The following is a 104,619-nucleotide window of genomic DNA, read 5'->3' on the forward strand; positions in this document are numbered from 1 at the left end:
TGCCAAAGGCTGGGGGAAGTGAACCCACAGACTGTGTGACCAGCAGGCTGGCCCATGGAGGTGTAGGAAGTGGTCACCCACCTGACATCACCTGAGGGGCCAGGAAAGACCCCAGACCCCCAAGGTTCCCTCCTGTGGGCCTGTCCTACATGAGTCACCCCTTGGCTGGAGCAGTGAAGGTCATGATAGCATGTTCCTCGGAAAGGGGAACCCCCAGCCATGAGCATTTTAACTGTGCTCTGGAATGGGAAATCTGGGGCCTGGGTAAGCAGTGGGAAGGGGGCAAAGGGAAGCAGAGCCCTTTCCATGTCTTCCTTGCATTTCCAAGAGCTTTCTATGTCCATGTTTTATTCAAGGCACATTGCAACCTTCAGAGGGCAGCCTGGTCATGCTTCAACGCACATCTGGCAGAAGGGGAAACTGAGGCTCCCAGTGTTCCCCAGCCCCAGTATTCATGCCCTTGTGCAGTCTGCTCCCACACTGGGGAGAGCCAGCCTGTGTTTCCAATAGAATACTGTGGAAATGACAAAATGTGACTTCTGAAGCTAGTTCATAAAAAACATTGTGACTTCTGTCTTGCTCACTTGGGGTCACTTGCTCTGGAGAAGCCAGTGCCATATTGTGGGCACACTCAAGTGGCCCCGTGGGACTGAAGCCTCCTGCCCACAGCCATGGGAGTGGCTAATCCTGGAAGCTCCAGCCCCACTTGAGCCTTCAGATGACTGCAGCCCTGGCCCACATCTTGATGGCAATCCCTGAGCCAACATCACCTTGTCAAGTCTCTCCCAAATTGCCGACCCACAGAAACAGTGCAATATAATGTTTATTGTTTTCAGTCACTAGGTTTTGAGGCACACAGCAATAGATAATAATACATTCAGAGAGGAGAAATGACTTCCCAAAGTCACATGACCAGACCAGGACTTATACTATCAGTGCACTTTCCCCTGGGGAAAGCAAGGGTGAGAGAAGCCTGGGGAGGGAAGAGAAGGCAGCTGAGGCTTCAGAGTCAGACAGGGTTTGAGTAAAATCCTAGCCCTGCCACCCTTGTGCTGTGTAACCTCAGGCAAGTGACTTAACTACTCTGAACCTCAGTTCATTTATAAAGTGGGGATAGCAATACTGACTTGAAATCTTGATGCCAGGATTAAATGTCTGACTAAGGGCCTGGTACACAGCAGGTGCTCAATGAATGACACTGTTAGTGTTACTGTGGAGAATCTCCAAGAGCATCCCCAAGGGTCTCACAGCCTTCCCTCCTGCCCATGAGAACGGGCACAGCAACCCTAGTTCTGGAGAGCCAGTGCCCCTCTGCTTAGTTTCCAACCAGGTTTGGTCTTGGGGTATTGTGCTTGTGGGTGTGCATTGCTGGGGTTCACCCAGGCAGCTGAGAACCCCTAATGTTGGTGCCTCAAGAGGGCAGGGAGATCTGGGGATGTGAGCTGGAGGGAGCCTGACATGGGTCCTGCCGATTTGGATTGGTGGAGGCCAAGGGTGACCCAGAGAAGCCAAATGGAGAGTCCTACTGCTACCGAGGCTCCCAAGAAAGTCGCTCAGAAATGGTACATCTGCGGCTGGGTGCGGTGGCTCTCGCCTGTAATCCCAGCACTTTGGGAGACCGAGGCAGGTGGATCACTTGAGGTCAGGAGTTCAAGACCAGCCTGGCCAACATGGTGAAACCCTGTCTCTACTAAAAATACAAAAATTAGCCAAGCGCAGTGATGCACACCTGTAATCCCAGCTACTCGGGCAGCTGAGCACGAGAATCGCTTGAACCTGGGGAGGCGGAGGTTGCAGTGAGCCGAGATCGCACCACTGCACTCCAGCCTGGGCAACAGAGTGATACTCCATCTCAAAAAGAAAAGAAAGAAAAGGTGCACCTGGACCTATTGAAGAAGAAAGGTCCTGGCCTCCCCTCTCTGATTTCCAGCCTCCTACCTGCCCGCTGCTGCCTGGGCCAGAAATAACCCTTTATCTGCTAAGGGTATTTTGGGGCCATTTGGCACTTAGGTTCCCAGCTGTTGGGGGAAGTCCCTGAATTTCCTGAACCAAGTTGGGACCTGTGTCTTGCTCAGCATCACTCTGGGGACACGGATTCCCGGTTCCCCTTGGATGGCTTCCTACTGCATTCACCTTCCTCACCTTTCCTCCAAGAAGCCTGCTGAACTGAGACTGTGTGAGCAAGCGCTGCTCGCTCCCCAGTCTCCTGTAGCCCCATGGGCTTGGCTTCCTTCCACAGCTTGCTCTGGAGGGCCCCTGTGACCCCACAACAAGGACTGCTGCTGTGCTTTGCACAGAGCCTAGGGACTTCCCCTTCCACTCTTCAAAGCACTTTCATACCACCTGAAACCTGCTGAGGGCACCCAGGGCCTCTGTCCACTGCCTGCTCTTAAGAGTCCCACGAATGGCTGTTTTCCTTGGCTGCTACCAGCCCAGCTCCCGCTAGGATCCAGCTGGTTCCCTGGCCACAAGATGTGCCCTTTCCTCCACTTACAGCCATGTGTCAGCTACTTTCCTGGGTGCCCTGGGGGAATTCTGGTTCTCAGGAGTACACAGTTTCCTGGGGCAGAGGGATACATGAACCAGTCATTACGGTTATGACATGATGAGATCAGTTCTAGAATTGTGGCACAGAAAACGACAGAAACCACTTTTTGACTGGGAAGAGGGCTGGGGGACGGGGGACACTGCCAGGAAAGCAACAAGGAGGAGGTGGCATTGGAACGGGTTAGGAAGATGATCCGGAGTCTGTGTGCATCCCAGGTGGAGGCCAGCATGGGCAAAGGCTACTGGGGTGAGAAGGCTGCACATGTGGCTGGAGTATAGGTCCAGGAGAAGTAAAAAGGCACAAGGGAGGAGTCAGCTCCAGCCAGGCTTGTGAGCAGACTTGGGCACCCTTGGATTTGGGTGACCCTGACCCAGGGGAGTCATGCTCTGTGCCTTGGTTCCTTTCCTGCAGAACGGGTATAAAAGTAAGAACTTGTTCATGGGGTTTTCGTGAGGATACAAGAAACAACACCTGAAAACTCTTAGCACAAAATAAGCACTCAAAGGTAGCTGTTATTATTATCATTAAATGAATAATACGATTTTCTACATGGTGCAGGTCCTTTGCCAAAACACACACCATACTTCTGCAAGGGTTCTGTACAGGGGAGTGTCTTGGTGAGATGTGTGTGCTAGACAGGTCTCTTTGGAAATCCATGGAGGGAAGGATTTGAGGGAGAGACAGGTTTCCACAGCGTCTGTAGATTTATCCTTTTTAATGGATGTGCAATATTCCATTAAATGGATATACCACAATTTCCTTAACCATTTCTTGGTGTGACTCTCAGAGTATTTTGAAAATTTATAAATAATGTATTAGGAAATATTACTGTGTGTATAATTTTCTTTTTTCTTTTTCTAGTTTTCCAGCTAAATTATTTCCTTAGTTTTTTGTTTTGTTTTGTTTTGTTTTTTTGTTTTTTTTGAGATGGAGTCTCGCTCTGTCGCCCAGGCTGGAGTGCAATGGCCGGATCTCAGCTCACTGCAAGCTCCGCCTGCCCGGTTCACGCCATTCTCCTGCCTGAGCCTCCGGAGTAGCTGGGACTACAGGCGCCTGCCACCTTGCCCGGCTAGTTTTTTGTATTTTTTAGTAGAGACGGGGTTTCACCGTGTTAGCCAGGATGGTCTCGATCTCCTGACCTCGTGATCCACCCATCTCGGCCTCCCAAAGTGCTGGGATTACAGGCTTGAGCCACCGCGCCCGGCCTATTTCCTTAGTTTTTCTTCACTGAGGTGAAATTACTGAGCCACTCACAAGTAGTACACATTTTTTTTTTTTTTTTTTTGGTTTTTGCTAAGAATTGCCATACTTCTTTCTGAAAAGGGTTGTAACATTTACCAGCAGAGTATGAATGAGTATTCTGGTCTCACCACAACTTTGGGGTTGGATTTACCAAAATTGTTTTTATAAAGCAAAAAAAAAAAAAAAAAAAAAAAGATCGAATATATCTAAAAGGTACCAAAGGTTGCTTGAATTTGCATTTCTTCAATTACTAAAAAGGTTAAACTTATGAAACTTATAATTTATTTTTATTTGTATTTCTCCTTGTGCAAGCTATTTTGATGCTGTTCATTTATTTATTCAAAACACCAGCCCTTCTCTCTCTCTCTTTTAATTAAATGAAAAATAGAGATGGGGTCTTGCTATGTTGCCTGGGCTGGTCTCAAACTGGGCTCAAGTGATCCTCCAACCTTGGCCTCCCAAAGTGTTGGGATTACAGGCATGAGCCATGTCACCCAGCTGCCAGCTCTTCTACAGTAGAAAGCTCTGGACTGGGATGGGAAGCAGATGTCCTGGGTTCCTCCTGTCCCTGTCTGGTTCTGTCATTATCACAAGCAGGTCACTTCCATAATTGCTTACCTCATTGTTTAACGTAGTCCCAGCCCAAACAGCCTAAGATACTGGGCCTGGTACATCCAGAGGAGAGTCTGGAAGTGGGTCTCTTGGGAAGCGGCATGATGGAGCAGTTTTCCCAAGTGGAGTCCAGCAGCCCCAGGAGGGTTGAGCGTGGGGTGGTCAGTTGTGAAGACCTTGCTGGGAAGTTCCTGGTGGGAGGTTAGCACTCCCACTCTATAGGGCCTTCACCTGATGGAGGCCTGGTACCTTGCAGGACAGATCAAGATAGACACAGAAGCCAGAGTGTCCTTAGGCTATTCTGGGCTCAAGGAAAATAACTGACCCATCCTTAATTAGAGCACCTAGGACTGCCTGCCTATTTCTGAACCTTGGCTTTCACATCTGAAAACCAAACAAAATCAGTCAAAAGAACCCTTGACCTGTGGCCCACCCGGTAGATGCTCAACACAGACACATGGAATGTGGAATGAAAGAGCAAAGAGAAACCCCAGGGGATGGGGAAGCACTGGAAGGGAAAATCATTCACCAGCAAATGAGAACATAATTATGAGGAGCTTGAATCATTTCTTTTAGGGAAGAGTGCCAGCCACCTCCTCCAAGAGGAAAACTCTAAAGGGTCAGGGCTCAGGGAAATCAAATGATCTATACCATCCCTCAGTCCCTCCAACATTCAGTCCATCCATCTACCCACCCACCCACCCAGTTACCCACTCACCTGCTGCTTATCCATCCATCCATCCATCCATCCACCTATGCATGCATGCATCCATCCATCCACTCACCCATTTACCCACTCACCTGCTGCTCACCCATCCATCCATCCACCTATGCATCCATCCATCCATCCATCCACCCACCCATCCACTCATCCATTCACCCATCCACCCACATATCTACCCAGCCATCCATTTATTCACCTCTCCATCCATCCATTTGCCCACCCACCTACCCATCCATTCATCCATCCATCCATCCACCCACCCATCTACCCACGCATCCACCCACCCATTCTATCTATCCAGCCACCCATTTATCCACTCATCTACCCATCCACTTATATCCATCCACCCTTCCATCCATCCATCCACCCATCCATCCACCTACCCATTTATCCATCCACATGCTCATCCATCCATCCATCCATCCATCCATCCTTCCAGCAATTTATCATCCACTCACTGATTCATTTTTACAGCAAATGCTTATGAATGGGGATGGGTGGGTGATGGTTGCTTTTTCTGCAGCCTCCCTAGGCCAGTTGTCCCTTCCAAAGAATCACAAGGGCATGGGAGAAGGTCCTGGCTGATCATGTCAGGGACAGGAAACTACTCACGTTTCACTGTTTCTTGGGGCGGGAGTGGGGGTGGGGGCATTGGGACCCCCTTGGGGCCTCCTAATATCCTGCGAGTCCCCACCTCCAGGGCCAGAAACTGCCTGCCCCTGCTCCCCCCACGCCCAGGTGCGGCGGGCAGCACACTCCCTAGAGCCAGGACCACTAGTTCGGTCAAATCCGGGGCGGGCCATTCAAACAGCTAAGGGAGGCGTCTCCTAGTGCGCCTTTTCCTGAGTCATCTCTGCACGTGTTTGCCCCTTTTTTCTTCGCTGCTTGCCGCTAAGTGTTCCTGGAACCAATTTGATACGGGAGAATTAAGGCTGAAACCTCGGAGGAGCAACCACTTTTGAAGTGACTTCGCAGCGTGCGTTAGGTGCGGACTAGGTGGCCGCGGCGGGAGTGTGCGGGAGCCTGAGTCCACGCGCGCGGCTGAGAACCGCCGGGACCGCACGTGGGCGCCGCGCACTTCCCCCGCTTCCCAGGTGGGCGCGGGCAGCCAGCCCACCTCCCGTCCGGCCCCGGGGATGCGCGCCCTCCTCTCCGCGCTGGGACTGCTGTTCCTGGGGGCGCTCCGAGCCTTTCCACAGGTAAGCGGGTGACGCGCGCCTGGGGAGGCGCCGGCCGTCCAGAGCCCGGACAGTGTGGGGTGCGTGGGACGCAAGGGAGGACACTCCTCATTCCGTTCCCTGCCCAGCTGGGGTGAGGGGGTGCGGGTGACAAGCAGGGACACCGGAATATGCAAGCACCCACAGGTGGGAGGCTGGCTGAAGGGCTAGAGGGGGGCGCCTCCTCCGCACCCCCCGAAGGCTGGGACTGATTCATTCATTCAGTATGAACTGGACCGAGCGCACTGCCATACGCGGGAGGCGCTTTTTGTCCCGACTACCTGCTGGCCTGTCGGGGTCCTGGGCAGATCAGGTGAGGCCGTGGGGGTCGTGGGCAGGCCAGGTGGACCCCCCTTTGCCATGGGAGGTTGGTCGTCCGCGCTCTACCCTGCTGTGTGCGCGGTCCCCTGTTTGCCCCCTCCCTAACCTGGTCACTGGCTGGAGGGTCAAGAGAGGGAGGGGGAGTTGGCTGTGCGTGAGAGTGGGGTGAGGGAGCAGGACCACCCGGATTAGCTTCCCCAACCCGCGTCCGGCAAAGCAACATTGTGGATTGAATTAGCTGGAGCACGTGGTGGGCATTTGCCCCTGGAAGAAGGTCAGTGGTGGGGCTGAAGTCTATTGTGGGTTGCCTCAGAATTGAGTTTGAGGACTGCTTCAGGAAAACTGAGCACGTACCAGTGGCCAGCGCCAAATTAATCACTGCGGGGAGAACTCAAAGTAACCAGGTGTGTCTCACTGAGCCCAGGGGCTGCCTGAGAGAGAGGCCCTCAGCTGACCCAGGACCCCGGTGGACCCCTGCATAGAACCATAGTAGGTGTGAGTGGATGTCTGCTGAATGACACAGAGGGAAAGGAAGGAGCAGGCTGTTGGTCCAGCAGTGGGTCGCCCTTGGGGAGAGGGAGGACCCAGTTCCCCTTTAAGCCTAGAGGAAGAGAGGAATCCATGCTATGGATCAGTTCTAGTCATCTGAACCTTAGGCAGTGGGAGGAGAGTGGCGGAGTGGGCTTTAGGCAGGAGGGAGGATCTATGCAGCAAAGGGGACAGCCAGGTGCCCCCTTCCATCTCCCATGGGCAATGTGAGGCGTTGCCCCTTCCCCCCGAGAGGGCAGGGGGGACAAAGCCCTAGCTAGAGACGTCCTGTCCCAGCTCTGCAAGCACCTGGGGGAAGGTAAGAGTTTGGGGTGCCAAGGTCTTGGGGAGATAAAGGAAAGGAAGGGATGTGAGAGGGGCTTGGGGGGCTTTGCTGGTTTGGCGGCTGAAGCTCATGTACTTCCTTTTTGTAGAGTGAAGCCCCCTCCACTTTTTTATGTTAGAGACAGGGTCTCACTGTTGTCCAGGCTGGAGGGCCATCATAACTCATTGCAGCCTGAACTCCTATACCCACCTTTTTTTTTTTTTTTGAGATGGAGTCTCACTCTTGTTGCCCATGCTGGAGTGCAATGGCTCCATCTCGGCTTGCTGCAACCTCTGCCTCCTGGAGTCAAGTGATTCTCCTGCCTCAGCCTCCCAAGTAGCTGGGATTACAGGCATGCGCCACCACACCTGGCTAATTTTTGTATTTTTAGTAAAGACGAGGTTTTACCATGTTGGTCAGGCTGGTCTTGAACTCCTGACCTCAAGTGATCCTCCCGTCTCAGCCTCCCAAAGTGCTGAGATTACAGGCATGAGCCACCACATCTGGCCTCCCGTACTCATTTTAAAATAAAAATACTATATATTTAATTGCACAAGGAATATGCAAATATATCCTCAAAGCAAAACAATAAACGCTACAGATAAAGCCAAGTCTTTTGAAACCTCCTCATCCTGATCCCTTCAAAGATGTAACCACCGTAATTGATTTGGTGTGTTTCCTTTGCAGACCTTTATAAATGCATGTCTATATTTATATTGTTTTTATAGACATATATAGAGTTTTCCATATACTATACCCTACAGTACATATGGTTCTTCATTTGGCTTTATAATGTCTATGAGGCATCTTGGTGAGCTTTCCATGCTGAAACTTACACATCCTCTGCCTATCTTTTAAAATGCTATGTGGTCTTTTACCAAATGGGATGTTTCATAGTTTATTTATGTCCTGGATGGATGGGTGCTAAGGTTGCCACCACTATTCTTTCTTTCTTTGTTCGCTATTACAGGGCACAGCCCCATATGGATGCTTTTGGAAATAAATGTCTGTGATTCTTTCCTAGACAAGAGACTGACAAGAGAATACTGAGGTTGCAGGGTGAAAATGCATTCAAATTAAAAGACACCACCGAACTGCCTTCCAGGGTGGCTGGACAATTTACCCTCCTGTTAGCAGGCCAAGAGAGTAGCAACTTTCCCACATCCTAACCGACATTTGATCTTATCAGCATTTTAATTTTTCTCAATGTGATTAGTGAAAAGGGTTATATCCTTGTTGCCTTAATTTGCATTTCTCACCTACCGGGGAAGCTGAGCGTCTCTCTGGGCTCAGGCACTAGGTCATTTCTTCGCAGGACTCAGGGGGTCTTTGTGGAAGGGGCTACCTGCCCAACACAGTACTCCTTTTTACCCCTCAAGCCTTCTCCCACTTCTGTTTTTTTCAGTAAAGGTTCAGGAAGCTCATTATGTTAAAAAAAAAAAATCCCAAATTAGGGTTTGAATTTCCTTGAGTTTAAAATTCTTTTTTTTTTTTTTTTTTTTTTTTTTTTTATGAAGTCTCCCTCAGCTGCCCAGGCTGGAGTGCAGTGGCACGATCTTGGCTCACTGCAGCCACCCTCTCCAGGGTTCAAGCGATTCTACCGTCTCAGCCTCCCGAGTAGCTAGGATTACAGGCACTTGCCATCACGCCTGGCTAATTTTCGTTTTTTAGTAGAGACAGGGTTTCATCATGTCGGTCAGGCTGGTCTTGAACTCCTCTGCCCCCCTCAGCATCCCAAAGTGCTGGGATTACAGGAGTGAGCCACTGCCCCCAGCCTAAATTTTTATTTATTTATTTTTATTTTTTGGGACAGTCTCACTTTGTCTCCCAGGCTGGAGTGCAGTGGCGCGATCTCAGCTCACTGCAACCTCTGCCTCCTGGGTTCAAGTGATTCTCCTGCCTCAGCCTCCCGAGTGGCTGGGATTATAGGCATCTGCCACCACACCCAGCTAATTTTTGTATTTTTAGTAGAGATGGGGTTTCATCATGTTGTTCAGGCTGGTCTCGACCTTCTGGCCTCAAGTGATCCTCCCGCCTCAGCATCCTAAAATGTTGGAATTACAGGCGTGAGCCACCGTGCCCATCCTGAAATTCTTTTTTCATCTCTATTTGATTTTTCCCAAGACTCTATCATTTTTCGCCTGGTATTCTGAGGCAGGAATGCTTTCTTGCTAGCTGTCACCATCTGAGAGCTAGCCTCTGATGCTTCATGTCACTGTCTTGTCCAATTGTGTTTTTTGCAGTCTGACCCAGGGTTAACTGGTGCATATCCGCAGAGAAAAATTTTTCCCCAATAGCTCCATCCTTTTCATCCAGGCACCATGGGGTGGGGTTGAGGGGTGGGGGAAGCCCCGGCCTTCTTGCGAACTCAGTAGACTTAGAATTCCCCCAACATCATGTTCCTTGCCAGAGCTAAGGCTAAACAAGCCTTCCTCCCACATCCACGTACCCCCAATTCCAGCCAGATGTAAGCAGCTTTGTTCTGAGTTAGTGTGCAGGCTGGGACCAGGAAGGTTCTCATGAATGATCTTAGCGGGGGCCGGGCGCGGTGGCTCACACCTGTAATCCCAGCACTTTGGGAGGCCACGGTGGGCTGGCAGATTACTTCGAGACCAGCCTAGTCAACATGGTGAGACCCCCTCTCTACTAAAAATACAAAAATTAGCTGGGTGTGGTGGCAGGCGCCTGTAATCCCAGCTACTCAGGAGGCTGAGGCAGGAGAATCACTTGAACCCAGAAGGCGGAGGTTGCAGTGAGCCTGCACTCCCGCCTGGGTGACAGTGCGACTGGGTTTCCAAAAAATAAAAATAAAAAATCAAATAAAGGAATTTTAGTTGGGGTGATAGAAAAGCTCTATGTGTGACTCCTCCACCTAGCAATTTAACTTAAAAAGCTTAGCTAGTTACCCCACAGAGTGGAGTGCTAATGGAATTTCAGGGAGTGACAAGAGGGCAGGAGAGATTTTCTGGTTTTGTTTTGCAAAGGGGACATTTCCAGAGCTGCTCAAATCCTGCAGGGAGGCAGGACGAGGGGACCTGGAGAGGAGGGGACCGTGAAGGGGTGGAAGGAAGGCCTGGTTTGTCTTAATCGAAGCCCTTCCCGAGGCAGCACAAGCGCTCTGGGGACAGGGAGTCGTGTTACTCAGCCTGAGAGCAGTGAGTGCCGGAAGGAGGGGCGTTTACTGTAAGTTTCTGCTTCTGCTCCCACTCATATCTGACTTCGACTTGTTTCTTGAGCAGATTGTGATTCATTCTAAGGTTTGCATACTCCCTCATCACCCTTCTTCACATCATGACAATCATCAGAAGGAAAATGGGGCTGAAGGATGATTGTGTCTGGGCCGGGGGAGTCCGGGAGGCTCGAGGGTCCTTGGCGATGACGGTAGATCAGCCCGGCCTTGGCTAGCTTGTCCCGCCAGTGTGCTGACGCTGGGGGTGGCCCATCTGGGATGATGGTCCTCATTTCACAGACAAGAATTCAATGCGGACGCCCAGAGGAGGGGAGAGTCTTGCCCACAGTTACAGGACCGGTTGGGGTAGCGCCCACCTAAGCCACAGACTAGACACGTAGAATGTCAAAAAAAAAAAAAAAAAAGGCAGCTCTGGGCCACACCAGTTCTCCACTTCTCTCTCTCCCCTCCCAGGTCCGCCCTGGGGATACTGGGGTGGGGGTGGGGGACCTCCTTCCGGTATCTACGGTTGAAAACCACTGGGCATTCTCGTGGCCTCGCTGGTGGGGAGGGACTTTTTATACATGGCTCAGTCTAGTTACTCCCTGCATGCTTAAGTCCTTGGGTGACATTGATGCAAGTATTCGTGCATGCATGCATTCAGCAGATCTGAAATGAGCAGCTGTTCTGGGTCAGGCACGGCTCCAGGGACTTTCATTCGGCCTCTGCTTGTATGCCCCCCATGACAGGATGCTTGCTCTGTGCCGAGGCAGCTCACGCCATCCTGGGTTAGCTTTGGCATTTAGACGATCTTCACGATACACTGAAATCTGTTTCTTTCTTTTTTTTTTTTTTTTTTTTGAGATGGAGTCTCTCTCTGTTGCCCAGGCTAGAGTGCAGTGGCGTGATCACGGCTCACTACAACCTCCACCTCCTGGGTTCAAGCAATTTTCCTGCCTCAGCCTCCCAAGTAACTGGGACTACAGGCATGCACCACCATGCCTGGCTAATTTTTTGTATTTTTAGTAGAGATGGGGTTTCACCATGCTGGCCAGGCTAGTCTCGAACTCCTGACCTCATGATCCACCCGCCTCCGCCTTTCAAAGTGTTGGGATTACAGGCATGAGCCACTGCGCCTGGCCTTTTTTTTTTTTTGAGAAGATGGAGTTTCGCTCTTGTTGCCCAGGCTGGAGTGCAATGGTGCCGTCTTGGTTCACTGCAACCTCTGCTTCCCAGGTTCAAGTGATTTTCTTGCCTCAGCCTCCATAAGTAGCTGGGATTACAGGTGCATGCCATCACGCCTGGCTAATTTTTGTATTTTTAGCAGAGACAGAATTTCACCATGTTAGCCAGGCTGGTCTCAAACTCCTGACCTCAGGTGACCCACCCGCCTCAGCCTCCCAAAGTGCTGGGAATACAGGCGTGAGCCACTATGCCTTGCCTGAAATCTAGTTTTGAAAATGAGTCACCTCCGTGTTCCTCAGAAGTGCCTCTGGTGATGTGAAGACTGTGACCTTGGGTCCCCGGAGTCTCTCAGCCACTCACACACCTGTCCTCCAACATTTATTCCTCATGTATCATGAGCTCAAGGCTCCTCATCTGCCTGTTCTCTTCAATTCATTCATTCCACAAACATTTATTGAGCACCTTCTGCATGCCAGGGAGTACTCTGGGTGCTGCACGTTCATCCATGCACCGTACAGCCAGGTCTCTGCTCCGGGGAACTGACTTTCCACAGGGGTGACAGTCAACAGACTGCTGCTAGCTGCAATGAGAGGATTAGAATGCTGCAGTGGGAGAGAGATGGGCGGCTCCCTAAGATGGGGAAAACAGGACTTGCAGAGGGTAACACACACACGGAATGAAAAGAGGGAGGAAGCCAGTGGGAGGTTAGTAGAAGAGCATCCAGGCCCAGGGGGTAAAAGCCCCAAGAGGCTGGAGGAACAGGAAGGAGGCCGGTGTGGCTGGAGGGAAGTGAGTGAAGACGGGTGGTTAGGAGCAGGTGGCAGGAAAGTTGGTAGATCGTGCAGACCTTTGTGGACTGTGGTCAGGCTTTTGGCAGGGGAGTGATACTGCATGATATATTTCAAGTTCCCTCTGTCTGCTGTGGGGGCTGGGAGGTGGGGGGAGCAGGCAGGATGGGAGCAGGAAGCCAGGTCATTGCAGTGATCCAGGGGAGGGGTGAGCAGAGGTGGGAATGTACATTTTCTTCTTCTTCTTTTTTTTTTTTTTTGAGACAGGGTCTTGCTCAGTCACCCAGGCTGGAGTGCAGTGGTGCGATCTCGGCTAGCTGCAAGCTCCGCCTCCCAGGTTCACGCCGTTCTCCCGCCTCAGCCTCCCAAGTAGCTGGGACTACAGGCACCTGCCACCACGCCTGGCTAATTTTGTTTTTGTATTTTTAGTAGAGACGGGGTTTCACCGTCCTAGCCAGGAGGGTCTCGATCTCCTGACCTTGTGATCCGCCTGCCTATGTAGAGACAGGGTCTCGCTATGTTGCCCAGTTTGGTCTCAAACTCCCAGGGCTCAGGTGATCCTCCTGCCTCTGCCTCCTATGTGCTGGGATTACAGGCATGAGCCACTGTGCCCAGCTGGAATGTGCTTTCAAGCTAGAATTAAGCAGACCTCATGGATGGGTCTGCAGGGAGCACAGAGGGCAGGAGGGAAATCAGGGATCCCATCCATATTTGGGAGCTCAGTGTCTGGCTGCAGGGAGGTGTCATTTTGGGATGTGGAAAAAAACAAGTGAAGGATGGAACAGGTGTTTTGGAGAAAAGTTCTAGTTTGCCCATGCTCAAGTACAAGTAGGGGTTGGGTGTTGAAGTATGGAGCCATCTATAGAGTCCAAGCCGCTGATGTGGATCTCTGGGTACCAGAGTCCACTGTAGAATTCCTGGTGCCACCTGGGTCAGAGACCACTCCCCAGTAGACTCACCTTACTTCTATTTTTTTTTTTTTTTTTTGAGACGGAGTCTCGCTCTGTCGCCCAGGCTAGAGTGCAGTGACCGGATCTCAGCTCACTGCAAGCTCCGCCTCCCGGGTTTACACCATTCTCCTGCCTCAGCCTCCCAAGTAGCTGGGACTACAGGTGCCCACCACCTCGCCCGGCTAGTTTTTTGTATTTTTTTTAGTAGAGATGGGGTTTCACTGTGTTAGCCAGCATAGTCTCGATCTCCTGACCTCATGATCTGCCCGTCTCGGCCTCCCAAAGTGCTGGGATTACAGGCTTGAGCCACTGTGCCTGGCCACCTTACTTCTATTAACCTAGCCCAAGATCCCCCTTTTTTGGCCTCCACATTATCCTGTTCATTCATTCCAACCCAAGCATAGGCTCTTTTATTCATCCTGGTTACAGTATATGTTTGTTTTCTGCTGCTGCTATAACAAATTAGCACACATTTGGTGGCTTAGAACAACATGAAGGTATTGTCTTATAGCCCTGGTGGTCAAAAGTCTATGACAAGTCTGTAATTCCAGCACTTTGGGAGGCTGAGGTGGGCAGATGCTTGGGGCCAGGAGTTTGAGAGCAGCCTGGCCCACATGGCAAAACCCTGTCCCTGCTAAAAATCCAAAAATGAGCTGGGCGTGGTGGTACGTGCCTGTAGTCCCAGCTGCTTGGGAGGTTGAGGCACAATAATTGCTTGAACCTGGGAGGCAGAGGTTGCAGTTTGCCGAGATCCCACCACTGCACTCCAGCCTGGGTGACAGAGCAAGATCCTGTCTCAAAAAAAGAAAAAAAGTCTATGATAAGGCAGTGGAGCTATGGTTTTCTTCTGGATATGCTGTGGCAAAATGTTTCCTTGCCTTTTTTCAGCTCTAGACGCTGCCTGTGTTCCTTGGCCCCTGGCCCTGCATCACTCCGAACTGTCCTTCCGTCCTCACATTTCCTCTCTCTCTCTCTTTTTTTTTTTTTTTTTTTTTTGAGATGGAGTCTCGCCCTGTTGCCCAGGCTGGAGTGCAGTGGTGTGATCTTGGCTCACTGCAACCTCCACCTCCTGGGTTCAAGTGATTCTCCTGCCTCAGCCTCCCTAGTAGCTGGAACTACAGGCACCCACCACCACACCCGGCTAATTTTTGTATTTTTAGTACAGACGGGTTTCACCATGTTAGCCAGGCTGGCCTCGAACTCCTGGCCTCAAGTGATCCATCCGCCTTGGCCTCCCAAAGTGCTGGGATTACAAGCACTCGCCACCATGCCAGCTAATTTTTGTATTTTTACTAGAGATGGGGTTTCACCATGTTGGCCAAGATGGTTTCGAACTCCTGACCTCAAGTAATCCACCCGTTTCGGCCTCCCAGAGTGCTGGGATTAGAAGCATGAGCCACCTTTGAGAGTAGGGTATTTGGTTAAAGGTATGAACTTTTTTGTCAGCCTGTCAGGGTAATCCCTTACTTCTGACACTAGCTGGTGACCTTGAGCAAGTTAAGTTACCTCTGTGTGCCTCGGTTTCCCCATCTATAAAATGGGCTAATAACAGTAGCTACCTTGTATTGTAGGGCTGGTGTAAGGATGACAGGAGTTAATATGTGCCAAGGGCTGAGAGCAGCTCCTGGACACAGTAAGTGCTGTGTAAATAAAGGTGAGCCTTATTAGGTGCCTGTTGTATGCTGGGCATTGTGGATACAGCCTTGGAGATGAACCAGTTCCAGTCCTTGCCCTCGATGGGTGGCAGTGTGGGAAGGGGAAGACAGAGGAGAGGGTGGCCAGTGCTGTGTCGGGGACTGTCTGGGGCCTGTGGGAGTCCAGAGGAGCCCATCTTCACTTTCACCTGGGTCAGTGGGGGATGGAGCCTCCAGAGTTTGCAGTGACGAGGCTCTGCACCACAGATGGTGCCATTGTCCTCGCCAGCTTTGCCCAGGGCTCTGGAGGCAGCAGAAGGGGTCAGAGGTCAAACAGCACATCAGCGCCCATGGTTGGGGCAAGCCTGGGGCCTGCTTTGGAAGCCCCACCCAGCAGGCTCCCCTTGGGTTCTTGGGTCCTCCAGGGAGCTGAGAACTCCTGGAGGCGTCACCCACCGCTTCATTTCAGCAATTAACTTTCCTGATGGCCTGCTGCCTGCCAGGTATGGTTCCTGGTCTCAGGGAGTGCACAGGTAGTGTGGCCTCCGCACAGTCTCCTGAAATTGTTCCAACCTGCCGAGACCAGGAAACTCCTAAACCCCACCTTCACCTTCCCAGCCAGGGCAGGCACCCTTCCCGCTCTTGAGTCAGGTGAGGGAGGCCAGGATGCAGCGGCCAGGCCAAGAGTTCTCTCTCTCCAAACGGTCTGGGGGGCATGTGCCCCGCCCCTTCCCCACACACAGTCTAGGAGAGGAAGGTGGGCAAGGACACACACCAGGCTGGACGCAAAGGCTCACGCCTGTATTCCCAGCACTTTGGGAGGCCGAGGCAGGAGGATCTTATGAGCCCAGGAGTTTGAGAACAGCCTGGGCAACAAACAATGAGCTGGGCATGGTGGTACGCACCTGTGGTCCCAGCACCTCAGGAGGCTGAGGTGAGAGGATCACTTGAGCCCCGGAGGTCAAGGCTGTAGTGAGCTGTGTTCATGATCGCAGACTGCACTCCAGCCTGGGTGACCGCGAGGCCCTGTCTTAAAAACAAACAAACAAACAAACAAAAAGTAAATACACAAGCCCCTTCTGAGCAAGTGGCCTGAGGCTGGCACAGGAACCCAAGGCGCCTCCAAGAGGATCAAAAAGTTGAATACTCCCGGGGAGCTGGGCCCCGTTTCCTTTTTCTTCAAGTCCACTACATTTTCCTCCCTCCCTCCCTTCCCTCTCTTCTTTGTCTCTTTCCTTTCTTCCTTTCTTCCTTTCCTTTCCTTTTCTTTCCTTTCCTTTTCCTTTTCCTTTCCTTTTTCTTTTTTTTTTTGACAGAGTCTCGCTCTGTCACCCAGGCTGGAGTGCAGTGGTGAGATCGTGGCTCAGTGCAACCCCCACCTCCCGGGTTCAAGCGATTCTCCTGCCTCAGGCTCCCGAGTAACTGGGACTACAGGCACTCACCACCACACCTGGTTAATTTTCATGTATTTTCACTAGAGGTGGGGTTTCACCATGGTGGCCAAGCTGGTCTCAAACGCCTCACCTCAAATAATCTGCCTGCCTCGGCCTCCCAAAGGGCTGCGACTTCAGGTGGGGGCCATCGCGCCTGGCCCACTACATTTTTCTTTGTAGCTGCCATCGTCCCGTGGTGGCTGTTGCTGCCTGGGAACGTACTTCAGGGCTGGGTGGGTTTTACCCCGTCTGAGGTGTAGCTAAGGATGCAGCTCTAACACTTGCTTCGGCCCTGGAACCTTCAGGATCCCTGCAGTCTGAACAATTGGCTCATGGAGCTGGCATGGGATTTCTGTGGGGCAGGAGGGATTTCTCGGTGGGAAGGGAGGATCAAGCAGTTTGCTAAATTCGGACTCAAGATGTGATCTTGGTAAAATGGACTCGCTCTCCTCCATCCTGTCCACCTCCCCACCACATGAATGGTCCTGAAACCCTTTAATGCTTCCCTAGTGCCAAAGGCAACATTTCCCAGTCACTTTCTGGCAATGGCAGTTCTGAGAAAAAAAGGTTCTATGGCCAACGAAGTTTGAGAAACATTGCAGATTTTTCTGACTAGCCCCCATAACCTTCCTTGGAGAATCAGAGAGTAAGAAAGCAATCAAAGGCTCTGAGAGGCCCCGTGATCTAAAATGGATATCTCTCAAATGGACTCCAGTGATTTTGTTTGTTTATTTATTTGTGAGACAGGGTCTCACTCTGTCACCCAGGCTGGAGTGCAGTGTTGCAATCGTAGTTCACTGTAACCTCAAATTCCTGGACTCAAACAATCCTGCCACCTTAGTTCCTTGAGTAGCTGGGACTACAGGCACGTGCCACCATGCCCAGCTAATTAAATTTTTTTAATTTTTTAAATTTTTGGGCCGGGCACAGTGGCTCATGCCTGTAATCCCAGCACTTTGGGAGGCCGAGGCAGGTGGATCACTTGAGGTTATGGGTTTGAGACATGCTGAAACCCCATCTTTACTAAAAATACAAAACTTAGCCAGGTGTGGCGGCACATGCCTGTAATCCCAGCTACTTAGGAGGCTGAGGCAGGAGAATTGCTTGAACCTGGGAGGCAGAGGTTACTGTGAGCCAAGATTGCACCACTACAGTTCAGCCTGGGTGACAGAGTGAGACTCCGTCTAAAAAAACAATTTTTTTTTTTTTAAAATAAAGACAGGGTCTTGCTATGTTGTTCAGGCTGGTCTTGAACTCCTGGGCTCAAGCAGTCCTCTCACCTTGGCCTCCCAAAGTGCTGGGATTAGAGGTGTGAACCACCGCGCCTGGCCTTGTTCTTTTGCCTGTCATCTGTTACTATCCTGTAGCCCCAGCATTTGATGAAACTTATTTGGGAAGTGACAGTGAAGAGCTTCTGTGCTCATCTCTTTTTCTGACTCCCTGACTCTCTCTTTTGCCTCCCTCTTGCATTTTTAAGTTCCCTTAAATTGCATTGGCTCACCTGGATAATCCAGGGGGAATCTCCCATCTCAAAGTCAGCGGGTTCACAACCTCAACGCCATCTACCACCCCGATTCCCCGTTGCCATGTAGGGTGACGTATATGAGCACATATATGAATATGTCACCCTAGGTCCTGGGGATTAGGAAGTGGTTATCTTTAGGGGGTGCTATTCTGCTGACCACAGACCCCCTCTCATGTCCTCCTTCCATCCCACACGACAATAGGCACCCAGTGAGGATGGTATGATTCTTGCTAACTGACAGAGCAGGAGTGTCACCATCTTGGAGAAGCATCGCCATTTTAAGTTCTCCTTGATTAGAAACCGCCTAAATCCAACCCCAAAACATCAGCCTAATGGCTAATGTCAGCATGACCATAAACCACAAATGACACCTCCAACGAAAAACATTCCAACACTAAGATAAACACCCCTGTCCGACCAGAGACATGCCAGCCCCGAGATAACCTTCCCTCTGACCACAGACATTCCCAGCATGCAGTAAAACTCTCCTCCACACACAAACATTCCTAGCCTGTGATAAGCACCCTCCCAGAACCCTTAAATACCCTTAGTCTGTAAGAGAAAATGCTGCTGACCGAAATTGGCCAGAAGCCCCTCTCAGTTTTATTTTCCAAAATAAACCTGTCTTTGACTGGTAAGCCACTTTTCATGTTTTTTCCTTGTTTCTTCAACTCTTACACAAACATTATTTCAAGATACTTGCCTGTCCCTGAGTTCCTTCCAGCCAGGAACTCCAGGCTCCACCCTCTATGCCGTTTCCATGTCCACTGTCTTTGGGTTTTACCTCCAACCCTGGGGCCAGGCAGCATGGGGCCCCACACACTCTTCCTCAGCTGTGCAGGAACTGGGGGAAGCTCAACTTGGCACCTGCTTGCAGGTGGGACAACTGTGAGAGGTGCTGCCTGTGGCCGGAGATGGACCCTGTGTACCTGTGGGTGTGTTTAAAGAGGGGGAGGAGGATGACTTTAGTTTCAGGTAGTCTGTTGGTCTGGAGCTCAAGTGAGCACTCAGTGTGGAGAGAGGGGTTCAGGGTCCCACAGTTAGGAGGTGACCGAGTTCAGCGTGTGGTAAGATAGTCTAGTGGTTGCTTAGGAGTGGGGGTGTGGCGGCAGACTCATAGTCCTCTAAAATGTCCATACGTTCTACTTTGTTAATTTAGGAGAGGGTCTCACCCTGTCACCCAGGCTGGAATGCAGTGGCCCAACCACAGCTCAAGAGATTCTCCCATCTCAGCCTCCCGGGACTACAGGTGCATTCCACGATGCCCGGCTAATTTTTGTATCTTTTGTAGAGATGGGTTTTCTCCTTCGCTGTGTTGCCCAGGCTGGTCTCAAACTCCTGAGCTCAAGTGATCCTCCTGCCTCAGCCTCTCAAAGAGCTGGGATTTTAAGTGAAAGCCACTGCGCCCAGCCAAATGTTCACACATTCTAATCCCGAGAGTATGGATCTTGAGATAGGAAGATTATCCTGGATTATCAGGGTGGGCCCAATCTAATCACATGAGTCCTTAAAAGCAGATAACCCTTCCTGGCTGTGTTAGAGAAAGATGATGGAGGCAAAGAGAGAAATGTGATGTGAGAAGGACTCAGCTCACTATTACTGGTTTTGCAGATGGAGTAAGGAGGCCATGAGCCAAAGGATGCCACAGTCCCTAGAAGCAGGGAACAGCCCTTAGTTGGCTGTCAGAAAAGAAACAAGACCTCAGTCCTACAACCACAAGGAACTGAATTCTGCCAACAACCTTAGTGAGCAAGGAAACCAACAGTCCCTTAGAGCTTCCGGTAGGGACACAGCACATGACCTGGATGGGGGTGATCAGAGAGGGCTTCCCAGAGGAAGTGGCACTCATGAGTGAGGTCCCAAGGATGAATGGGGGTACGCTGGATTTAGGGACTGGTGCAGGCAGAGGAACAGCATGCACAGGCTGCCGCAGGGAGTGGGGTGCCCGTGGGGTGCCAGTGGCAAAAAGAGGCTGGTAGGAGAGAGTACCAGGGACTTCACAGGCAGGCAAGGAGGGCAGGGCCTCTTGGGCCACTGTTAAGACTTTGGTTTTTGTTCTTTTTTTTTTTTATATGAACTGTTTCATGAATTTCCGTATCATCCTTATGCAGGGGCCATGCTAATTTCTGTATTGCTCCAATTTTAGTATATGAGCTATAGACGCAAACACAGGACTTTGGGCTTTATTCTTAGCTGGGTTGGAAGCCATCTGAGGGTCTTCGATAGGATGGAGGGGAAGACAGTAGATCGTGTTTTCAAAAGATCAGTCTGGTGTCTGCACTGGGAGCTGGGTGCGGTGGATGGGGTAGACGAGAGGAGACCCTCAGGTGGCCACTGTCAAGTCCAGACAGCGGGAAGGTGAGGAAGAGCTGGTAGATGTGGGGGTAAAACTGCAGGTTAAACAGAACTAGTGATAGGTTGGGGGCCAGGGAGAAGCAAGCATTTCAAAAAGCAGTCAGTCTCGGCCAGGCATGGTGACTCACTCCCGTAATCCCAGCACTTTGGGAGGCTGAGGTGGGTGGCTCAGTTGAGGTCAGGAGTTCGAGACCAGCCTGGCCAACATGGTGAAACCCCCCCCTCTACTAAAAATACAAAAATTAGCCAGGTGTGATGCCAAGCACCTGTAGTCCCAGCTACTTGGGAGGCTGAGGCAGGAGAATTGCTTGAACGCAGGAGGTGGAGGTTGCAGTGAGCCAAGATCACGCCACTGCAGTCCAGCCTGGGCAACAGAGACAGCGAGTACTCTGTCTTAAAACAAACAAACAAACAAACAAACAAACCACCTCAGTCTCATGGGGAGTGGGGAGCAGGGATCTCAGAGCCTCTGTGCCGGGCCTAGTTTCTCGGCCTTTGGACATGCCTGTCCCCATCTGGGATGCCCTCCCCACAGTCCCTACCTGCTGTAATTCTGGACTACAGCACACCCCCCACCCCAGGCAGCAGAAGCTGGCGGATCAGAGCACGTGCCAAATACTGGCTCTAACACTGACCAGCTGTGTGACTTTGGGCAGATTTCTCATCCTTATGTCTCAGTCTCCCCATCTGTAAAATGGGTTGGCAGTGATTGGCTATTAGAATTACGTTTGCTATGGAAAGCAAACCGTCCAGCATTTGCACTTCTTTCTGCTCAGCTTCTGCTAGGCCAGCGCATCTCAGACTCCCTGGGGCTCTTGTTAAAATGCAGATTCCAATTAGGGAGGTCTGGGGTTCTGCATTTTGACAAAGTTCCCAGGTGGTGCCCCCCGCTGCTGGCCAGGGGCCTCACCTTGAATAATGGAGCACACAGCGGTGGAGATCCCCGGGAGACAGGGAGGGGAGGGGTACTTACCTCACTGGCCCTGCTCAGCTCTGGCCCCTTGGGGATTTTGCATTTGATCTGACTCCCCGCCCACCCCACAACTCGTAGACTTGTCTCCCACAGGTATGGTCCGGCTGAGACCAGGCGGGGCTTTTGGAAAGTGAACTGTAACTGGTCTTGTAGGGAAAACCAAACCAACCTGAAAATAGACCGGCCTAGAAATGGTAAGGTTTTAGGCCACCCTCTCTTTATCTTGTTGCCACTAAGGTGGGGCCGAGGGCCTCCGGCTGCACAGCTCATTACCTTGTGGACACCTCACTTTGCCTTGAACCTGCGGGGAACTCCACCCAAAAGCCCCCCCTCCAGTCCTTGGGCTTCCCCCTCCCACTCTTCGCTTTCTGATCCCTCCTTCCCTCGCAGGCAGGGGCACATCCTAGCTCCCCTCTCCCTCTTCCCTCCCTCTTCCTCACGGCAGCTGAAGCTGATGAGCCAGGCAGGGTGGGCCTGGAAATTCACAGGGCCAGACTTCTCTGGGCAGCGGCAGACGCCCAGGCCCTTGCCTCCTTCTCCACCAGGAGCTGGGACAGGTGAAGGGCCTGTGTGAGGGGAAGGGGGTGCCCCTTCCTCGCTCAGCCCCACATGGAAAATGGGGCCCCAAGTCCTCTGCTCCTCCTTTCAAGGGGTTTTGAGAGGCACAGGCTGGACATCCCAGCTGAGATCCCATGACCCCTCCGCACAGCAAGAAGACTGCCCTCCGGTGGCAAACTATGGATTTACTGAGAATTATTGTTGAAAATAAGCCGCCACCTTCCAGTGTCCTTGAGACGCTATTTACATATATGTGTCCTTGAGACGCTATTTACATATATGGCTTTGTACATCTGTGTTCTCACTCTCTTTATGTATACACATATTATTATCACTTCTTAATTTTTTAATTTTCTTTTTTTTTTGAGGCAGGGTCTCACTCTGTTGCTTTTGCTGGAGTGCAATGGCACAATCTCGGCTCACTGCAACCTCCGCCTCCTGGGTTCAAGGGATTCTCCCACCTCAGCCTCCTGAGTAGTTGGGATTATAGGCGTGCACCACCATTCCTGGCTAATTTTTGTATTTTTAGTAGAGATAGGGTTTCGCTACATTGGCCAGGCTGGTCTCAAACTCCTGACTTCAGGTGATCCGCTGGCTTCAGCCTCCCAAAGTGCTGGGATTACAGGCATGAGCCACTGCACCCAGCCAAGATGATCCCACTTTTGTTGGCAACATCCAAAGCACTGTAATCAGGAGCCAGTGGAACATATGCCTTCTTCTCTCCATCCGGCCGAATCAGGGTGCTGACCTTGGCCACATCCACGTCACAGAGCTTCCTCACAGCCTATTTGATCTGGTACTTGTCGGCTTTAACATCCACAGTGTATACAAGTGTGTCGTTGTCTTCTGTCTTCTTCACGGCAGACTTGGTGGTTAGCGGGAACCTGATAGCAGGGTGGTCAAGCTTGTTTCTCCTCCTGGGAGCGCTCTTTCGAGGATATTTGGGCTTTTAATACCTATTTTTATTTATTTTTTTGAGACGGAGTTTCACCCTTGTTGCCCAGGCTGGAGTGCAATGGTGCGATCTCGGCTCACTGCAGCCTCCGCCTCCCAGATTCAAGCAATTCTCATGCCTCAACCTCCTGAGTAGCTGGGATTACAGGCACCCACCACCACCACGCCGGGCTAATTTTTTTTGTATTTTCAGTAGAGACGGGGTTTCGCCATGTTGGCCAGCCTGGTCTCGAACTCCTGGCCTCAGGTGACTCTCCCGTCTCATCTTTCTAAAGTGCTGGGATTACAGGCATGAGCCACAGCGCCCAGCCCTGGGATTTTTTTCATTTTAAAGATGGGTAGCCTGTGGCCTAGAGATGGGAGAGAATTGGGTACACAGTGAAGCTCAAACCTTTCTGCACTTAGTTGCTGTGTGACCTTGGGCAGGTGGCTACACCTCTCTGGGCTGCAGCTTCCTGATCTGTAACATGGGATAGTGATCTGGCCCCAAAGAGCTAGGGGTGTGAAAAGGAGGAGTTGTGTGAAAGCAGGCACCCAAGGCCAGACTCGGGGGGGTAATGTGCAATACCATGGGCTCCCCATTCTCTGCACCCCCTACCCCTCCATGGACCCAGGTGTGATGGCAGGAGGGAGACATAAGCGGCCAGAGCCCCCCGGGTGTGTTCTAGGCCCCAGCAGAGTGAGCAGGGCCCGGGGCCATGGTCCCTGTAGACTCCGTAGCTGTCAGTGAGACAGGCCGGGAGGGGAGACCCAGGACAAGGACCCAGAATGTTCCCACGCTCAGCAGGCCTTGCAGGTGAGCCCTCACACCTCCAGCCAGCCCCAGGCACAGGCTACTGAACTCACTCAGTGAGATGCTGTGGGTTAGGAGCACTTCGGGTGTCCTGGCAGTTTCCTGCCCCCGAGCCCTCGGGGTGACTTAAGAGTGGACAGTCTCCTCTAATGCTGGAGGGAGAAGGGTGTCCTCAAGGCCCCGGGCTCTGGATTAAATGAGAAGGGAGACCACCCAAGCGCCACGTGACTATTGGGCAAATATCAGGTTCATGTATTATTTCAAATTAATATGGCGACATGTTTCAGACATGCCAAAAAAAAAAAAAAAAAAAAAGAATGATGTAACCAGCACCCCATTTATCCACGTTCCAGCCATGCTGCTGCTCTCTGCTGCTTCCTGAACATGCCGGAAGCTTCACTGTTCCCTTGAGTGGAGAGAAGGGTCAGGCAGCCCCTTAGGCCAGCCAGGCCTCTCTCCTGGGGGAAAGTGGCTTCTGCTTCCCTTCCCCAAACCAAGAAAGCCCCACATGGCACCAGGGGCCACCTCCTTTCTGCCAGGCACCATCTTGGATGCTGAAGACGTGGAAATGCGACGAGGCTCCCTCCCTGCCTCCTGCCTCATTTCCTGCTTCCCTTCTTCTCCCTTTCTTTCCACCCCAGAAGTTTCACATCCTGGATTACCTGTCATTCCATCTGGAAAGACGAAACTCCTTCCCTGGGATCTCAACAGAGAATTTCCTCTCTTGAACCCTTTCTTATGATGGGGTTTCACTTTCAAAGAACCCTTGAAACACATGGGGGGCTTGTGAAAAACACATCTTCTTGAGGCTGGGCGAGGTGGCTCACGCCTGTAATCCCAGCACTGTGGGAGGCTGAGGCAGGAGCATTACTTGAGCTCAGGAGTTTGAGACCAACTTCGGCAACATTGCAAGACCTAGTCTCTACAAAAAAATAAAACATTAGTTGGGTGTGGGGGGTGCATGCCTGTGGCCCCAGGTACTCGGACGGCTGAGGCAAAAGAGAAGACTACTTCAGCCTGGGAGGCTGAGGCTGCAGTGAGCCATGATTGCACCATTGCACTCTAGCCTGGGCACCAGAGTAAGACCCTGTCTCAAAAAAAAAAAAAAAAAACCCCACAAAAACCCACAAAACAAAAACCACACCTTCCTGAAAAGAGTGAGCCTCTCTGACCCCTACTTCACACCATGCACAAGAATGAAACTTGAATATGAACGATTAAACAATCTCATCTAGAAGTTAATGTAGGAGAATATCTAAGTGACACTGAGTGGGCAAATATTTCTTAAACAGGACAAAAAAAAAAAGGCATTAACCATAAAAGAAAAGATTAGTGTATGTTATGTATTAAAGCTAAGAATGTCTGTTCATCAAAAGCCTCCATAAAGAAAGTGAAAAGGCAAGCCAGAGGATGCAATAAAATACTTGCAGTACATATAATCAACAAAAGCCATGTATCTAGAATATGTAAAGAACTCTCACACATCAATAAGAAACGCCAGACAACCGGATTAAAAAAAATGGCCACAAGACCTGAATAGGCATCTTACAAAAAAGAATGCCTAAATGGTTAATAAACATGGGAAAAGGTGCCCAACAACATTACTTGTCAGAGAAATGCAAATAAAAACCACAATGAGGTATCGCTACAGATCCAACAAGATGGCTAAAGTTTTAAAAACTGACACCACCACGTGCTGACAAGGAAGTGGAACAATTGGAATCCTCAGACACTGCAGGGAAGTACCTGCTAGTACGACTGCTTTAGAAGCCTGGGTGGAGAATCTATCAGAACTGAGCATGCCTTATGCTCCAGGAATTCCAGTCCTAGGTATATAGCCAACAGAAGCATGTACATTTGGTCACTAAAACATGTGTACAGGAATGTTCCCAGCAGCACTATCATAACAACCAAAAAATGGAATATCTATTGAGAGCAGGCCCAGAGTGGTGGCTCATACCCTGTAATCCCAGCACTTTGGGAGGCCAAGGCAGGTGGATCATTTGAGGTCAGGAGTTCAAGACCAGCCTGATCAACATGGTGAAACTCTTTCTCTGCTAAAAATACAAAAACTAATTGGGCGTGGTGGTACACACCTGTAGTCTCAGTTACTTGGGAGGCTGAGGCACAAGAATCACTTTAGCCCAGGAGGTGGAGGTTGCAGTGAGTTGAGATCATGCCACTGCACTCCAACCTGGGCAACAGGGCAAGACTCTGTCTCAACAAAGTAAAAAAAAAAAAAAAAAGACAGTAGACTAGACAAATAAATTGTGCATATTTGTGCAATGCTATACTGCAAAGCAATGGACAGAAATGAGCAACTGTTATTTGCAACAATGCGAATGATTCTCACAATATAATGCTGAATGAAAGAGGCTGGTTGCAGGGGAATGGACTGTGTAATTCTACTTTATGTAAAATCCAAAAGCAGTCAACACTAATAGAGGGATAGAAATCAGCCTTTTGGGAGAAGTGTGTGGGAGGGGGGATGAGGGAGGAGCTGGGGCTGGCAAGATCCTGTTTGATGAGTTGGGTGCTGATTGCCCGGTGCATTCATCTTGTAAAAATGCAGTTGGCTGTAACTTGAGATCTGTGCACTTTTTTTTTTTTTTTTTTTTTTTTTTTGGAGACGGAGTCTCGCTCTGTCACCCAGGCTGGAGTGCAGTGGCCGGATCTCTGCTCACTGCAAGCTCCGCCTCCCGGGTTTACGCCATTCTCCTGGCTCAGCCTCCCGAGTAGCTGGGACTACAGGCGCTCGCCACCTCACCCGGCTAGTTTTTTGTACTTTTTAGTAGAGACGGGGTTTCACCGTGTTAGCCAGGATGGTCTCGATCTCCTGACCTTGTGATCCGCCCGTCTCGGCCTCCCAAAGTGCTAGGATTACAGGCTTGAGCCACCGCGCCCGGCCCTGTGCACTTTTTTGTACGGGTGTGTTAGACTTCAACGAATAAGTTTACCAGAAATGTGTATTGTTGGGTCCATCCCAGAGACAAGGTAGGAAGCAACTATGTTAATCCCAGGGCGAGGGGATGGTGACTGGCCCCAGGTGAAGGTGGTGATGATGGTGGTATGAAAAAGGGCCAGGAGAATTTGTTGATGGGTTGTTTGAGAGGAGAGAGTCAAGGGAGATGCTAAAGTTTCTGGCCTGAGCTGGAGTAGCCCAAGAGCGGTGTGGGTTTGTGGAATCAGGAGTTCTTGTCCTGATTTCTCTCCGATAATACAAAACCCCGTCTCAGGCCTCCTGGGACTGGTGGGGACAGAGGGAGTATGGATATCTGGGATCCACCTGGCCTCACCAGCTTTTCTGACCTGCTAGGATCGACCCTTCGAGGACACCTGTCGTGGAAACCCCGGCCACTACTATGACAAGGCTGTCAGGAGGTGCTGTTACCGCTGCCCCACGGGTGAGTGGGGGCGCTGGGGGTGGGGAAAAGGGGGGAAATTTGTCCTCAATTGATGACCCTCTTGGGGGATTGATGAGTGGGGAAATTGGAGCCAACCATCATTGTCATAATTGGCTACAGTTTTCTGCAGGTCATTCCTGGCATTGCAGAGTCCAGAGACTCTATCAGAGGTTAGGGCTGTAGAATTGAGACTGTGTTTGTTGCTGCCACAAGAAAGTCCATCTCCGTGAGTTTTTATTTTTAACTTAGAGCTGCCCTTTATTGGACACTTACTATCCATGAGTCCAAGACCTTTATATGAACTGCATCATCTCATTAAGTGCTTGCAATGATCCTTTATTACACTCATTTTGCAAATGAGGCTACTGGGGCTTGGCAAGGTTAAGTTCCAGCCACTTTCCTTGATGACCAGGGTAACACAGTTGGGAAATGGTGGAATGATCAGGGCTGGGGCCCAGAGCTCAGAGACCTCAAAGCTTGGGCTGTCGACATCCTCTGACCACCCTTCATTTCTGGGGCCTGGAAGCCCTTTGCAGTTCTTTCTTTCCTTTTCCTTCTTCTCTCTCTCCTTCCTTCCTTCCTTCCTTCTTTCCTTCCTTCCTTCCTTCTTTTCTTACTTTTGCCTTTCTTTCCTTTCTTTCTTTCGGAGTTTTGCTTTTGTTGCTCAGGCTGGAGTGCAACGGCGCAATCTCGGTTCACTGCAACCTCCGCCTCCCAGGTTCAAGCGATTCTCCTGACTCAGGCTCCCAAGTAGCTGGGATTACAGGCATGCACCACCACACCTGGCTAATTTTGTATTTTTAACAGAGACAGGGTTTCACCATATTGGCCAGGCTGGTCTCAAACTCCTGACCTCAGGTGATCCACCCGCCTCAGCCTCCCAAAGTGTTGGGATTACAGGCATAAGCCACTGTGCCTGGCCTGATTTTTTTTTATATTAATTTAAAATAAAGACAAGGTCTCGCTAATTGCATAGGCTGTTCTTGAACTCCGGGGCTCAATCAGTCCTCATGCCTCAGCCCCCCAAAGCGTTGGGATTACAGGCGTGAGCCACCATGCCTGGCCTCTTTGCAGTTCTTGTCTGCTCCAGCTCAGAACACTCATTTATCCCGGGACAACCTGGACAGTAGATTTCTCTGAGACCAGGCTCCCGGACTAGAGCTCCCTTTCTGGATTGCTTGCCCACCCCCAGCACCGTGATTGACTTCTAGTCCATTACCAGGAAATCCTTCTGGAGCTGGGCGAGTGTTGTTCTTTCCATTTGGCAGCTAATGCTTAGGCCCGAGGAGATAAGCGGCTGGAATAGGGTTGTGAGGCATTTCTGCCCCTGTGGTTATGATCAAAAGCTCCGAGGCACAACCAGTGGTCTTAGATGGGCGGGGCAGGACATAACGATGCCCTCGTGGTCTCTGACCTCCAGGAACGGAGATTGTCACGAGGACATCAGCCTTTAGCTGTGCCAGCAAGGGTGGGAGGGAGTCTGTGTGTGTCTGGTTCATTGTCTTGCTTTGAGGACAACAGGCCATTGCAAGTGGGCGGGCATCGTCTGGAGGGCTTCCGACAGTGGGGGCGGAGGGGCCCATCCACCCATCACCTGATCCTCCCAGCTGTGCTGTCTACGGCCATCAGGGGTATTCCACTGGAGCTGTGCGGGAACCTGGGTCAGTCAGTTCCCAGACTTGTGGCCTCTTAACTCCCCCACGAGATTCAGATCAGCCTCATGCTCAGGCCACCAAAGGACAGAGGGAAACATTCTTAGAAAGAATTTGATGTTTTTGTATTTGATTTTGATTTGTATTTTCAACAGTGATTCAAAGTAGTCATTGTACGGGCGAGAGCAGTGGGTTGGATGCTATTGGACTTTCTTGCTTTTATTTTTGGTTTAGTGTTGATTTTGAATGATCTATGAGGTGGATCCCCTGGTTTCTTCAGTGCTTCACTGGTCGGCCATCCACCCACCAATCCAAGTACCTGTCCCCCTCACCTGCCCATCCATCCATGTACCTACCCACCCACCCATCTTTTTAACCACTCACTAACCCACCGCCTTCCATCCCCTTTCCATTTTTCTTCCCATCCAGCCCCTATCCATCCACCCATCTGTATTAGTTTGCTGGGGCTGCCATAACAAAATACTGTAGCCTGGGTGACCTAAAGAATAGACATTTATTTCTTACAGTTCTGGAGGCTTGAAGGTCCAAGATCAAGGTTTTTGCAGGGTTTGGTTTCTGGTGAGGGCTGTCTTCTTGGCTTGCAGATGACAGTCTTCTCATGGTGGGAAGATCTCTCTCTCCCTCTCTCTTTCTCCCCCTCTTCATATAAGGCCACCAATCCCATTGGATTAGGGCCCCATCCTTATGACCTCATTTAGCATTAATTGTCTCCTAAAAGTCCTATCTCCAAATACAGTCACACTGGGAGTTAGGGTTTCAACACATTTAACATATGAACTTTGTAGGGGACACAATTCAGTCCATAGCACCATCCCCTTCCCATATCCCTCCAATTATCTTCCCATTCACCCCCTCATCCATACACCCACCCCTCTCCTGGCCATTTTCTCATCTACTTTTCCATCCATCCATCCATCCATCCATCCATGCATGCATCATCCATCCAACAAACGTTTATTTGTCTCTCTCTCTCTCTTTTGAGAGAGAGTTTCTCTCTGTAGTCCAGGCTGGAGTGCAGTGGTGCAGTCTTGGCTCACTGCAACCTCTGCCTCAAGTGATTCTCCTGCCTCAGCCTCTTGAGAAGCTGGAATTACAGACATGTGCCACCAAGACTGACTAATTTTATATTTTTAGAAGAGACAAGGTTTCTCTATGTTGTCAGGCTGGTCTCAAACTCCTGACCTCAGGTGATCCGCCAGCCTTGGCCTCCCAAAGTGCTGGGATTACAGACTTGAGCCACCGCGCCTGGCTTCTCATTCTTATAATGGGGTCAGCTTTCACCTTTCCAGCTTCTTCTCCCTTGGCCATTCTATAGGAACTGCTGCATGCTTTCAAGTCTCTGGGCCTTTTTACTTATTTACGTATTTATTTGAGATAGAATCTCACTCTGTTGCCCAGGCTGGAGTGCAGTGGTGTGATCTCGGCTCACTGGAACCTCTGCCTCCTAGGTTCAAGCAATTCTCTTGCCTCAACCTCCCAAGTAGCTGGGATTACAGGCATGTGCCACCACACCCAGCTAGTTTTTTGTATTTTAAGTAGAGATGGGGTTTCACCGTGTTGGCCACGCTGGTCTCCAACTCTTGACCTCCAGTGGTCTGCCCATCTCGGCCTCACAAATTACTGGGATTACAGGTGTGAGCCACTGTGCCAGGCCTAGTTTCTGGGCCTTTGGACATGCCTGTCCCCATCTGGGATGCCGTCCCCACAGTCCCTACCTGCTGTAATTCTGGAACCCCTTCCTCCATGAGGCCTTCCCTTGCTAGCCTGATGCTTGGTGGTGGTTCCCACTCAGTTCTCCCAGGGCCCGCTTGCTGTGGTTTTTATCCTCTGGAATGGAGTGGCCCACAGTGCTCTATGACTTTTCATGGGACCTACAGTCCCAACCACAAGGAGAAAGACACTTCCTTCTCATCCTCTTCTGGCTGCTTTGACCCCAGCCTGACACGGCCTTGATGGGGAGTGGGTGCAGAGAAAAATGACATCTCAGGTCCCAGGCTCCCTCCACTTAAAAGCTGTGACTCAGGGAGAGGGGGCTCCCTTCTCCCCATTTCCCCTCTCCAAGGCCCAGTGCTGGTTGGGGCTGAGTACTCCATATTGGTGTGGTGGGTGGGGCATTTTACTGGAGTTTTATTGACCTTGTGCTTCCGGGTAGCCAGAGAGGAAAAATGAAAAACCCACAAAAACCCCTTCTTTGATCTCTCGGGGAAATTTCTTGACATTTTGCCCGCCCTCTGCAGCCAGCACTCAGCTGTGTGGCTGGGTTTGCATGTGGGTGGGTTGGTGGAGGAAGGAAGCTGAGAGACCTTTGAGATTGAAAAGTGGAGATGTCATCGAATCCATCCTTGCACCCAGGCCTGTGATGCCCTCTCCAGCATTCCCGAGAGCAGGTCCCCAGCCCTTTGCTTACATACTCTTGGTGACAGGGAGCTCATTCACTGACTCATAACAATGACCATGATTCATACTGATGGAGTGTGTTATGTGCTGGCCGCTGTGCTGGGCCCTTTACCCACCTTAGTTTCTTCAATCCTGATAAGAAACCCAGAGAGGAAACTTGGACATCGAGGGGTTCAGGGATTTGCCCAAGGTCACATGCGAATCAGTGGCTTAGCCGGGCCGTGAACATGACCACCCAGCGCAGTCTCCTGAGCTCTTCAGCTGTAGTTGATACTGACCCCCAAGGTCTCGAATTTGGGAGGCAGAAGAGTTTACGAGTGAAGAGCTAATGAGGGGGCTACAAAGCCCTTCCTGTTCTCCATCTTCCTGGACCACCCTCCCTTTGTGTGCAGACTCGCTCCCCACAGGAAGGGGTCTCCCCTGCAGATGTCTGAGGCCTGTCCAGGTTCAGGGGGAGGATGTGAGGCCAGGCCAAGTGTTAGGTAGGGAGCATGGCAGGTATATCCCATCTTGTCCCAGGAGCTGAGGGTTCCTCCAAAGGCTGTGAACAGGAAGGAGGAGGAGGAGGGGGTTTGTGGGTTCCCCCAGTTTCCGCTGCTCTTAGGTAAAGCCCAGCTCCGTGCATGGGCACGCCCACTTGGTGTGACAGCTGCTGCCCCTGCCGCCTCCCTCTCCCCTGCCCAGTCCCTCTTCATCTTGGGCTTCAGCTGAGTGTGCTGGGCTCCCCTGTGCCCTCTGACACTGTCCCAGCAGAGTCCCCTCACAGCAGCTCCTGGCCCCCCACTGTCCCTGTGTGCTTGACACACCTCTGCATTCCTCAGGCTCCACTTAAGTGTAGGCCCTCCCTGACCCCAGCCTGGGCCACAGAGTGAGATTCTATCTCAAAAGAAAAAAAAAAAGAGAAATAAACATTTGTTGGATGGATGATGGTTGGATGGAGGGATGGCCCCAAGGCAGCTCGGAGATCTTGGCTCTGGGCTCTTGGTGCCTCCCATGGTTCCACTTTCCTAACACTCCTTCCATGTGTCATGACTTGTCTATCGTCTTCCTGCAGGATCCCCAGCCCTGAGCCCAGGGCTTGGCACATAGTAGATTCTCCATTTTTGAAAGAATAGGTGAATGAATGAGTATGGCTGGCTTGCCCCACATAGTCTTCTGTGACAGCCAGCCGCTGCCTCACAGGGCCAAGCTTCTATTGTCCCCCTGGCACCTCCCCCTGCTGAAGTTAGACCAGCCTCTCTCTCCTGCCCACCCCACTGGCAGGTACATCCTAGTCTTGTCTTTATTTAAGCCTGAAAAATCCACCAGGGTTCTTTTGTGTAGGAAGAAGTACGTGGGGGTGGGAAGGAGGAAATGGAAGGCAGTAGAAGGAATTAGGACTGGCCCAATGCAGCAAGCATTTATTGAGCTCTGTTGGATATAGGGTTATTTGGGGGAGAGAAGTACAAGGTCCTGCCTCCTGGGAGCAACCCACTAGTAGAGGAGGTGACATGCTTATAGATATCTGATATTCCAGAGGGTATCTGTGCTAAGATAGTTTCAAAGGAGGAAGAATGGGAGCTTACAGTGAGGAAAAGCCCCTAAACCACTGGTCTGCATCCACCCATCCATCCATCCATTCATCTACCCATCCACCCATCTACCCACTCATCCACTCTTCCCTAACACATCCATCTATCCACCCATCTATCTGCCCATCCACCCTTCCCCATCCATCCATCCACCCATCCTTCTACCCATCTACCCACTCATCCACTCTTCCCTAACCCATCCATCTATCCACCCATCTACCCACCCATCCACCTTTCCTCACCCATCCATCCATCCATCCACCCACCCACCCACCCATCCATCTACCCATCCACTCATCCATCTACCCATCCACCCATCTACTCACTCATCCACTGTTCTTCCACCCACTCAGTCATCCACTGTTCTTCCACCCATCCATCCATCCACCCATCTACCCACCCATCCACCCTTCATCCATCCATCCATCCATCCACCCACCCACCCACCTACCCACTCATCCATCCACCCACCCACTCATCCATCCACTCACCCACTCATCCATCCACTCACCCCCTCATCCAACCACCCACCCACTCATCCACCTACTCATTTATCCATTCACCTACCCACTCACTCATCCATCCATCCACCCACCAACCTACTCATCCACCCATCTACCCATCTTCCCACCCATCCACCACTCATCTATCTATCCACCCATCCACCCACCCACCCACCCACCCACTCATCCATTTACCCACCTATCCACCCACTCATTCATTCATTGATTCACCCAATATGTTCCGTGTGTTTGCATTCTATCAGACCCTAGAGATTCAACCATGGGGGGTGGGGCAGGTATCATCTTGCCCTCACAAACTCAATCTCAATAAGACAAATATTATACCAGTTTGAGACTTTTCTATCTGCCTGTAAGAAAAGGGGGTACCATAGTTTGAATTCCCCCAGAAGTAGACTGTTATGGGCTGAATTGTGCCCCCCACCACCAATTCCTATGCTGAAGTCTTAACCCCAGAATCTCAGAATGTGACCTTATTTGGAGATGGGGTCTTTAAAAAGGCAATTGAATTAAAATAAGTTCACTAGGATAGGCCCAAATCCAATATGACTGGTGCCTTTATAAGAGGAAATTAGGACACAGATATACACAGAGGCAAGACTGTGGGAGGCCATGGGGAACACAGTCCATCTATAAGTCAAAGAAACTAGAAACTCAGAAGAAACTAGCCCTGTGCATACCTTGATTTTGGACTTCTGGCCTCAAAAACTGACTATGAATTTCTGTTGTTTAAGCCACGCTGTCTGTGGTAGTTTGTTATGGCAGCCTGAGCAGACTGATGCACAGACTTTGAGGCAAAGATCTGAGTACAGTTAGTGATGCCTGGAAACACCAGTTTGGAAGTAGGGAAGTGGCAGAGGGAAGGGAAGGCAGCTTATAAAGTTGTGTTAGAAAGATAGTTACTGCTGTGGGCAACTGGGGCTTAATCCCTCTGGGGGCCTCTGCGAGCCAGTGCGGAACAGCTGAGGGCTGAGGGAGCTGGGGTATTTATATGCCAACGCCCATTAACCATTGGTGGAGCTGCTCCTGGGGTGGTACATCTTGGTAGGTCTGGTCTGCTGCACCCTGGCAGAGCAGGCTGTGGGTGTTCTGAGAGGGTGACTTTAAAGGGACCCAGAGAGAGGAGCTGGGTGGGATCAGATGATCAGGAAAGTTCCATGAGAAGATGGTATTTCAGCCTGATCTGGCTGGGCATGAAGGGTTCCCAGTGGGTGGAAGTGGAGATGGAGAAGCCACTTAGCCTGCAGGAAGAACATTTGTGTTAGTTTGCTGGGGCTGCCGTAACAAAGTACCACAGGCTGAGTGGCTTAAACCAGTGGTCCCCAACCTTTTTGGCACCAGGGACTGGTTTCGTGGAAGACGATTTTTCCACGAAGTGGGGTCAGGGATGGTTTTGAGATGAAACGGTTCCATCTCAGATCATCAGGCATTAGTCTCATGAGGAGCGCGCAACCTAGATCCCTTGCGTGTGCAGTTCACAATAGGGTTTGCGCTCCTATGAGAATCTAATGCTGCCACTGATCTGTTAGGAGGTGGGGCCCAGGAGCTAATGCTTGCTCACTGTCACTCACCTCCTGCTGTGTGGCCCCATTCCTAACAGGCCATGGACTGGTACTGGTCCCCAGCTGGCTTAAACAACAGAGATGTATTGTGTCATACTTCTGGAGGCCAGAAGTTGTAGATCAGGATGTTGGCAAGGCCATTCTCCCTCTCAAGGCTCTAGGGAAAGACTTGGCTTCTCTCTCAACTTCCAGTAGTTTCTTAGTTTGTGGCAGCATCACTCCAGTCTTCACATGGCGTTCTCCCTGTGTGCATGTCTGTCTCTGTGTCCAAATTTCCCCTTTTCTTATTTATTTTATTTCATCTGTACTGTATTGTATTGTTTTAGAGACAGGGTTTTGCTCTGTCACCCAGGCTGGAGTGCAGTGGCACGATCATAGCCCACTGCAACCTCTAACTCCTGGGCTCAAGTGATCTTCCCACCTCAGCCTTTCTGAGTAGCTAGGAGTACAAGTGTGTACATCACACTCAGCTAATTTTCTATTGTTGTAGATGGGGTCTTGCCATGTTGCCCAGACTAGTCTCAAACTCCTGGCCTCAAGTGATCCTCCCACTTCGGCCTCCTAAAGTGTTGGGATTACAGGCATGAGGCACCGTGCCTGACAATGTCTAAATTTCCCCTTTTTCTTTTTTTTTTGAGATGGAGTTTCCCTCTGTTGCCCAGGCTGGAGTGCAGTGGTGTAATCTCAGCTCACTGCAACCTCCACCTCCCAGGTTCAAGGATTTTCCTGCCCCAGCCTCCTGAGTAGCTGGGATTACAGGGACATGCCACCATGCCCGGCTAATTTTTGTATTTTTAGTAGAGATGGGGTTTCACTATGTTGGCCAGGCTGGTCTCGAACTCCTGACCTCAGGTGATCCGTCCGCCTCAGCCTCCCAAAGTCCTGGGATTACAAGCGTGAGCCACTGCGCTGGCCACATTTCCCCTTTTCATGAGAACACCAGTCAGATTGGATTAGGCCCACCTTAGTGACTTCATTTTAACTGGATTGCCTCTTTAAAGCCCCTGTCTCCAAATAAAATCACATTCTGAGGTACTGGGGGTTAGGATTCTAGAATCTCTTTTTTTTTTTTTTTTTTTTTTTTTGAGACGGAGTCTCGCTCTGTAGCCCAGGCTGGAGTGCAGTGGCCGGATCTCCGCTCACTGCAAGCTCCGCCTCCCGGGTTCACGCCATTCTCCGGTCTCAGCCTCCCGAGTAGCTGGGACTACAGGCGCCCGCCACCTCGCCCGGCTATTTTTTGTATTTCTTAGTAGAGACGGGGTTTCACCGTGTTAGCCAGGATGGTCTCGATCTCCTGACCTCGTGATCCGCCCATCTCGGCCTCCCAAAGTGCTGGGATTACAGGCTTGAGCCACCGCGCCCGGCCTAGAATCTCTTTTTTTGGGGGAGACACAGTTTAATCCATATCGACATTCAGGATGTATGAGGGATGTCAGAGAAAAGACCAAGGTGCCCAGACTGGCTGCAGTAGAGAGGGCGTGAAGTGAGCAATGTACTAGAATGCCAGACTGGGAAGGTGGAGGCACCGTGTGAGGCCTGGGAGTGCAGGCTGGGGAATGCCGTATGAATTAGGTTGACAGAACATGTTTTAATGAAATATGTGTGAGGCCCTATGATAGGGGAGGCATTGGTGAGTGGACATGGAAAGACTCATCCTCAAGGAGCTGACTTTTTTTTTTGAGGCGGGGTCTTGCTTTGTTGCCCAGGCTGGAGTGCAGTGGTGTAATCTCTGCTCACTGCAACCTCTGCCTCCTGGGTTCAAGTGATTCTCCTGCCTCAGCCTCCCGAGTAGCTGGGATTACAGGTGTGCACCACCACGCCTGGCTAATTTTTGTATTTTCAGTAGAGACGAGGTTTCACCGTGTTAGCCAGGCTGGTCTCAAACTCCTGACCTCAAATGATCCACCTGGGCCAGGTGCAGTGGCTCACGCCTGTAATCCCAGCACTTTGGAAGGTCAAGGTGGGCGGATCATGAGATCAGGAGATCGAGACCATCTTGGCTAACACGGTGAAACCCCATCTCTACTAAAAATACAAACAATTAACCGGGTGTGGTGGTGATTGCCTGTAATCCCAGCTGAGGCAGGAGAATCTCTTGAACGTGGGAGGCGGAGGTTGCTGTGAGCTGAGATCCTGCCACTGCACTCCAGCCTGGGCAACAGAGCAAAACTCTGTATCAAAAAGAAAATAAAAATAAAAATAAAATAAAAGATTCACCTGCCTCAGCCTTCCAAAGTGCTAGGATTACAGGCGTGAGCCACTGCACCCGATGGAGCTGACGTTCTTATGGGGAATTAGACACTGTGAAGACTGAGCTCACAAATAAATGTGTGATTACGACAGTTAGGTGTTGAAGGGCAAGGAAATGAGTCTTTGTTTTTACTGGGAATCACGACCAAGGCTCTGAGACAGTGATGCTTTATTATGATGTGAAGGCTGAGTGGGAGTTACTAGGGGAGAGGAGTATTCCTGGCAGAGGACCAGCTTGTGCAAAGGCCCTGGGGTGGCAGAAGGGAGCATGGCCCCTTTAGGGAACAGGGGAGGCCAGTGTGGCTAGAGATGAACGGGCAAGGGGGACATAGGTGAGCCAAACCTCACTGGCCATGGTAAGGACCCATCCTGGGAGCCATGAGAAGCCTTTGAAAGTTTTCAGCAAGGAATGATGGGGTCATATTTACCTCTCGGAAAGACTACTGGGGAACTACTGAAGTGTCTGAGTTAGAAAGCGACAGCCATGAAGCTAGTTTTTTTGTTTTTGAGATGGAGTCTCACTCTATCGCCCAGGCTGGAGTGCAGTGACATGATCTCGGCTCACTGTAACCTCTGCCTCCCAGTTTCAAGCAATTCTCCTGCCTCAGCCTCCTGAGTAACTGGGATTACAAGCATGTACCACCACGCCCAGCTAATTTTTAGTAGAGACGGGGTTTCGCCATGTTGGCCAGGCTGGTCTTGAACTTATGACCTCAAATGATCCACGCGCCTCGGCCTCCCAAAGTGCTGGGATTACAGGTTTGACCCACTGTGCCCGGTCTGAAGTTAGTATTTTTGAGAGGTTCTTGTGTGTTGTACTAGGGCAGAGGTGCTTACCCTGGGGTCCGTGGACTCTCAAAGGTAGATTTCACGGGGATCATGAACCTGAATGGATTCAATTATTTTAATTAGCTTCTAGCTAAAATTCCCTTATGAATTCCTCCCATTATGAATTAAGGCAACAAAGCATAGTGGTAATTGGAGTACACAGCTCTGTCATCAGCAGAAATCATAGATATTCTCATATTCTATTACAGTGGCTGCAGATGTTGTGAAATGTTGTTTGGACTCATCACTGCTTTGAAACTATGGAGTTATTTTATTCTATTATCTAATGAGTTTACAAAGAATCACATGTTACTGTGTCTTTTTTTTTTTTTTTTTTTTGAGATGGAGTTTTGCGCCTGTTGCCCAGGCTGGAGTGCAATGGCGCGATCTCGGCTCATTGCAACTTCTGCCTCCCGGGTTCAAGTGATTCTCCTGCCTCAGCCTCCCAAGTAGCTGAGATTACAGGTGCCTGCCATGACACCCGGCTAATTTTTGTATTTTTAGTGGAGACGGTGTTTCACCATGTTGACCAGGCTGGTCTTGAACTCCTGACCTCATGTGATCCACCCGCCTCGGCCTCCCAAAGTGCTGGGGTTACAGGCATGAGCCACCGCGCCCGACCTGTTACTATATCTTATGTTATTAAGTTTGATGCTTTGATAACCATATTCTAATATGGTTGGATTCCTCTGTATTCCTACATATTCTATTTATGAATTCATGATTCTGTGCAGTGTCCACAGGCTTCCTTAGAATGATTAGGGGCACAAGAAATATTGGGAACCCCCTGGTCTAGATTATTTTCACTGTAACTGGCAAAAGGGCTCAAATAACACAAAAGACAAATAATTGGCTCCGTAACAGGGAAGTCCATGAACACCCTACATTCAGATGTTTGAATTATGTCCTCAGGAGCCCATTTCTCTCCAACTCTGGCTTCTGTTGGCTTCTGAGTCACCTCCTTCTTTGGCAAGTCCTGCCCACACCATGCCCACGCTTAGGCAGTGATGACCTGGGCAGCTCTGGGCTTACCCGGTCCTTTCAGCCAGGAATCCAGTAGATACTGGATTTTTATCCAGCTTATTGGCTGGCATGCCTGGGTCATGTGCCCACACTAAACCAATCACAGTGGTGAGGAACATGGAGTACTCTGATTGGCCTGCTTGGGTCATGTGGCACTCGAGACAATTATATTAATGGGGAGAAGTATTCTGATTGGCCTGCTTGGGTCATGTGCTCATCCTGGAAGCAAGGTAGGCAGCGATTGCTGGATGACTTGTGTATCTCCAAATCAGGCTGGATTAGGGTCCTCGTAACAGGGGTGTCCAATCTGTTGGCTTCCCTGGGCCACATTGGAAGAAGTGGATTTAGTCTAACACTAAGGATAGTGTTTTAGCTCTTAACTGACGAGCAAAAAAAAAAAAAAAAAAAAAAAAATCTCATAATGTTTTAAGAAAGTTGCTGAGTTTGCGTTGGGCCTCATTCAAAACTGTTCTGGATCGAATGCGGCCAGTCCTGCGTTGGACAAGCTTGGTCTAGACTTTCATGGTCTAAAGTTATGACTCCGCTAATTCCTGCAGTGAGATAAGATCCCTGCAGAGAATGACAGCCAGTGCTCATATAGGGCTTGTTGGGTGCCAGGGACTGCTGTAGTACTTTATACATATTTATCTTAGCAGTCCATTCAGTCCTTCCAAGAACACTAGGAGGTAGGTCCTATTACTAACTTAATAGTGCTAAATATATACACTTACTATGTACCCCCGCCCCCCCCTCCACCCCACAAAACAGCGCTGACAAGGTCATTATCATGCAATTGGCAAATGGCAGCCCTAGAATCCCAGGCCCAGCTCTCTATAACTATCTTGCTTTTCCTTGCCTGCTAGGGGCTCTTAGGCTAGAGTTGCCCCTCCTGGGTGTCAGGGCTTCCATCCATAGCACAAGAATTGGACTGACACATTTCGCGGGTTGGAGGTGGAACTGGGAGGCGCTTCAGGGATGAGAGGTGTGGGGCATTGGGTTGTAAGGCCTTTGCTAAGTCAGCCTGGTTTGGAGCTTCTCTGTTTCTTTTTCAAGGGCTGTTCCCGACACAGCAGTGCCCACAGAGGCCTGCTGACTGCAGGAAGCAGTGTGAACCTGACTACTACCTGGATGAGGCCGGCCGCTGTACGGCCTGCGTGAGTTGTTCTCGAGGTAAGGGCCCTTGTTCTCTCTCCAGGGCCTCCTTCTAGGGAGCATGAGGGGTCCTCAGAGGAGAGGTGAAGAATCTGGAAGGTGGAGAGCATCATGATTTGACGTCTGTTCTCTGAATTGTCCTCCTGGTATCTCAGTTTACCTCTCTGCGTTTGTGATTTGGTATCAGCCATGACCTTTTGCGTCCATACTCTCACAGAGACTTAACATGTTCCCTGAAGAAGAAGACTCACATTTTTTTGAGTTTAATCCTCACCACGGCCCTAGGGAGGATTTCTTGCTTATCCTTGCTTTACAATGAGGAATTTGAGGATAGTGAGGTTAAGGGCCTTTCCAAAGTTACAGAACTCTGGTAAGTGGCAGAACTGGAGTTTGAGTTGTGGCCTGACGCCAAGAGCTGTGTACTTTTCCTAGGACCACAGGACTTCCAGGGAAACTGTTTCAATATGACCTTTTATTGTTAATTTCTTTTCTTTCTTTTTTTTTTTAGAGTAAAGTGAAAGCAAGTTTATTAAGAAAGTAAAGGAATAAAAGAATGGCTACTCCATAGAGCAGCTGTTAATTTCTTATTACGGTTAGAGAATGCGGTCTGTGTGCTAGCTAGTGTTTATTTTTGTGTGGATTTTTTTGGGGGGCAAGGTGGGGGAAATTTGTTGAGATCTTTTTGTGGTCTAATAATAATAAATGATCACATATTTTCAGAGTGTTCCATGTGTGGGTGTTTAAAAATGTGTATTCTGTTTGTTGCATATAAAGTTGTCTATATATTTATTAAGTTAAGCTTGTTAGTTGTTATTTAAATAATATGTACCCTTATTTACTTTTATCACCTTTATTTCTGAGAGAGATGTGTTAAAATCTTATCTCCCAGTATACTTGTTCATCTGTTAGATTTTCATTGTGTTCTATTTTTGCTTCATATATGTCAAAGCTATGTTATTAGGTACATTAATGTTCATGAATATTATGTGTTTTTGGTGGGTTGGGCTTTTTATCCACATGAATATACCTCTCCATTCCTTGTAATGCCTTTTCCCTTAATTTCACATTTATTTGACAGTAATATTGCTATTCCTTCCTGGAAGAAGTAGCAAGGGTTAAAAAGAAAGAAGAGTAATAATAATACTACCATTTCTTCTTTCTTTACATTAACATTTATCTGGTATATCTTTGAATTTCTAAAATTAATGACTGCATTTTATGAAATGAAAATTATAAACATTTATTATTTAAAATTCAAGCAATACAAAGAGTGTAAGGAAGAAAACAAACATTGCCTTCTCCAGCCCTCTATCTATAGACAACTATTATTATCATTAGATGGTTGACATGCCTCTCTACCTCTCTGTATAAAGATAGGTAGGTTAGTAACCAGACAGGCTATACACACATACAAAGAAGGAATTTTAAGAGAATGGCAACATCTTATTTATGACATTAAAATGATAATATTTAATTTTAATCAAAAGTATCAGAAAAAGAAACCAAAGTGAAACAGAAGAATGCCAGACCTCAGTCAGATTAATGTATTTTCAGCAAAAGATATTGCAGTTCCTTTAAAAAAAAAACCCTCTAAAATTAAGAAAGGAGGTTATGAAAATCAGTAAGTGGTTAATAATCATTTCAGGAACTACTGTCTCTTGCGGTAAAGGTACAATCTGCTTATTTCGAGTTTTGGACAGTAGAGAATAGATTGACTCCCTGTAACAAAGAACAGAGCAATTATTTTTCCCCACCTCCTCATCCTCTTCCTGACTTTTATTGCTTACACAATTTTTACTTTGTCGTAATCTATAATGTTTATATCCTCATCTGCAACCATAAGCCCCTTGGCATGTTAGCCTGAAAATTTTTTATTATTCATGATGAGTTTATTTGGCACAATTTCTCTATTCCTGAGTTTTTCACTTCGATTCATCGTTTGAGTGATTGGATTACACTGTCAGGTGGATTTTTCAAGAAGGGCTCAATATTCTCTGAGTTATTTCATGTTTGAGGCTGCTTGTCTGTTGCTTATATTTTTGTTCTCTTTTTTACTTTTTGAGACGGAGTCTGACTCTGTCGCCCAGGCTGGAGTGCAGTGGTGCGATCTCGGCTCACTACAACCTCCACCTCCTGGGTTCAAGCGATTCTTCTGCCTCAGTCTCCTGAGTAGCTGAGATTACAGGGATGTGCCACCACGTCCGGCTAATTTTTGTATTTTTAGTAGAGATGGGGTTTCATCATGTTGCCCGGGCTGGTCTCATACTCCTGACCTCAAGTGATCCACCCGCCTCAGCCTCCCAAAGTGTTGGGATTACAGGCGTGAGCCACCACGCCCGGCCCAATTTCTTTCTTTACATTTTAAGACAGGGTCTCACTTTGTTGTCCAGGCTGGCCTTAAACTCCAGGGCTCAAGTGTTCCTCCTGCCTCGGCCTCCCGAGTAGCTGGGGCTGCAGGTGCATACCGCTGCACCCAACTTACAATTTTTTTGTGTGTCTCTGAGGATATAAATTATAGTCATGCATTGCTTAATGACAGGAATACATTCTGACAAATGTGTCAGGCAATTCTGTCATTGTGCAAACATCCTAGAGTAGTGTACTGACACACACCTATATGATGTAGCCTACTGCGCACCTAGGCTCTATGGCAGATCCTTTTGCTCCTAAGCTACAAATCTGCACAGCACACGACTGTCCTGAATACTGTAGGCAACTGTGACACAATAGTAAGTATCTGTGTATCTAAACATAGAAAAGGTGCAGTAAAAATACGATATAGGCCGGGCGCAGTGGCTCACACCTGTAATCCCAGCACTTTGGGAGGCCGAGGTGGGCAGATCACTTGAGGTCAGGAGTTCGAGACCAGCCTGGCCAACATGGCGAAACCCCGTCTCTACTAAAAATGCAAAAATTAGCCGGGTGTGGTGGCACGTGCCTGTAGTCCCAGCTACTCGGGGGGCTGAAGCAGGAGAATCGCTTGAACCTGGGAGGCAGAGGTTGCAGTGCACCAAGATTGCGCCACTGCACTCCAGCCTGGATGACAGAACGAGACTCTGTCTCAAAAAAAAAAAAGAAAGAAAAAGAAAGAAAAAGAAATGAATCTTGTCCCATTGGAAGGTCTTCAGGGGCAGTAACATGCATGGAGTGCCATCTCCTGTGGTGACAATGCCTTCTTCTGGAGATCTCCTGAAGGACTTATCTGAGGCTGTATTACAATTAACTTTTTTTCTTTTTTCTTTTTTTAAATAAGTGAGAGTACAAGAATTGGACTGACATATTTTGGGGGTTAGAGGTGGAGCTGGGAGGGGCTTCAGGGATTATCTAAAATAATGATAAGGCCAGGCTTGGTGGCTCATGCCTGCAGTCTCAGCACTTCGGGAGGCCAGCCTGGGAGGATCACTTGAGGTCAGGAGTTTGAGACCCGCCAGGCAACACAGCGAGACCCCCATCTCTACAAAAAATAAAATAAATTAGCTGGGTGTGGTGGCATGTGCCTGTAGTCCCAGCTACTCAGGAGGCTGAGGTGGGAGGATTGCTTGAGCATAGGAGGTTGAGCCTGCAGTGATCTGTGATCGTGCCACTGCACTCCAGCCTGGGCAACACAGCAAGACCCTGTTTAAAAAAAAAAAAAGTGATAAAAAGTATAGTACTGTAAGTACATAAACCAGCAATATAGCTTTTTATTATCATTATCAAGTATTACGTACTATCCATAATTGCATGTGCTATGTAGCACTTTTATAGAACTGGCAGTGCAGTAGGTTTGTTTACACCAACTTCTCCACAAACACAGGAGTAAAGCGTATGCTGTGACCTTGCTATGGCTATGATATCACTAGGCAATAAGAATTTTTCAGCTCCATTATAATATCTCTCTCTTTTTTTTTTTTTTTTGAGATGGAATCCCACTCTGTTGCCCAGGCTGGAGTGCAGTGGTACAATCTTGGCTCCCTGCAACCTGGGTTCAAGCGATTCTCCTGTCTCAGCCTCTCGAGTAGCTGGGATTACAGGCATGTACCACCACGCCTGGCTAACTTTTGTATTTTTTTAATAGAGGTGGGGTTTCACCATGTTGGCCAGGCTGATCTTGAACTCCTGACCTCAGGTTATCCGCCCTCCTCAACCTTCCACAGTGGTGGGATTACAGGTGTGAGCCACTGTGCCCGGCCTCCATTATGATCTTATGGGACCATCATCATGTACAGCATCCATCGTTGACCGAAGCGTTGCTCTGCCATGCGTGAATGTATCGTTTCTAATGTTTTGTTCTGTTTTTCCTCTTTTCTGCCTCCTTGAGTGTTAGTTCTCTTTGCATTCAGAGCTCCTCTTCCTTGGCGCTGGTTTTCCTCTGATGTTTGGTGACTTCTAGTTCTGTGCACATCATATCTCATGATGTGGGCGGTCTGCAAATGGAGCCTCTGAAACCCACCTCTAAGGGCCGTAGGGCTCAGGTGGGGCTGCAGTAGTCTCTTTGCGGGGAGGCGCGTGGCCTCTGCTGTGTGGCATGAGTCCATGAGGAGCTACCCAGAGCCTTCCCCTCTTCTTCAGTGAGTCCTCCTTGGCTGTATTCTGGGCTGTGGTCTCCTTTGCTCTGATCCCCTCTGTCCTCTGCCTTCCATATTTCGGGAAGTTGTCTTCATTTCGGATCTGCCAAAGTTGCCCCTTCTTGGTCTCCAGGCCTGTTACACATTAATTATTAGTTTTACCATTGCTATTTTGTTGTTGTTATTGTTTTTTTTTTTTTTTTTTTTTTTTGAGATGGAGTCTCGCTCTTTTGCCCAGGCTGGAGTGAAGCAGGGCGATCTCAACTCACTGCAACCTCCACCTCCTGGGTTCAAGGCATTCTCCCATCTCAGCCTCCCGAGTAGCTGGGATTACAGGTGCCTGCCACCACACCCGGCTAATTTTTGTATTTTCAGTAGAGGCGGGTTCACTATGTTGGCCGGACTGGTCTCAAACTCCTGACCTCAGGTGATCTGCCCACCTCGGCCTCCCAAAGTGCTGGGATTACAAGTGTGAGCCACCACTCCCGGCCTAGCTGTACTTTTTATGTCTGTTAACCAATCTGTGATTTCCTGCTTTTTCTGCCTGCACTTGTTATTATCTGTCTTTTTGATTCTAGTCATTCTAGTGGATATGAAATGGTATCTCACTGTGATTTTGACTTGCATTTCCTTAATGGCTAACGGTTGTACATTTTTCATGTGTTTATTGGCCAGCTGTGTATCTTCTTTAGAGAAATGTCTATTCCAATCCTTTGTCCTTTAAAAAAATTAATAAACTATTTCTGGCTGGGCACAGTGGCTCATGCCTGTAATCCCAGCACTTTGAGAGGCTGAGGCGGGTGGATCACCTGAGGTCAGGGGTTTGAGACCATCCTGGCCAATGTGGTGAAACCCCATCTCTACTAAAAATACCAAAAAATTAGCTGGGCATGGTGGTACGCCCCTGTAATCCCAGCCCAGGAGGTTTAGGCAGGAGAATTGCTTGAACCTGGGAGATGGAGGCTGCAGTGAGCCGAGATAGCACCACTGCACTCCAGCCTGGGTGACAGAGTGAGACTCTGTCTTAAAAAAAAAATTAATAAATGATTTCTTGAAGCAATTTTAGATTTACAAGAAAATTGAACAGAAAATACAGAGTTCCCATATACCTTCTATCCCCTTCCCAGTCTCCCACAGTTTCCCCTATTTTTTCTTTGAAACAGGGTATCACTCTGTTGCCCAGGCTGGAGTGCAGTGGTGCAATCACAGCTCTTTACAGCCTCAACCTCCTGGCTTCAAGCGATCCTCCCGCCTCAGCCTCCCAAGTAGCTGGGACTACAGGCATGTGCTACCATGCCTGGCTAATTTTTTTTTTTTTTTGTAGAGACAGGATTTTGCCATGTTGCCCAGGCTGGTCTGGAATTCCTGAGGGCAAATGGTCCTCCTGCCTCAGCCTCCCAAAGTGCTGGGATGAAAGGCGTGAGCCACTGCGCCCGGCCTCCCCTGTCATGAACACCTGGCATTAGTGTTGCACAGTTGTTAGCATGGGTGACCCGATGATGCATTATTCTTACTAACAATGCGTTATTATTACTAACAATGTCCGTAGCTTACATCAGGGTTCACTCTTGGTGTTGCCCATTCTAGGGCTTTAGAAAAATGGATGATGACACGTGCCCACCATCACAGTGGCATCCGGAATATTTTCACTGCCCCAGATGTGTCCTGAGCTCATCGCTTCATCTCTCCCACCCCCTGAACCTCTGGCAGCTACTGGTCTTTTTACTGTCTCGATAGTTTTGTCTTTTCCAGAAATGCCATGTAGTTGGGATCAGTGTGTAGCCTTTTCAGACTGGTGTCTTTCATTTAGCAATGTGCGTCTAAGTTTCCTTCATGCCTTTTTTTTTTTTGTATTTAAAAAAATTGGTACATTAATTTATTTTGATTTTTAATCCAATTTTAGTGGTCACCAGGGGGGTGAGCTGGGAGGTGGAGGCTGCACTGTGGCTGCCTGTGGAGAGAGGCTGCCTGCTCTCTCTCCCTCATCTCAAGAGCTCTCTGGAGAGACGCCTTTCTTCTGTTCCCCTCTGTGACCCCGTCTGTGTCCTTTCAGACGACCTCGTGGAGAAGATGCCGTGTGCGTGGAACTCATCCCGTGTCTGCGAATGTCAGCCTGGCATGTTCTGTGCCGTGTCTGTCGTCAACTCCTGTGCCCGCTGCTTCTTCCATTCTGTCTGCCCAGCAGGGATGATTGTCAAGTTCCCAGGTCAGTGTCCCCACCCTCGGCCCAGGACAGAGATCTGTGCCATTGCTGCTGCACCTTCCGCCTACCCCCGTGCACTACTGACTTCTGACCTCCTGCTTCCCAGAGCCTGTCGGACAGATTGTGTCTCCTTTGGCGATGGGCCAGGGATGTACCCAGCACCCAGCCCTTCTGCTGCCCTCCCCCATCTTGTGTTCCAGGTACAGAGAGACCCTGCTGTCCCCTGGCATAGACCTGGCTGGAGGAGGTCTTGGTTTGGTTTGAGGCTCAAGGCAGCGGTTATCTGATGCCCCCTAAACAAGAAGGAAACCTCAAGTCTCTATCCTGGGAGTTCCCTGGAAGATTGGGGTTGATTTCACCCTTTCAGGTTCAGGGCATTGGGAGTTAGAGGTGCTGAGAGATCCGGCTCCGGGCTCAAGCCTTGAGAAACTTGGGTTTCTTTTCCAACTTACCATGTGACCTCAGACAAGTTTCTTACTTCTCTGACTTCTACTTCTCTGATAGTACAAGGTGTTGAGGCTGCTCGTAACCAGAGAAGGGGCCACAGAAACTGTCTGGGTGGCATTGGGACCATCTTCCGGAAGGGAGGCATGAGGAGTGGGTGGGCTTTGGAGCACAGCACGAAGTGGGTGCCGCAGCTGCAGCGTGCATGGAGCCGGGGAGACGGGCTCAGAGGCAGCCCTGTGTCCATGGAGGAGAAAAGTACCACGAAGTTCCTGTGGTCTCTCCCCCAGCTGGGTCCTTCTCTGGAGTCCCATGCCCTGTTGTGCAAACCTGGGGATTGGCAGTCACCCCCATCGCTACCACTGCCTGCCCCTTTTGTCCTTCCCCTCTTCCCTCATCTTTCACAGCCAGCCCGTCCTCGAGTCTTGTAGACTTGGCCCCCAATTATCTTCCCCACCTTCTCACCCCCAATTCCTTCTTTTATACAGCCCCCAGGGCAGACAGTCAGGATGACTCTTGCAAGACCAAATCTGAATCTGATCCTCTCTGTCTCTCTCTCTCTCTCTCTCTCTCTCTGTCTTTCTCACACACACACACACACACACACACACACACACACACACGGGTATGTACCTGAAATGCTTCAGTATCTTCCTGTTACTCTAAAGATAAGGACACAAGGCCAGGTGTGGTGGCTCACGCCTGTAATCCCAGCACTTTGGGAGGCCAAGGCAGGCAGATCACTTGAGGTCAGGGGTTCAAGACCATCCTGGCCAACATGGTGAAAACTCGTGTCTACTAAAAATACAAAAATTAGCCAGGCGTGGAGACAGGCACCTGTAATCCCATCTACTCGGGAGGCTGAGGCAGGGAAATCACTTGAACCTGGGAGGTAGAGGTGGCAGTGAGCCAAGATCACGCTATTGCACTCCAGCCTGGGCAACAAGAGTGAGACTCCATCTCAAAAAAAAAAAAAAAGAAAGAAAAAGAAAACTCCAGGGACTCACCACTGTGTCCTTCTGGTCCCAAGGCCCCCAGTTGACCTACCTTCTTCTCTTCGTCTTTCAGAGTCTTCTTACATTTATTTTGTACGTAATGTCCAGGGCTTTTGGCAGTTCTTGGTGGGAGGACGAGGGAAAAACGTGCCTACGCCATCTTCCCAGAATCAGTCTCAGGATGTGATCCCAACGCAGCCCCCTCCTTTCTCCCAGCCCCAGCTCTCAGCACCAAGCTGTCACTCTCTGGGCCCCACCTGCGCTGCCCTTCTTCCAGGTCGGGGGATGTTGTGCTTCTCTGTCCCACCCGGCCTCTGCACGTGCTGTTCTCTCTGTCAGAGACACCCTTCCCTCCTCATTCACTTAGTCAAGTCCTTCTCCGCCCTGAGCTCTCCATCCCACTTCCTCAAGAGGCCTTCCCTGGCCTCTCACTAGGGAAGCCGGCAGCACTGTGTCCTTTGCAAATGTGGATACAATCTTCTCTCTGTCTCTTGGTTTGATCAATGTCTGCCTCCCTCCCTGGCTGGAAGCTTCCTGAGGGCAAAGACCATGCGCCTGGTGTTCATCAGCATCTCCCCACTGCCTGATCAAATGCTAGGCATGGCACCTGCTCCCCACAGAAATTCGTTGAATTAAGATATGGGGGCACCTGACAGGGAGATCCAGGCTTGGGGTGGGTGGAGTTCAAATCTGGTCAAATTCCCCTTGGATCAGGTGAGAGCGCTCTGCTGAGGAAATGCTGAGGCCCGCCACCCATAAGCAGGGGAGTGCCGCAGTAGACTGGGCAGCAGATACCTAGGATTTTGCAAACATTTGCACTTGCGGGGCATGTTCCCACCTGTCTCTGGACCTCAGTCTCCCCATCTGTCAAATGAGGGAGTGCAGCTGAAGGCCTTGGGGGCCTCTCCAAAAAGGCCAAACTTCCAAAAAGTTTTCAGCTCAGAAACTTTTGTATCTTTGTGAAAAACATCTTGAGTTCAGTTGTTCCAGCCGAGGCTTCCTGCTGGAGGGACTGTCTGGGCAGTGTTCCTGAGACTGCCACACGGCGGCGCCAGAGGCCTCCCTTTGCTACCCCTGGACCTGAGCTGCCCAATACCCGTGGCACGTGGCCATGCACTTAAAATGCAGCTAGGGACCGGGTGTGGTGGCTCACACCTGTAATCCCAGCATTTTGGGAGGCCGAGCCAGGCCGATCACTTGAAGTCAGGAGTTTGATACCAGCCTGGCCAATGTGGTGAAACCTCGTCTCTACTAAAAATGCAAAAATTGGCCAGGTGTGGTGGCGGATACTTGTAATCCCAGATACTCGGGAGGCTGAGGCATGAGAATTGCTTGAATCCGGGAGATGGAGGTTGCAGTGAGCTGAGATTGTGCCACTGCACTCCAACCTGGGCAACAGAGTTAGACTCTGTTTCAAAACAGCAACAACAACAACAAAAAACAATAAAAATAACAGAAAAATGCAGCTAAGTCTGTCTTGAGAAGTGCTGTGTATATAATATGCACTGGATTTCAAAAACTTAATATAAACAAGAATATAATTAATTATTTTTATATTGATTGCCTGCAAACATGATATTTTAGATATACTGGGTTAAATAAATATACTGTGAAAATTAATTAATTGCACTTATTTCTTTTTACCTTTTAAAATGTGGCTCCTAGAATATTTGAGCTAGCCTGTGTGACTCACATACTTCCGTTGGACAGCACTGTTTTAGAAGTGTTCTAATCTTAGCTGCCAAACCCTTGTTAATCTCTGAGGTCCCCTGTGGACTCACCCATGGGGTAGCTCTCAGGGCTTGTGTTTTTCCAGCTGTAAAATGGAAAGCAGTTTCTGCCTCCAGTCAGCCAAGCCCCACGCTAAGAGCCTTCACTGACTGCCTCTCCTGAAATTCTCAAGTCTCCGTAAGACAGACAGTATTAGCCCCATTTTCCAGGTGTGGAAATCGAGGTTTGGAGATGCCAGGTAAATTGCCTGCAAAGACAGAGCAGGAAATGCCTAAGCTTAGGTGTCGCCTCTCTGCAGAACACGAGAGGTCAGCATTGCTCGCGCCCACCTCCACGGAAACCTTCAGAGCGAAGTCCCACACATATGGGTCACTTTTCTTTTTTGTGTGTGACAGTACCCGCCACCACGCCCAGCTAATTTTTTGAGATTTTAGTAGAGATGGGGTTTCACTATGTTGGCCAGGCTGGTCTCAAACTCCTGACCTTGTGATCCACCCACCTTGGCCTCCCAAAGTGTTGGGATTACAGGCGTGAGCCACCGCACCCGGTGACATACAGGTCAACTTCTAAGTGATGGAACAGGAGTCTAGATGGGGGTAAGGACACAGCATTTACCAGACGTGTCACACAGTGTGATGGGCACCTCACATGCACTCTTCTGTTTATCCTGACGACAGCCTGGTGAAGTGTGTATGATTACAATCATTTGACTGGACTGGGCATGGTGGCTTACACCTGTAATCCCAGTATTTTGGGAGGCTGAGGAGGGTGGATCACCTGAGGTCAGGAGTTCGAGACCAGCCTGGCCAACATGGCGAAACCCCGTCTCTACTAAAAATACAAAAATTAGCCGGGCATGGTTGCAGGCACCTGTAATCCCAGCTACTTGGGAGGCTGAGGCAGGAGAATTGCTTGAACCTGGGAGGCAGAGGTTGCAGTGAGCCGAGATTGCATCTCTGCACTCCAGCCTGGGTGACAGAGCAAGACTCCGTCTCAAATAAATGAATAAGTAAATAAAACTGACTTTCCTGGCACAGTTAGGACATGACAGGCAAACTCAGGGCAGTGGATGGATGATGTGTGTATTTTCTTCTCCACTCTGCTTCCCTCCAGCATTCTCCAGGACTCCTTGGACTGCAAGTAGCAAAATCCCCAATTTTTTAGCACGTGTAGCTTAAAAGTCTGGGGGTAGCTCTGAGAAGCTTCAGGCATGGCTGGATCCGGGGCTCCGTCTTGCCCCATCTCTCACCTCTGTTTTCCTCTCTGTCGGTTTGTCTACAAGATACTTACTGGCAGCTCTGCCCAGCGCCAGTGGGAAGACAACTTCCCTTTCTTACATTTTTAATATCCAAAACCCAAAACCTTTAAATCCCAAACCAGAATCTTTAAATTCTGCCTCACAGGCTTGAGTCACATGTCCATCCCTAAACTGGCTCATCATGGTCAGAGGAGTGGAATGGATTGATTGGTCCAGCCTGGTCTCATGGCCATTCCTGGAAAGGGGATTCAGTCGGTCCCAATCCCTAACCACAGATGCTGAGATCAGAGGGGAGTAATTCTCCAGGGAAAGGTAGGCTGCTTTACTCCAACGGAAAACAGGTGCCAGGCAGGCGCCACCTCCAGATGACCACTGCGTTTTCCAAGGACCCCATCTCCAACTCTGGCCTGTGGTAGTGAAGCGTGTATTCCGGGAGAATTTGGGTCCCCAACACCGATTCTGAAGGCACTGCTGTCCCCGCTGCAGGCACGGCGCAGAAGAACACGGTCTGTGAACCGGCTCCCCCAGGGCTCAGCCCTGCCTGTGCCAGCCAGGAGAACTGCAAGGAACCCTCCAGGTGACTCCCTGGCTCTGCCTCCTCCTCTTCCCCCAAGCTGGCCTTCAGATGAGGCTGTCCCACCCCACAGGACGCCCAGGGTGCAACTGGGCATGGGGGTGTAGGTGGGGTTCAGCCCATGGTGTCAGGATTCCGGGTGCCTCTCTGCCAAGCCCTCAGGTCATTTGAGGCCCTAGAGTGTGCCCAGCCCTGCCCTGAGCCCCTAGGAGACCCAGAGGGCCTGGAAAACGCAGGCCTTGCTCCCAGGAGCTTACAGTGTGCCTGCCAGAGGTGGTGGGCCGAGGGCCCGGGACGCCATCTCTGTGGAAACTGTTATTCCTGATCACAGGCCTCCCTTGCTCCATTGGCAGAATTACCAGTCCCGTCTCTGGCTTCTTCCCCAGTGGCACCATCCCCCAGGCCAAGCCCACCCCGGTGTCCCCAGCAACCTCCAATGCCAGCACCATGCCTCTAAGAGGGGGCACCCGCCTCGCCCAGGAAGCTGCTTCTAAACTGACAAGGGCTCCCAGCTCTCCCTCCTCTGTGGGAAGGCCTAGTTCGGATCCAGGTAATTTCCCCGTGAAGCTGTGGGTCGTCTCCCTGGGGTGCCCGATTGGTGGATGGCCCATGAGTGGGGGTGTTTGGAGCAGGCGGGCACTCATCTGTGGTCTTCTCCTGGTGGGGAGAGAAGAGAGTGGCAAGGTATGATCTAGGGCTGAGAGCATCGAGGGGCAGAGGTAGACACGAGCGGACTCATTCATTTGCCAGCAGTGCAGAGGGCCTGCCTTGTGCCAGGCACCAGTGCCCCATCTCTCACCTCTGTTTCCCTCTTTGTTGGTTTGTGAGAGGGAAATGGGTCCCACTCTGCTGCTGTGACACTTGTGACTCAGCTGGCCAGCCTCTGCATGTGTCCACCTGATGCCCTCCAGGTCCCCATGGCGAAGGGTCAACCCTTAGTTCGTCATTTTTCTTTTTCTTTTTCTTTTTTTTTGAGATGGAGTTTTGCGCATGTCTCCCAGGCTGGAGTGCAATGGCGCGGTCTCGGCTCACTGCAACCTCCACCTCCTGGGTTCAAGTAATTCTCCTGCCTCAGCCTCCTGAGTAACTGGGACTACAGGCGTGCGCCACCACGCCTGGCTAATTTTGTATTTTTAGTAGAGATGGGATTTCACCATGTTGGTCAGGCTGGTCTCAAACTCCCAACCTCAGGTGATCTGCCTGCCTCGGCCTCCCAGAGTGCTGAGATTACAGGTGTGAGCCACTGCGCCCGGCCTAGTCCCTTTTTATTACTGAATAGCCCTCCACGGCGTAGATATGCCGTGCTCTGTTTATCCAGTTTTTGGATATTTGGGTTGTTTCTGCCTTTGGCTATAATGAAGAATGAAACATACATCCTTGCGTGCACGTACTTTCCTTTCTCTTGGGTTGGTTTTGTAAAAAAAAATGGATTTGTGGGACTTCTAAAAATTTTGGGTTGGAGCTCTTGTCCTATGGTTGTACCTTCTCCCGCTCCATGGCTTTGCTCATTCTCTCTATGATGTCTTTTGTTTGTTTGTGATTTGTTTTTTTGAGGTGAGTCTTGCTCTGTCGCCCAGGCTGGAGTGCAATGGCGTAATCTCAGCTCACTGCAACCTCCGCCTTCCGGGTTCAAGTGATTCTCCTGCCTCAGCCTCCCGAGTAGCTGGGACTACAGGCGCCCGCCACCACACTCCGCTACTTTTTTTTTTTTAAAAATAGAGATGGGGTTTCACCATGTTGGCCAGGCTGGTCACAAACTCCTGGCCTCAAGTGATCCACCCGCCTCAGCCTCCCAAGGTGCTGGGATTACAGACGTGAGCCACTGCGCCTGGCCCACACAGGTCTTTAAAAGAGGGAGGTAGGAGGCACCCAGCCCCTCCCCACCTAATACCATTCTGAACAGGAGTTATGCTAGTGTGCTGAGCTCTCAGCGAAGCTGTACCCAAAGTTTTGAGCAGGGGAGTGACAGAGCCATGAGACGGGGTTGGGGGAAGCTGTGGCATGGTGGCCTCAGGAAGAACAGTGGGCAGGAGCTGGTTGGGGGGCAGTGAGTACCTTCCTCTCGTGTGGAATGCACGCAGTGTCCCTGTCCTCTCTGAGCCTCAGGACTCCCTCTGAAAGGCTGGACTGAGCTGATGTGTGGAGTTTGGGAGCTGGCCATGGTGAGGGATGAGGGGGCTTCAGGGTTGGGTGGGGAGTGAGGCCCTTTGCCAAGGCGGCTTGGTCTGCAGCTTCTCTGCTTCTTTCCCCAGGTCTGTCCCCAACGCAGCCGTGCCCACAGGGGTCTGGCGACTGCAGGAAGCAGTGTGAGCCTGACTACTACCTGGACGAGGCTGGCCGCTGCACGGCCTGTGTGAGCTGTTCTCGAGGTAAGGGCCTCGTCCCTCCCTGGGCCTCAGTTTACCTCTCTGCATTTTTGAACCGTGAACTTCCAGGAACTCCCCCTCATGTTTGTGGGTTTTCGACAGGGGTCGCCTCTTTTCAGAGGGCTTCCATATTTGCATATTCTTTCCTTCCAGGAAGCATTTGTGAATCACCCGCCTGTTCCAAACTTGGCTCATTAATGTTTGTAACTACTCTGTGATTCAAGGATTGTCATCATTCCCCTTTTACAGAAGAGGAAACAGAGGCTTTGGGAAGTCAGGGAACTTCCAAGGCCTGCAGGCTGGAGTTTGAACCCAGACAAGTGCCACCAGGTTCCAGGTTCTTGTCCACCCCACTGGCTGCCTTTTTTTTTTTTTTTTTTTTTTTTTTTCCCAGACAGGGTCTTACTCTTTCACCCAGGCTGCACTGCAGTGGTGCGATCATAGCTCACTGCAGCTGCGACCTCCCAGGATCACATGATCCTTTTGCCCCAGCCTCTCAAGTGGCTGGGACTATAGGCACACACCACCATGCCTGGCTAATTTAAAAAATGTTTTTTGTAGAGACAGGGGTCTCACTATGTTGCCCAGGCTGTTTTCGAACTCAGGCTCAAATGGTCCTCCCACCTCGGCTTCCCAAAGTGCTGGGATTACAGGCGTGAGCCACTGAGCCTGGCCCGCGAGCTGCTTTGACAAGCACTTACTGAGTGTGCACGCACAGCAGGATGCGGGTGTGGGGTTTCCCTGTGTCCAGCCCATCACAACCTCCCAGCGCCAGCCGCACCCCGAGGGTCATGTGGGCTGGGGGGTTGCTCAGGCCATAGGCTGCTGTGACTTTAGAGGCCCCGGCTATTCACGGAGGCCACTGGGAATGTGTGAGTCCGTCTCCTTGTCCAGAGCTGCTTTTGGGTAGCAAAGCAGAGCGGAGAGTCAGGGGAGGGCAAAAAGAACCACAGACACTGTTTGTTGTCATTGGAGGGCTCTGTCCTAGTTACTGAGGCTGCATAGCAATTTTTCTTAAAACTTAGTTGTGAAAACAAACCATTCTTTGTACTCACAGATTCTGTGAGTCAGAATTCAGACAGGGCACTGCGGGGACAGCTTGTATCTGCTCCACAATGTCTGGGGTCTTAGCTGGAAAGCCCAAAAGCTGCGGATCTGGATGCTCTGAAGCCTCATTCATTCCCCTGCCTTGGGGTTGGTGTCGGCTCCTGGCTGCGGCCTCGGTTCCTTTCCATGTCGGCCTCTTCATGTCTTACCTGGGGCTTCCTCATGGTCTGGCGGCTGGGTTCTAAAAGTGAAGTCTTTTTCTTTTTTTGTATTTTTAGTAGAGACGGGGTTTCACCATCTTGGCCAGGCTGGTCCCAAACTCCTGGCCTCAAGTGATCTGCCCGCCTCAGCCTCCCAAAGTGTTGGAATTACAGGCGTGAGCCAGTGCACCCAGCCATAAAAGTCTTGAAAGAGAGAGAGACAGGAAGAGAGAGAGAGAGAGAGAGACAGAAAGAGAGAGAGAAAGAAAGAGAGAGAGGAGTGACAGAGAGAGAAAGAGACAGAGAGAGAGAGACAGAGAAAGAGAGACAGAAAGAGGGGGAGAGGGAGAGGGAGAGAGAGAAAGTGATGGAGAGAGAGGGAGAGAGAGAGAACAAGTGACAGAGAGACAGAGAGAGAGTGACAGAGATAGAGACAGAGAGAGTGAGAGAGACAGAGAGAGAGAGAGAAAGAGAGAGAGACAGAGAGAGGGAGAGAGAGAGAGACAGAAAGGGGGGGGAGAGAGAAAGAATGACAGAGAGACGGAGAGAGAGAGAGAGAACAAGTGACAGAGATAGAGAGAGAGAGTGACAGAAAGAGACAGAGACAGAAAGAGAGGGAGAGAAAGGCAGAGAGAGAGAGACAGAGAGGGAGAAGGAGAGAGGGAGAGAGAGAGGAAGAGAGAGAGAAGGAGGGGGAGAGAGAGAGAGAGACAGACAGACAGAGAGACAGAGAGAGGCAGCAGCCACATCTCCTTTTATGACCTAGCCTCAGAAGTCACACAGAACTTCCACCACTTCCTGTTTGTTGAGGCAACCACAAATCTCACTTGAGACTGAGGGAAGGAAAACAGTTGTACTTCTTGATGGGTAAGTGGCAAGGCTCTGGAAGGGCCAGAAATATCACTGTAGCCATGTTTTGGGAAAATACAGTCTGCCACAACCACCATGTGGACATATGGAGAAAGAGGCATTAGCTCTAGGCCCAGTAATTCCTTCAGCTCTCCTAACTGAAGCCCTACGAGAGAGTAGAGCGGTGTATTAGTAGCTAAAGGCATGAGCTTTAGAACCCGAGTGCCGGGTTCAGATTCCGCCTCTCCCGCCTAATAGCCTATAAACTCAAGCAGGTTTCCTAACCTGTCTGTGCCTCAGTTTCCTCTGCTGCAAAATGGGCGTAGTAGTATCTATCTCAGAGAACTGTGTAAGAATTAAATACATGATTGTAGGTTAATCTGGGTAGAGTGCTGAGACGACTGTCTCACACGTACTCAATTATCTTAAGAGCTATAATAATAATGATAATAGCTGCCGTTGTCCCAAATAGTTTCATTCATTGCTGAGCTCATGCACCCTCTGCACAAATTCCCCAAATCCTGCCCAGTTCCCTTGCTCTGGAGGTTGTAAGAAGAGACTGTCCAGCCCTTACCATTATCATGCTGGGCCTCTAGGTATCCTGCTGATTGAGAACTACTCTTGTGGAGAAGCCGCATTTGCCTAATTACTGATCCAGTCATTCTGTATTTACCTCTAAGTGGAGCGTTGCAAAATATTCCCGAACACATACAAAAGCATTATTACACTTATTAAAAATAATACCTCTAACATGGTATTTTTTTGATTTTGGAGAAAAAACTTTTTTTTTTTTTTTTAAATAGATGGAGTCTCGTTCTGTCGCCCAGGCTGGAGTGCAGTGGCACTATCTTGGCTCACTGCCACCTCTGCCTCCAGGGTTCAAGTGATTGTCCTGCCTCAGCCTGCTGAGTCGCTGGGATTACAGGTGCCTGCCACCATGCCTGGCTAATTTTTGTATTTTTAGTAGAGATGGGGTTTCACCATGTTGGTCAGGCTGGTCTTGAACTCCTGACCTTGTGATCCACCTGCCTCGGCCTCCCATAGTGCTGGGATTACAGGCGTGAGCCACCACGCCTGGCCAAAAAATCTTTTTATCATTAAAAATTTCAAACATATTCAGATGTAGAGTGAGTCAGAGATGGCTGTGTACTATCACCCAGCTTTGAATGGTTACGGAGTCATGGCCAGTCTCGGCTCCTCTGCACCCGTGCCCACTCACCCTGTTCCCTGGAGGACTTTCTTTTAACAGCTTTATGGAGAGGTAGTGGGCATATGGTAAAATGCACAGATTAGAGGATGCGATTTGACAAGTTTTAACAAATGCATGCAGCTGAGCAACCAGCCGTTTCCCCCTAAAAGTTACCTCGGGTTCCTTGTCACCATTTCCCACCCCCTGCCTATGGTCACCATGCAATAGCTTGCATTTTCTAGAATTTCCTGTAAATGCAACATACAGCGTGCCCTCCCTTTTTGCCTGCCTTCTTTCACCCTGCAGAATTATTTTGAGCATGCTGGGAGAGCTGCTCGATGGCATAGTCAGACGAGCATTTACTTTCTTGTTGGATGACCCTTGGACAACTGCTTCTCTGTCCTCCTGGGGGCTCTCTGGACTCCCTGCCCTTGCCATCCTGATCTTTCTCCATGACCCTTGTCTATGTCCCTTAGACGATCTCGTGGAGAAGACGCCGTGTGCATGGAACTCCTCCCGCGTCTGCGAATGTCGACCTGGCATGATCTGTGCCACATCAGCCACCAACTCCTGTGCCCGCTGTGTCCCCTACCCAATCTGTGCAGCAGAGATAGGCACCAAGCCCCAGGGTAAGCAGTTCCCACCCCAGGCCTCGACCACGGGATGGCATCTGTGCTCCCACTGTTGTGCCTCTCCCCACCCACAGCCAGGGGTGGGGGCAAATGACCAACACCCTCAGCTGTTAATTAGATCAGGTTTGGGTTCTGGTTATCCTTTGAGTAGTCAGACCCAGCGAATGGAATGATAAAGCCCAGTTTTAGCATTTTGGTAAGAGATTCTGTTGATTAAAAAAAAAATTCTTCCTGAAATTATTGGGCTGGTAAATCTTTTATTTTTTAGATGGAGTTTCCAGGCTGGAGTGCAATGGTGCAATCTCGGCTCATTGCAACCTCCACCTCCTGGGTCCAAGCAATTCTCCTACCTCAGCCTCCCAAGTGACTGGGGGTACAAGCACTCGCCACCACAGCCGGCTAATGTTGTATTTTTAGTAGAGACGCAACTTCTCCATGTTGGTCAGGCTGGTTTTGAACTCCCGACCTCAGGTGATCTGCCCGCCTTGCCCTCTCAAAGTGGTGGGATTACAGGCATGAGCCACCATGCCCGGCCCTGGGCTGGTAAAATCTTGACCTATTTGCAAGGCTGTTTTATTGACTTAGAGAGATGAATATCAAGTTTCTGAAGAGGTTTCTAACTCAGGATGGTTGGCTTTACCAGTGTGCAGGAAACTGCTAAAACCCTAACCGTTTTTTGTTTGTTTTGTTCTGTTTTGTTTTTTTAAAGGGCTTTGAGAGATTTTAACAAATGTCCAGGTGGTTTAAAACAGATGGAAGAGTGGTGACAAAACCAAGGGGAATGGCCAGGCGTGGTGGCTCATGCCTGTAATCCCAGCATTTTGGGAGGCTGAGGCAGGTGGATCACTTAAGGTCAGGAGTTTGAGACCAGCCTGGCCAACATGGCAAAACCTCGTCTCTACTAAAAATACACTAATTAGCTGGGTGTGGTGGCGGGCATCTGTAGTCCCAGCTACTCAGGAGGCTGAGGCAGGAGAATCACTTGAACCCGGGAGGCATAGATTGCAGTGAGCCGAGATTGCACCACTGCACTCCAGCCTGGGCGACAGGGTGAAACTCTGTCTAAAAAAGAAAAAAAAAAACAAGTGGAGGAAAGGTCACCCCATGTGACTTTGTGAGGGCTGCCAGAGAAGTGAGGGGTGACTTGCTTCTAGGACCCCCAGAGAGGCTCTGGACTTGGAAGAGGCCGGCAGATGAAGAGCAGGAGGGAAGTGGAGAGCTGTGAGGTGCAGTAGCCCGTGACTACGTCTTCAAACACAACTTCAAAATGTGTACAGTGGTATGGCACGGCCACTGACCAGTTTGCACAGATGATGCCTGAGTTTTTAATCCCCAGTATTGTCTCTTTATTTATTTATTTATTTATTTTTTGAGAAGGAGTCTCGCTGTCTTGCCCAGGCTGGTATGCAGTGGTGGGATCTCAGCTCACTGCAACCTCCGTCTTCTGGATTCAGGCGATTCTCCTGCCTCAGCCTCCCGAGTAGCTGGGATTACAGGTGCCCACCACCACACCCAGATAATTTCTGTATTTTTAGTAGAGACGGGGTTTTGCCCTGTTGGCCAGGCTGGTCTGGAACTCCTGACCTCAAGTGATCTGCCCGCCTCCATCTCCCAAAGTGCTGGGATTACAGGCTGAGCCACTGTACCTGGCCAACAATCGTCTTTTTGAGTCAGAACACTAAAGGAGTATCTGGGGAAAGCTCGGGCCACCAGTGGGGTGCTGTCACTCTGTTTGTAAAGCCCTCTTTACCTGGGTATTTGGAAGTGCACTGTCAACAGGCTAGCCCCACCCCACAACCCTGAAATGGAGGGAGGCTGCCAGCTCACACTCTCCGCCCACGGGCCCAGGGGTCTCCTGGCCGACTTCCTACTCAGGGAAGAGACCCATTGCGAACAGGACATACTAACACAGCAGAAGAAACCGTCCCCGCTCAGTGACTGGAATATTCAGTAGAGTCCTTAGGATTTTATTTTGTTTGTGTAAATGTATGGGGCGCAAGTGTAATTTTGTTACACGCTTAGATGGGGTGGTGAACTCAGGATGTTTAGGGTATCCATCACCCAAATAGCGTACATTGTACCCCTTAAATAATTTCTCATGGTCCACCCACCTGTACCTCCCACCCCCTCACCCCTCTAAGTCTCTATTGCCTTTTATTCTGCTCTCCACTTGCGTGTGGACACAGTATTTCACTCCCTCTTAGAAGTGAGAACATGCAGCATTTGTCTTTCTGTATCTGAATGTCTGTATTTAAGAATATGGCCTTCAGTTCCATCCATATTGCTGCAAAAGACATGATTTCTTTCCTTATGATGGCTGAGTAGTATTCCATTGTGTATCGATACCACATTTATCTATTGATGGATGCAGTGTAACCACCACCCACCCCCCCCGCTTTTTTTTTGAGACAAAGTCTCACTCTGTTGCCCAGGCTGGAGTGGAGTGGCATGGTCTTGGCTCACGGCAACCTCTGCCTCCTGGATTTGAGCTATTCTTGTGCCTCAGCCTCCCAAAGTGCTGGGATTACAGGCATGAGCCACCACGCCCAGCCAAGCATAACCCTTTTAAAATAAATATGAATGAGCAGAGACTTACAAGGAAAACCAGCCCTACGAAGGAGAATAAAAACATGCGAAACCAGAAATTCTTACCACACATGAAGCTTTGATAAATCCAGGAATAGAAGAGTACTTAGCAACATCAAATTCGTGTCTGCAGAAATATTCACGAACTCGTTACATCCATAAGGTGGGTGGGCACAGAATGCTACGAAAAAGGAACAATATGGGATCAGAGGGCAAGAAAAGGCTTTTTAGAAAGTGTGCTTGTGATCAGTCCACGTCTCTAGGTTCTCCGTTCACCTTTCCATCCCTGCGCTGCCATCAATGACTGGCCTCCGCGTTTCTCCTCTACAGGGAGCATGCAGTTAAACCTTGCCAGCAGAGGGCGCTGGAGGGCAATCGCAGGAGGAAGGAGGCTTCTGGCTGCATTAGATTTTCTTTTTTCTTTTCTTTTTTTTTTTGAGACAGAGTCTCACTCTGTCGCCCAGGCTGGAGTGCAGTGGCGTGATCTTGGCTCACCACAACCTCCGCCTCCAGGATTCAAGCAGTTCTCCTGCCTCAGCCTCCTGAGTAGCTGGGATAACAGGAGCGTGCCACCATGCCCAGCTAATTTTTGTATTTTTAGTAGAGACGGGGTTTCACCATGTTGGTCAGGTTGGTCTTGAACTCCTGACTTCGTGATCCACCTGCCTTGGCCTCCCAAAGTGCTGGGATTACAGGCGTGAGCCACTGTGCGCGGCCATTTGTTTCTTCTTGCGCCTGCTGCCTGGGTCTGTTGACCACCTTGATGTGGCCCTCCCAGTGCAGACATTGGCATGTGCCAGGCCTCATGTCTGCACAAGTGTCCTGCTCCTTGACTCCCTCTATGCATCCGCCACCAGCCACAGGTCTTCGGCACCCGAAAGTGCTCCAGGCATCTTCCCGACAGTGGTAGCCCCAATTTATCTGTGCACCTGACCAGAAGCATAGACTTCAGTTCAGAAGGACCTGCTTTTAAGCAAAGCAGGATCAATGGAAATTACCCATGCCACACATAATAGATGTGCCACCATGATTTTATCCACCTGCCAGTTGATGGCATTTGGGTTGCTTCCAGTTTAGGGTTATTATGAATGAAAACAGCTGTGAATATTCTTTTTTTTTTTTTTAACATGTATGAATTTATCTTACATCTTTTATTATTATTATTTTTAGAGACAGGGTCTAACTGTGTGTTCCAGGCTGGAGTGCAGTGGCATAATCTTGGCTCACTGCAGCCTTGAACTCCTGGGCTCAAGCAATCCTCCCACCTCGGCCTCCCACAGTGCTGAGATTACCAGCGTGAGCCACCATGACTGGCTGATTCTTGTACACGCCTTTGGGTGAATGTATATTTTCATTTCTCATGGGTAAATACCTAGGAGGAGTGGCTGGGTCATTGTGCTGGTCACATAGAATGCTTTTGAAGACTAGTCAAAGCTGGTTACCTCTGGTCTGAGCCAACCTCTTCTTTTTACACCCAGAGAAAAGCACAGGGCCAAAGCTAGAGCTGGAATGCAGGGATCCCAAGGGTCAGCCCAGAGTACTTTCCACTGGAAGACACCACCCGCCCACCTCCTTCTTAGTTCTGAACCTAGAATTTACCCAGCTAAATTACAATCACCTCAGCTAAATTACAATCAAGTTTGAAAGCAGCATAAAAACATTTTCAGACATAAAAGGTCCAGAAAGCTTTTCTTCCTACATCCTCTCCTAGGAAGTTATTTGAAGATGTAATTCAGCTAAGTGAGGGGGCAAAAAAGAAGGAAAACAGGAAGTCATGGAACCTAGAGACTGACACTCCATCCTAGCAGAGCAAGGAAGGGAAGTCCCGGAATGATGTGCTGTAGACCACTTGAGCCAGATCAGAGCAGGAAAATGGAAGGAAGGCTCCAGGGAAGTGTTCCCAGGAATAAAAGAGAGAATTGTAGTACATTTCATGATTAGTAGAGTTGAAAAACCTGAGGATATGGTGAGGGCACACTATCCTTTTGTCAACAAGAAAAAGAAAGGCAATTGGAAACTCCAGGGAAAAGAAAAAGCTGACAAGAAATATACAGTCCAAATATGAAGATGAAATTTCACCTGATTTTAAGCAATTCCTGAATGTACAAAAAGAGAATCCGTTCGGCCTTGATGCTAAGACCATTCTTTAAATGGCCCAAGGACTGGGTGTTTAGATTTAAAGAGAAGTATATCCATCTGGTAAATAATATCTTTTTTTTAGTTCTTGAATGAAGGCTAAGAGTAGGCAGATTATTTTTTTCTCTTCCACTAGGCCCTTACCAGAGAACACAGGCAGACTAACTAGGGGCTAGATAATACCTTCTCCTCACCTTCAAATCCAAAGAGGAGGAAAAGGGGAGGATCACTAACTCAGGGAGGAAAAAAGAAAGTTACAAGTGAGGTATAGTATATTCAGAGAGGGGATGAGAGGCACCCAAGGAGTACTAGGTCCCCCTCTTCTGCACGTACAGGAGGGACAGCAGATCTGTCGCTGGATTTCAGCACGTGTTTCAGCAGCAGCTGAGACTATGGGCCTGTCTAGTTACATCAGGCTGCCTTGGAGAGAGGGGAGGGGACTCTCTCCTCATGATGCTAACTGGGAATAGCCACAGTTAATGGGTTTGAGCACCAGAGCTCCAATCCACTCAAAGTAAGTGTTCATTGAAACCCAGTGACATTTCAAACACTGGTTCAAATACTAACATCACATCATAACACATTGCATCATCTTCTCCATAGCCTCCAGCCTCCAGGCTCCAACTAATTCAGGTAAGAGTCCAGTGACCTTCCCCAAAGAGGAGGGTTCCTCAGAACCCTACAATCTAAGAAATAAATTAATCCTGGCTTTACTTTTTTGTCTATCTCAGGAAAAATCTGAGAGGTGTCACGAACACTTTCTAGAGGGGAGATGTGTGTTATGTGTGTGGGGTTGCTTTGTACCACATCAAAAAGGGGTGCCTCCACCAGGGCTCTGGGGGCGGAGAGGTGTAGTGACTGAGCAGAATCCACTTCTAATGTAGGCCAAATTTTCCAGCCCCAGAAAAGCAGGAAGCTTCGACGGAGGTGCCTAGTCCCCAGGCAGGAGTCAGGGCCGTCCAGAGGAGAGTGCTCTGAGCTGGAACTTGCCATCTCTGTTTCTTGGGTCTAGCTCCAGCCCTGTGGCTCTCTCCATCTGTAAAACAATGTGACTGTGTCAGAGCAGTGGTGGCCAGCTTCGAACTGGCCTTCAGAGACATTTCGTCTGGCCAGCACAGTGATCCAGCCACCCTTCCTAGGCACTCAAGAGGAGTGACATTATATGTTCACACAGAGGCACCCACAAGAATACTCATAGCTGCCTTGTTCATCATAGTTCAAACTGGAAACAACCCAAATGTCCATCAACTGGGGAACGGGTATGTAAACGGGTTCATCTGTACGACAGAACGCCATTCGGCAACAGAAAGGAATGAACCTGAGTGAATATCAACAACATTATGCAGAATAAAAGAAGCCAGACCCCAACGAGTACATATTGCATGATTCTGTCCACATGAAATTCTGGAACAGATCCACTCTTCTACAGTGACATAAAGCAGATCAGTGGTTGCCTGGATCTGGAGGTGGGGGCAGAGTGAGTGAGGAGGGGCACTAGCGAACCTTCTGGAGGGATGAGAATGTTCTGTATTTTGATTGGAGTTAGTTACCTTTGTCAGAACTTATCAGGCTGTACACACTTAGGGACATTTTCTTTTTTTATTTTTACTTACTTAAAAATAAAGACAGGGTCTTGTTGTGTTGCTTAGGCTGGTTTTGAATTCCTGAGCTCAAGTGATCCACCCGCTTCAGCTTCGCAAAGTGCTGGGATTACAGGCGGGAGCCACCGTACCCTGCCGGGGATACTTTCTTGTATATAAATTGTGCCTTAGGCTGGGTGCGGTGGCTCACGCCTCTGATCCCAGCACTTTGGGAGGCCGAGTTGGGAGGATCACCTGAGGTCAGGAGTTCAAGACCAGCCTGGCCAACATCGTGAAACCCTGTTTCTACTAAAAATACAAAAATTAGCTGGGCGTGTTGGCAGGTGCCTTGTAATCCCAGCTACTTAGCAGGCTGAGGCAGGAGAATCACTTGAATCCGGGAGGCAGAAGTTGCAGTGAGCCGAGATCGTGCCACTACACTCCAGCCTGGGCAGCAGAGGAAGACTCAATCTCAAAAAATTAAAAATAAGTAAATAAATAAATAATTCCTTAACAAAGTTGATTTAAAGGGAAAAAACTTTAAACATTGATGCTGTTTTTAAACATTAGGAGATTTCAGGTTTCTCTTAAAAGCAAAAGGTCTAGCATCACTGTGCCACCTTCCTGGGTGATCACAGCTGTTAGAGATGAGTAGCAGCTTCTTCACTTTGTTTTATTTATTTTGAGTCTTGCTCTGTCGCCCAGGCTGGAGTGCAGTGGCATGATCTCAGCTCACTGCAGCCTCCACCTCCTGGGTTCAAATGATTCTCCTGCCTCAGCCTCCCTAGTAGCTAGGATTACAGGTGTGTGCTACCACACCTGGCTCATTTTTGTGTTTTTAGTAGAGATGGGGTTTCAACATGTTGGCCAGGCTGGTCTTGAACTCCTGACCTCAAGTGGTGCTCCTGTCTCAGCCTCCCAAAATGCTGTGATTACAGGTGTGAGCCACTGTGCCTGGCCAGCTTCTCCACTTTGATCTTTTGAAACACAAATCTGACTGTCTTAGCTCCCGTGGTGCTACCTCGCTGGAAGCCACCAGTCCCTGGTTAACTCTTTCCTGGAGATACCAGCCTCCTTGGCGCTGGTTCTCAGATGTTACCTCCCCTCTGTAGATATGGCTGAGAAGGACACCACCTTTGAGGCGCCACCCCTGGGGACCCAGCCTGACTGCAGCCCCACCCCAGAGAATGGCGAGGCTCCTGCCAGGTGACCCCCCACCCCTTCTCTCTGTTTGGCTGCGGCGGGAGGGAGCTGTCCCTGCCATGCCCAGGGGATGCCTGGGAGGCAGCTGGGCTGGGGGTGGAGGCGGGGCCTGGGCTGTTCTTGTTAAATGTGTGCCCATCTTTGTGCTAACATCATTGGAAAGCCAGAAGGCCTCGAAACCCAGTCCCTGCCCTCAAAATGCCTGGCAGAGACTCGGGACAGAGGATCTAGGGGCCCAGGCTCTGGCTGCGCAGTCTCTAGAGAAAGGGAATTATTCTTGAGTACACACTTCCCTCTTCCCATCTCCATCACTCCTGCCTTGGGCTTCTCCCTGCAGTACCAGCCCCACTCTGAGCTCCCTGGTGGACTCCCAGGCCAGTAAGACGCTGCCCATCCCAACCAGCGCTCCCATTGCTCTCTCCTCCACGGGGAAGCCCGTTCTGGATGCAGGTAATGGTCCCAGCCCACCCCCCCGCTACTCCCAGGAGGGGCTTCCTCCTGGGGAAGGGAGATGAGGAGGAGCCAGGAGGGAGCGTCTCCTTTGTGGGTATGGCCTGAGAAGGGGGATCAAGGTTGACTCCAGGTTCTGGCTTCTTGAGTTGGGGCTGTGGCTCTGGCACTTGCTAGTGACTATTCTTGTTTTTTTTTTGAAGCAAAGTCTCACTCTGTTGCTCAGGCTGGAGTGCAGTGGCACCCATCTTGGCTCACTGCAACCTCCACCTCCCAGGTTCAAGAGATTCTCCTGCCTCAGCCTCCCGAGTAGCTGGTTTTACAGGCACTTGCCACCACGCCCGGCTAATTTTTTGTATTTTTAGTAGAGACAGGGTTTTGCCATGTTGTCCAGGTTGGTCTCAAACTCCTGACCTCAGGTGATCGACCTGCCTCAACCTCTCGAAGTGCTGGGGTTACAGTGGTGTGAACCACTGCACCTGGCTGCTAGTAACTATTCTTTAATTCTTGTAGGCAAGAATTTTTTTTCACAGCTTCATCCTCATGGCTCATAATTGCTACTCAGAAAATAGGTCTCTGTTGATGGATTTCATGACTTCGACTAGTTGTCCTTTGAGCCTCAGTTGTCTCATCTGTAGAATGGTAATGGCAGAGACCATGCAGGGTTGTAAACAGTGTAGCATTGTAGACGGCCTCTGTAAGAGTTAGTTCTTAGGCTGGGCGTGTTGGCTCATGCCTGTAATCCCAGCACTTTGGGAGGCCGAGGTGGGTGGATCATGAGGTCAGGAGTTTGAGACCAACCTAGACAACATGGTGAAACCCCGTCTCTACTAAAAATACAAAAATTAGCCAGGCGTGGTGGTGTGTGCCTATAATCCCAGCTACTCAGGAGGCTGAGGCAGGAGAATCGCTTGAACCTGGGAGGCGGAGGTCTCAGTGAGCCGAGATGGCACCACTGCACTCCAGCCTGAGCGACAGACTGAGAATCTGGCTCAAAAAACCAAAAAAAAACACAAAAAAACAAAAAAACAAAACCAAGAGTTAGCGCTTATGGAATGATGCCAGGCTACTCATTTTAGGACTTGCAGTTCTAGTGGCTGACACGAGGTGGCAGTGGTGCCCAGGCCAGTGTTTCTGAAAGTACGGTCCTGTCTGGCAACATTGGCACCAGCAGGGAACTTGTTAGGAAAGCAAATTGTGGGTTCCATCCCAGACCTAGAGAATCAGAAACTGCACTTTAACAAGATCTCCAGGGCACTCATACGCACATTAACGTTTGAGAAGCACTTAACTGGCATATACTACTTTTTAAACATCTGAACATGGACTTCAATAAAGTGCAATCACTAGCTCTATGACCTCTGTAAGGGACAAAAAGGGAAAAGGAAGCGAGTTCAGTACCATGGTGTGAAGAAGTGGATCCAGACAGGGGTTAAGAGCGTGGGTCCTGGAGTCCACCCGGCCTGGCCTGGCCTGGGCTGGGGCTCTACCACTTACTCTCAGGGTGACCTTGGACAGGTTAACGAACTTTCGTGAGCCTCAGCTCCCCTCATTTTTAAACTGAAGGTAGTGATGGTGCCTAGGGCCTAGGGTTGGGGATCATTCATTCAGGGAATGCTTGTGGGGCGTGTTTATGTGCAGAGAGGACTCCATGCCTGCCCTCATCAAGCGGTCTAGAGGGTTGGCTGGGAGGGGACTGGTTTCAACCCCTTCCTTCCCCTCACTGCTTGGCCCTCCCCACCCTGACTCCGGCCACACCAGCAGTGCTGCCAGATGCTGGTCACACCAGGGCTTCCTCCACAGTCCCCAAGTTTTGGTCTGTTGGACCTCAATTCCTTTGTTCTGGCTCCTAGATGCCTCCATTTCTCACCCTCTAGACATGGTTTGCCCTTATCTCAGCCTTAAATGGTTGATCAGCTTCCTGGAGCCAGGTGAGGGAGGGCTGAATGAGATACAGCCTTGGCTTGGAAAGGACCCGGTGTTGTTAGCCATGATGGAAGCTGTGTCCCAGGAGAAGGAGGAAGTAGTCTGGGGCTGGGGCTGTCCTGTGTGGTTGCAGTGAGGCAAAGAGTGCGGGGTGTCTCTGTGTTCCAGGGCCAGTGCTCTTCTGGGTGATCCTGGTGCTGGCTGTGGTGGTCGGCTCCAGCACCTTCCTCCTGTGCCACCGGAGGGCCTGCAGGAAGCGAATTCGGCAGAGTAAGTGGCTGTGTCCTTGGGGCTTTGGGGAGGACAGGTTGCTCTCTGCCAGCCTGGCCTGGGTCCTTTCCCTGCCTGCTCCTGCCCTCTGTGGCCACCATCCCCAGCCTTCCTCTTGGTGTCGTTTCAGAGCTCCACCTGTGCTACCCGGTCCAGACCTCCCGGCCGAAGCTAGAGCTTGTGGGTGAGTGTCCAGCTGTCCAAAGGGGCTGCCCGAGCCAGAGGAACACAGCGCAGCTCTAGGCCTGGGGCGTGGGCTCCAGAGACTGAACTTCTAGCCCAGCCTCGAGGCTCCCTGTCTGTGGCTGCTGTGGCATTCTGTACATCTGTAGGGATGTAATGCGGGTGAAACTCATGCGTGTGGAGAATGCAATGAGGTGAAGACTGGACTGGGTGTGAGGACTGCGTGGCTTGCCCAGAGCAGCACCTGGATGGATGCTGGCATGAACGTTTAAAAGTCTATCTTGTCTTTCACTTTTTCCTCCAGTATCCCCAGGGGGTATTCCCGCCAGCCTTCCCTTCCTCTCTACATTCTATCCTCCCTTTCTCCCTCTCCCTCCTTCCCTCTTTCCCCTCTCTCCCCCTCTTCTACCAGCTGGTGATCAGCCCAGGGGCAGGAGGGGAAAGGAGCACATGGGGCAGGAGGGACCCTGGTTCTGCCACTTACAAGCTGTGTGACCCCGAGTGAGTTACTGAATTGTTCTGTGTCTCAGTTTCCTCATCTGGAAAATGTGATGGTAGAACCTACTTCAGAGGCTGGGCCTGTGCATTCATCAAGGCCGGGCTGTGAAGCGCATCATGGAGTACCTGCCTGCAGTCGGCGGCTGCTGCCTGTTGACAGGCTGGCCTGTGCCTGGGGCTTTTTCCTCCCTGGAAGCTTCAGGCCTTCTGGAGTCCTGGGTGCTTCTGACCCCCTCCCTGGTCCCTGCACTCTGATCCCTGGCCAGCCTCCGGGCCAGCTCTTCCAGGCAGCCCTTGGGAGCTGGGACCCTCCTCACCTGTCCAGGCAGGGGCATCTAGACAGCGCGTGTCTTCCAGCTCTCACCTGGGGCAGGGGGCTCCCAGCCATCTTGTGCCGAGCACCTTCTCTCTCCTGGGCAGCCCCTTCCAGGCAGGCCAGGGTCTTCCTCAGCACTGCATGGCATGGATTGAGTGCTGGGCTCTGATGGGGGAATTGTCTGAGCCTTCCTTTCTGATTTGCAAGGTGGGCTCCCATAGAGGCCTCCTGCACTCCCCCAGTGATGACCTTTGTTCTGCAAGGAGGAGACGGGGCTCAGCGAGGTGGACAGCTGGCCCAGGACCACACAGCCTGGCAGTGGCACAGCCAGCCTCAGGCACTGGTCCTAGGGGTTTTGGTTTGTAAAGGGCTCAGCCCTGTCCCCTCTTCCTTCCCGCCGCCAGCTCTGTCCCCCACCCGAATGCCCACCCAAGAGCCACGTGCTCAGCGTAAGACCAGGTCCTGGCCCGTCCCCCGATCTCCCCAGGACCCTTGGAGAGGCCCTTGCGTAGGCTGACTCTTGACTTGGGCACAAAAACACAGTCCACTGAGGCATGTTTTGAATTTGATGAGTTTCACAAGCGAGCGCTTGTGGTCCCTGTGCCGGGGGGGTTTTTGTGTTTTGATAGTTTCAAGCCTGTTTCCATGACCTGTCAGGCTGCGTGTCTCATTGAAACCGGCATTTGCTTTCTTGACATTTTTCTAGTATTAGAATTTCCATTGCCGTCAGTTTATTTTTTTTCTTCAAACCTCTGTGAGAGCAGTTTTGTTACAAGAAGAAAAAAAGAAAGAAAACACCTTCCCCTAAGAAGCCAGAGCTGCAAAGAACTGAGCCCCGAGACTCGATGGTGGACGTCCTATCTCAGGTCGTTTTTGACCCTCTGGCTTCTTCTGGTGGGCCCTTGGGGTCTGGGTTCCCAGGCCCAAGATGGACAGAAAGTGAAGCCGAGACAGGCAAGCTCACAGGGCACAGGGTGAGAACGGACCGAGCTGGCTGTATGCCCGTTTCCCTCCCGAGCCGTGGGTGGCGAAGGAGGGAAGGAGAACTGGTTCATTGGTTCATTCGTTCATCTATTCACATGGTCTTCACTGTGCACTTCCTCCGTGCAGGCTCTGTGCCGGGCCCAGAAGCTGTCCTAGCTCCCTCCAAGCTTTTAGACTAATTCCAACTGCCTGCAGAGGCCGAAGGCAGGCAGGATGGGAGCGTGTGCCCCTTGGCCTCCCACATTCCAGACCTGGGGCAGAGGGTGCTCCTGGTTCCTTTGAGCAGTGAGCGCATCAGGGATCTGTGGTGCGTGCAGGTGTGATGAGATACTTGCCAACCAGCCCTCGAGTTGATCCGACCTTCCCGCGTGTGTCCTCGGTGACAAGCATTTGCACAGCACACACGTGATCTCATCTACTCCTCCAGTGGCCTGTGAGGTACCTACTGTTATCCCCGTTGCACAGATTAGCAGCCTGAGGCACAGGATGATGAAGTAATTTAAGGCCACACGCTGGGTGAGCGGGAGGACGGGGATTTTATTGTGGTTGTTGAGATGTTTGTAAAACAATTTTTCACCCTTGGCACCATTGACATTTGGGAATGGATCATTCTTTGCTGCGGAGCGCTATCCTGTAGGACATTCTGCAGCCCCTCTAGATGCCAGCAACACCCCCTACTTGGGACAACCAAAAATGTCTCTAGACATTGCCACCTGGCCCCCGGGGAGAAACTACTCCTGGTTGAGAACCACCGGTCTAAAATTCTTTTCTTTTTTTTTTTGAGACAGAGTCTCGCTCCGTCGCCCAGGCTGGAATACAGTGGTGCAATCTGGGTTCACTGCAACCTCCGCCTCCCGGGTTCAAGTGATTCTGCTGCCTCAGCCTCCTGAGTAGCTGGGATTACAGGCATGTGTCACCACGCCTGGCTAATTTTTGTATTTTTAGTAGAGACGGGGTTTCACCGTGTTGGCCAGGCTGGTCTCGAACTCCTGACCTCATGATCCGCCCGCCTTGGCCTCCCAAAGTGCTGGGATTTACAGGCGTGAGCCACCATGCCTGGTCTTAAAATTCTTTTAATCCTTCATTTTTATGAGCACTTGAGTCATTTTCTGTTATTCCAGGGAGATTTAGGTTGAAAGAAATTCTTTTTTGTTTTGAAACAGTTTCAGACTTACAGAAATGGTATAAGTATGAAGAATTTATTTTGACCTGAACCATTTGAGAGTAACTGACTGACTGGATGTCTCTCACCCCGAAAACTTTAGTGTGTGTTTCAGACAGACAAGGGTGTATTTTACACTATATAGTAAGGATTGTCAGAATCAGGGAATTCACACTGATACATGACACACAACGAACTCTCAGGCCCTGTTCAAGTTTCTTTATTTGCCCCAATAATGTCCTTTATAGCAGAGGACTCCAGCTCAGGGCCACGTGTTACATTTGCTTGTCTGGTTTCTCGAGTCTCCTTCTGTCTGGATCCATTCCCCAGGCTTTTCTTTCACTTTCTTGGGAAGAGCGCAGGCTGGTGATTTCGTGGATGCTCCTTGCTTTGGGTTTGTCTAGTGTTTTCTCCCGAGTGGATTCAGGTCACACATTTTCGGCTGGAAGGTCCCAGGAGTGATGCTGGGCTCTCCTCTCTCGGGGCGTCCTGCCAGGTTTCGATTTGTCCCTTTCCTGGTGCTGTGCACTTTGAGTGCTTGGCCGAGGTGATGTCTGCCGGGCCTCTCCACTGTGAGGTCTCCATTTGCTCCTCGGTCATTACTGTCTTTAGGGGCATTACTTTGAGACTATGTCAATAGTCCATTTTTCAGCAGACCTTCATTTTCTTTTCTTTTCTTTTCTTTTTTTTTTTTTGAAACGGGGTCTGGCTCTTTCACCCAGGCTGGAGTGCAGTGGCATGATCTCGGCTCACTGCAATCCCCTCCTCCCAGGTTCAAGCAATTCTCCTGCCTCAGCTCCCGAGTAGCTGGGATTACAGGCGTGTGCCACCATGCCTGGCTAATTTTTTGTATTTTTAGTAGAGACGGGGTTTCACCATGTTGGCCAGGCTAGTCTCGAACTCCTGGCCTCAAGTAGTCCTTCCACCTTGGCCTCCCAAAGTTCAGGGATGACAGGCGTGAGCCACCGCGCCCAACCCGTAACTTTATTTTCTTCACTTACATCTTTATATCTGTATGGATTCATGGGCTCCTATTCTGTTCAATGGGTTATAATCTCTTACCATCATTTTTTATTTTGATGCTCAGATGGTCCCAGAGGAGGTCAGGGAGAGCCCCTTCAAGCCGGCTCTTGTGTGCTTTGGTATATCCTCATCCTGTGCTTTCAGCACGTCCCTATTCTGAAACGTTCCCAGCTTAACTTGTGCTCTCCTGCCCCGGCACTGGAATCAGCTCTGTCTCCAAGGAGCCCGGGGTTTGCATTGAGGGGTACCTGTTGCCAAAGCCTAGCTGAACCTCTGTGCTAAACTCCCCCCTTGGGCCTGTTCTGCTTCCCACAGCATTGGGGAATCACAGGCCAGAGAGGGGAGGGGATTAAAAGTGGAGAACAACAGGAATGGAAGGGACCGAGAGCTTTATATCACGCCTCAGAACGCACGTGCTCCGTGAGCGTGGCCTTCAGAGCAGCCTGTGACACCGTGCACTTGTGCAGTCTGCCCAGCGTGGTCCTGGACTTGTGTCCTGGGGGTGCCAGACAGGCTTACGAGAAGATGGTGGTGATTCCAAAAAGCAAGGAAACCAATAAATAAGGCTCGTAGATTGAATCAGCGTTTTTAGGGGAAGAGCAGTTGTGAAATCTGACCTCTGCACTTGGCAAGATTTGTTCTGGGTCTTTATCAGAATCCTGATGGGTTGTAACACGGCTCTAGTCCATGTCAGAGCCTTCCAGATTCCGCCTTTTTACCTCTGTGATTTTTACGCTTGTTTGGGAGAGTCAGTATCGAACTCTGACTTTCTATTCAGTGTGACGGAGTGCAGAGCCATGTTACCATCCTGGGCTTTTCCTGGACCTGCTGTGTGCTTGACAGCATCCTGGACACCTTCTTTTTAAAATATTTTAATTTTTAAAAATTCTCAGTAGGCCAGGCATGGTGGTTCACACCTGTAATTCCAGCACTTTGGGAGGCCAAGGTGGGCGGATCACCTGAGATCGAGAATTCAAGACCAGCCTGGCCAACATGGCGAAACCCCATCTCTACTAAAAATAAAAAAATTAGCCAGGCGTGGTGGCACACGCCTGTAATCCCAGCTACTGAGGCTGAGGCGGGAGAATTTCTTGAACCAGGGAGGCGGAGATTGCAGTGAGCAGAGATCATGCCACTGCACTCCAGCCTGAGCAACAGAGAGAGACTCCGTTCTAAGTGGCCTTCATTTTTATTTTTAAGTTTTTTTTTTTTTTTTTTTTTTTGAGACAGGGTGTCACTCTGGAGTGCCATGGTACGATCATGGCTCACTGCAGCCTTGACCTCCTGGGTTCAAGTGATCCTTCAACCTCAGCCTCCCCAGAAGCTGGGACTACAGATACACACCACCACGCCCAGCTAACTTTTCTATTTTTTGAAGAGACTGGGTCTCCCTTTGTTGTGCAGGCTGATCTTGAACTCCTGAGCTGAAGTGATCTGCACACCTCGGCCTCCCAAAGTGCTTGGATTATAGGCGAGAGCCACTGTACCCAGCTAGTCCTCTTTTTTTTTTTTTTTTTTTTTTTTGAGACAGAGTCTCACTCTGTTGCCCAGGCTGGAGTGCAATGGCACAATCTCAGCTCACTGCAAACTCTGCCTCCTGGATTCCAGCAATTCTCCTGCCTCAGCCTCCCAAGTAGCTGGGATTATAGGCACGTGCCACCACGCCCATCTAATTTTTGTATTTTTAGTAGAGATGGGGTTTCACCAGGTTGGCTAGGCTGGTGTGGAACTCCTGACCTTGTTATCTGCCCACCTCAGCCTCCCAAAGTACTGGGATTACAGGCATGAGCGACCGCGCCCGGCCTCATTTTTAAAAATAGTTTTAGATGTACAGAAAATTGGAGAAGAGAGTACAGGAGTTCCCACATGCGCCACACCCAGTTTCCTCTGTGATTAGCATCTTACATCAGCATGGTTCATTTGTCAAAATATGTGAACCGTTATTGACACAGGATTACGAATGAAAGCCCACACTGTGTTCAGGGCTCTCTTGCGTTGCCTAAGGTTCCAGGATCCCATCCAGGAACCCAGGTTACATTCAGTCATCGCGTGGCCTTAGGCTCCTCTGGCCTGTGACTGTTTCCCAGACCTTATTTCTCAAGACCGGTTTCCTTGATGGCCTTGGCAGTTTTTGAGGAGTATTGATCAGGTGTTTTGCGGGACACCCATCTCCTGGGATCTGTCTGATGTCTTCCCCGTGATTAGACTGGAGTTATGCGTTGGGGGAGGAAGACCACAGAGGTGAAATGTCATGCTCATCACATCAAATCTTGTCTGGGCGCAGTGGCTCACGCCTGTAATCCCAGCACTTTGGGAGGCAGAGGCAGGTGGATCACCTGAGGTCAGAAGTTTGAGACCAGCCTGGCCAACATGGTGAAACCCTGTCTCTACTAAAAATACAAAAATTAGCCAGGTGTGGTGGCATGCACCTGTAGTCCCAGCTACTTGGGAGGCTGAGGCAGGAGGATCACTTAAACCCCAGAGGCAGAGGTTGCACTGAGTCGACAATGTGCCACTACACTCCAGCCTGGGTGACAGAGCGAGAATCCATCTCAAAAAAAAAAAAAAAAATCACATCAACCTGATTTACCATTGGGCACCTTCACTTTTGAGATCTCTTTTAATCTTCACAGAAAGCCCCAAAGTTGATGTGGTTCATCCCATTGTCCAGCTAGGAGGACAGAGGCTTGGAGAAGGGCAGTAATATTGTGCTGGGTTTCACCGCCGAGGAGGCCTCTGCTCCGGGGTGGCTAAGCGGCCTCATTGTTTTTGACATTTGGCTGGTTTTCAATTTGGGGGTGATTATAAACCCGCTGCTGTGCTCGGCCTTTTTGTTTCCCTTCGGGTTGTTTCCTGAGGCTGTGTCCCCCAGGAGGGATGACTGGGTAAAATGTATAAGGTTTTTGTTGCCAGATGGCTCTTTAGAAAAATGGAACCAGCCTGCAGGCTTGGGCAGCTCTGCCATCCTGTTCACCCACTTCCCCTTCAAGGCCAAGTTGTGTGATTTTTATTTGTTCTGTTTTGTGACTTTGTCACACTTTTTTTTTTTTTTTTTTTTTCTGTTGGCCACCCCCAGTGACTTGGTACCAAAGAACACTTGGCTGCTTTTAAAACTCAAAATCACTCTGGAGGGACCATGATTTCATTTCACTGACATCATTGTAAAGAATGTGCCTCGGCCGGACGCGGTGGCTCACGCCTGTAATCTTAGCACTTTGGGAGGCCAAGGTGGGTGGATCACGAGGTTAAGCGAGGTCAAAAGATTGAGACCAGCCTGGCCAACGTGGTGAAACCCCATCTGTACTAAAAATACAATTAGCCGGGCATGGTGGCGCACGCCTGTAATCCCAGCTACTCGGGAGGCTGAGGCAGGAGAATCGCTTGAACCCAGGAGGTGGAGGTTGCAGTGTGCTGAGATTGCGCCATTGCACTCCAGCCTAGGTGACAGAATGAGACTCTGTCTCAAATACATACATACATACATACATACATACATACATAAAATAAAATTACCCCTGGCTGGGCGTGGTGTGGCTCATACCTGCCTGTAATCCCAGCACTTTGAGAGATCACCTGAGGTCAGGAGTTCGAGACCAACCTGGCCAACATGGTAAAACCCTGTTTCTACTAAAAATACAAAAATTAGCCGGGCGTGGTGACACACGTCGGAAATCCCAGCTACTTGCAAGAATTGCTTAAACCTGGGAGGCGGAGGTTGTGGTGAGCTGAGATCACGCCACTGCACTCCAGCCTGGGTGACAGAGTAAGACCCTGTCTCAAAAAATGAAAAAAGTATCCCTCAGAGTGTTTCCCAAACTCACCTAGTGTCCACACAGCATGTTCAAATGGTCAGTCTTGTGTGTGCTTTATCCTACTTGTTGACTGAGCACTGGTGAACGTGTCTGCGAGGGCTCAGGGCTGGTGGCTCTCCAGAGCTGCTGAAATCAGAGATGTGTGCAGGAGGCGGCGTGGCTGGCATACGGGCATCTTGGTGGCAGGTTTGTCTGGCCAGGGATGCATGCCTGACAACAGCATATTCCAGATCTCCATAGGTAGCGTTCTCGGGAGTGGTTAAAGGCTGGGCATCCCTGGAGGATGGTCTGCTCTGGGAATTGACTCGTCCCAGGATGGACTAGATGCCCGGATGCCCTCTCACCTTTCTCAGATGGCCAGTGAGCCAAGGTTAAATGTTAAATGTCAATATGTGCTTGGGCGTGACTGGCCCCTGTTTAATATGGGAGACCAATGGGAGTGGAGGGTAGAGGTTTGAGATGAGAAGATAGAGGTTGTACCTCGAGAATCATTGCATCAGCACCTCCTGAGCCCACAAAAGGATGGGATTGAAGGAAATGAGATAACCCGAGAGCGGTTGTCCTTCTCAAAGGCTGCCACCTGGCTGCTTTCAGGCACATGAAAGAGAAAATCGAAGTCCAGCTGGAGTCAGGAGGGCTCCACAGCAGACTGGCTTCGGGCGTGTCCCAGGCAGGGTCCAGGTAGCATCTGCAGGATCCATCATCCTCTCTCCATCACCTGCTTGAGGTCCTCCATGTGGGTTTTGCCTGGTGTTCCAGGGAGTTCGGGGCTCTCCACACCCTGGAGACAGCAAGGTGGGGGCAGCAGCCACAGACCAACCTCTGACCCAGTGGAAGCCTCCTGGGCTCTGGTTGGGCCTGTGCTTCTCGTGAACCAATCCTTGCATGTATGCGGCGGTGGGGGTTGGGAGAGCAGTTCAGTGTGTTCATTGGTTTAGTCATTAGGAATGAGAGTGGCAGCCAGGTGTAGTGGCTCATGCCTATAATCCCAGCACTTTGCAAGACCGAGGCAGGCAGATCACTTGAGGTCAGGAGTTCGAGACCAGCTTGGCCAACATGGTGAAACCCCGTCTCTACTGAAAATACAAAAAAATTAGCCGGAGTTGGTGGCATGAGCCTGTAATGCCAGCTACTCGGGAGGCTGAGGTGTAAGAATCGCTTGAACCCAGGAGGCGGAGGTTGCACTGAGCCGAGATTGCACCACTGCACTCCAGCCTGGGCGACAGAGCGAGATTCCATCTCAAAAAAAAAATAAATAAATAAAAGAATGAGAGTGGCCGGGGGAGAAAGGTGGTCCCCTGTCCTCCATCTGCCACTGGAGAAGTGAGCATTGGGAAGTGAGTCTCCTTGCCTTCGGCTGGGGTGGGTGCTGACTCTGAAACCCATCCGGGGCTCTCCAGACTGAGGACCTGACCCCTGGGCTGAGTTCAGCACCACCTGTGATCCAGGAGGACCATTTGCCAATAGGTGGGGCAGGCAGGGCCGGGGACTGGCAGACTCTCCTTGGTGAAGTTGCTGCTCTTGCTTTTTGCAGATTCCAGACCCAGGAGGAGCTCAACAGTAAGTACCCCTCCCTTGCCCCCACCTCAGCTTTGTGCCCCTAAATCTGACTCCTTCCTTAACAGATCTGAAGTTTTGAGAGCTGCTGGGGGAAGGGGGAAGGGAGAGGGAGGGGATGAAAGGGCCATTTCCCTCCCACAGTGCCCAGGGTGCAGGCCCCTGCTGCAAGTCCTGCTGAGTCTGCCCCACCGCAGGGACCTCTGTGCACAGGGGCCTCGCCTGGGGCCTCAGCCAGGCCTTGGCTAAGGATGAATAGCCCCACCCTCACAGCAGCCTCCAAGTCCTGGCTCAGCCTGCCGGGAATTTCCAGAAGGGCCTGCAGACAGTGGATTTGGTTTGAGCCACTTTTGGGTACCAGGTCTGGTCAGGAGAAAGACTGTGTTCATTTCCCCCTTTTCTCTACTCTTCCGTGAATCTCATCCTCCAAGCTAGATGACAGAGCAGGTGGCTGTGGTCCATTCCTTTTTTTTTTTTTTTTCATTTATCAATTCTTCCATTACTTTCTTTTAATTCAGGTATTCATACAGTAAGAAGGGTTTCTGTCCTTTCAGTTTTCAATATAATATACAGAACCATAATACTAGTTCAGTTTCAAATTATGGGGGATCACATTCGAATACGTTTGGATGTTACAAGTGGCTGTTACAATACTGAGAAATTTCATGAAAGAGGTATTCGACAATTTGTAAGGTAATCAAATATATTTTTGCTGCATAGGCCAACGCATTAATAGTAACTTGTTTTAAAATGCAGTCTTTTGGCCGGGCACCATGGCTCACACTTATAATCCCAGCATTTTGGGAGCCTGAGGTCAGGAGTTCGAGACCAGCCTGGCCAACATAGTGAAACTCCGTCTCTACTAAAACTACAAAAAGTATCTAGGTGTGGTGGCACACGCCTGTAGTCCCAGCTACTCGGGGGGCTGAGGCAGGAGAATTGCTTGAACTTGGGGGACAGAGGTTGCAGTGAGCCGAGATTGCACCACTGCTCTCCAGCCTGGGTAACAGTGAGACTCCATCTCAAAAAAAAAGCAGTCTTTTAACCTTCATATTACTATAAAAGAGTATTCAAGATTATGTATTAATGTTAGCGCCATTTGCCATTAAAAGTAATGGCAAAAACGTGATTACTTTTGCACCAATCTAGAAGATACGTTGTCTGTGCCTTGAGAATCCTTGCGTCAGCACAGGCATCCCTGCCGCCTCTGAATTACTCAAACTCACTCCATTTCGAAGGCATCAGGACATTTCATGAGGCCACTTCTTTACCCTTACCTGTAACAGTCAAAAACTAAACTGACACTTTCCTCATGACATAGCTGTTTTTAGAATGCATGAGTGTGATCATAAAAGATTATTTTCCAGGATATTGGGGCTGGGGAGCCGGAGGGGCTGTTCCAGGAGACAGGGGGCCTAGAGCTGGTACTTACAGACTTTGGTGCTTATGAGTGTGGATTATGGACCAGCTGCCAGGGTTCAAATCCCAGCTCAGATACTTACTGATGGTATAACCCTGGGCGAGTTACTTGACTCCTCTGTGCCTTGGTTTCCTCATCTGTAAAATGGGAAGGGGGCTGTTACCCACCTCATACGGTGGTTGTGAGGATTAACATATGTCTTTAACATAGGTCTTTAGGACAGGGCCATGGACGTGGTGAGCACCCTGTGAGTTGCTGACTGTTACCCAGTTAAAAGCAACAGACTTCACCCAGAAAGCTGAGAAGCCCAGGGCAGCTCATGGCAGCTTTAAAGCAGAAAGGGAGACTCACTGGGGTCTGTAGAGATGACAGAAAAGGGGCCTCCCAGTTCAGAGACTGAACTGCAGTAGCACGCATTCCCCTCCCACAGCAGTTCGAGAGTGGTACGTTTGTGACAAAACCCAGTGCGGAAGAGCTGGGGTTAATGAGCCTGCCACCGAAGGAGACCTGCCGCAACGTGGGGGCAGCCTGCCCGGAGAGCCTGCCGCTGTGGGATGCCAGCCCGGCCGGGGGCCCCTCGTCCCCCAGGGACCTTCCTGAGCCCCGGGTGTCCACGGAGCACACCAATAACAGGATTGGTGAGTCAGCCTGTTTTGGGAGGTCCTCTGCAGCCCAGGCACAGATGGGAGATGAGTACGGGGCCCTGGGCCCTGGAAGGGACCTGGAGACCCTGGAGCCGAAAGGGCCAGCAAAGGAGAGGCATAGATTCTTCACCCCAATTTAAGTTTCTGTAAGTAGGGACAGCAAGGGTACTTACCTCATAGGCCATTGCGCGAATTCATGAGCCAGTGCGCATGAGGTGCCTGCTGTCACTCATGTAAAAAATGAACGCCACCCCAGCCCCCAACACCGAGCGCCCGAGGGGACAGGAAGAAGATGTGCCAGTGGTCATAGGACCTGCCACTTGTCTGGCGCATTCCGGGCACTGTGCAGGCGCCATCTCTTCATCTCTGATTGTCTCACCACCTGCTTTGGATGGTGTCTTTCTCCCCATTTTACAGTTGGGGAAACTGTGGCTCAGAAGGAGAAGGGATTTTCCGCATCGCATGGCTACTAAGTGGCACAGCTGGGACTCGCTCCTGTGTCTCCTGGGCCCTGAAGCCTTTGGTTTGTCCATGTTACCACCCACCCTCTGCAGAAGCAGGAGGCCAGATGGGGCCCAGATGTCCAGAGCTTCGCAACGGCAACTGCCACCAGCCTGGACAGACATCTGCTTTGGCCTCCTGTGGGCCTCCCTGCCTCCTCTCTTGCTTCTCGTCACCTTGGTACAACTAGGGCATTTTTCCCAGAATATATACCTGGCTGTATTGCACCCCTGCTGAAAAGCCTCCAGTGGCTTCCCATTCCCTGTGAGATGAATTCCAGCATTCTCATTCCAGCACTCAAGGCTGACAGTAAGTTGTAGCTCCCCCACCAGACTCACCTACCTTCTGACCCCACAGTCTGCCCCCTCCCTCGTGGCAGTCTCCTGAATTTACAGACCCCTGTCTCACGTCTGAGCTTCTCAGTGGGAGCTGCCCCCTCGCCTGAAACAGCCAACTCCACTTCCTTGAATCCAGTTAATTCTGCATTTCCTGGGGACCCTGCTTATTTGCCTCTTCCTCCAGGAAGCCTTCTGTGCCCTCTCCACTGTGCTATGCTCCCTGAGAACCCGGGCCTCCCCTACCCGGGGTCCTAGCACCCAGCGGTGTGACTGCATGTTTATAGCCTTTCCTCCACCTCCACCTGGCTTTGTGCTCCCTGTGGGCAGGGCCTTGGTGGACCCCATCTCTGTCACCTCTGGAGGGGCAACTGGCACTGGGATGATACTGAAGAGTCATTTGTAATTGTCCTGTGCATTTCTATGGCAGACGGTGGTGGCCAGGACTCCTCAGGGCAGTCATCTTCTCTTTTTATTTTTTCAGCCTCCTGAGTAGCTGGGATTATGGGTGAGTGTCACCACGCCTGGCTAATTTTTTGTATTTTTAGTAGAGACGGGATTTCACTATGTTGGCCAGGCTGGTCTCGAACTCCTGGCCTCAAGGTGATCTGCCTGCCTTGGCCTCCCAAAGTATAGGCATGAGCCACTGTGCCCAGCCTGGGCAGTTTTTTGTAACAAACTGAAACTTTTGAAATGGTAGCTTTTAGTAAGTTTTATTTGAAAAGTATGTATTTTGGGAAATACCATCAAAGGCTTCTTCAGAATTCCTAAGAAGTCCTGATTGGAACACCTGAGTGCAGTGCCTGCAATCCCAGGGGTGGGGTTCAGAGGGTGTTTGATGGGGAGGAGAAGGAAGTACTAGGCTCCCAGGCGGCTGGCTCAGGCGTGGGCTGCCCTCCCCCGGCATGGCCTGCAGGCCTTGCTAGTGAGTGGATTGGGGGGCCACCTCCGCCATGATGGGAAGGGCGGGCCTTGGAGGTTCTCTCGGGCACCCAAGACATAGGCACCTCCCTTGTCCTCCTGATGCCAGCCCAGGGGAGCGTTCTCCCTTCCCATCCAGTTCCCAAGAGGGGTCACACTGGGGTCATACATCATCCCTCTCCCCCTGGGAACCGAGCAAGAGAAGAACCCGTTTCCCCACAACTTCCTCCCCTGCCCTCCCCACCTGGCCAAGATGAATTCCCTGGACTCTGGAGCTCTGGGGAGGGGGCAGGAAATCCATGCAGCCCTCAGAAGGCACTCCCACAGCCTAGGGGGTGGGCAGCCTGTGATGGGGGCAGAGCCGGAGCGGGGCAGACCGCTTGTGGCCGGATCTGAAATTCCCAGACCCTCTGTCACTTCTGAGCTCAGTGGGAGCTGCTTCCTCACCCGGAGCAGCCAATTCCACCGCCTTGAATCCAATTAATTCCGGATGTCCTGGGGACTCCTGCTCATTTCCCTGAGGAATGTGAGGGGACCAGCCTGTCCCCAGCTTTGGCTGCTGCTCCTTCATCCAGCACCCCCACCCTCACTTCCCTCCCACCTGACCCCACCCGCCTCTCATCTTCTCTGCCCATCCCCCTCTGGGCCTTCTGTCCCCTCCTGGGGTCTCCTCTCTCACCACCCCCGGCCCCCATCTTTTGTCCAGCCCTCTATAAGACTCCTAGGGCCGGGAGCCCACAGGCCTTGATGGAGGTGTGGGGAGTGCTGAAGCCCTGCTCTGCTTTGGGGTCTGTGGGGGTGCCCAGCCCACAGCCTGTCCCACACGCTGGGCCTTCTCCTCCTCTTGCTGCTGTTTGGCATACTTCTCTCTTTCCCGGGGTGTTCAAAACCAAAACAGAAGAGCCAGCGTCATGCAGCAGGGTTGAGGGTAAGGGCGACTCGAGAACCTTTTGGGGTTCCTGAATCCGAGGGGTATAACTGCATTACCCAGAGAGGCAGGGGTCCCTGCACACCCACCCCACCCCTCAAGTTCCCTCTTAAGCTTCCCCATTCTGGCCTCCAGAGTCCATTGCAAAACAGCCAGGAGCCAGCCCACCCTGAGTCAGACACCATCGCTGGGCAGAGGCCAGGCTTCCCCACTCCCCAGCTCCTCGGGCCACTGAACTCCCCTGAGCCTCCGTGTCCCCTCTATCACAAGGTCACACCAGAAGCCCCCACATCAGACTGGCGAGGACCGGCCATCTGTCCAAGCTCCCACCGTATGCTCGCAGCACAGCCACGCAGGCTGCAGGCAGGAGATCGGCTCCGGGCAGTAAGCCCTGAAATTCACGGCCTGAGCCAGACTGTCTCAATCATGGCCTGCCGGAAGCTATTGAGGGGGCTGGGGTTTCTGCAGGATGTGACCGGCTGGCTGAGTTTGCCCAGACCGAGGGGGCTCTCAGGACGCGGGACTTGCAGTACTAAAACCAGGAGTGTTCCCGGGCAAGCTGGACAAGTTGGTTACCCGGGTTTGGGCTGCAGGCACGTGGATGGGAGCAGAATGGGCCGCCAGGGGGAGTGGGCGGTTTTTTCGGGATTTCTCCTAACTACTTGGCAACCTTGGGCAGGTCCTTTAACATCTCCTGGCTTCAGGTTCTTATCTATAAATGGGAATCTTGATGGGGTCTGCCTTGCAGGAGGGCTGAGGACCCAGCAGCTGGGGTGTGGAAAGCGCTCGATTCTGCTGTGTCTGCTTGTGCTCTGGTTACCCACGGCATTGCCTGTTTTTGTCCACTGTTTACTTTCTCTCCCACCCTATACTCTTCTTCCCTACCCATCCCCAAAGAAGTGCTGAGAAAATCCTAAGTACAAGTGGACTGGTTCTTAACTCTTCAAGGCCCAGCTCCTAGTTGTTCTATTTCCTCTGAACCCCCAGGATGCCTGTAAGGTGTGTCAGAGAGGCTGTGCCATCAGCCTGATGCCACCCAGCAGCCATGCCAGCACTGGGCCTCGGCCTCTTCTCTGCCTCTTTGCTCCCATCCTGGCTGGTGCTCTGGTCTCCCTCGCTGACCCATCTTTTTGCCTTGCAGAGAAAATCTACATCATGAAGGCCGACACTGTGATCGTGGGAACTGTGAAGGCTGAGCTGCCAGAGGGCCAGGGCCTGGCGGGGCCGGCAGAGCCCGAGTTGGAGGAGGAGCTGGAGGCGGACCATGCCCCCCACTACCCCGAGCAGGAGACAGAACCGCCTCTGGGCAGCTGCAGTGATGTCATGCTATCCGTGGAGGAGGAAGGGAAAGAAGACCCCTTGCCCACAGCTGCCTCTGGAAAGTGAGGCCTGGGCTGGGCTGGGGCTAGGAGGGCAGCAGGGTGGCCTCTGGGAGGCCAGGGTGGCACTGTTGGCACCAAGCTTGGGGGCAGAGGCCCATCTGGCCTGAACTGAGGTTCCAGCATCTAGTGATGGACCGGTCTGCCATTGCAGGGGGCTGGTGGTCTCTGCTTGTATCCCCCACTTAGCTGTCCCCTGACCCAGAGCCTAGGGGATCCGGGGCTTGTACAGAAGAGACAGTCCAAGGGGACTGGTTCCCAGCAGTGATGTTGGTTGAGGCAGCAGACAGATGGCAGGATGGGCACTGCCGAGAACAGCATTGGCCCCAGAGCCCTGGGCATCAGACCCTCACCACCAGGCCCAGAGCCCACCGAGGGAGAGGCTGTGAGGCCGGCTCCCAGCGGCCCTGTAACCCTACCCTCCTCTCTCCCTGGACCTCAGAGGTGACACCCATTGGGCCCTTCCGGCATGCCCCCAGTTACTGTAAATGTGGCCACCAGTGGGCATGGAGCCAGTGCCCGTGGTTGTTTCTCCTGGGTCAAAAGGGAAGTCAAGGGATGGGGCGTCGTCAGCTGGCACCGTCTCTGCTGCAGCAGCCACACTGTAATCTGCGCTGGCGTGGGGGCCCCTGCCTGGGCTGCAGGACCCTCCTGGTGCTGCCCACCTTCCCTGTCCTGCAGCCCCTTGGTGGCCTAGGACCCAGGATCAAGTCACTCAACTCTGAATGTCCCCACCAATCCCCACCACAGCAGGCGCCTCGGGTCCCAGATGTCTGCAGCCCCCAGCAGCTGCAGACCTCCCCTCACCAACCCAGAGAACCTGCTTTACTTTGCCCGGGGACTTCCTCCCCACGTGAACATGGGGAACGTCCGGCCCTGCCTGGGGTCCTTGACCACTCTCTGTGGGCCCCACCCGCTCTGTCCTGGGAAATGAAGAAGCATCTTCCTTAGATCTGCCCTGCTTGCAAATCCACTAGCACCGACCCCGCCAGCTGGTTCCGGCTCTGCACCCGTTGGGGTGCGGACGTCGAGAGGCACCACGGCCTCACCCAGTCATCTGCTTTACTCTGGACTATAGGAAACAAGACTGTTTCGAGGTTCCATCAGGATTTGGGGTGTTTCACATTTCACACTAAGGAGTAAAGCGGCCATGACTTCCAGTCGGCTGGCCAGCCTGCTGGCTCCCCAGGGCCTTCAGACATGTATGCAAATAAGTGATGGATAAGGATGAGTCTTGAAGTTGCGGGCAGCCTGGAGACTCGTGGACTTACCGCCTGGCGGCAGGCCCGGGAAAGCTGCTGTTTACTCATCGGCCAGCCACGTGCTCTCTGGAGGAAGTGGTAGTTTCTGAAACTGCTCAGATGTTTTGGGGAAAGTTGGAGAAGCCATGGCATTGCAAGAGATGGTTACACCAGAACCTGGACATTGGCCAGAAGCTTAAGTGGGCAGACACTGTTTGTCCAGTGTTTGTGCAAGGATGGAGTGGGTGTCTCTGCCTCACCCGCAGCCGTGGCTGTAAGGCACACTGTAAGGCACATGCCTGCGAGGCAGGGCAGTCTGGCGCCCGTGATGGGAGGGATTGACATGTTTTAACAAAATAATGCACTTCCTCACCCAGTGGCTCTTCACACAACTTTTGAATCTCTAAAAATCTATAAAATCCTTAAAAACAAAGAACTGTAAGGCTGAGGACATGATCATTGAAATTGACAGTATATTATTAATAGAACCTCTGGGAGTCTCCCCGCAGAGCAGGGGTTCCCGCTGCACCCCCAGACACTATGGTGGCCAGTCTCTGGTGGATTGGATATTTCTGGGGCTGGGAGCCCACTTCCTGCTGGGGCAGCCCTTCTCATTGCTGGAAGATTTTCCTTATCACTCGAGGCGAATTCTTTCTCTGTGTAATTGCCACTCCCTGGTCCAAAGCCTGCCCTTTGAGGACACTCAGAATAAAGCCACTGTTGGCCGGGCTCACGCCTGTAATCCCGGCACTCTGGGAGGCTGAGGTGAGTGGATCACCTGAGGTCAGGAGTTCAAGACTAGCCTGGCCAACTTGGTAAAACCCCATCTGTACTAAAAATATAAAAATTAGCCAGGTATGGTGGCAGGCACCTGTAATCCCAGCTACTCAGGAGGCTGAGGCAGGAGAATCGCTTGAACCTGGGAAGTGGAGGTTGGAGCAGTGAGCTGAGATCGTGCCACTGCACTCCAGCCGGGATGACAAGAGTGAGACTCCGTCTCAAAAAAGTAAATAAATAAAAATAAGACCACTATTGTCACAAGGCTCCCTTTAGGTATTTGTAGAAAGGTTTCTGGGCCTTCCCACAGCCTTCTTCCCTCTGGACTGGGCCGAGCAGCCCCATAACTTTGAAGAAGGGAGTCTCCAAGGAACAGTGTGAGAGCCCAAGCCTTGGGAGGCAGAGGGAGGACTACAGGTATCTGGGAGCCTTGGGAGGAAGGGGAGGATCACAGGTATCTGGGAGCCTTGGGAGGAAGAGGAGGATTACAGGTATCTGGGAGCCTTGGGAGGAAGGGGAGGATTATAGGTATCTGGGAGCCTTGGGAGGAAGGGGAGGATTATAGGTATCTGGGAGCCTTGGGAGGAAGGGGAGGACCACAGGTATCTGGGAGCCTTGGGAGGAAGGGGAGGACCACAGGTATCTGGGAGCCTTGGGAGGCAAGGAGAGGACCACAGTATCTGGGAGTGTTTGACTTCTGTGTCTGAGCTGGAAGGAGCCCAGCCTGCCTCCCTGGGCACAGCTCAGTGGCACTTTAGGGCCAGCCTCCACCCCAGGCAGCCAGCCTGAGGCCCCCTCTGACTGTGTCTCCTGTGTGAGGTGGAGGAAACCTACAGCCACGGACAGACCCTGCCCACCCCATCCCCAAGACTCCAGCCCACATCCAGACATCAGCCCAGCCATTGAACCAGCCAAAGCCTGCCACGCAGGAGCCAGGGTGGATTTTCCCACCCTGCCCAGCGATGAGCGGACCCCTTCTATTCTCTGGCTGTGCTCATGTCCAGGTTGGCAGATGAACAGAGCTCCCTGCTACTCAAGGTAACAATTCTCCAGGCTGTGACGACACCCCCACACACCTCTTCCTAAACATTTGTGATCAGAGAGGGACAGCAAGTGGTAAGTATCAGATGGAAGCTGTTGCCCTCAAAGAAAAGCCATTGTTTCCCAAGGCACTTTTGTAGGTGGTAAACCATTCTACAGTTCTTAGAATCTCCACGGCTTGGGTCAGTCCCTAAAACAGAATGAGGGGACCTCCCTAGAGTGTCTCTCACTCCATCACGACCTCACCTTCCAACAGTGAGGTGTTAAAGACCCAAGACTGGGTCTGGGTCATCTTTGTCCCATGGTCACCAGGCACCGATTGGTTGGGCTAAGTAGAAATGAAAACCTGTGTGGGGATGAGAGGCGGCTGTCCAGCCACAGTTCCCCGGTGCCTTCTCTCTCCCACCCACTTCCTCGATCCTCTGCAGTTGGGGGCAAGTGTGGGGTGTGAGGGGCTTGGGCCAGAATGTGTGGAGACATCAGATTCACAGCCAGGGCTCAAGAGAAAAGCTTAGTCAAGGCGAGACTGTTCGGCTTCAAGGGGGGCTCCTTGGGCCGAAAGAGAAACTGCTGGGGACACCTCAGGCCCCTGCACCCTCCACCAGGCCCCTCTGCCAGGCCTGTCCTCCTGAGCCAGCACCCCATGCTGGTCAAACACCCTGGAGCCCTTGCCTTTCTCTGCGCCAGGGGAGCAGGTGTTCAGTGCTGGGGCCATGGGTATGAGCCAGGCACAGTGCAGAGAGGCTTAGCTGCCATTCTCTGCAGCCCAGACACAGACAGCAGCGTGCGGATGGTGATGGCACTGCGGGGTCACACACAGGCTCGAATCCCAGCTCTGCCATTGATCAGTTGCACGAGCTTGGCTGTGTTCCATGATCTCTCTAAGACTCGGTTTTCTTGTCTGTGAAATGGGGGTGTCAGTCTCTACCTGATGGGGTCACGGGGCTTCCCTGACTTGCCGCTTGGTGTGTGGCTTGTGCTGAGTGGCAGGTTCTGTCCTTATTCCAGCCTGGTGGCCGCTTGCCAAGAGCGAGCCCTTCCTATGTCTGCAGAATTCAGCCCATCGAGGTTAATCAGAGCTTTCAGGCCATTCTGGGAACCTAGCCGTCCTTGGGGCCAACTTGCCGTGGGAAGTCCCGCAGTGGGCAGGCCTACTTCTTGCTCTGTGGGCTACCCCAAGAACCTTTCAAATCACAGTCATAGGACTGGCTCATTATTCGATGTCTGTAACTCTGGGCATATCGGCGAAGTGCTGCGGGTCCCTCCGGAGGGACATCTCACTGGTGGTTCTAGCACATTCCAGATTGCACCACATTGCTGTTCAAGGTCTTTCCTCAATTAAAGAGTGGCCTCCCTTCCTCCCTTCCTTCCACAAACACCTCTGATGAGCCTGGCCCAAGTCAAGTCTAGCTGCCGAGGACTCGTGGGACACAGACTTGCTCTCGTGGGTCCTGTGTCTGGTGGACGGGACAGACGGTGGCGTCATCGAATCAGTACACAAGGTCATTCCAGAGTCAGCTCACACTGTGAACCACAAGAAGCCCGAGCCAGGTACTGTGGCAGAGTTGGAGGGGAGGGCCACCTCTAGCTAGGTGGTCAGGGTGAGCCTCTTTGAGAAGGTGCCCTTCGAACCGGCCTGAGTGATGTCCCCACCTGAGGTGAGGAGGGAAGGCCTGGGGACGTGGAGGGCCTGGTGGGCCATTGTGATGAGGCCCCTAGATTTTATCATAAGACTACTAGTCTATGTTTACTTTTGTCTTCTTCCTATTAGAACAATAAACATCCTGGTATTATTTCAGCAATGAGTGAGAAAGGCCAAACCAGGGGCAGCAAAAGTTGTTTTAACCTACTTTGGAGGGAAGTTGGGGAAACAGGCAGCAGTTGCTGGCGGTCAGGAAGCAGTTAGATGTGTTTTCTCAGAAAGAACTAAGACGGCATTCCTGGTGATGATTGTAGCTATGGGTAAGGTTAGGAGTCTGCCGGTCTAGCTTCCCCTTTCTCTAGGTGTCTTCCAGACAGTAAAAACCAAACTGAAAAGCCCTGGGAAGCCTGGAGGCCTTTGTGTTTTGGCGTGGTGATTGTTTTCCCAATCATGAGGCAGGGATTATGCCAGCATCCCAGGGACAGCGGTGGCCTGTGCTTACTTTTTACCCTTTAGCCCTCATGGAGGCAGTGGCCATTTCATGACGGTGGCATGGAGTTGTGGCTTCCGGCTCAACCAGTTCCCAGCTGCTTGGTCCCAAGCAAAGCCCCTATGTGCGCTCAATGTGGGTTTTCTGGTCTGCAAAATAGACCTAATGGGGCCAGGCACGGTGGCTCGCGCCTGGAATCCCAGCACTTTGGGAGGCCGAGGCGAGTAGATCACTTGAGGTCAGGAGTTCAAGACCAGCCCGGGCAACATGGCAAAACCCCATCCCTACTAAAAACACAAAAAGTAGCTGGGCATGGTGGCACATGCCTGTGATCCCAGCTACTTGGGAGGCTAAGGTGGAAGAATTGCTTGAACCTGGGAGGCGGAGGTTGCAGTGAGCCGAGATCGTGTCACTGCACTCGAGCCTGGGTGACAGAATGAGACTCTGTTTGGGCACGTATGCCACGTTCGGTAAACGACAGCCTTCAAGAGCAGCATCTTAAGAGCTGAGAGTTCACCTAGGCCTTCCCACATTCTTTGTGCATCTGGGCTTCCTAATAGAACCCTGGACAGTAGATAGGCTGGGTGGCAGCACTCCCTTTTACAAACTGAGGCTCAGGGGGGCGAAGCAACTGGCCCACTGCCACACGGCTGGGAAGTCCCAGAGCCGGAGTTCAACCCCCAACTCTGTGATTCTAACTCCCTCCCCGTGTGCAGGTGACTCGGCTGCCTCTGTGGTCAGGGGTTGTGTTCATATTGTGGTCATCCCCTGGCACTATGCCTTCTAGATAAGTTTCTTTTCATCTTTAAGTCACCACAACTGAGATAGAATAGAGGTGGATTTTATTCCTTCCTTTGTGGGAGGGCAGGGACGGTTGCAAGAGGCTGGGTAACCTGCCCAGGGTCAAACTCCAGGCTGGGTGTGGCTTTCTGACTGTTCTGACCAGACAGGAAGGACATGGAGCTAACCCAGCCAGGGCCTCCTTCCTTGACACAGCTTTCCTCAAAGGTGTGTGTGTGTGGGTTTTTGTTTGTTTGTTTTTTTGTTTTTGAGACAGGGTCTTCCTCTGTCACCCAGGCTGGAATGCAGTGGCACAAACACAGCTCACTGTAGCCTCAACTTCCTGAGCTCACGCAATCCTCCTGCTTCAGCCTCCCGAGTAGCTGGGATCACAGGCACATGCCACCATGCCTGGCTAATTTTTTTTTTTTTTGCAGAGATGGGTCTCTCTATGTTGCCCAGGCTGATCTTGAATTCCTGGGCTCAAGCAATCTTCCTATCTTGGCTTCCCAAAGTGCTGGATTACAGGCGTGTGATTCTGAGGTCCAGGGAGACTCGGGGCTGGGTTGAGTCCAGACAATCTCTGGGGGAGAACTGCCTGACGGTGCAATTGCCCTTTCCATCCCCAGTAACACCTCATATCCTGCTCACTGGCCCCACCTGAGTCTCCCTGAAGGAAGACGATTAAGAACAAGCCTCCCATTTTACAGATGGGTAAACTGAGCCTGATAGAGGCAAAGCAGTCTTCCCAAGGTCCCAGCTTGGTGCTATGTGATGGAGATAGCTCTAACTCTAGCTGTCAGTTGGGGCTGGGGTAGGGGAAGTCACTCTCTAGCCCAAGGGAGCAGTAAAGATGACATGCTGATTTTCATTCTTCCTTTAAAAAACAAAAATCGATGTTAAAAGTAACTATGGTGAGAGGGTTGGGTTCTTATTTACAAGGCAGCGTTGCAAGAATAAATAGCAGCTGGGCTTCTGCAGCTTCACAAGCTATGGATCCGTGTAGTCAGAGGGCCCCAGGTTCAGAAGGGCCCTGGGCTTGGTTTCACACTCTGTTGTTGCCATCTTGAAAGTGATAAATAATTTTTGGCAAGGGGCCCTGTGTTTTCATTTTTCATGGAGTTCTACAAATTATGTCGCTTATCTTGCATGGGGGCAGGGAAATTGTTAATTTGGATTTCACTCAGTGCCAAAGCATTTTACCTCCTTGTCATGTGACCTCAGAAGGACCTTAGAGATGAGCCCACATGTCCCCATTTTTAAGAAGTGTTAAATGACCAGTAACTGACGTAACTGTCCCAGTCATCTCTTGCTACATAACAAATCACCTCAAAACTTAATACCTTAAAACAATGGTCATTAATTTTGCTCACAAATCCGCAGTGTGGCCTGGACTTAGCTGGGGAGGCGCATCTCGGCTCACATAGTACCAGCGGGGGTGATGAGACAGGCTGGAGAATCCACCTCCAAGAGGGCTGGCAAATTGGTGCTGGCTGTCAGTTTCTCTCTGTGGAGCTTCTTGGGCTTCCTCACAGCATGGCCACTGGGTTCCTGGAGCCAACAACTCCAGGGGCAGGAAGTGGAAACTGCCAGCATCATAAAGTCTGAGCCCGGAACTGGCACTGCATCACCTTTGCCACATTCTGGGTAGTCACAGAGCCCAGACTCAAGGGAAGGGGACACGGATCCCACCGCTTGTTAGGAGGAGTGTCAAAGAATCTTGAGATCTTATGTGTCAGCATGAGCACTTCACATATGGTCTCATTTTAGCCTCTGGGTAATTTTGCCATTATTGTCCTTGGAGTTGGCTCAAGGAAGCTAAATAACCTGGTGGAATCCCAGGTTCATCTGGCTGTAATTTGAATCCAAGCTGGTCTATCTCCAGAGTGTGAGCTCTGGACTGAGCGGCTGACCTGTGCATTCAGGGACCCATGCAGTCAGAGTGTGGCAGGACTGGAATGCAGGCTCACATCTGTCTGATTAGAGAACACTCGAGCTTGGTACCCATACAAACTAGGCCCTATCTAGTTTTTAAGATAGGGAAATCAAGGCTCTGAGAGGTCTTGCCGGGCCTCCCCTGAGGAAGAGGGCAGGGTCTGGGACCTTCCAGGGCAGGATGGGGCGCCCAACTTGGGTTGCGCAGAAGCATGTCAGGAAGTCACAGAGTTGTGGGCAGATTATGCAAGCACGGGTTGTCAGGAGGGATGTTTTTTTCACTGCAATTCTACCTCACTCAGGAAATACAGCTTCTGCACGTATCGAGGGAGGGTTCCTCACCCTGTGCAGAAAACCTCCTGTGGATACCGGGGCACTCGCTGGGTGACCCTGGGTCCTCTGGGCCAAGTTCATTCATCAAAAGTTCCCTGAGAGCCTCTTTGTGCCCATCTGGGTTGGGCTTTGACAGTAGAGTTGAAGAGGCTTTATTCCTGCCATGCGTGGAGTCACAGGTTAGTAAGAAAGACGGTAAGAGCTGTACTTGAGGCTTTTGTGTGCGCTCATTTAAATCTCACAGTGGACTAGGAAGTAGTTATTACATTACCCCTATGTTACAAGTGAGGAAACCGAGACACAGAGTAGCTAGGCCGGTTCCCCAGGGTCACACAGCTGCTAAGTGGTGCAGCTAGGCTTTGAACCCAGGCCACCTGACTGGAGTCTGTGTCCTCACCCACTTGGCCATGCTGCTCCATTATGGCTCAGGCTGAGGTCACCACTGTGCTGAGGCCCCAGCCCTGAGTCCTAGACCCTGTAGAACACTGTGCAGATACCCGTGGGGCTCAGTAAATGCACAGGTAATGGAATTTGCTCTTGGCTTTTATCCCACATTTCCTTTCCAAAGCCCAGCTGTGGCCAGGCCTCTCTCTCACAGAACCTTCTATGGCTCCCTAGTGCCTACAGGCCAATGTCTGCCAATCCAGCCCTTGCTGCTACCTCCACAGCTCCCTTATCCAAACCCCTCCTGAGACCCAACTGTTTCCGCTCAGTCACCAAATACAGAAGGCATATCCTTATCATGAAATCTCTGCTCAGTGCTCCAACCCCTGAATTTCCAACCTCACCTTTCTCCTCCTCCTCCAGAAAGCCTTCCAGGACACCCAGGCCCAGGACCTCCAAGCTCCCACAGCACTGACTGTGAAGGAGGACTGGAGGCCAAGTTCCAGAAGTCTGGCAAAAAATATATCTGAAGAAATGCATTCATTCATTCATACAGCCACTCATTTAGTCACTCAAGCAACAGATCTGTATGTAACACCTATGTGTCGGGCACTGTGCTTGGTGCTGGGGAACACAGTGAAGTGGTGCAGTGGCGGGGATATACAGTACTACTCTCAGGGAGTCACAGCCCAACTGGGAGACCAGCCTAGAGTCTGCTCATGGCCTACAGCATGATATTTGCCTTGATGGAGAGCAGCTTGGGGTTTGTGACTCCAGTGGATGGCACCTAGCCTAGATGAGGGAGGTTCTCTGCTTTCACCTCCGTAGAATGGGTTTAATAAGAGCACCTACCCCAAAGAGATGTTGTAAGGATTAATTTCATCCACGAATTTGTTCAATAAATATTCGTCAAGCTCAAACTCTGTGCTGGGGTGCTGGCGACACACAGCCCTGCCCTCTGCAGAGCGACAATAAAGAGTATTTGGGATAATATTGGCTGGTGGTAATTGCTATAAAAACAAAAAAAGAAAGTGGTGTGTAGGCCCTCAGTGTGGGTGAGGTGTGCGACCAGGGCTTGGGGATGTAGCACCTGCTGCACAAAGGTCTGGGAGAATGTCGCGATTCAGGGTGTGCAGGGGGAAGTGAGTAGTTAGGATCATGAGTCTGTGGTAGACATTGCCCCATCCTTGCATTTGCATCTCTAGGATTCTACAGAAGAAAGGGGCAAGGTGATGGAGATAATTTCATGAGCGGAAGTTGTTCTACGGGAGCTGGGGAGGGAGGCTGGCAGGGCTGAGCCGGCTACTTGGTGGGAGGTTGCAACAGCCTCAGGAGGGGTGAGGAACTGCAGGGGAATTGGAGCCCAAGGGAGTTTCCTTCCAGGGTGAAGGGGAAAAGCAAGGCTGGGCACTTTGGGAACTTCTCAGGGAAACCCTCTCCTGTGCCCTAGGGGACCCGGGCTCCATTCTGGAGAGGCAGAGTACATGGCCTCCGTCACATTTTGGGTCTGCATTCGTTAAGCACTTACTAGATGCCAGGCACTGTGGAGTCTCCATCTCGGATCCTTGCAGCACCCCGGTAAAGTAGAGGCTGTTTATCCCCATTCTACAGATGAGGAAATAAAGGCTCGGGGAGGTAAAGTGATTTGTCCAAGGTCACGGTTGCATACCAGTCAGTGGCCTGAGCTGAGACTTGAACCCAGGTCTAGGTGATGGCAAAATTGATGCTATTTCTCCTTTTGATATACTCCAAGTGTCTAAAGTAACCCTTTTTTTATTTGCTAGGCTTCTTCGTGTTTGAAATTTTACCACCCATTCCTAGGGGCTAAAGGTTCCTGGGTTCCTCCTTGGGGCTCAGGTCTAGGAGCAGGATCTCGATCTGTTGGCAGAGGGGCAGCATCTGCTCTGTCTGGCATACAGTAGGTGCTCAATAAGTCCGCAGGGCAGGCAGGACAGGCCTGGGTTGGACGGAGGTCCAGTTTCTTGGGAGTGAGAGCTTCAAGACCAGCTTCACCAGGAGGACAAACGAGAGGTGGCCGAATCACTGTGACCTACTTCAAGAAGCCCCCAGGACACTCCAGCCAGGCCGGGGTGGCTTGGTGCCTTTTCTAAGTCGCCTGCCCACCCTGCCCAAGCTCCTGCAGGGAGTGTGCCCACTCTGACTCACCCACGTCCAGCCCTGCCCAGCTCTCGCTGGGGCAGGGGTAGGCACACATACTCGTAAAAGTCTGAATAAGTGAAGACTGGGAAATAGCACTAGGGAAAAATTACTTACTTCTTCCTCTTTTGAATTGGGGAGGGGAAACATTACTGGGGAAATGAGGTCAGTGACGTGGTGAGCATTTCATGCTCCTTACTAATAAGCAGAGGGCCGGTCTCACGTGCTGTCTTCCCAGGGATGGCTGGGTAGTGCATCAAGGAAATGGGCTCAGAGCTGTCTCTCATCCAGTCTGGCAGGAAACTGCCCCTCTTACTGTGTCACTGCCTTCTCTGCCCCCGCTCTAAGCCCCTATCCTGGCTGCCCTCGCTCTGAGCTGAAATCTCACGAATGAGAAAAAAACGTACTGGTTTACGCCTCCGAGGACTGACTGGGCTGGTGGGTCCCAGGGGGAGGTGGCCTGCTGACATGGCCTGGAGGAAACGGAGTGCATGGGGCAGGGACGATGTGCACCAGCGATGTGTGACTCCCAGGCCTCACAGCCTCATGCAGCCCCTCCCTCTGAGAGTATAGATGGGGAAACTGAGGCCTGAGAAGGCGAGAGATGTGCCTGAGATCACACAGAGAATCAGTGGCCCTCAGGACAAGCACCGAGGCTGCTGGTACATTAAAGATAAAAATAAACTTTATAAATGGAAAAGATGAATAAAAGAAGAAACTAAGTATAAGGAATATGATAAATATAATAAAAATTACACACAATCTTGGTGAGGCACAGTGGCTCACGCCTGTAATCCTAACACTTTGGGAGGCCCAGATAGGCAGATCATTTAAGGTCAGGAGTTCAAGATTAGCCTGGCCAACATGGTGAAACCCCATCTCTACTAAAAATACAAAAATTAGTTGGCCGTGGTGGTGTGCGCCTGTGGTTCCAGCTACTTGGGAGGCCGAGGCATGAGCATCACTTAAACCCAGGAGGCAGAGGTTGCAGTGAGCCAAGATTGCGCCACTGCACTTCAGCCTGGATGACACAGCCAGACCTTGTAACAACAACAACAACGACAACAACAACAACAACAACAACATCAACAACAGAATCAGTATTCCTTAAAAAAAAAAAATTACACACAATCCTATCACCGATGATAACTCCTTTAAACACTTTGGTTTCTTCCCTCCCTTCTGAGTAGTTTTTAAAAATTATCTTCAATCATTCATTTATTTATTTATTGAATTTTCTAGAGATAGGGTCTTGATCTATTGCCCTAGAGCTGGGATCTAGATCCAGAGAACCAGGCAATCTGAGCAAGCTGTTACCTCTCCATCCTAAGATTTCATTTGAAAGTGTTTCATGCCTGGAAGTGTCTTTGAGAATCTTTGGTTTAGCTCATTCCAGTGCTTTTTCTGTAATGCCAGACCACCTGCAGCCAGGGCAAGAGAACCCTGTGGGCTGGAGAGATCCTGGAGGGCGTTAAGGAGGCAGTGGGGTTGGAGCTGAGCCATGAAAGATGGTTCCGCATCAGGAATGGGAAGGGGTCATGTTTCATTGTGGGGGATTGTTTGTATTTGAACTGCCTGGAAGTCTAGGTGGGAGACCTCTGGGGAGGGCTTTGGAGGATGCATCTGGGGAAGGTGAGGTGAAGACAGGCTCAGGAAAGCTGTTTGCCTTAAGAGAGGCCAGAGGGAGATGGGACAGGTGAAGCCTTTGCAGCCTAGCTGGGCTGCCTGCAGACCTAGGGCTGGCTGGCTTCGGGTGAGCATAGACAGCCAGTGATGGAGCAATGGAGGATGGAGCTAGAGGCTCCTGATAATTCACCCCTTCCCAAGGGCCAGCCCTAGAGAAAGCCTTGTGTTCAGAGCGCATGAGGAACCCCAAGTTCTCCCTCTGTGAAGTGGAACCTCTTTGTGTTGAGTGGCACAACTGCACTAGCAGCCCTTGCCTTGGGGCCTGGCAAATCCTTCATGAAACAGACGTTTGAGATTATAATGAGATTTACTGTAGAGAGATGTGTCCTGTATTCTGTGTCTGCACTCTGCTGGCCATGTGGACTGGCGTGAGTTGCTTAAAGTGGTCTATAAAATAGAACTATCAGACCCTGCCACTGGGCTCGCCTGGAGTTAGTGTGAATGTCAAATGGGGGCCCAGGTAGGGAGGTGATGGGTTACGGTGGGACGCTGACACCTTTCATCCCTGCCACATCCAAACACCCAGAGAAAAGTGAAAACTATTAAAAGACACGAAGACACTCTGAACAGATGAAGCGTATACCATGTTCATGGATGGGATAAATTAATGTTGCAGAGATGTCAGTTCTCCCAGTTCACCTATCAACTCAGTGAAATCTCAAATCACAGCTGGAGTTGTGCAAATGGATTTAAAAATGTATTTGGAAGAGGCTGGGTGTGGTGGCTCATGTCTGTAATCCCAGCACTTTGGGAGGCCAAGGCGGGTGGATCACGAGGTCAAGAGATCAAGACCATCCTGGCCAAAATGGTGAAACCCTGTCTCTACTAAAGATAGAAAAATTAGCTGGGTGTGGTGGCACACACCTGTAGTTCCAGTTACTCAGGAAGCTGAGGCAGGAGAATCACTTGAACCTAGGAGGTGGAGGTTGCAGTGAGCTGAGATCATGCCATTGCACTCCAGCCTGAGCAACAAGAGTGAGACTCCGTCTCAAAAAAAAAAAAAAAAAAAAAAAAGTATGCGGAGGAATAAAAACCAAATATAATTCAGTCCATTTTGAAAAAGGAGCACAAACAAGGAAAATTCACTCTACCAAATACTAAATGTTCTCTAAAGCTGTAATAATAAAAACCATATGAAACTAGCCCAGGAACGAAAGGCCAGTGGAACAGAATAGATTGTTTAGCAATAGACCCAGGTACTTATGATGAAGAATGAAGGGATGGAGTCTTGGGCTGATGGGGTTGGAAAGACTGGCTCATTCTATGGAGAGAAATAAAGGTGGCTCCCTAAACCTTACACCCCATATACAATCCTGATTATTAAAGACCTGGACGTGAGATGGAAAATTACAAAGCTAGTGAAAGAAAATATAGAAAAGTGGCCATGCACGGTGGCTGACGCCTGTAATCTCAGCATTTTGGGAAGCCAATGTGGGTAGATCACTTGAGCCTACCCAGGAGTTCAAGACCAGCCTGGGCAAGATGGCGAGACCCCATCTCTACAAAAGATATAAAAATTAGCTGGACATGGTGGTGTGTACCTGTGGTCCCAGCTAATCGGGAGGCTGAGGTGGGAGGATGGCTTGAGCCTGGGAGGCAGAGGTTGCAGTGAGCTTTGATCATGCCACTGCACTCCAGCCTGGGCAACAGAATAAGATCCTGTCTCAAAAGACAAAAATAAATAAAAAATAGAATAGACTGTTCAGTGACAGAGCCAGGTATTTATGATAAAGAGTAAAGGGATGGACTGTTTGGCTGATGGTTTAGGTAAAACTGGCTCACTCTATGGAGAGAAATAAAGGTTGGTCTCCAGACTTTACACTCCATATACAGTCCCAGTGTATTAAAGACCTAGACATGAGATGGAAAATTATAAAGCTAATGAAAGAAAAACATAGAAAAGGATCTTCATGACTTATGAGTAGCTCTACCTGCAGGTCATGAAGTTATTTTTCTATAATTTTCTCTCATTACCCATAAGGAGAGAATTCAAATGTGATTCAAATGGAAAAACACTGATGGATTCCACTGCATTAAAATTAAGATATTTTTTGCCAATAATAAAGGACACCATCAGCAAGGACACGAAATAGGCGACAGAGTGGAGGAAGTATTTGTGATATCTAAAAATGACAAGGGATTGATATCTAGCGTATGCAAGGAATTATTGCAAAGCTACAAGAAAAAGACAGGAAATAATAGAAATATGGTCAAAGGATGTGAATAGGCAGTTCACAGAAGGGGAAACCCAAATGACTAACAAGTAATGAAGAGGTGCTCAAACCCACGGATATTCAGAGAAATGCAAATGAAATGACATTGGGCTCCACTTCACACCCATCAGATCGGCCCAAATCAGAACACTGGCTAATGATGAGTTTGGGGGCAAGAGAGTGGTAGAAACCCTCTAGCCCTGATAGTGGAGGCATCACTGGGGTGTTCATCCTGGAGAAATTAACTCTTTTCTTTTGTTTTTTAAAAACCAGCTTCTACATCAAGAACACAGTCCCGGAGAAATTTCTGGCAGTGTTAGTGAAATAGGTACACAAATACTCCCCGATCCAGCAGTCCTACGCCAGAGAAATTCAAACACCTGCAGACACCGCAGGTTTTATAAGGACACATGGATTGTTGGAGAGGTGTGGAGGAGGATGAGAACAGGGATTGAGGGAAAAAATCAAGCCAGAGAGGAACCTTCTACGGCAAGTTCTGTGCAGTATGATTCACTCAACCCTCTGTACCTGAGGTCCAAAATATGAGAGCGAGAGAGAAGTTACACACACACACAGACACACACACACACACACAAAGATTCCATTCAGACCCGCCCCCAAATTTTGAAATACCTAAGGTTTATTGACAAAAAAGAGGAAGGGGGAGGGAGGAGGAGGGACTAGATGAGGGGAGTCACATTCCTCCCCAGGCCAGAGTGACCTTGTATGTAAAGAAGAAAAGAGGGGAACTCAGGGGCAGTGGGGAAACTGAGGCCAGAGTTCATAGAATATATGGTGGAAAGGCAGCTGTTGCTTGTGTTTGAGTCTTTGTCTAGAGAATTGTGGTCCAGAGACAGCTCCGGTCGCTCCTTGGAGAGACCAGTGAGATGGGGTGGCTTTGGTGGGGTGGGGGTTTTGGAAAGTAGGGGTGGGGGAAGGGAGGCAGAGAGTGGGTTTGGAGGGGTTACGGGTTGGTACTTAGAGGTAGAGAGACCAGGATCCTGGAAAGGGCAACACTCACTTAGCAGGGCCATGATGAGGCTGAAAGAATTGGAAAGAATTGAAAGGGAGAATTGAAAGCCCTTTGAAAATACAAAGGGCTGTAAAAGGAAACCCACTGACAAGATCAAACGCCCCAGCTGCAGATGTGGGCACTGGGACTCTCACAGTCTGCTGGCAGGAGTGTCCAGGGGTGCAGCCTCCTGGCAGAGGAATTTGGCAGGACCCGGTGAAAATGAAAACATGCAAACCCACGGCCCGCCACTGCCCAGCAGTTCTACTTTCCAGGTTTAAGACCTGGAGAAACATTCAACCTTGGGTCTTGGGAGACAGATGCAGGAACGCACATCTCAGTGTGTGCAGTGGAGCCAAAGTACAAACACCCCAAAGGCCCATTCCAGGGGAGCGGGGAAGCAAGGTGTGAGACAGGCACCAGGCGGGCACAGCACCGAGCAGCAGCAGCAGCAGGTAGAAACAATAAGCGGATCTGAACTCATCAATATGGAAAGTTCTCAGAAACACAGCCGAGGGGAAAAAAGCAAGGGGCAGGACGGTGCACCTGGTGTTTCATCGTTTGTGCAGATGTAGACGTGTGTACCTAAAATAACACTCTACATTGGCGTGTGGAAGCAGAAAACGGACTGGAGGGAAACACCACAAACCCAGAGGAATTGCTGTTTTGGGGGCGGAATCAAGGCGACTACAACTTGGCTGGGTCTCAAGGACTTCCATTTGAATTATACAAGTATTTGAAGCAAAAAATAATCAACATATGTTTACTGAGAGCCTCCTTTTTTTTTTTTTTTTTAAATATCTCATTGAAGGCCGGGCGCGGTGGCTCATGCCTGTAATCCCAGCACTTTGTGAGGCCGATGCAGGTGGATCACGAGGTCAGGAGCTCGAGACCAGCCTGACCAACATGGTGAAACCCTGTCTCTAGTAAAAATACAAAAATTAGCCAGGCGTGGTGGCGGGTGCCTGTAACCCCAGATACTCAGGAGGCTGAGGCAGGAAAATGGCTTGAACCCGGCAGGCAGAGGTTGCAGTGAACTGAGATCACACCACTGCACTCCAGCCTCGGCAACAGAGCGGGACTCCATCTCAAAAAAAAAAAAAAAATATATATATATATATATATACACACACACACACACACACTATATATATATATATATTTGACATCTGTGCAACTTCTTAGGTGTTGGGGACCCAGCAGAGAGCAAAACAGACAAGGTCCCTGCCTTCATGGGAGAAACATGATACACAGATCCAAAGAGAAATGATAACAACTGCTATTAAGAAAAGTAAAGCAGCTATTTTGGTGAGGGGCGGGGGCGTGGGGTGCCAGGATGCCTCTCTGAGGAGGTGGCATTGGAACAGAGACTGACAAGGGGAAGTGAGTCATGCAGGTATCTGGAAGAAAGGTGGTCCAGGCAGAGGAAACTGCCAGTGCAAAGGCCTCAAGGTGGGAGCACGCTTTGTGTGTTCCAGAAAGGGCAGCCAGGCCAGAGGGGTCAGGAAGGAGTGAGGGCAACCCTGGCTCTTACCACTGGTCAGTTCTGGGTAGTGGAATATGGATTTTTTTATAAAATGCTCAATTTTTTAAATTTCTAAAACAAAACAAAACAAAACGAAACAAAACAAAGATAATGTAGGGTTAGAAAGGTTACTGCTGGGATGCTGGGTGCAGTGGGGTCTGTAATCCCAGCACTTTGGGGGGCCTAGGTGGGTGGATTGCTTGAGCTCAGGAGTTTGAGACTGGCCTGGGCAACACAGCGAAACTCCTTCTCGACTATGAAAAATAATAAAATAAAAATAAATAAAATAAAGTGTAACCACAAGACAACTTAAAAAAAAAAAATAAGGCTGGGCATGGTGGCTCATGCCTATAATCCCAGCACTTTGGGAGGCTGCTGAAGCAGGCGGATCACTTTTGAGCTCGGGAGTTCAAGACCAGCCTGGACAACACGGGGAAACCCTGGTTCCTACAAAAATCACAAAAATTAGCCGGGTGTGGTGACATGCACCTGTAGTCCCAGCTACTCAGGTGGCTGAGGCAGGAGAATCGCTTGAGCCCAGGAGGCGGAGGTTGCAGTGAGCCAAGATCGCATCATCGCACTCCAGCCTGGGCGACGGGAGTGAAACTGTCTAAAAAAAAAAAAAGGGCAGGGCGCGGTGGCTCATGCCTGTAATCTCAGCACCTTGGGAGGCCGAGGTGGGCGGATCACCTGAGGTCGGGAGTTTGGGACCAGCCTGGCCAACATGGCGAAACCCCACCTCTGCTAAAAATAATGCAAAAAATTAGCCAGGCATGGTGGTGGGCACCTGTAATCCCAGCTACTCAGGAGGCTGAGGCAGGAGAATCACTTGAACCCCGGAGAGGCGGAGGTTGCAGTGAGCCAAGATCACGCCATTTCACTCCAGCCTGAGCAACAGATCAAAACTCTATCTCAAAAAAAAAAAAAAAAAAAAAAAAATGCTGGGCATGGTGGCTAACACCTGTAATCCTAGCACTTTGGAAGGCAGAAGTGGGAGCATCATTTGAGCGTAGGAATTCAAGGACAGCCTGGGCAACATGGCAAAAACCCATCTCTACAAAAAATACATTAGCCAGGCATGGTGGCATGTGCCTGTGGTCCCACCTACTCAGGAGGCTGAGGTGGGAAGATCACTTGAGACCAGGAGGTTGAGGCTGCAGCAAGCTGTGATTGTGCCACTGCACTCCAACCTGGGTGGCAGAGTGAGACCTTGTCTCAAAATAAAATAAAATAAAATAAAATAAAATAAAATAAAAAACTTACTGCTGCATGTAAAATACAGCAGCGTGGTTTGTGGTAGGATAAGAATTTCCCGTCAGGAAAAGACCCTGCATAAAGGGCAAACTCTGCACCCCTCTACCTGGGCAGTCATTCCCACAGGTCAGGCAAGACCTGTTTTGTGCCAATAAAGGCAGGGATTTGGAGTCAAGCCTAGCTCTGCTGTGCCCCACTGCACACATCCGGTGTACCCACCCCGCACCCCACTCCACACAACTTCAGGACAAGAGGGGCACTTGGTCTAAAATCCAGAGATGGCAAAGGCCAGGTGATTGTGCTGAGGCTGGCCCCTGCCCGCCCAGGGCACACTGGGCTGCGCCATCCTGCACCTTTTCCTGCAGAGCCCAGGCTCAGAGTCTTTCTCAACACAGAGCCCCAGGCAGCCACCGCCAAGTGGAGCTGCATACAGCGTGAACCCAGCCTGCCTCCCCTGAAATCCGACTCCTCATGTTACAGGTGAGGATGCTAAAGCCCAGAGAGGGGTAGGCACTGGCCCAAGGTCACACACGAAGGGGGCTAGAATGGGGATTCCTGAGTCTTAGCTGGTCCCGCTTGCTGGGTTTAGAAACCAAGGGTCTTCTCCAGAAGGTCTGGGACTGATTCTGGGGTTGAGTCCTGGGAAGAGGCCACTCAGAACAGGGAGGTTTTAGTGAAGCAACGGGAGGAGGAGGCCTGGAGGTTCTCTTGGCTTCCTTCCCCAAATTGCCTGTGGCCCTCTTTGAGTACTGGGAGAGAGGGGGAGCTGCACCCCCAGGCCCTCCTCTTCTTTGGAAGGAGATGGGGACAAGAGCTGGTGTTTCTCGGTCCAGTACCCGCAGCCCACAGCATGGTGTGGCCAGCTCAGCCTAAGACGTGGCCCCAGGCAAGGGGGGAGGACAGGTGGGAGGGCCAGATGAAGCAGGCAGTTGTAGGGCTGTGGCTAACACTAAACGCTGCTTCCTGTTCGTGATTTTAGGACATGAGTCATCAAGGGGCTGGCCCGGCACATTCAGGGCGCTGAGATAAGCAGGACAGAGGGACTAGAAAAGGTTACTTGCCCTGGCTGTGGGCCAGCCTTGGTAGGGAAGGAGTAGGGTTCCCGCTGTCCAAGCAACTCTGCAAGATAGATTCCCACTGGGACCCTGAGGCCAGGTCAGAAGGAGCTGGCTTTGTGGCTGGCTCTGAAAGCTCCCTCCAAAAAGAATATTGCATGGAGACCTCCCCATGGTGGAAACAGCCCCTCCTAGCACAACCACAGCTCAGCCTTCCAAACCGCCCTGAGCCACACACAGCACCTGCTGCACCTCAACCCTCTGTACGGTTTCTCAGCAGGTGCCCCTCAGTCACCGAGTGGTCCATTAAAAAGCCAGATCATCAGGCCCTCAACAGACATGGACGTGGGGCCCAGAACTCTGCATGTTTCACAAGCCTTCCAGATGATTCTTACGCTGGTTAAAGCTGGAAAGCCACTCCTCCAAAAGACCCACTAGAATGCCCGGTACACAGTAGGTGTTCAATAACTGACAGACCGGCTGTCCTTGCACACGTGGCCTGCCCGTGGCCCTGCCTTCTTCCACCCTCGCTTGCAGGAGCCCAGTCATCCATCTACTGGGGTGGGAGATGGCAGGGGAGCTCTGAGGGCTGTAGACTGAGCTGGGAAGTGAGGAGAGGCTCCAGGGGGCCCCCGGCCAAGAGTTCAGATTCTGTGCATGCAGCCCCTGAGTTGGGGACCTGAGGACCACAGTCCCATCTCTGCTCGAAATCTGTGTTGTCAACAAGGAGCAAACAGGACTTCTCTGCACTGTGGGACTGGGAGTCTACCAGGTGCATGACTTGGGAATCTGGGTTGGGTACGTAGGGCCTGGGAGTGATTGGGCTGGACTGGGTTCCTGAGCCTTGACCTGGACATCCATGTACCCATTCATTCATTCGTTCATTCGTTCACTCAAGTCTTCATTCCTTCATCACCTCCTGCATGCCCTTCGTCCTGTATTTGGTCCTTATTCACTTCAACTTTATCAAGCCCCTTCTGTTAGGTATCTCCTGGGCCAGAACATACAGGAGATGCACAAGAAGGGACTC

The 104,619-nt window shown here is 50.7% G+C and overlaps 1 protein-coding gene and 1 non-coding gene across 3 annotated transcripts; one reads left to right on the forward strand and one right to left on the reverse strand.

The window, feature by feature from the left end:
• Positions 1-6,041: 6,041 nt before the first annotated feature.
• On the forward strand, positions 6,042-85,747 carry TNFRSF8 (TNF receptor superfamily member 8). Of its 2 annotated transcripts, XM_025403602.1 has the most exons (15): positions 6,042-6,325; positions 27,151-27,238; positions 40,117-40,233; positions 46,816-46,968; positions 51,880-51,970; positions 52,354-52,517; positions 54,220-54,336; positions 58,095-58,247; positions 65,665-65,758; positions 66,093-66,205; positions 68,300-68,401; positions 68,532-68,585; positions 77,914-77,939; positions 79,787-79,994; positions 83,827-85,747. In XM_025403602.1, the coding sequence occupies exons 1-15, from the start codon at positions 6,263-6,265 to the stop codon at positions 84,069-84,071; spliced, it is 1,788 nt and encodes a 595-aa protein (XP_025259387.1). In that variant the 5' UTR covers positions 6,042-6,262; the 3' UTR covers positions 84,072-85,747. The 2 variants fall into 2 exon arrangements, with proteins under 2 accessions (XP_025259387.1, XP_025259397.1); XM_025403612.1 differs by lacking the exons at positions 6,042-6,325; positions 27,151-27,238; positions 40,117-40,233 and having other exon boundaries at positions 46,855-46,968; positions 79,790-79,994; positions 83,827-84,071.
• On the reverse strand, positions 20,268-20,371 carry LOC112615573. Its single transcript, XR_003117409.1, has one exon. It is a non-coding gene; the product is annotated as a U6 spliceosomal RNA (small nuclear RNA).
• Positions 85,748-104,619: the final 18,872 nt, after the last annotated feature.

This window comes from Theropithecus gelada, chromosome 1 (genome assembly GCF_003255815.1).
Source record: "Theropithecus gelada isolate Dixy chromosome 1, Tgel_1.0, whole genome shotgun sequence".
Classification (NCBI taxonomy): Eukaryota; Metazoa; Chordata; class Mammalia; order Primates; family Cercopithecidae; genus Theropithecus; species Theropithecus gelada.

What these genes read in the sequence shown, in the direction of transcription:
- TNFRSF8 (XM_025403602.1), top strand. Translation starts at nt 6,263, where the DNA reads ATGCGCGCCCTCCTCTCCGCGCTGGGACTGCTGTTCCTGGGGGCGCTC. An exon ending in CGCTCCGAGCCTTTCCACAG is followed by an intron (nt 6,326 to 27,150) that starts GTAAGCGGGTGA and finishes CTGACCTGCTAG; the next exon opens with GATCGACCCTTCGAGGACAC. An exon ending in CTGTGTGAGCTGTTCTCGAG is followed by an intron (nt 54,337 to 58,094) that starts GTAAGGGCCTCG and finishes TATGTCCCTTAG; the next exon opens with ACGATCTCGTGGAGAAGACG.